Below are 144,179 nucleotides of genomic sequence, written 5' to 3'. Positions count from 1 at the left end.
ACCAAGAAATGCTCATAAATTTGATGAAGTATTAAAATACAAATAAGGAAAACAATATATTCATATTTGTGCATAAAATCAGCACTTCTGAGTAACTGTTTTCTATTCAACAGCAAGTAAAATTATTGATGTAATGGATTTTAAAACAAAATGATTCACATTTTAAATGCACATGTGGTAACAATAAAGGATAAATATCCAATATATCAATAAACCAATTGTGTAATCATCCTGTTTATTGATTATTTTATGGTCCCCTATATTCACTTCTGGGAACTTTGAATCTTCTAATTACTTTTCCTTATATCATCAGGTTGAATGCCGTTAGATAGAAAGAGAACTTCTTTTAAAATTGTTTAGGAAGAGTCTTATTTTGGGTATGAATAGAGAACAGCGAATCATGACTTTCAGTGTGGGTAAATTGAAGCAGAACACGTAACATACTCAATTTAACCCCTTAACGCTGAAGGAAAATATGTTTCCCTTCTATAAAAACCGTTATAAATTCTTCATTTTCCAAGGCAACAACTGTATTTCAGAACGAAAAAGTAAAAAGAACTATCAATCTTTATTGCACTAAAAAAGTTTGTGCAAAATGACGTATAGAAAATAAAACACGTAACAAATGTGTTATGTGCAATATCCATAAATACATGAAATTGTTTCGTAGGATATCGTAATTAACTATTTATTTTACTATTTTGATAATTAAAGCAATTAAATCAATAAATTAAATTAAGATATAATATCCCTAACTCTTTTTTTATTTATTTCTAAGAAACATAGGGAAAAATATTTCCCATGAAATTATAGGAAACTGATGCACCCTGCTATGTTTTTCTGGTAATATTCTATAGCTAAAATATTGTCTTGTAGTGACATATTTTGTCCTGCACATCGTGAAAGGGTTAATAAATACTTGTAGTAGTTTTCAGTGTTACTTCATGAATAGAGCATAACACTTTTAAACTCCTCAAAATCCTAATAAAACCATTATGAGATTATATTCCAGCTATTTTTATAAGATTTGTGAAGCCAAATGAAGCATCAAACCTATGTCAAATCTATTTCGGAATGAATTAAAATTCAAGAAGGTGATCACAAAATTTTGTTTGTAAATCATGCCAATTTTTGTAAAATCCGTCATAATTCCTTTTTTACTCGTATATTCACGATTAAAATAAGAGCGCATAAACTTGTAACATTGAGCCTTAAAATTGTAAATAAATCTAAGATATTCTTATGCCGTTTTTCATTGAAAAACACTGGTGGCGTGGATTGCTCTGGTTTTGCACTTTCGAGCAGAAATCGTCATGAAACACCGTCAGAATGTTACATTTCTGCTCGAAAATGCAACACCAGAGCAATCCACGCCACCAGTGTTTTTCAATGAAAAACGTCATTAGTATGGAACCAACATAGCACTATAAACGTAACGGTTTATTCATTACGAAATTTTCATAAAAAGGATTATGTTTATCATAAAGCTGATTTTGAAAGCTTTATGATAAACATAATCCTTTTTATGAAAATTTCGTAATGAATAAACCGTTACGTTTATAGTGCTATGTTGGTTACATACTAAGAATATCTTAGATTTATTTACTATTTTAAGGCTCAATGTTACAAGTTTATGCGCTCTTATTTTTATCGTGAATATGTGAGTAAAAAAGGAATTATGACGGATTTTACAAAAATTGGCATGATTTACAAACAAAATTTTGTGATCACCTTTTTGGTAGAAATCAACTTCGCTGCTTAAAAAATAGTGCTAGTGTTCTGAAAATTAGTTCTCCATTTTCTATTTCTATTTCATGTCAGTGAGTGTTACGGTAGAACATCAAAAAAAATCCTGTATCACAGAAAAATCCTGTATCACAGAACAAACGTGTCATAAATGTACATTAAAACCATAAAATTTGATATGAGTGAAACTGTCATCCGATGAACACTCACACACAAAACTGTTTTAATAATTCAGAGAGGCATTGATTACATCTGTTGTAAATCAGTTACTAGGAATACATTTTCAACCGCAAAAAAATTTGGGTTCTATATTATCGATCATCGGAACTAAGAAGTCAAGCTAAGTCAAGTTGAGCTAAGTCAAGTTGAGTTGTTCCGTTTCACTGTACATTCATTCTGTGCGCAAAACATCGTCGTACAAAAATCATTGTACGGAAATCACATGTCTGTCAGTGGTATTAGCTTCTATTTGAGAAGAAACACAATGAAATGAAACAAATACTCCACCTCTCTTTTAAATTTTCTATAATAGTTATTTCTATAGCAGGTGGTAGGCGCCTCATTAAAACGTAGTTATATCCTTAATTTTTGCTCATAGATGGCGCATAACTGATATAATAAAAGAATAGCAGCAGAATATAGCTGATCATTTTCAGATTTGTCAGCATTTTGTCATATTCAATCATCATTACGGAAGTTTTTTTTCATTTGATCAACTTTGGTGTTTTTTTTTAATTTTAAATTAATTGCAAACAATAATTTATAGTCACATAATCAACTTAAATAAAAAATATATCTACTGAATAAATTAACTGTTTTCGTAATGATCAATTTCTTATTTTGATTCGTTCAGTAGACCTACTAACAAACTTGCTACTGAATTAGGTTTTTTACCGTCACAACAAATTTTGACAAATCAACGGTACTGTTTGTAAACATACTTTTTTGTTTATTTGTCTGTTGACAAACGGATTAGAACGTTCACGGTCCATATCGCCTAAATAGAGTTTCAAAACATTTGTTAACGATTCGTTTCACAGTTTTATTAAATAAAAGTGACTAGTTGTGAATTGTAAAGATGATTGTTTGAGATGTGTTCCTCGATTTTGTTTAAACTTGTTTGTAAACAGTACACGAGCAAACAATCTGAACAATCTCCAATCTGAAAATATACACGAGCAAACAGATTGGAGAACGAACCATTGCATACATACTTGCCGACGAGTGTGCCCTATTACGTTTAATAGTATTTCTGAAAAATAGTATGCAGCATTCTCTTTTCTCTCAAATATAGGCAACTCGTTCAAACAATTTCTCGGTAGTATAATTGATTCAAGCACACTATCGTTGGTGAACCATTCATCATCAAAGAACACTGTTGAATTTGAATGTAAAAATAATTTAAATCATTAAAGTTTCAAGCATAAAAAACTAAATTTAGAAGGTTTCACGCTGCTGTAGAATAGGTTTTCCACATCATTTTTTTCTACCAGTAGCTACGATTAATGTACAAGCAATGGCCAAACAGAGTGAAAAAGAAGAAGTAAGCTTCATCTGTGCTAAACGATTTCACTACACACTCGTTGGGCTAGTAACCACATGAAGAGATTCATGTATGCACAGCCGACGATGAAGAACCAACAATACTCTCTCGTTGCTTCGCTCACTAATGCAAAAGAGAATGAGCAACGAGTAATACTTCTATACGCTTACCTTCCAAGTACAGAAGAGCTTTGATTCACTAATACATACCAATGTGAACAAACCCCCCCAGTAAATCCGAACATCGGACGAATCGTGCAAGAAAGCTTTTGATTGCGTTTCGAGCTTACATAGTGTATCGGTAGAACAAAAGAGTGAAGAAATACCAAAACAGAGAGCGGATGTCTGATACTCAGGGGATGGGATATGTCGGGGTTGGATTTCCAACTCCGAACATAGGGCCAGAGTTTTTCTGGCCCTAAGAGGCGAATGACCTAAAGGTTAAAGCCTCTATGATCAAAACAAAATATTGTATTTCACACCCTATTGGAGAGACGTCGGCTCGAAAATGCCTTGTTTGATGTTCCTTCGCTCTGTTCCTATAGCGATACATAATGTAAACATAAAGCTTTTTTAGGTCAGCGCGGTTGATGCAAATGGTGCAGAATTGTCCGATGACGGGCCGATCGAAGCGCTATGATCGGCCCTATATCGTGCTCAATCGGTCCGATAATCGGACCGATGATCGGACTTATGCGGGTCTACAAATTTCACTGGGCCGTCTGCTTAGAAGTGTCTGACGAATGGTTCAGTTGCTGGTGCATTCATGAACCATGAAGCGAATGATTGATGCTTACTTTTATTCAGTTCATTCATTTTCCAAGCACTCGCATCTCAACTAGGATGACGCTGTTTATTCCATAATTGTGTTTCGATGTCTTCGTTGTGCTGAAAAAAAATTGAATAATCCTAAATAAAATAAAAATGTCGACAACGCTGATAACTTATTATCAACTCACGCCTTTTTTTTAGAACGGCCAATAAGCCATCCATCAACATTCACTTTGAAGAGTAATTTCGAATGACTCGGCACTCGCTGAGAGTAAGTCATAATAGTAAACGGCAGAGAAAATTTTCTCTTTCGTCTGGTGTTAAATTTAATACTCTATCTTTCATAGCTCGCTTGCAATTTCTTTCGAATGTGGAAGTTGACAGGTGGCTTATTGGCCGTTCTAAAAAAAAAGCGTGAACTCTCCATGGGTACTGTTTATCATCAAGAGAGTGCAAAAGTCTTGATGGCGATAATAGAAAATTTCATTAAAATCAGCTCTTTTACAAACGTCAATGTTCAATATGAACCTGCTTGAAATAGGACATTAGTTAAATGTGAATCTAAGATGTTCGAGATGAGATTTCTTACAGGAAAATATTTGCAGCTTTACTGTGATAGATCGTCAGCGCTAATTTCTACCTTTGTGCAGCAATTCAAAACCTTCAGTACCTGGCATATTACAAGTTGCTACACCGTATCATCGGAGTAAAGAAATATTTCATTCTCGAAGCTTAATTGAAATCAACACTCAACGCACTAACTCAGGTAAGTTTATCCGAGCGCCAAACCAAGATTATTTTATTTGATGTTCACACTGGTGCAAATTTTTGTTCTTGATTAGAAAAAGCTATTTTCGATTTATTGTCCGAGTAATCTTCCGCTAATAGATGGCGCTAGCTGTGATTTTAGTTTTTCTTGATGAGAAGTGAATAATATAAAAGATGGCGATAATGCATTATTAAAATTGCCGCATACATTACACAACATTTCAAAACCTCTAATCCCGCTTTAAAACATAATTCATCACATTTCTTTTATGCAAATAAGCTCATTCAAACGTCTTCTTCACGACCATTTCTTCTACTTCTGAATATTCAAGTTTGATCATATCGTAACACAGATAACACAGATCGTTTCTTAGCGCTTTAACCACGTGTGGGTCGTCGCCGCACAATAGCAATTCAATTTTTCAATGTTTCTTTTTCCAAATGGATATTTGTGATATATTTGTTTAGAGCGTCAAACTTTGTCCCACCCAAAATAAATTTTCAAATTTAAAGAAAAATGTTAACTTGATTTTTAGTCATTTTTGGACGATGGAAATGTTAATGTTGTTGACGCTTCACTCCAGTTTCGTGCGATATATTCTAATGAAACTGTAACGTTTTGTCATGTTTATGTTATTTTTATGGAAATATGAATAAATTTACATGGTTAAGATTTAAGTTGAGTGTGCTGACTTTTCAGTCCTAAGAATATGTATAGAACATGTTTGTTTGGAGCAGGGAAAAGCCCGCTGGAGCTGAGATTCTTCAAACCTCTTTCTCCAACAGACATAAAGCCTTTTCGTCTTTTGTATCAACAAATTACAAATATTCAGCAGATACATTTTTTTGCTTATGAATACAATTATCGCTTATGTTTATCTTAATATTACAAATTAAAAAAAAAACTAACATAAAAACTACAACTGTGCACGTCTTTGAGATCGTAGATGTAATGAGAACTAGCCAGAGAGAGTATTCAGGTAACGTTTTTTTTGCAGTAGTACGCGACAAGTGGAAATCGAAAACATTGAAACACTGATTGAAAAGGTGACACATGCTGAGGAAAGGTTCGTTATATGCATAGTTTGTTCTAGCACGAAGTAACCTTATGTCATTTTTGCTTGAGAAAACTGAAACTGACCCGAGGTAGTTTCATTAAACAAACACTTTTCATGAAACTGTTGGGTTCGCACTTAGCAACGGGGGTTTGAGCAAACCGGAGGTTGAGCAAAAACCAGGTTCGAAACTGATTCGATTTTCAGTTCAACAACGTTGAAACTAGGTTCGAAACTAGCTTCAAATAAACGGTTTGACAGCAGTTAGGGTGAAAACTAGATTAGGTTTGGCATCAAGCGAAAGCGACATTAGAATGGCTGGTATCGAAAACTGCGTTGCTGGATGTTGAAATTCAATTTTGTAACAGATCTGAACAATCAATTCGTGATAATATTAATTAAATCAGAAACAAAGACTGCTTTGGAGGCATCTCGGCGAACGGACAGTAGTTCCAGATCAATTAGCTTACAACGGTCCTGGTAGCTGGGAAGGTTATGAGGATCGTTCCAAAGAAGACGAGAAAGTGCAAAGCGAACGAAGTTGCGTTGAATAGATTCAATACGGATGTCGTTTTGATAGTACGGTGACCAAACAATAGCAGCGTACTCGAAAGTAGATCGGATCAATGTGTAATAGAGAGATCTTAAACAGTATATATCAGATAAATGCTTAAAATTTAGTTTACAATCCAAGAGAACGCCTACGGACTGCTGATTAATAACTGTTTGAGTCATAGTATAGTCAGATATAATTGTTGAGCGCTTACGAGAAAATGTGATAACGATGCATTTGGTTGCGTTCAATACCATCCTATTCACGTCACACCACATAGTAAATTTTTCCAAATCGTTCTGGAAGAGTAGAGATTCTTCAAAATCCCTGATGAGCTGAATCAGTTTAAAGTCGTCGGCGAATGATAGTTTTATTCTCTTCAGCGAAAAATTTAGATCGTCAAAATAAAGTAATGACATGAATGGTCCGAGAGCCTTGAGGTTCACCAGAGCTTCCGAGTGAGCAACAGGGCGTGGTAATACAGGTACCAATTTTTAGTGCCATGTCACGATTGGTTAAGTAGGAATCCAAGCCTCACTAATTCAGCATCTGAGCTGAGAAATCCGTGTATATAGCGTCGACCTGTAGTCGCGCTTGTAATGACTGGATGATAAATGATATATAACACAACCTATGAATATGTAGCTCGTTTAGATATAAAACCGCGCTGAGCTGAAGATATGTGGTGGGAGCAGTTATAAGTGATGAAGTCATGAACGATTAATTCAAATAACTTAAAAACTGCACACAGCGCAGCTATTCCTCTGAAATTGGATATTTGTCGCTTGTCACCTTTTTTGAACATAGGAAATATGAATGAGTTTTTCAACGGATCGGAGAATACTTCAGTGCGTAGAGAGGTATTGAACAATATTGATAATGGTAGGTCCGGCATTTGATTATGATTTTAATTGAGCGCATGCGGATTTTACGACTGTCTTAGTTACAATATGATGCGAACCAATGCACAGTGAAAAAAAAAACGATCAAAAACACGACTTTGCTCAATAATTTTATAAAAACATGAGCAAACATTTTCAAAATTAGTATTTCTTATGCAAATTTTTCTGTAGAATCGATTTATGATAGTTAGAAGATCCGCAAAACTCACTATCATGCCCGTTTTGCTCCAATTCCTCTTTTATCTGACTTTACTTTGAAAACTAACTGTGAAACTCAAGAAAAAAATTCAATTCCACCAATCGGAAGGTATTCCTGAAATGCTCATAAGTTAGATAAATGGATTGTTTTTAATAAGATTGACCGCAAACAACTGTATTCTGTTTTACCCCCAGTCATCTTCTTCCTTAAATTTACAGAAAAAAAGTTCTACTGATCGGTGTTTGGACCAATTTTGGTTAAACAAGACAGTTCTATGTTTCGCATATAACCTCAAATAATAATTTTCATATAGTGTTCATGATCGCATGCTTCGTGCTACATCGTTTTACCCCAATTTTCCGACAAATATAATTTTATGTTGAATTCAGATTTACAATCCCGAAGCAGATCCAATATGACCTACCAATATTGGTTCATATCACGTACAAAACTGTTCATATCACGTACAAATCTGTAATCCAATCAAACACAATGGGAATGACAGTACTAGCCTGTTTAACCCGTTTTACACCATTTTATTTCATAAGTCGTATTTCTGGTTAAACTTTCTTTCGCATACCGAAAGCAGGCTGATTGTGGTTGATGAAAATCGATTGATATTACGAAGAAAGACCTGAAAATAGGATTACAAATGAATTCAATGACTGCACGAATCTTGCTATACCGTTTTACCCCAATTTATTTCATAAGTCGTATTTCTGGTTCGGCTGCTCGGCCATCCATGGAAGTTGACCATCAATGTCAACTTCCCTCTCTGAGCAGCCTAGATAGCCGTGTAGTGTCGGTAGCGGTTTCCCAACTGGCTAAGAATAACGCTACCCAAGTAACAATTCGAATGCCTAATGGTTTTGATTTTAATTTATAGGAGTTTTGTAATTGATTTTTCAATTACTACCTGTTTTAAATAAATAATAAATAATCTCTTTTGACAAGTAATATCATAGTTTTTAAAGCTTCTATGAAACTTTTTACCCAGACTAACAACTGGTTTAAAAATAAAACAATGTGTACTAGAATAAAACCATGCAAACACTCTTAATATTGCTTTCAAACATTTCCTTTAAAACATTATTGTCAGTTAAATTCTTTCATAAATCTAATTTTGTGTGTGTGCGTGTTCATTGGATGACAGTTTCATTCAGAGCAAATTTACGGGTTCTAAAGTATATTTATGACACATTTGTTGTGGGCTATTTGATTTATTACTTTTTGGGTAAGCGTAATTTGCATTGAAGAAAATTTCATGGCCGCCATTATGATGTCCTATACCGTAGCATTTATTGACATCAAATATACTTCGAAATGCAAAAACGAATAAAAATGATGGGCTTTAATGATTCATTTTCAGAACGTATACACAAGTTTTAATGCCACGAAATGAAATGAAAAAATAATTTTTAAAAATCATGCAGATTTTCGCAAAAACTGCATTTATTTCAAGGCGATTAGTTATAATTCTTATTTTTATCCAAACATTCATGAAAAAAATAAAAGCGCATGAAGTTTTTACGTTCGGTTAAAGCCTTGTAAATAAAATCCAATAAATACTTACTGTTTGCATTCAAAGCAGACATGACACACATACCGTCAAGAAAAATATTATCAAAACGGCAGTTTATTCATAGCGGAAATCATTCCATCCAAATAAATTTAATGTTGATCGTAAAGCTGGTTTCAAAATTTTCTTGAATTTGGAGTTTTGTCGTGAATACGACTTACTTTACTATGGGGTGCCTTTTCAAAATTTACCCTCTGAGAGAGTGATAAGTTTTTGATCGTGAATATCTATTGTTGTATCTAATGAATCAACATAATTCTTGCGACATGCCATCGGAAATATGATCACAATTTTATGATAAAATTTTCAGTTTTGTCACATAGTCTCAAATAATTCAAAATTAAACTTTTCTGAAATGTTTGGTATAAACGAGTATCAAAGAGGATAATTCATATGGCGCGTTTGCCTTTCTCGTATTTTGAAAGCTCATAGCTCAGTGATCTGTGGAAGGATTTATATAATCTAACTACCAATAGAATCGAAATTTTTCAACTTAAACGTGTATAGCAAAAGCATTGAAGTATTTCAATAGTACACTATTGAAAAACCTATCTCATTTGACCCATGTCAACACCAGCCAATCAGAACGCGTTCTGAGGAAGAGAACAAAATATCTGCTGCTGTACAACAAATCGTCCGGGAAAAATGTTCCGAAAAGTGGTGAATATCGCAGTGAGTTCCTCAATTTGGTCCTTGTGAATGCTGGAAACGAATCCCTACAACATATTGATAGTTTCTTTCAATGAATTATGCAAATCCGAAATGAAATAATCGACATTAAAATTCTGTACGCGGCTATTTTTATAGCCGTTAGGACCGCCCATTAGTGAAAAAGCTACAAACGAAATCACATAAAAGGAAATCTCTTAACAAAAATTCAATCAGTTTGGATTCTATCGCCCCTGCGAGCAGATGTGTTTTGTGTCGTCTGCACAATTAGTTTCGCTTTCGACAAGAGTGATTACGTCACAGCTGCCAGTCATTAGCATTGGTGAAAAAACAACGGTGGAGAGCATTGCACAAAATCAGCCGTTCTAATGGATCTAAAAGTTTTCTAAAGAACTATTAGGATTTGTTGTTCGCAAATCGTAGGGAAATATCCTCAGTTTACTGCAAATCAAGAACAGTTCGGTTAGATTTGTGCACATTTCGCTGTGTGAAACTCACAGTAAACGAGATCAAGTGAAGCCTTCTTTGTTTTAGCGAAAAATGTTCCAGAGTTTAATGTCGTAGAGAATTACGCAATTTGACTCTTCTGAATGCTGGAAACGAATCCCTACAGCATATTGATAGTTTCTTTCAATAAATTATGCAAATCCGAAATGATATAATCGACATTAAAATTCTGTATGCGGCTATTTTTATAGCCGTTAGGACCGCCCATTAGTGAAAAAGCTACAAACGAAATCAGGTAGAAACGAGCCTCTCAACAAAAAGTGAAGCCTTCTTTGTTTTTGCGAAAAATGTGCAAAGGGGAATGCTTGCATAATTCATACAATTGATCAACTAATAGATATTCGGAAGTGTTAAGGAACATGTCAGTTGTTTTCGTATTCACGACATCCAGTTATGTCTCTGACATTACCCACCCGCCTTTTTACGCAGGTTTATGCTAATTCTTCACTTTGCTTTATAAACCTTATGAAGAATGGTCCACTTGGCAGGATAATGCTCTTATAGAGGTTTTCAGTAGGCTTTCGTGGAGTTTAAAGTTTTAATGCAAGATTTATTATGTAGCATTGAAGACAGCTACAAGTATTTACCCAAGTAACATTTTTAATATTAATAAATACTTGTAGCTATCTTCAATGCTACATAATAAATCTTGCATTAAAACTTTAAACTCCACGAAAGCCTACTGAAAACCTCTATAAGAGCATGTTCCTGCCAAGTGGACCATTCTTTATAAGGTTTATAAAGCAAAGTGAAGAACCATCATAAAGCTGCGTTAAAACTTCAAATTCAAGAAAATTTTGAAACCAGATTTACGATCAACATTAAATTTATTTGGATGGAATAAATTCCACTATGAATAAATTGTCGTTTTGGTAATACTTTTCTTGATTATATGTGTGTCATATCTGCTTTGAATGCAATCAGTAACAATTTATTGGATTTTATTTACAAGTTTGAGGCTTTTACCGAACGTAAAAACTTCATGCGCTCTTATTTTTATCGTGAATGTATGGATAAAAATAAGAATTATAACTAATCGCCTTGAAATAAATACGGTTTTTGCGAAAGTCTTCATGATTTATGAAAATTATTTTCTGTGATTTATCGTCTTTTTTATATAAAACTATTTCGTGGCGATAAAACTTGTGCATACGTTTTGAAAATGAATCATAAAAGTCCATCATACTTCCTCGTTTTTGCATTTCGAAGTTTATTTGATGTCAATAAAGGCTACGATAAAGAACATCGTAATGGCGGTCATGAAATTTTCTTTAATGCAAATTACACTTAATCTAAGAAGCAATAAATCAAATAGCCCACAACAGGAGTGTCATAAATGTACTTTAGAACCCTCAAATTTGCTCTGATTGAAACTGTCATTCAATGAACACGCACACACACAAATCTAGATTTATGAAAGAATTTTACTGACAATAATGTTTTATAGAAAATTTTTTAAAGCAATATTAAGAGCGTTTGCGCGGTTTTATTCTAGTACAAATTGATTTATTTTTAGTCCAGTTGTTAGTCTAGGTAAAAGGTTTCATAGAAGCTTTAAAAACTATGATATTACTTGTCAAAACCGACACTTATTATAGTTGTTATAAAACAAGTAGTGATTGAACAATCAATTACAAAACACCTATAAATTATAATCAAAACCATAAGGCATTCGAATTGTTACTTGGGTATTAATATTAAAATTGTTATTTGGGTACGATCCACCTGTACCGGTGGTATAAGTCCACCAAACAGGTAAGCCGTTAATAACCTTGGATTTCCGACTTATGGTTTTGCCGACGATTATCATATATTGATGACCGGTATAAGCATTAACACTCTCTTTGATTTAATGCAGCAAGCCCTGCGATCTGTTGAACAATGGTGTTGTCAGGTTGGATTATCTGTAAATCCAGGCAAAACATCAATGGTGCTTTTCACTCATCGTAGGATAATCACAGGAGCTCGTCCGTTGCAGTTCTTTGGTTCAGAGGTGACTGTGGTCGAACAAGTTAAATACGTCGGGGTTATTCTTGACTCAAAACTGAATTGGTCTGCTCACATTAACTTCAGAATTAAAAGAGCTTGCATGGCTTTCGGCCAATGCAGACGAGCTTTTGGAAAATCATGGGGACTCAAACCCAGATGTATTCATTGTATCTACACAACTATTGTTAGACCAATTTTAGCATATGGATGTCTTGTATGGTGGCAGAAAGTAGAAGTCGCGACAGTTCAGCATTCACGACAACTCCTACTGCTGCTCTAGAGGCGCTACTGTGTATTAAACCACTACATGTGTTCCTAAAACAAAAAGCATTATCTTGTGCATACCGTTTTAGGGCTACAGGGCTTTGGAACAGTAACCCATTAGATTATGCTACCAGCCACACTCGCTTGTGGTCTCAAATGGTTACGTGGGATGAGTATTTACTCGCTCCTAGTGACCTAACTCTCACATGCAGTTTTCCTTTCAAAACATTCAATGTGAGCTATCCTCTTCGTGAGGAATGGTTGTCTGGTTGTCTGAAACGACAACTTGATGAACACATAGTTTGTTGTACGGACGGTTCTCTGTGTGGTCGTGCTGGTGCTGGTGTCTACTGCCGTGAAATGAGGCTGGAGCAGTCTCATTCACTTGGTAGATACTGTACTGTGTTTCAAGCAGAAATCTACGCGATTCTGTGTGGAGTACAATCGGCACTTCAGCAGAGGATCTGTGGTAAGCAAATTTATTTTTGTTCCAACAGTCAGGCAGCCTTAAAAGCACTCAGTTCGAATGACTCACGGTCGAATCTAGTGATCGCATGTCGAACTCAAATTGAAGACCTCAGCATTTCAAATGCTGTTTACTTCTTATGGGTACCCGGCCATTCTGGTATTACTGGAAATCAATGGGCTGATGAGTTGGCTAGAGCTGGTGCAACGAATGATTTCGTTGGTCCTGAACCAGCTTTACCACTTTCAACTAGTTGGATAAAGCACAAGATTCGTTCTTGGGCTGCATCCAAACATGCCAGCTACTGGCGCAGCTTGCAAACTTGCGCTCAGACAAAAGCATTTCTACCAGATTTAAATCTGAAAATGTCAAAGTGTCTACTGCATTTCTCCAAGCATCATTGCAGTATTCTGGTCAGAGCTCTGACTGGACATTGCAAACTCAATTATCACATGGCTACTATTCAACGTGCTGAGTATTATTCGTGTGATTTGTGTGAATGCGATTATGGTACTTCATATCATCTGATATGTAACTGTCCCGCATTGACGCAGCTACGTATCCGGGTTTTTGGTTCTCCATACATGGTTGAGTCTGTGTATGCGGAGCTAAAATTGAGAGATATTCTCTCGTTTCTCACCCAATGTGGTAAGGAGCTATAGTCAGAAGGGTTCATCGTTCTTCCTGGAGTGAATGAATCCCTTCTGTATTCACCTTAAATAGGGTTTAGCAGATTGTGTGGCATCCTTTAGGGGGTACCGAATTTACTTCTGCTCGTACATACTGCGAATCGTTCTGCATTCTTCCGGGAGTGCAGAATGGTTTCGCTTTTGTAAGATCTCTAAATCCTCTCGGGGGTTGGAGGTTTTATTAACATCAGATAGTTCGGGACCTCGTAGAGGTTCAGAATTTACTTCGGCTTCCACTAAATGTGATCCTCAGCAGATTGTTCAGCATCCCTTAGGGGTGCAGAATTTACTTCTGCTTTTATGTGTTTTTTTGTGTCGTCAATTTTTCCCATCCTCCTAGTCCAACCCTTACCATTTCCTTTCAATCCTTCCCTCTTATATATCGGGAAAATTATGCTAAAAACATATTGATGGCCAGGAACAAATCTCCAAATATCAAGGGGAACGTGCCATTTGAGCCAATTTGTTCTGAAGTCGTATTTCTGGTTAAACTTTCTTTCGCATACCAAAAGCAGGCTGATTTCGGTTGATGAAAATCAATTGATATTACGAAGAAAGACCTGAAAATTGGATTACAAATGAATTCAATGTGGAGCAAAATCTTAAGACTCAGTTAAAGGATAAATTGGGGTAAAACTGTACAACAAGATTCGTGCGATCATTGAATTCATTTATAATCCTATTTTCGGGTCTTTTTTCGTAATATCAATCGATTTTCATCAACCGCAATCAGCCTGCTTTCGGTATGCGAAAGAAAGTTTAACCAGAAATACGATTTATGAAATAAATTGGGGTAAAACGGTATAGCAAGATTCGTGCAGTCATTGAATTCATTTGTAATCCTATTTTCAGGTCTTTCTTCGTAATATCAATCGATTTTCATCAACCACAATCAGCTTGCTTTCGTTATGCGGTCATTGAATTCATTTGTAATCCTATTTTCAGGTCTTTCTTCGTAATATCAATCGATTTTCATCGACCGCAATCAGCCTGCTTTTGGTATGCGAGAGAAAGTTTAACCAGAAATACGACTTTTGATTTAAATTATCCGTAAAACGGGTTAAACAGGCTAGTACTGTCATTCCCATTGTGTTTAATTGGATCACAGATGTTTTGCACGTATTATGAACCAATATTGATAGATCGCATTGGATCTGCTTTTGGATAGTAGATCATATTTCAACTGAATATTATAACAAGAAAAGAAATGGGGTAAAACGGTGCAACGAGTTTTCTGCTGTCAATAAAACTATATGCAATCACTAAATTTCTGTTTGAGCTGTTAGTAGAATGTTCTCACTAATAGTACTGTTGTTGTACCGTTTAATTCCACTATATCACGTCATTACACTCTCACAAAGTCACTATTTTCACAGTCACTATTTTTACGAAAGTGTATCAAACGTTATAATACAGATACGTATTTCGGAATGCTATTTGCATCCTTCTTCAGTGTATCGGTTTTAAGGATGCAAATAGCATTCCGAAATACGTATCTGTATTATAACGTTTGATACACTTTTGGAAAAATAGTGACTTTGTGAGAGTGTAATGACGTGATATAGTGGAATTGAACGGTACAACAAATGTACTATTAGTATATGCAATCGATTTGTTAGACTTTTTTACATCGGAAACACTCTATTCGCTCTTCTGCAAGTTTTTCGGTTTCATGTTATATAGTTAAGCTTGAATACAATACAGTATAAAAAGGGAACTTGGTGTAAAATAAACATGATAACGTTTCGTGCGGTCCTTCTAAATACATGGAATCGATTTTACTGACCATTTTACACCAAAAAAGTGCTTGTGCTGTATCATATCGTTACAATCAGATCAGGAAGAGTCTCGTAAATATTGTTAGACGGCATAGGATCAACGGAAGGGAAGTCCGTCCGTTGTCTTTTATTTTTACATTCAGATTCTATAAGATCGTGAATGTTATTAGAAAAATTTTGAATAACGGATTGTTATTTATTCCGTATTGAATTATGTTTAGCCTTAGGCTTGTTGCCTTTCCGGTTGGACGCAGGCACTTTTGAAATGAATGAAATTTTAAATTAAATTAACTAGGCTAAATTAGTCTTCGAATAGACTCCTAGTTTGATTGAGTCTTGATAAAGACTGATTTTGTGGTATTCTTAATAAAGACTGATTAGTTCGAAGAATAATTCTTTGGATGGCAAGCCTTAAAAAAGGCTGATTAATTTCTTAGTCTTGAAAACGACTGATTATATTAGAATATCACTCTCTCACTTCAAAAAGACTTGATTCAGGTAGCCTTGAAAAAGACTGAAGCCTTGAACCAATGAAACTCTAGATACCCAAATTTTTTGTCGTGAATACGACTTACTTTACTATGGGGTGCCTTTTCAAAATTAGCCATATGGAAGAATGGGCACAACTTAATCGTGAATATCTCGACTTGTATTAATGGTAGCAACATAATTCTTTCACCATTTCATCAAAAATATGATCAGGAATTTAGGATAATATTTTGAACAGTGTGCGATAACCACAAACAACTCAAAAATTAAGTTTTCTTAAAATTTGAAAACAACGCGGAAAACTCTTTACTTTCGCTTGGGTTTTTCGTGCAAGGACGACGATTTTAAGGTAGTCAGGCACATATCTTCAACTGAATGCGTAAAAAAGGGGAACCGTGGTCGAAAATCGATCATTTCTTTTCGTGCGTTCGGTGGAAGCAGACGTCGTGGGAGTGGAATCATCAACCAGCAGCGACGGAGAGCGCACCTTCTGCGTGGTTAAAACCTCAAACGCTCAGGTCGCATCTCTCATTCGTCATCTAACACTCGATGTGGATAGACGAATAACCTACTACGACTAATTTCGATTTTGTTTTATTTTTATTCGCAGTTGTCTACCTACCCAAGCTATGGGTAAAACGTGCCATAGATCCGAGAAGGATCCAAAGGATGCTAAGCGTCTGAAGCCAAGTGATGTACAGGTAAACGACCGTTTGCTGAGTAAAAACCAATATGCTGATCTGCCAGTTGATGTCGAAGAGGAACTGCAGAAAAAGGAAAAAATGCCGCCTTTCTACCTGAAGGGCTTCCCACAAACTCTACGCTCGGATTTCAACACACTGATCAGCAAAGGACTACAGGCAACAATCCGTTTATGTACTGAAGGCTACAAAATAACTGTTCCGGCTTTGAATCACTACAAAGGTGTGGAATGTTATCTGAAGCAGACAAAAGCAGAATACTTCACACACGATATTGCCGCCAACAAACCAATGAAGGTTGTACTTCGAGGACTACCCGACATGATGGAAGCCGAACTAAAGCAGGCACTGTCGGAGGCTGGACTAAAGCCTATGATGGTGTTTAAAATGAAACGACATAATATGGACAAAAAGTTTAGAGATCAACTGTACCTGATTCATCTGGAGAAGGGCTCCATCACCATGAGTCAACTGAAAACGATTAAATCGTTATTTCACATATTCATCGAATAGCAAAAGTATAAACCGGTACATCGGGATGTCCCACAGTGCACGAACTGTTTGAACTACGGCCATGGAGCGAGGAATTGCCATATGAAAAGTCGGTGCGGGAAATGTGCCGAACCACACAATACCAACGATTGCCTACTAGATGATATCGCTGTAAAATGTGTGAACTGTGATGGCGACCATCCATCTACTAGCAAATCGTGTCCCAAACGTGCTGAGTTCACAAAAGTTCGACAACAAGCGTCCCGTAAACAATCAACGCGCAAGAATATTCCACAGAAGGATGAAATTAATTTCCCACGGCTCCCACCGAAGAGGGATATTTCGAATTTGCCGCCACTTCCTCGCAGCAATCCAAAAGATTCAGCCGCTGGATCACAAAAAGAATCTTCCTCAAAAATCCCTCCTGGATGGGGCAATAATCAACCACAAGCAAAGGATGACTCTGGTGATTTATTCTCTGCTGAACAACTGATCGTCATTTTTGAAACAATGACAACAAAACTACGAAACTGCAGAACGCGGTTAGATCAAATCAACGCTTTAGGCAAATTCATCATCGAATATGCAATATAATGAGTTGGTTATAGTAAATTGGAATGCTTGCTCACTCAGGAGCAAAACTGCTGAATTCTCCGACTTTCTTCAAGAGAAGAATGCCGATATTGCTATTTTAACTGAAACTCATCTTAAACCTGAAATTTCTATTTTTATTTCCAATTTCAGGATTCGCAGGCTCGACAGGACAACTACCAGTGGAGGAGGAGTTGCCATTGCCGTTAAACGATCCATTCAGTACAGGCTTCTGTCAGCCTTTAAATTGCAACTTATAGAAGCCATCAGAATTGAGATTACAACGACGATGGGACCCATCATCATCATTGCAGCGTACTGCTCCAAACAAACAAATCTTCGAGATGGTACGTGTGCATCATTGAAGCGAGATCTGGCTATGCTCACTCGACGACAGAACAAATTCATCATTGCTGGCGACCTGAACGCACGGCATGAGCTGTGGAGAAACAAAAGACAGAATCGAAACGGATTTGTACTTGCCGAAGATTACGAAGCTGGACAGTACAACATCCTCGCTCCGGATCAACCAACGCGACTTTCCAGATCGGGAGTTCATTCCATTTCGGATATATTCATCAACAACATCGTCATAGACAGCTCTCCGGTTGTCTTCACCGAGCTCTCCGGTACCAGTACAACATATGCCAAGTTCCTCTCTTCAAATTGACAGTGTCACCAAGAAACTCATCCGACTTCGAAATGTCTACCGGAGGCAGTATCAACGAACTGGCATCCTAGATAGGAAGACTTCTTATAACAACTTAACTAGGATAATCCAGGAAAGGATATCTGAGCTTCGCAACAAGAACTTCCAGCAAAAGTTTCGAGAAATTCTCCCACATTCAAAGCCCTTCTGGTCCTTAACGAAGGTGCTTAAGAAAAAGCCGAAGCCTATTCCTCCACTGATGTCACCCCAGGACGCAGCTGAAGGAACACCTTTAATCACACCAGTAGAGAAGGCAAATGCGCTAGGCCAGCAGTTTGTGTGTTCTCACAATTTAGGACTCAACATTGTTAGTCTACATGAAAGAGCCGTTGCAGATAGAGTAGCTGAGGTTGACCAATCAGACAGCTTAGTTCCTGAGGAAAGTAGAGTCACTGCGAATGAGCTGATGGCTATTGTAAAAAAAATCCAAAAATATGAAGGCTCCCGGTTCCAACAGCTATCGGCCCATCAGCTTACTCTCTGCCCTATCCAAGCTGTTTGAAAAGTCAATACAAAGGCGAATTTTTGCTTTCGCAGATGAACAGTATATATTTCTGGAAGAACAGTTTGGGTTCCGGAAAGGAAGATCCACCATCCACCAACTCACAAGGGTTAACAACGTCATCCAGCAAAACAAATCAGTGTCCAAAACGACTGCCATGGCGATATTGGATATTAAAAAGGCATTCGATAATGTGTGGCACGATGGCCTGGTGTTCAAACTGCATCGGTATAATTTTCCCATGTATCTTATTAAAATTATCAAAAATTATCTTGCAGATAGAGCATTCCAGGTTTCTCTGAATAATGCACTTTCAGAAAGATTTACTATTCCTGCTGGTGTACCCCAAGGAAGTATCCTAGGTCCCATTCTATACAACATTTTTACATCAGACATCCCACCTCTTCCGGGTGGTGGTGTTCTGTCACAATTTGCTGATGATACTGCCATTCTTTACAAAGGTCGTGTCATTAATGCTCTGAAGAATAAACTACAGACAGGTCTGGACGCTCTAACTGAATATTTTACAAGCTAGAAAATTGTGATCAATGCAGCAAAAACTCAGGTCATCTTGTTTCCACATTCAAGATCTCCAAAACTTGTTCCATCAGACGAATGCCGAATACGATTCGGTGATGAGGTCATTCAATGGTCCGATGAAGTTATCTATCTAGGACTCACCTCTGATAATCAGGTCACATGTTGACAAAATCGTTCAAAAATGCAGCATACTCATTATGTCTCTGTATCCGCTGATTTGTAGAACATCTAAACTGTGCCTTAAGAACCAGATGGCTGTCTATAAACAAATCATCTACCCAGCAATTGAATACGCAGTCACTGTTTGGCGGGGCTGTGCACGAACACACAAACTTAGGCTTCAGCGCATTCAAAGTAAGATCTTAAAGATGATTCTAAATCTACCCCCTTGGACAAGGACCAGTGAAGTACATGAGATGGCCTCCCTGGATATACTAGAACAAAAATTCGAACAATACTGCACGAAATTTGAAGAGAGGTGCTCAATCTCTGAAATACAAATAATTCAAAATTTTTACGTAGTAGGTTAAGGATAGTTATAAGTATGTAGATATTTTATTAATAATTAAAATAAATATTATGATTAAACATTAGTATGTAAAACAAGAGTAACTAAAACACCTATTATTGATAACGAGTCGTATGAACAACAAAGATGAAAGGCCAAAGGGTCAAAACACTTGTACTGTAAAATGTTGATGTAATACACAAAAAATAAGATTAATAAACAGATATTTATGCAAAAAAAATGATCGCATCTCTCATTCGCTTGCTGGCCATCAAGGCGTGAGGACTGGCATCGCGGGAGTTGGTTGTGATATGAAAATGTCCATATGGATTATGTCGAGGGGTTGTTTAGGGATTGGCGTATCTCCTAACTTTACTTTGTATGGTTATCGTTCGTACTTATTTTTATTGCATATCTCGCACATTATAACGAATTTCCTTTTTTTTCGATCCCATTTTGGGAAAGAAAAGTCGTCCCTCTATTTCCAATTTGTTGTCTAGAATTCCTCTATGAGACACTTCGTGAGTTTCTTCTATGAGGTGATCCTGCTCTTCGGTGATTTTCAAGTCGATTAGGATTTTCGGAGTTATTTTGATCTTAAATGATCGAAAGTATTGAGTTGCCCACACGACCGCCAGCAATTCTTTTTCTATCGCTGAATATCCTTCTACGGATTTTGTCAGCGTACTGAATGCAAAAGCGAAGGGTCTATCTTTTCCGATGGGGCTTTGGGAAAGCACGGCTCCTAGAAATGGCTTGCATCGGTGGTTAGCACGAATGGTTTCTCAAAATCTGGGTACTGTAAGATATCGCTATAAGTTAGAAGATTTTTGCATGTTTCGAATGTTGTCAAAAACAGGGGGTGTTCTACTACTTCGCCTTTGCGTAGTTGCGCCATCATTGGTTTGGTTATTTTTGAAAAATCACGCACGAAGCGTATATAGTACCCTAGAGTTCCCTAGAAAGCTTTTTAATTCTTTTTGGTTTCTAGGTACAGGCCAGTTTTGTATGGCTTCAATTTTGTCATTGTTTGGCTTGACACCTTGGTCAGTCACAATGTGTCTAAAAAAGCCAATTTTTTTTTTAAATTCGCTCTTATCAAGTTCTACCTTTAAATTCATTTTTTCGAGCGCTTTGGAAATTTTAACAAGATTTTCCATGTGTTCTTGCAAGGATGTCGAAAACACTATAATGTCATCCATGTAGACAAGGCAGCTTTTGCAATTAGTTCTCTCAACACGTTGTCCATGACACGTTGAAAGGTTGAGGGGGCATGCGTAGATATTCATATAAACCGTGTTGAATAGAGAAGGCGGTTTTGGGAATATCTTTTGGGTGAACTTCGATCTGGTGAAAACCAGAGGCCAGATCGAGAGTGTTGAAGTATTGGCATTTACCTAACTTATACAGGATTTCTGTTATGTTGGGTAAGGGATATTTGTCACATATTGTTTTTTCATTAAGTTTTCTATAATCGAAGACGAGGCGCCATTTTTGTTTTCCTGACGCATCCAATTTTTTAGGTGCAATCCATATAGTTGAACACCATGGAGATGTACTCAATCTAGTTATTCCTTGCGCCAGTAATTTCGAAGTTTGGCTTTGGACTTCTTGTTTGTGACGCAGTACGGGTAACGATAGCTCTTTGCGTGAGTAGGAATTTCGTCTTTCGTTTCAATTCGAGGGATGTTAATTCAGTTCCATCGATATAAAATATATTCTGATAGGTGGATACAAGTTTTAATAACTTTCGTTTTTCGTTGGAGTTTAAATGATCGGTTCGTAGCTGATCTCTCAGCCTTGGATTTAAATGATTATAATTAGTGATTTGTTTTTTTGGGAATTTTCAGATCGAAGTTATTTAATTCTGCAAATATTGGATTGATTTCAGTTTCTCAAGAATACTATATTTTTCACTAGTATGGTAGTTTGGTTATTTGTAGTACTATACACTCCTGGTATTTTTTTTTAAATTTATTTGTCGTCAATCAAAAGTAGACCATAAGGATAATTACAATAATCGTCTTAAATTAGTAAACTATTCTAAATAGTTTATAATTTTGTATGAGTTAAATAATAATGATTAGCTGACCGAATAGAATTGAAATATTGTTTTAGTTTGTTTTTTGACATAGTGAAATCGACAGCTTCTGAATGCTTGTTGTATACAGCCATCAATTGATTTATTGGCCCATTATTTGCATAGTTTGTTCGCTGGTGGTTTGTAATAAAAATATTTCGATTTCTTAAAGGCCGAGATGGTATGTAAAAATTTAGTTTGGACAGAAGTTGACTGGAATCTATGCGATTCGAGACAATGTCATTTACAAATGAGACCATTGAAAATTCTCTGCGTTCTTTTAATGCTTGAATACTGACCAGCATACAGCGGGCTTTATAGGACGGAAGAGGAAGTCTTGTCCAACCTAATTTACGAAATGCAAATAACAAAAATGGTTTTTGAACTGATTCAATCCGATCTTCCCATGTGATTAAGTAAGGTGACCAAACTAAGCTACAGTATTCTAGTACTGACCGAACATAGGCAAAGCATAATGTTTTAATTGTATACGGATCGTGAAAACAGTAACAAAATCGTTTTATGAATCCAATCATGTTATTGGCTCTGTTTCTGATTGTATTATAATAGTCAATACTGTTTGACTTCCAAGAGTAAGTATCAAGTCAGGTTTATTCCGTTTTTTACTGAATGTTATTTTACTGCATTTTTTCACATTTAGTTGAAGAAGACTTTTGTTACACCATGTTACACCAAACAAAGGAAATGTCGTTAACAAACAAGGTAAATAAAAGAGGACCTAAATGAGATCTCAGGGGACCCCGGAACTGACGTGAATGGGGCTCGACTTTTTACCTTTAAATTTTACAATTTGTTGACGATTTGTTAGGTAAGATTCCCAATTTCTGTAATTTTAACATAAGCATGGGTATGTCAACACGATCGAATGCTTTGCTGAAATCTGCATAAAGAGCTTCAATGTAATTTCCCTTGTCCATAGCGGTCAGGGTATAGTGGACGAATTGAAGTAAATTAGTAGTAGTGGAACGTCCTTTGAAAAATCCATGTTGCATGTGAGTAATTCTATTTTTTATTTGACTAAACAGTTTGTCATTAACGATCGCTTCAAAGAGCATAGGAATGCAAGAAAGAATAGCAATCCCCCGATAGTTGCATATGTCTGCTTTTTTCCCATTTTTGTCAATTGGTATAAGGAATAAGTTTTTCCTCGTATCTATAAAAACTCCAGACTAAAGCGAATTATTTAAAAGCCAGCACAAAGGGGTTGCAAGATCTAATGCTAATTTTTTCATAAATATGGGTGGAATCCCATCAGGTCCGACACTTTTAGAGACATCCAATTTGTTTAGGGCATCTATTATGTCTAGCACTTCCATTTGATTCACATTAATATCTTCAGTAAACTCTGGAAAGAAATTAAAATATTCACGATCGCGGTCATCTTCAGAAAACTTCGTGTAGATTTGTTGAAAAAATTTAGCGAAAAGATTACAAATTTCTTGTGTTGTTTTCCTGTAGTTACAATGTTTTCCTGTAGATACATTCTTGACGGAAAATTTTCTGATTTCAATTTGTTTCTAACATAACTAAAGAATATTTTTGGGTAAGACTTTATTTCCTGTTCAGTTCTTGAGTCTTTAAATGCAGTATCAATTGCTAAACTTAGTTGGTCACGAATGTGTATGTAATTCGATAAATTGTCACTATTATTTTCTCTTTTGTACTTTTTATGAGCTTTTTGTATTCGATTTCTTAGGTTTCTAATATGCTCGTGATGGATTTGGTGATTCTATTACACAGAAATCATCGTGAATATTAGTAAATAGAAAATCTAAATAACAGTTTTGCTGACTTTTTACATGATTAATTTGATTAAGACCTAAACCGGATATTTTGTCGAATAAGTAATGAAGTGTTTCATTCTCCCCAACGAGAGGAAGTAAAATGCTATCATTTCCAGCGTCTGGAATAAAGTCGATATTGCGCTGATTAAAGTCTACATATATATGAACTTTAACTTCCGATGGAAGCTTAGTCATGATTTCATCAGCAACATGCAGAAACTTTTCATATGTGTCTTTTTGGGCATTGTTAGGAGGAAAATATACTGAAACAAAAATATGTGTTTCACCTGCTAAATGAATTCTTACCCATGCGTGTTCAAATTCTTTAAATTTCGTAGTGGTTATCATTTCGGCGTCAAATTCTGCTAAAACAGTAATAAGAACACCCCCCACACCCCCGATTTTTTTATCAGATGTATGGAGTTCACGATCGTTTCTAAAAACGTTGTGAATGTTTCCGAAGACTTCCGTGCTGTTAACGCTTTCATCCCAACTAGTTTCGGTTGCTAGAATAATTCCATACGAACACCCTGAAATATTTTTAAGGATTTCATTAATCTTAAGTGCGCTCTTCATACGGTTAAAATTTTGACAATATGCTGCGATTTCTGTCGACGACGCTAGATGAGGAGATCTTATGTTATTGAACATGATTGTTGACTTATGATAATATTGTCATTATTCTCTTCTTCTGGGTAATGCGTCAAAATTGCCAAAAATACGAATGTTGAGCACGACACGCCACGCACGTATCAGTTCACGAACATTCAGCGGACATTTGATTCGGCATCGTTAGTTGCAGGTTGTGCTCTCGATAAGGATTAATCTTAGAAAATTAAAATCTGTAATTTGTTGGTGGTCCCGAAAATCGATCCTTAGCTGCAGCAAGAAGTATTCTATTAGATGGAAGAAGCTGTTAGACTCCTAGGTCTTCGATAGTTATGTTTGCATGGTTCAGAAGAAGTGAAAGATTGTGCTGCACTCGACCGTAAAATTCTTCTATGGTATTGACTTGTTCGAGACCAAATAACTGACGGGTTAAAGTTACGGGGTCTCTCTCCTATGATTTTTGTGCTTATTGCTTGAAGCCATACTTCATGAAAAAGTGTATCCTTCATAGCATTTAAAAAAGTAATAATATTGTCTACCGCCCGGAGGAAGGAATGCAATTTTACGGGATTTCCGTCAAACGACGGGAGGTCCCGAATTGCTTGGGGAGTTTCCAGTGATTTAATTATTTATTATATAATCATTCAATAGCCGTTCGGTTGCTTCTCTAGCAGCAGCTTCTGCTTCGAGTGCGTTTGGGTTCATTTTAACTTCACTTTTTACTAATGTTTAGATCAAGTTTTGATTCGCGTTATATGCTAAGGTAAGGTTCACTTTATTTTATTTCGTTTTCTTTTATCGGATACACTTTTTATTAAAGGGTTAGTTTTCACTACTTATGTGGTAAGATTCGTGTTTTAAAACTACGATTAGGTTCACTTTACTTTATCTTTCTGCGATCGAATTGGATTGTGTGATTTTTATACTAACGTTAGTTTTCACTTCTTATATTAGGGTTAGATTCTTACCTTTAAATTTACACCGATATTCCTTCGGGTTTTTTTTGCGGTGAGCTGTTTTGGCTATTCCTCTAGTCCGCGATGTACACTCGCGGATGGCTGCCGCCGGAAATTCGCACTTTTACTGCTCTATAATGTCATCCTCTACCGACTGCGCCAGTTATCTTATGCCTTTCGGTCATGAGCTTTTTAAAACCTGTCTTAATCCATCTACTGGTGTAATGATACCTTTCTCATACTACTTATATTTCCAAAAAATTCACTGGAGGATTCTGTCAAGAAATTTTGTTTTCTATCGTGAATATAATAAGAAACTTGCTTTGGGTATAAACTAGCTTAACTTTTTCAATTTTTAAACAGTTATGTCAAATTAATACGAATTTAACTTTATTTTGCATCGTCGCACTAAATAATTGAAACACTTCGCCCTATAGATCTAGAACCGGAAGTCGGACCCGGATGAAATTAAACAGCAACCTATGAGACTATAGGAACTTTTACTTGAACTTAAGTTTGTAGGAATCGATCAAATCATCGCTGAGAAAATTGAGTGAATCTCGTTCTAGAGTTTTTGACCACTATTTCCATAACTTGGAACCAGTATAGCTGAAGTCGATTCGTTTAGTAAGTAACTAATATAGCTTACAAATTGAATCAGTTTTGAGCCAAATCTAGAAAAATTTTACCCTATTTTGGTTCGTCGCTCTAAATGCAATATAACACACTTTACCATATGAAAGCATGATGAAATTCAATAGCAACCTTTGGGACTATATTTTATTTATTTTATGAGTGATATTATTTCACACATACTCACACGCATACACTCACAGACACATACATTGCTCGCATACACTCACAGACACATGCTTGCTGTGTCGAATGATATAGAACACTTAGCCCTCTGGGCCAATTCTCACTAATCAATTTTTCAAGAGATTGCATAAACTTTCTATATGAGAAAGGCAATAAATGTACTTTTATAGAAAAGCATCGTTCTAACACTAACAAGTAGGTAAATTGAATAAAAGAATTAGAAAATTTACATATTTTTCACCTGAAAAATATAAATTTAAGAGTGGCAACCCTGTATGCTATACGAAATTAATCAACGCACGCTGCGGACGGAGCAAAGCTGCACGTCGTCGGCTGCACGTTCCGTCGCGTACTAGTTTTGCATCGTTATTGACGTCATGACATCATGCATCGTCATGACGATTTGAATGTTTTGACACTCATCGCCCTATAATATCGGAACCGGAAGTCAGATCGGGATGTAATTTCACAGCATATTTGAAGATAATGAGAGGTTTATTTTGAAATATGATTCGTGAAAATTGACTTAACCGTTGCTGAGAAATCGAATTGAGTTCCGTTTTTTGGAGATTTTCTTCGCTATTATCGGTGCTTTCGGAAGCGGAAACCGGGGACTAGTAGTCCCAAAGAAATTTTATATATTCACTAACTAACAAGATCTGCCAACTAGATGAATTTAGAAGCAAGTTTTATATAAATGTGCACGTCGTTTCGCTATCGCTTGTGAAAAAATACTCATGAAATTGAAAATTTTCACTAATCGCTCTGTAATACCGGAACCGAAAGTGGGATCTGGATCATTTTTTCGAAGACTTTTTAAAGAATTTCAAGACCTTTTATTTGCTTCTTAGTTTGTAAAAATCGGATAAGAAAGTCCCGAGAAAATTGAGTGCGCATTTTTTAATAACTTTGAACATATTTCCTTGTAATTCCGGAACCGGAAGTCGGATCCAAATGAAATTCAGAAAAATTGTTTGAGGCCATTTTGAAATTTCCTGAATTCTATCTCAGAGATGGCGTGACCGATTTTCACAAACGTAGATGCAAATGAAAGGTCTCTTCGTACCATAGGTTGGTATTGAATTTTTCCCGGATGGGACTTACGGTTCGGGAGTTACTAGGTAAAACATGCAAAAAAATTAAAATTTGCGTACCAATTTTCATCGAAGATAACGAGATCGATTTTTACAAACTTAGATTTAAATGAATTGAATTAATCGTCCTATGATTCTATACAAAACCTTTGAATTTCATTTGGATCCGACTTCCGGTTTCGAAATCATAGAGAAAAGTGTGTTAAAAATTTTATACCATCACTTAAATGGGCGAAACAAACACATGAAAAATTTTCCAAACTGACCTCAAAACTACTCCATTTGATTATCAGTAGACGGCTAAAAAACTGATTCCGGCTATCATGAGTCCCGGTTTCCGATTTCGGAGCACTGAAGATAGTCACATAATTTCCCAAATGGACTTTTCTCAGCGATGGTTTGACCGATTTTCACAAACTTACATTCAAATGAAAGGTCCTGTGGTCCCATGCGGAATTCATGAATTTCATCCGGATCCGATTTCCGGTTTCGGAATTAAAGGTTGAAGTGTGTTTAAAATTTTATACCATCACTTAAAGGAACGAAACATAAAACGTAAGAAATTCTAAATCGACATAAAAGCTGCTCCAATCGGTTCGTCATTATCAGTAGACGGCCAGACAAAACGATTCCGGTTATTCCTTCAAGAATCGAATAAAAATATTTTAAAAAATATCGCAGTATTACATGTGATAGTATGATAGATATGAGAAAGGCATCATTACACCACTAGGTGGATTATAACAGTTTTTTTTCAGAATGATACGGACAACATTATCGATAAAGCATGTAACCATCCAAAGTATAATTGTTATACTTAAATGAGGTTTTATGACAGTTCTTTTACAACCACAAATGCAAATGAGATTGGTTTGTTTTCATCAGGAAATGCCAGTATTAAATGCGATTCAGAAGATTAATCAACTTCGATCGACGTCAAGATTAATTAAGGAATTTTTTTATCCGGATATCATTCACGTACCGGACGTCAAACTGTTCCGTTACGTTGACGTTGTGTGTCTCCATAAGAACTCCATTATGTCATTCCGTAACCGTTTCAAGCCGGTGATAGTCGACTGATGCCACATGCAAGGATGGCTTTTATCGTATCAAAGAATGCTCACTCGCAACTCTTCCACGATGAAATCGGTGCCATCAAAGAGAATCGGAAATCATCGCAACAACAAGAAAACCGGCATGGTACATTTAACATAGAATAGACACTAGTGCGAGAGCGAATTTCTCTCGGTGAACCGTCTGAGAATCAACGGCTAGCACGCTGCTGTGGGGATTCTCTCTGAAGCAACAAACGGTCGCTTATTCTCGTTTCGCGATCCGATTCTGTATGGGCAGAGGATAATTGCGATAGAATCATTTTACTATTGCCGCTTATTCTAACTATGTGCTTAAAACATTTGTATAATTTGTGTCTATGAAAATGTATGTGAATGCTTCACACAAGGGTTTTTAAATATTGCAACCTAGTATGAGAATCATCCAGTCGAATCATCGATTCGATTTTCTGCGATAATTGTCAACTTGCGATTCTCTCCTGGTAAATTCCACACAGCGGCGATCATTATAAGACTGAAATTTTTTTAAGGGCCATGAAATACTCAGAGTATGAAGTGGAGCGAAGAAATGTAGAAAAATTCTCTCAAGGTTCATGCATTGAGAGACTCGAATTCTTGTAGCATCTTCTACCGGATTGAAAATGTTGTATACAATATAGATAAAAATCGAGCAGCTTCTGTCAAATTTTCAGCAATCACCAACACTGGCCACATGTGAATCGCCCTTACATATTGTTTTGTTTTCATCACGAAATATATTGGCCATCAATTTTTCACTGAGGTCGTCGTTCTTTTTTCACCGGGAAACCTCAATGCCCATTCATACGAAACTTTCCTTTTTCAATACACCTAAAGGAGCATGAGCTCTAACTGACTGAAGAACAATAATTATTGCTACTAGTAGTAATTTAATGAAAACATTGTTTTTACTACTGAAATTCAGCAGTATACTTTGATGATGAATGGATCACCAGCGAGAGTATGCCTGAACAAAATATACTACCCAGAAATTTTTTGAACGAATTGTCTAGATTTGAGATATAAGAAAATACTCCAATATTGTTTTACAGAATAGTTCAATACAATAAAACAGGACCGCTTTTACAGAGCGGGTGTGGGGGCACGTGTCTAAGGGGGAGAGCAATAAAAACCATCCTGTTAATTAAGATTCCCACAAATAAATCTTGCCTTGGGCCCATTAATACGTAAAAATGGCGCTGCTATTAAACGTAATAGAGCACGCTTACCACAAGTATGTATGGAATAGTTCGTTCTGTATAACGTGTTTGTTTCGTAGAATCGAGGCCAGTAACTCAATCTGTTCCATCTGCAGGCGCGGCAACTATGGAGGGCACTTTTTCCCCTCCCCCCCAAAAGATTTATTGGAGTGGACATTTATTTGCAACTGGAATAAATATTCGCATTATTTTGCAACTGGAATAAATATTCGAAAATTTGCTAGAAATATCTTATGATGTAACACTTTTTTCTGATATCCCCGTAGTCCGTCTCCGTAATCCTTCACATTTACTAAAATTTTTGAACCAATTTACTACAATGTGAAATGTGCTATACTTTATCACTTTCGAATATCGGTTATTACTGGAATAGTAGGGAAAATGTTTGTGATTTTTACTTAGTTGCTTTTTGTTTGTTCTAACCTCTCCGTTTCCTTTATAAAAATGCTTTATATATTGCAAAGTTCAATTAACTGTAGTAATAATTTGTTGTGCCCCCCAATATTTCATGGAACTTGCCACCTGCCGCCCCTGTGCCTGTATATATTTGAATGCAGTAATTCAACGAAATCTCCCAAAGTACACAAATATCAACGAGAATTGTGTCTATACTGTTCTAAACTGCAAATAATTTCTACAATGGTAGCAGAAGCAGTAGTGTCAGCGCAGTAGATAATACATTCAATAAAAGTTTTAATATCCACCCCCCTCGCCACCCCTTGAAAAAATTTTATTAACAGCAAGTTCCATGAACAATAGAGTACTTTTTATATAAAAGTGCAAATAACTAGACTTTTCTTTTAAATTTTTGCATCTTCCCCATCTCTTGAACCCCCCTCTCTCCTTTGAATCTCCACCCCCTTGAACCTCACCCCCTTTTTTAACCTTCCCTTGACCCCTCCCCTACCCAGCCTTGAATGATTCCTGCGCACGGGCCTGTAGTCAACTGACCGCGAGCTCGTTCTTTCAACCATGTCGTCACATCAGTGAAAGATAAGGCCTGTACTGAATGCGACTAATGAAACTACAAACGAATAATGAAACTACAACCCTATCGAAATCACAATAACACAACAATCACACGGACCACGGCAATATGTACCAATGTGTGGCAAAACAGTCGTACTAAAAACACGCGGGATCATCATAGATTTTGCGTATTAATCTTCTGAATGGTGTTTTTGTAGATTTTAAATGCATCATAAGATTTGCCTTATGTTTTTCACTACTCATTTTGTTCACTCATCACAAATGCTTCATCATAGCAATCTGCTGTTTGTAAAAATATAGTCGACAACATTGATTGTGAAAACACATATTTTTTCAAGTCGACTGTTCATTATGAATTGATTTCAAAAGAGTACAGTGTGTTTATTATGAAAAATTTAATTGTTCGTCACGACCACAATTACTGGAGCACTTACCTTTTTCATACAAATAGGTCTACTGTGTTGAAATTCAAAACTTCAAACAGTTCTTCATTTGTGATACATTTCATAATAAAATTAAGAAAGCATAAGGTTTTAAAACGACGAAAAATTTATTTCGGTCCAGTGTTTTAACAATATACAATTATGTTACTATTTAACATCTAATATCATCTTACATACTACCTGCCACGGAATTGTGCGCTTTCTCTATAACATAGAACAAATAACTGTAATAAATAAATAAAATTACAACTTAAAAAAATTGAGCTGTACATTGAATTTATTAACGATGTTCTTAATTTATACTTTGTACATTGGAGTCAAGTTTTTTTTGTGAAAAGGTTTTACTACAATAAGAGGAGCCGTTTTAAAATTCGCTCTGTGGAAGAATGTGTAGAACTTGCTAATATGTACATTCTATGGTACTATTGAAGAACAGTAACATGTGCCGATGACAGTAAGTGTCATCGAAGACAGTAAGTGTCATCGATGGAATTAGCGCTAGCTACAGGCAAGAGAGGAAACCACAGTGGAATGCGAACTAAGAAATCTAATTCTTCGAAAGGACCAAAGTGTCGAAAATGCCAGAAGCTCGGGCGCATAGCGAGAGACTGCAATATGTCATAACAAAAAAGTAACGCGTTTTGGGCAGTTCTTTCAACATTTAGTTCCTCTCGAGTTGATGACTGGTTCTTCGATTCGGGTGAAAGCATGCATATGACCCGGAATCAGAATCTCTTGAAGAATATGAAGCAATTCTCTGGAACAGATGTAGCTGTGAACGGAGGTAGTATGAAAGTGCTGTAAACAGGCTCGACAATTTTGAAACCACGATATCGCGAAGTCATTCCGATAGAGAAGATTCAATTATTACCAGATCTCAGTGTAAACCTATTCTCTGTGAGTCAAATTGTGACATACTGTTATTTTCACCAACCATGGATGTAGAGTGGTTGATAAGGATGGCGACGTGATAGCGACCGGAATCCATGAAAACAATCTTTTCAAACTGTACCAGGATCGGCAGGATATAAAAAGCGCTTTAGCTTGCTTGTCTGCGGTAAGCTTGGAGGTTTGGCATCGGAGATTGAGCCACATGAACATCAAAAGCATTCGAAAACTAGTTAACGGTGGTAGCAAGGAAAACTGCAGAGTTTGTCCAATGGGAAAGCAATGTCGGCATCCTTTCAGCCCGATGGAACTAAAGTCACATAGTGGTAATAGATACTACATTGTCTTCGTAGATGATATCGCGGCGTCACGCATCAAAAAGCGTTATCCAGGAACGATTCCTGACAATGGAAGGAAAATACGAGGCACTGACAAACAACGACACTTGGCAGCTGACAAAGCTACCGGAAGGTAGAGTAGAAATTAAATGCAAGCGTGATGCCAATGGAAACATCTGCCGCTATAAAGCTTGGTTGGTCATAAAAGGATACTCGCAGCGAAAGGGGGTGGACTACGACGAAAGCTATTATCTCGTTGTTCGTCACAGTTCACTACGGTATCTGTTTGCACTAGCAGCTAAGTATAAATAGACCAGATGGATGCCACAACGGCGTTTTATCAGGGAGATTTGGAAGAAGACTGATCTACATGGATCAGTCCCCCCAGTTCCGTGAAATCAGAAAAGCTTAGTACCACCTAGTTTTCCGCTTAAACAAGGCGCTGTATAGACTCAAACAGTCAAGTAGAATCTGGAACATCAAGTTCGATACTGCATTGAAAAGTTTCGATTCAGATCCAAGATGGGATGGATCACTTTTTATTATCGTGTATGTCGACGATGTGCTGATATTCTCCAACGACGACCAATTAAAGAATAATGTCAAGAACAAGGTGAGCAGTAGATTTCGCATGAAAGATTTGGGACCTGCTGACGCAAGAAGAATTCTTTCATACTGGATCAAGAAACTTACATCAATTCTGTCTTGCGTCGCTTCAACATGCAGGATGCGAAAGCTGTTACCATTCCGATGAAGGAAATGTCACCAAAGACACCTGAGGAAACTGAGAAGATGAAGAACATGCCATATCAAGAAGCTATTGGATGACTAATGTATCATTCACAGTGCACTAGACCAGACCACTCCTATTTGCAGTCAACCTCTTGAATAGGTTCAACAATAATCCTGGACCAATACACTGGCAAGCAGTCAAGCATCTCTTACGTTACCTGAGAGGAACATCGATGATGAAGCTATGCTATTTTACGAATGCCAACTCAAAACTTATCATGTATTCCGATGCAGACTGGGCGTCAGATCTAGATAACAGGATATCAACGAGCGGCTACATATTCTTGCTGCAAGAAGTAGCAATATCCTGGAGCTGTAAACGGCACACTACTGTTTTGCTATCGACCTGTGAGGCAGATTTCATGGCTCAGTCTGCTGCTGTACAAGAAGCATCTTGATAGGACGGACTGATTTCACAACTGAGAGAAATGGACCCAATCGAACTCACTGCGATGTGACAACCAGAGGACTATTTGTATTGCTCGCAATGGCGGAAACACACCACAAACGAAGCATATCGACATCCGTCACCACTTCATCCATGATGCACTGGATCCAAGAATTGTCTACCTTTTCTATGTTCAAACAAATGAGTAAGTAGAAGATGGTTTGAACCACTCCAACGAATCAAGCTTCAAAATAATCGAAAGGCGATGGTATTGCTGATTTGAAGGCAACAGCTTCAGGAGGAATGTTGAAGAACAGTAACCTGTGCCTCCAAAATTATCGGGGTAGGCATAGACAATAAGAATTTGTTAAAATAAAATTGATATACTTCCAAACGTCAATAACAATAGAAGTTTTTTTTGTACTCGGCTGAAACCTCGTTTTTGAAGTAATACCAATACACAACTTTATGCTATTAATATTTAAACAGCAGTCTAAAATTTTATACAAATTCTAATCAGCACTAATCGACAAGGTAAATTAACTACCACAGGAAAAACTCTATTCAGTCACCATCCTAAATTCATCTAACATAAGAACTGAAAAATAGCTGTATCTAAATACTGTATTCCTGATTATGCGGTGAAATGTTCGTGTTCGGGGGTCAGGAACCGTTGGATTCGACAAAATGAAATGTTACTATTTACAAATTTTGCATGTTTTCGAAAAGTCACACATTTTTTCTTGTCGACTTAAACCTATTACTTGACTTCATAATATATATAAAATTTGCATATGGAACTGTCTCTTGCCGTAGCTTAAAATAAAAAAATGCATGTGGCCCGAGCAACAGGTTACCGACTCCTGCTCTATTTGCAACATTGAAGTAAAAAACACCTTGCCAACTTTTAGTTGGTTGTCTAAAAACGTTCTTCTATGTTTAAGGAACGATAAATATAATATACCAAGCACTTAAGTCTCACACAAGTGTGGATAATTCATGAGGTGAATTTGTGGTAGTCACGTTGCTAATATCAAGTACGGTTGAATTTATGTTGGGTGACATGCCAGGACTCACCGATCCGGTTGCATCTCGACTAATTAACGCGGTCACTTTAGGTGTGGGTGGTGTCGCAGTTGCAGCACGAATGCCACCATATGAGGGTATGTAAGAATGGTTAAAACTGATGTGAGAATGATTACCGGATAAGGGAGTAACTGGTGTTAACTGTGTGACAGGAGTATGATTTGTATGGTTTGGGTTGCTATGATTTAAACTTAGATGCGTCGCGTGTCCATTTTGATTTAAGTATTGCGTAGGGTGAGAAATCGTGCTTATCTGGGGGGAAAGTGTTAAATTTAAATTCAACGGGGACTGCCGTACACTAATAGTTTTCTCTCTCTGCCACACAAATACATTATGAACCATAGCTCCACCACAAAACACGATTCCTACGCCGATCAGAATACTAGTTATTATTGCCGGTGTTGAATGGAACTGCGTGAAGGTGTATAAAATAATACCTAGGAAAGAGAGAGAATTAATACAAAATGCAAAGCATTGAAAAAAACGTTACCTGTCAAAAATATTGGAATAGATATAAAAAATCCTCCAACGGCACAAACTCGACTGACACTTGATTTTTGTAAGTATTTATTGCCTCTGTGAAAAAATAGAAATAAAACCGTATTTAATTTTGGGATTAGTACGATATCGAACAATATTAACTCATTAAAACGTTTCTAGTTGGAACGCACTTAGTCATAGCTTATACTATTATTCCAATACTAATTTTTTGGACGAATGATCAAGCTTAGTGCATTGAAATGTGTGTGTATTCAACGAAAGCATAAAGCAAATAATCCTACTCTGCCCATCGTCGAGGTCAAAGACTCTCAAAGACGAAATTACAAATTTTACCTTTGATTCACACAGGTTTGCACAGATAAAAATATTTTGTGAATTTACATCTATTTTCATGCACATATTTGGAGCAGGTAATTAAACATAAAACTACTTTACAATTTTGTACGTTTCAATACAATTTAATCGCAAAATCAGCGTTAATTGAAAGATACAGTTATATTCATTGAAAATTCAATCCAATGCAATTTAGTTTTGAATCGATTAAGGTTTTCATTAAAAATTTCGATTCAACCCATGTCTATTTCATGTTACTATTGATTTACATCTCGTGTAAATTTCATTTCTGTGTGGCTTACACAGAACATAACACATATTGTAAACCCTATGGGGCCTGGAGTCGGGTTTCCTTTAATAACTTTTTCTACAAATGTCCGATTGTTTTACTGTCTTGTAAAGTTTTCCTGCTCGATAAATTTCCTACGAAAATAACATACACAGTTTGAAAAAATCTTGTGATTTTACATCTTATACGATGCACATAAATGCAGCGTCGTATTTCATACAAATTTATCTTCAAGAACATGTAAAATTGTGTAATTTTAAAATTACAGGTCTTGAATTCAAATGAAATGAAAAACAAATAGTCGATAGCAGCAGCGCGACTCGAACCGAGAAACATTAGATCACAAGCACATCGGTTACTAGACTGAAACACAGAGCTCATATCTGTTCATTGAAAAACTGATAAATATAAATCCATACAGCAGCACTTGGTAGCCGAGTGCAAATTACACTCGGAACATGTAAAATTCTGTGCGAGTGGAATATTGCGTCATTTGAAAAATTAAGTAGTTGTGGATTGTATCGTTTGTAGAATTCTGTCATCTGTAAAATTCATTATTTTTTTCTGTGTATGCACTGATTTTTAGAGTTCATAGGATGATCTCCAGCCGATTTTTTTTGTTAAAAGTGAGTTTCTCCATACTAAATCCCATACAAACTTCAAACCGCGGCGCGAAAATATAGTTTCTCCGATCGAGCTAAAATTTTGCATGATGTTAATGGGATCCAAAAGGAATACGAAAAGTTTGGTGGAGCTGATATCAATATTTTGTTCCAACCTATTGCATAACCTTTCTATATGATAAAGGCAAAAACTCGAAACAACATCGTCAAAGTCTTGGTATTACGTTTATTGTGGAGTTTGACCGATTCATATCATAGCTTTGATTACATAGCTAGTGCTACGATCTTATTGACAAAAAGAAAAATACTTTCTACTTATTCGAAGACGACAATTAAAGTGAATTAGAATGGAATATATTGGTAGTCATTAGAGTCCAGTAATTTATTTTAACATAGTTTTATTCGATAAGGATATTCGACCGTGCACTATCATGCGTGTCAAGTGAATACTTTTACATAAATTTCAACTCCACGGTGTGAAAGGTGAACTATTGTCAAAGATATCGAAAATACTTGAATGTTTTCTTGTTTTGAATCGTTCTTTTGAAGGAGAATCCATGCTTCCTACTAAACTCAGGTATATACATGGTAAGCAAGTTAATCAACACATATGCACATAACCTCATGTTAGTCAATCATAATTACATAATAATGATTTTTAGTTCTAGTGTAATAGTAATCACTAACGATAACGATTGAATTAGGATATGTTCAAAGTGTGAAGTGCTCAAAAATTCATTAAGAATCAATGACACTTTTTTACAATCCAACAAAACGAGTGGTAAGCCCACTGCGCTCAATCAAAAATACTGCTGGTTCCTATGTGTCGATTTTTCTTGATATGCTTTGTGCGACGATTCGGTCAACTCAAGCGGATAAAATTTTGCGCGCCTTTTTTTAGACTATATTTCACCTTACTCTATCGAGCAATCCATTACATCACTTGAGGCAGGTTTAAAGTTATATCTGGGTAGAAATTTGGAGCTACAAATTTTGAATGAAATACTTTCCTTAAATAACACATTCTCAGATCATAATTAATCTTCATGGGAGAAGATTTATTCATCATGATTTGATCGAAAATTCAAGAAAAATCGTAATGGTTTCATGAGAATTTAAAATGCCGGTAACGGATTTATTTCCGTGTGATGTTACAGAAAACTATTTTATACGATTATTCTATAAAAACAGTTTGTTTAATTTTAACGAAATGTTATTTTCTCAAATAGGGCTATTGTACCATTAGTCATCACATTGATAGAGTCGTCATGTTATTTTACCGATTACTCGACTCTCAATCAACAAATTGTGATAGAATCGGATACAATATCTTTGCCTTGGCTCTAAGAAGCAAAACCGCAGAAAAAAAGCTCGAAAATTGTTCAATATTGCTGCTATAGATACGCGAACGCTCCTAATTTCATCTTGCCCTTAAAGTCGATCTATCGAACAGAGGCAGGAGATCTCACTCTAAGTAATGATTTTCGTATTAGAGATGACTACAGGAGCAGAGATGAATGTGGGTACCGTTACCGTTGTTAGAAAAATCATGAAAACAAAAAGTTCATTTCATGATCACTCGTGAACAAATCAACTCAAGAGATTTCCCTAAAAAAACTCAGTGACTGGAAAAATCACTTCCGAGATATTAATTCACGAAACAAGCATCCACAAAACTCTGAACCTCGAAGTTCACAAGTGATTTTTTGTGTCAGCGAAACTTAATGACGAATTTTCACCCACAAAAATATCGCTAAAGAAGTGTCTCCGATGAAATTTCGATGCTTAATTTCCACTACGCTGCAGTTCGCCACTGAAGTGATTCGTGCAAGATTTTATTATTATATTTTCATCCATACAAAAACCTCTGCCAAATAAATTTGCAACTGAGGAATAATAACTGCGATATTTTCGATGTACGCAGGCTAGTCAATACGAACAACAATATATTTTTCCACATTTCAAATTATAGCTACAAAAGACTGCTTTAATTCCAGCTAGGTTTAATCTAAACACTGCACTGTTTGGATTAAACCGAATAAAACGCTATTTAGCATGAATTTGATTTTTAGAAGTAACAGGAGCGCAGTATTGTCAGAATATCTCGAACACACAGTAGGCGCAGCGTTTGAATGGCTCGTTTGAATTGGTGTAGTGGTAGCCTGCGCTTATGTTACTTCTGTGTTTATTTAAGCTAAATCGGTTAATATTTTTAATCAGCTGCATTACATGATTTGTGATTGTTTTTATTAATATATTCATGTAACTATTATTGATCACAGCATTTGCTGCTTTTATTAATTATTTCACCAACATGGTAGTGCCAAAAAAATTCAAATACACTTATCAACTACCCTACGCTGAACATTTTCAGAAAGGTTCAGTTTTTGTTCATCTGCGAATTTATGTATTCTGCATTCTGAATTCTGCGAAGGGTTGAGATATAACCAGGCCCGTACCCAGGATTTCGTTTCGGGAGGGGCCCGAAGATAAAAAAAATAATGTTACTGAAGATTGCTGATGTACCTATTTCTCGGTGTCCCTAATAGACACCTTAAACTTTTCCACTGGAACTGTTATTGTATTACATTTCTTTACGTTTACTATCTTGTTATTTCTGTAACACATGTCTGAGACCTTCTAAATAATTATATATTTGTTTTTTTTTTCAGTACTGAAATTTTCTGCAGTGAGGTTTTGAAATTTTGATTTTCCTTAACCCTGACCTAATATTATTTTTTCCCTTTCCATCTCTACGTAACCTAAACAATATACGGAGCTATTTCAAAGTATATATATATATATATATATATATATATATATATATATATATATATATATATATATATATATATATATATATATATATATATATATATATATATATATATATATATATATATATATATATATATATATATATATATATATATATATATATATATATATATATATATATATATATATATATATATATATATATATATATATATATATATATATATATATATATATATATATATATATATATATACAGGGTGATTTTTTAAGAGCTTGAGAACTTTTTTAAACAATAAAACGCATAAAATTTGCAAAATCTCATCGGTTCTTTATTTTAAACGTTAGATTGGTACATGACATTTACTTTTTGAAGATAATTTCATTCAAATGTTGACCGCGGCTGCGTCTTAGGTGGTCCATTCGGAAAGTCCAATTTTGGGCAACTTTTTCGAGCATTTCGGCCGGAATAGCCCGAATTTCTTCGGAAATGTTGTCTTCCAAAGCTGGAATAGTTACTGGCTTATTTCTGTAGACTTTAGACTTGACGTAGCCCCACAAAAAATAGTCTAAGGGCGTCAAATCGCATGATCTTGGTGGCCAACTTACCGGTCCATTTCTTGAGATGAATTGTTCTCCGAAGTTTTCCCTCAAAATGGCCATAGAATCGCGAGCTGTGTGGCATGTAGCGCCATCTTGTTGAAACCACATGTCAACCAAGTTCAGTTCTTCCATTTTTGGCAACAAAAAGTTTGTTAGCATCGAACGATAGCGATCGCCATTCACTGTAACGTTGCGTCCAACAGCATCTTTGAAAAAATACGGTCCAATGATTCCACCAGCGTACAAACCACACCAAACAGTGCATTTTTCGGGATGCATGGGCAGTTCTTGAACGGCTTCTGGTTGCTCTTCACTCCAAATGCGGCAATTTTGCTTATTTACGTAGCCATTCAACCAGAAATGAGCCTCATCGCTGAACAAAATTTGTCGATAAAAAAGCGGACTTTCCGAATGGACCACCTAAGACGCAGCCGCGGTCAACATTTAAATGAAATTATCTTCAAAAAGTAAATGTCATGTACCAATCTAACGTTTAAAATAAAGAACCGATGAGATTTTGCAAATTTTATGCGTTTTATTGTTTAAAAAAGTTCTCAAGCTCTTAAAAAATCACCCTGTATATATATATATATATATATATATATATATATATATATATATATATATATATATATATATATATATATGTGTGTGTGTGTGTGTGTGTGTGTGTGTGTGTGTGACCACATAAAGAATCGAATGTTGTTGCGTCTGATATAATTAAAACAATTGTGAAACTCGTGTAAACTACTACGTAATGTAAACAAGAATTGATGTTTAATAAAAATATACTAAAATTAATTTCACATGGATAAGTTCCACATTCAATTTTCAATACATGCATTTTTGAAAATATTACACAAACATGAACCTTTGAAAATATTCTGAGTATGGAAAATGATAATCCTACATATTGCAGAATTGATCGTTTGTGTTTTTGTGAATAGAAAGTAGCGAACTGCATTTTTATTACGAAACATATATTTGTACATACGATTTCCCCGGATAGGAGTTTGCTACGGGTTTGAGTCTCGTCTCTGCAGTAACATTTTTGCGGTTTTCATTACATAATTATTAATTACATAGAAAATATGAAACACCAATTTCCCTTAGGATTTGGGTGTCTCAATCTGCTTTCTAACCATCAGAGCATTCCGCAATTTTTTTACGCAACGTAATGATTTATATTATCTAAAGAACAGGAAACATGAGCATGTGAACATCTTAAAAATAAATGCTTTACTTTTTGTTTTTTATTATACTATTTGAATTGAATAACAAAACAGTATCTTAGCCGGTCCAAATTCGTTCAATTTCGCCATTGTTTTTATCCACTTGTGGCAGGGTGCATTGCATCCATCGCGGCACCCACTTAAAAAAAACTTTTTCATGCTCAATTTTTCATGAAGGATAGTAAATACACTTCCATATGATATCTGTGTCATCTCAGCAATCTCACGGAGCTTCACTTTACGATCTTTCATTATAACTTTTGTCACTTCACTCACATTTTCCGGTGTAACGGCTTCCACAGGTCTACCCGAGCGTTCCGCGTCATTTGTGTCGGTACGACCGCATTTAAACTCGGCGAACCACCGACAAATCGTTGCTTTTGATGGACAAGAGTCCGGATAACATTTTTCAATCCATTGTTTCGCTTGCACGGTGTTTTTACCCATTAAAAAACATTGTTTTATCAAAACACGAAACTCGGTTTTTTCCATTTTTCAAACAAACTACAAAACGACTTTACTCCAACCTCGATAACTCAGCTGTTTCTGGTCGGATCGACTTAAAATTTTGACCCGTTTCAAGCAAAGGTTAGTACTCTAGAAAGACGTGGTTACTGGTTTACTACGAGCGCCATCTCTGCTTTAGTCTCGTGACTTATTGATCCATGTGTTAATGTTGAATTTCTGCAGCCTTTATGTCAATGTTCTCATGTCTGCAAGTTTTGCGCTCATTTCAAACAAATAAATTTTGCACAACTTTTTCGAATTTCATTCGTTTTGAATTTCATAATATTGTTTTGAATTTCATTTCAAGGTTTTTAATTTCATTGCAAGGCTTTCAATCCGACTTATCATTTTTTACCTTGCGGAGAGCGTCATTTCACCTCTTTTCCTAGCTCAAGAGATTTTCATTGTTTCATGACGGTTTGAAATTATATGCAGAACTTATATATCTGCTAGTGCAACATGAGCAAGTTGGTGATTTGCTGCACAAATATTTACATGTATTCAAAGTCGTTCTATAGTGATTTTTTCGGTAGTATTGTGAAATTTAACAATGATAAGTTGCACAACCGATTTTATTATGTTTAAATAGCTTTCTAAACATATATAACATAAAGAACAATTCTGAAACAATTGTAGAACATCTTCAAATTTCAATAAAAGAAATTTACTACTCAGGTCTTTTACATCGTCTCTCTATACGTCGGTTTGAGATTTCTAACACTTATCACGCTATAATTACGGAACCTGAAAGTCATATCCGGAAAAATTTAGGAATTTTGTGAGTTACTGCAAGACCTATCAATTGGAACTAAGTACTAGAAAATCAGTTTATCCATCTCGGAGCAAAGTGAGTAAGTTTCGTTTTGGAAGTTTTTGTCCATTTTTTCCGGTCCTTTCGGAATCGGTGTATCGGTTGTGACCTGTGAAATAGAGGAATTTATTTACTAGTTTTGAGAAATCAGCTCAGTAGTTACGTTTTACCAATTGTTTGAGAAAATTGGTTGATCTAGGAAAAAAGTGAGCTACGTTACGGAAATTTAGATTCCAATTTTCGGTACTTCCGGAACAACTTTCCGAGACCTGTATAGCTGAAGTCGGTTCGTATGGCCAGCAACTTACATGAACTATACATTGGAATAGTTTTGAGTCGAATTTAGATAAATTTCCCCCTACTTTACACCGTCGCTCCACACGATGGCTATGAATTTCAAACACTCATCATCCGGTAATTCCGAAACTCCGAATTTAGAAACTTTGTAAAGGATCGTTAGACCATTCATTTGAATCAAAGTTTGAGTAAATTAGTTCAGCTATCTCGAAGAAAAGCGAGTGAGCACCGTTCTGGAGGGTTTATCCACTATTTCTGGATTGCGGGACCGGTACAGCCGAAGTCGGTTCGTATGACAAACAACTTACATGACCTTGCGCTTGAACCCCTAAAACCCCTCCGATTTTATAAGAAAGGAAAAATCCTATTGGATCAAAATACCTTTCTTGAATCTATGTTTTTGGAATTCGGTCTACCTATTTCCAAAAAACGTTTTAGATCCATTTTGGAATTTCTGAGCGCTACTTTTGATGCTTCCGTCTTCTGCATCGTCACTTTGAATTATGGTTTGAGATTTTCAATTATTATTGATTATTGCTCCCAAGGCCGGAAGATAGATTCGGATTCAACTAGTTAATCCGAATTGATAGTATAACATCGTTTACTTGAAACTAAAGCGGTCCAGTCATCTCGGAAAATTCGATTAGAATGATGTTACTAATCGTTCTGATTATCCATAGCCAAAAATAGGATCCCGATAAACTTCAATTGGAGCTCAGTAGGCTATAAGAACCAGAGCAGCCAAAAGCAAATACGGACCCGGGGGATCGCAATATTACGGGCCCCTATACATGATAATAAACCTTCCGTGTATTCCCCCTCACCAAAACGCCACTCTCGCATGAATTGCATCTTAAGGCCTATCCGCACTCGGCCAGTGAAGCCCGTCAGGCACCTTTTTTCGCTTCTACTTGCTTGAGCATGCTGTTTATACATGTATGGTCACAACGATACACAAATTTGGATTATTGCGGATATATTTTTATTATGAAGAAAAAGAAATACTATCTACGGATGTTCGCCCTGAAAAAGTTCGGACACGGAGGGATACACTCCTCACCGACCCCTCTCTCTCCCCCCTTCTCGGAAGCCCTGACAAGACCTTCCACTTAAATCTAAGTTTGAGAAAATTTGTCTAGCTTCTCCGAAAAAGAAGTAAATTTTATTTTAGAGTTTTTAATCATAATTTCCGGTACTTCTGAAAACGAAATTCGCGACCAGTATAACCGAAATCGGATCGTTTAGTAGTCAACTAACATGACCTAAAAATGGAATAGTGTGGAGTCACATTCAGATAATTCTAAACGCTTTTGCATTGTCGCCTTGAATGGCGGTTTTAAATTTTAAACACACTTTTTGTCGTCAATACGACTTACTTTACTATGGGGCGCCTTTTCAAAATTAGCCATATGGAAGAATGGGCAGAACTTAATCGTGAATATCTCGACTTGTATTAATGGCATAAATAACTCTTTCACTATTTCATTAAAACAATGATCAGGAATTTAGGATAATATTTTGAACAATGTGAGATAACCACAAATAACTCAAAAATTAGGTTTTCTCAAAATTGGAAACAGCGCGGAAAACTCTTTACCTTCGCTTTGGTTTTTCGCTCAAGGACGACATTGCGATTTGTACGCAAAACTAGTTTCAACTCAAACAAGAGCGATTACATCATACAACAGAGCTTCTGGTCGTTTGCATTGGAGAGAAAGAAAACGAAAAACGAAAGGTGGACAACATTATATAAAATCAGCCATTCTAGTGGCTCTAAATGTTATCTAAAGAACTATTAAGATTACTTCTTTGCAAATCGGAGGTAAAAATAATCAGTTTAGTGAAAATCCAAAATAATTTGATTTGCTTGGCGCACTTTTGCTGTGCGAAAATCGTTCGAGAAAAATGTTCCGAACTGTGCTAAATATCGTTGAGAGTTCCACAATTTGGTCCTTCCAAAAGGTAGAAATGTACCCTGTACAGCATCTTGAGATAATCGATGTCAAAAGTTTCACAATTCACACAATCGAATTCGACAGTATAATGAAATCGCGTCAGTTTTATTCGTATTCACTACATCCAGTTATGTCTCTGACATTACACATTCGTACTTTTTCCTTTCTAATATAGGAAGGCTATGCAATCACTGTAAAAACCGACTTTTGAACGGGTGCCTTCCGAGTGTCATATCCATTCGACTCAGTTCGTCGAGATCACAAAATGTCTGTGTGTATGTATGTATGTATGTGTATATATGACAAATAATTTCACTCGAATCTCTCAGAGATGGCTGAACGGAGTTTCACAAACTCAGATTCAAATGAAAGGTCTTATGGTCCCATAAACCAATATTGAATTTTATCCCGATCAGACTTCTGGTTCCGGAATTACAAGATGATATGCACCAAAAAATGAAAATAAATGTCACTCACTTTTCTCAGAAATGGCGTGACCGACTTTCACAAACCTAGATTTAAAATCTATGAGAAAATGCGCACTAAATTTTCTCGGAAATTTCTCAACCGATTTTTACAAACTATGATGCAAATATAGGATCTTGAAAATCTTTAAAAAGTTTCTGGAAAGTTTTCCAAATCCAACTTTCGGTTCCGGTATTACAGCGCGATAAGTGGAAAATTTTCAATTTCATAAGTATTTTTCAAAAGTGATGACAAAACGAGGTTTTTAATAAACTCACTGGTAAATTCATTTAGTTGGCAGATCTTGTTAGTTAGTAGATATAAAAATCTACTTTGGGAGTACTAGTCTCCGGTCTCCGCTTCCGCACGCACCGGTAATAGTGAAGAAAAGCTCCAAAAACGGAACTCACTTCGATTTCTCAGAAACGGTTAAACCGATTTTCACAAATCATGATTCAAGTTAAAGTTCTCATTGTTTTAAAAGATACTGTGCAATTTCATATAAATCTGAATTATGAAATTATAGGGCGAATCTTCTAGTGATGTTTTTGAAAATATAAGTAATAAGAGAAAGGCAACATTACACCACAAGGTGGATTAAATAAGGTTTTTTCAATGACGGTTTTAAATTTTAAACGTTAACCCGGAAACACTGAAATTTTAAACGGATCCAATTAAATACAAGAATTTTGCATAGGACTACGAGACGTTACATTTGAATCTAAGAATCGATTGAGCCATCTCCGAAAACCCTGTTTCAATCCACCTAGTGGTGTCTTATATTAATCATATTCTCATAGATAATACGGTGGTATTCTTATTTTCGATTCTTGAAAGAAATCAAGGGACTGTTTGTGCACTAACTAGTATAACCTACAGAATGTAGCACAATAAAATGAAGTGAGTGGTAAAATCGTCGGTTCCTATGGCCATCAACTAACACGTCGTACAAACTCTATTAGTTTTTATTTAAATTTTGAATTATACTTTTGAATTTATGCGATTTTGACATCGTACTCTAAACGACGGTTTAAATTTTTGTTGAATCCGACAATATGCAGTAACTTTTGGTAGGACCATAAGACCTTTCATTTGACCCTAAGCAAAGACATCATATTAACAAGATATCCAGCTCTCACATTTCCCGAACAAAGGGAAATGTGAGAGCTGGAAGAGAAATGTCAAATTCGTACGCGCCAAAATAGCAGCACTGCGCACCCATACAATTGACATGTTGAATGAGATGCCGTGCGATGGCGTTGCTGAACTGAAGATCAATCCAAACTGACAGGGTCTGCCCTAAGATTGGGAATATCAGTTCTACTCTCTAAGAGAAGTGAGTAAGATTAATTTTTGAGCATATGAATATTAACTCCCGTCGTTTATCGGAAACAGGGAAGCAGGATTTGTTTAGTTGCCTACTGATAATGACTATCGATTCGTGTAGTTTTGAGACCAGTTTAAAAAATACGGTTTTTGTTTCGCCGGTTTAAGTGACGGTGTGCAATATATAACACACTTTAACCTATAACTCCGAAACCGGAAGTCCGATCCGAATGAAATTCAGTTTACCCTATGGGTCCGTAAGACCTTTCACTTGAATCTAAGTTTGTGGAGATCGGTCATACCATCGCTGAGAAAAGTGAACGAGATCCAATCTGGAATATATGATCACTATTTCCGGTGCTTCCGGGACCGGAGACCGGAAATCAGGATAGCCGGAATTAGTTTGTTTAGTTGTCTACTGATAATGGATTTGTGTAGTTTTGTAAACAGTTCAGAAACATTTTTAAGTGTTTTGTTTCGTCGGTTTAAGTGACACATTTTACTCTATAATTCCGGAAAAATCGGTCATGTCATCTCGGAGAAAAGTAAGAAAGTAGTTTGAAATAGGATTTTTTCACTAATCACCCTATAATTTCTGACTTTTTATTTGAATATGAGTTTATGAGTATCGGTTTAGCCATCTCTGAGAAAAGTAGGTGCACTTATATTCATTTTTTTGCACATACCACCCTGTAATTCTGGAACCGGAAGTCGGATTCGAATAAAATTCAAGAACTTTGTATGGGGTTACAAGACCCTTCATTTGAATCTACGTTCATGAAAATCGTTTAGCCATCTCCGAGAAAAGAGAGTGCAAAGAAATGTTACATACATACATACACACACATAAATACATACAGGCATTTTGCGTACTCGACGAACTGAGTCGAATGGTATATGACACTCGACCCTCCGGGCCTCGGTTCAAAAGGCGGTTTTCACAGTGATTGCATAACCTTTCTAAATAAGGAAGGCAAAAATACATTATTTATAACTCCGGAACCGGAACCGAAAGTTAAGTTCGAACATCAAATTACTGTTACTTTTAGAAATATAATGGTATACGTAATGTAATCGACTAACTCATTGGCTTAAACTTCTCGAAGATAATCAAAAAATTTCGATAAGCTTATGCATATGACTTAACCGACAAAACATAGTGTTTTCAGTGTTCCAAAATTTCTCGACGATGCTTGAATCGAACTCGAGAGTTATAGACACGTTTAAAATATACCATTAGGTTATTAGGTTGCTAAGTTCATAACACGGCTAAGTTCATAACAAGTTCCGTTTGCTTGATCCAACAGAAAAAGTGAACTTAATTATCTAGCTGGTAAATCGTTGATCCGATATACATAGTTTCTGTGGAGAACTCGTTCACAAAAATATACCTCGTGATTTCACGATGCATTCTTGTGAGCAATTGATCAAACTAAAGAAGCATGTTAACGTGCTCATTAATTTTCGACAAGTTTTACTTATTCTTTTAATAGAATATTCCTTATCCGTTCTTTTAATTCCAATCCAATTCTTTCTTGCAAAAGTTGTTGCCTAAAGGTCGGTCGATATCACAAAAACCTATTTTAATCCACCTAGTGGTGTAATGATGCCTTTCTCATATTACTCATTACATCATAAATATAACCGTAAAATTCGCTAAATCAACTGTTTATTGAAAAGAAATAGGAAAATTTGTTCGGACCTTATCCCACAAACTCTATAAATCCTGTTTAACCTGTAGAACCGAAAGTAGTATCCACAACAAATTAAGGAATTCCGTATGAAACTGTAAGACTTTTCTTTTGAACCTAAAAGTTTGTGAAAATCGATTTGACCATCTCCAAGAAAATTGTGTGAGATCTTCTTTGCAGTTTTTAATCACTATTTCCAATTCTTCCGAAACCAGATGAACGAAATAGCTGAAGTTGGTTCGTTTGCTACCAACAAATATGACTTACAAATTGAAACAGTTTTGAACGTAGTTAAACCTATACTTACTATCTCAATCTCTATTTCGATTAAACCAATTAAACGAAATCTAACAAACGGAACGAACCTGCGTTTCTGTTACTTCTGCATATGTAAGTCAAGGAAAACAGCATGAATCGGCAGCATAAAATATGTAGTGAGATTATAAAAATAATAATAATAATAATAATAATAATAATAATAATAATAATAATAATAATAATAATAATAATAATAATATTAATAATAATAATAATAATAATAATAATAATAATAATAATAATAATAATAATAATAATAATAATAATAATAATAATAATAATAATTAATATTATTATTATTATTATTATTATTATTATTATTATTATTATTATTATTATTATTATTATTGACATCACTACACAACGTGGTACGAAATAGAACAAAGCACGCCTTGTTCGTTTTGTGTTTTCTTCTTCCTTCGGTGTTGTACATATTGTCACTCAATATGGCGATTTAAAAACTTTGACACTCATCCCTGTAACTGCGGAACCGGAAGTCGGATCCGGATGAAATTTCACAGTAGCTTTAAAGACAGTTTGAACTTTAATTCAAATCAAGATTTGTGAAAATCGGTTCAAGCATCGCAGAGAAATCGAAGTGAATTTTGTTTTTGAGGTTTTTCATCATCACTTTCGGTTCTCCTGGAACAGGAAAAGAGGGGACCAGTAGTGCCGAATTAAGTTTTCATGCCCACAAACTAACAAGCTCTGCAAACTACAAAAATTATCAGACAGTTTTATGTGATTTGTACCTGGTTTTAACCATTGTTCGTGGAAAAATACTAATAAAATTGGTAATTTTCCCCTTACCACGCTTTAGTTCCGGAACCGGTTGTCGGATTCAGATAAAATGTTCTACAAATTTTTAGGATATTATAAGACCTTTCATTTGAATCTTTGCGAAAATAGGTTGAGTTGTTCCAGAGATAATAATATCATCCTATATCTCCGGAACCGGAAGTCGGATCGGAATGAAATACAATAGCAGTCTATGGGACTCTGAGACCTTTCATTTGAATTTGGTTTTGAAAATCGGTTTAGTCATCTCTGAGTAAAGTGAGTGCATATTTCTGTTACATACACACACACGCGCGCACACACACATACACTTACACACACACACACACACACGCACACACACACACACACACACATACATTTGTTCAGTTCGTCGAGCTGAGTCGAATGGTATATGGCCTCGGTTAAAAAGTCGATTTTCACAGTGATTGCACAGCCTTGCTATATGAGAAAAGGCAAAAACGCGTGATATGAAGATAAATAATTTTATTAATGTACGTTTTCCCTAAGAAAATGGTCAAAAAAGCACTCTATATTTCGTTGTCTTATTTACACAATTTAAAAAGGCTACACACTTCGTAACGTTATATTACTTGATTTAAGCTTTCCTAAAAGTATATGTATGTGCCTTTTGGTCTGCGACCCTGCTTCCTATTAGTAGTTAAAGTTAGTGTATATAAAAGTTTAAAGAAAAAGGCCAAACCGTGCACAGTCTTCAACAAAAATGTGTAATTTTACGTTTTTGCCTTTCTCATATAGAAAGGCTATGCAATCACTGTGAAAATTGACTTTTTAACCAAGGCCCGGAGGGCCGAATGTCATATACCATTCGACTCAGCTCGACGAACTGAGCAAATGTCTGTGTGTGTGCGTGTTTGTGTGTGTGTGTGTGTGTGTGTGTGTGTGTGTGTGTGTGTGTGTGTGTGTGTGTGTGTGTGTGTGTGTGTGTGTGTGTAACAAAAATATGCACTCACTTTTCTCAGCGATGGCTGAACCGATTTTCACAAACAAAGATTCAAATGAAAGGTCTCATAGTCCCATAGCCTGCTATTGAATTCATTCCGATCCGACTTCCGGTTCCGAAGATATAGGATGATATGTACCAAAAAAAAAATGAAAAAAATATACACTCACTTTTTTCAGAGATAGCTGAACCGATTTCCACAAACTAAGATTCAAATAAATGGTATTATGGTCCCATAGGTGGCTATTGAATTTCATTTGAATGTGACTTCCGGTTCCGGAGTTATATGGTAATATGTAAAAATTTAAGAAAAAGTTCACACTCAATTATCTCTGGAACAACTCAACCGATTTTCGCAAACCATGATTCAAATGAAAGGTCTTACAATATCCTGAAAATTTGTAGAAGTTATCAAAGTTATCAAATCGCCATATAGAGTGACATTATGTACAACACCAAAAGAAGAAGAAAACACAAAACGAACAAGGCGTGCTTTGTGCTATTTTGTACACGTTGTGTAGTGATATCATTAATAATAATAATAATAATAATAATAATAATAATAATAATAATAATAATAATAATAATAATAATAATAATAATAATAATAAAAATTATTATTATTATTATTATTATTATTGTTATTATAATAATAATCCTACTACATGTTTTATGCTGCTGATTAATGCTGTTTAGCTTGACTTACATATGCAGAAGTAACAGAAACGCAGGTTCGTTTCGTTTGTTAGATTTCGTTTAATTGGTTTAATCGAAATAGACCATGAGATAGTAAGTATAGGTTTAACTACGTTCAAAACTGTTCCAATTTGTAATTCATATTTGTTGGTAGCAAACGAACCAACTTTGGCTATTCCGTTTATCTGAATCCGGTTTCGGAAGAATTGGAAATGGTGATTAAAAACTGCAAAAAGGATCTCACTCACTTTTCTTGGAGATGGCGAAATCGGTTTTCACAAACTTATTCTTTAATTTGTTGTGGATACTACTTTCGGTTCCGGAACTACAGGTTAAACAGGATTTGTAGAATTTTTGAGATTACCCAAGTAGCATGTTAAGTTGTTGTCCTGTATTTTTCTACTGATTGTGCAATTTATCAAGTAAGTTTATGTTACTATTCTTGTAACTGTTGTGTTATGGAAAAAGCGCAATTTTCTGTGGTGTGCAACATATCTTTAAGTTCTTCCGTTATTACGAACATTTATTCACAATTATCGTGCAACTGATACAAAACTCATGCGTCGATCCCATCACAGAGGCAGTCATAAAATCAGCGAAAAAACAATTGTGAAACTCGTGAAAACTACTACCTACTGTAAACAAGAAATGGAATGACGTTTACAAAAACATAACAAACCTATGTTCTAATAAATAAGTTTCAAATTTGGTTTTCAATACAACTGTTCTTAACACAAACATGGATCTTGTAAAATAACCTACACATGAAAAATGATAATGCTACATATTGTAGAACTGATCTTTTGTGTTTTTGTGAATGAAAAAACGACAACGAACTGCGTTTTTATGGTGAAACATGTATTCGTACGCATGAAATTTTCAAGTGCCTTTGAATTAACGTGTTTTGATGATTGTACACCAATTTCTGTGAAAATAACAATCTATTATTTTTAAAGAAAATCATCGGAATGGTGTTTAAAATACGTGTATTCAAGCATACTTAAAATTTCCAGACGGTTTTGATCGAACTAATGTTTTATTGAACCTGAAAAATCTCCAAATGAATTTTTCTTTTTTCTAATATGGCATCGATGGTAACAGTGAGTTGAATAGAAAATGGTTCACGCAACGTAATGATTTATATTATTTAAATAACGGTATACATTAACATGTGAATACTTCAGAGAGAAATATTATACGTTTTGTTTTTATTTTAAACAAACTAGTTGAATTGAGTAACAATACAGTGTAAAGATTCTTAACGGGCCCGACATTTGTGATACGCACTGTAGGTATTATTTTGGCAAGCCCATATGTTGGAGCTGTACAAACAAGTTGCACAAACAGTGGCATGAGAGTTACTTTAATGAACTTAACTTTTCGTTCAAAAGTGATGTCAGATCTGCTCATTATTTCACAAGATGAAAACCAAACACAATTGTTCTGATTTAATTTTGTTTTCATTGCGTATGTAATTTTGTATTTCTGCAACATTTATGATAATATTCTCATCTTTGTAAGTTTTGTTTTTATTTCGAATAGATAAATCTTGCATAACGTTTTTGTTAGTTTTGGATTTCATATCATTGTTTTTCTATAAATGAAGAAAACTGCTCACACTGACCTACAATTTTATGAGGCAGCCAAAATTATGCAGACTTAACAGAAACTTTTTTTCACAGTAATGTTATGATTCGGCGTATCAGTTTTTATCTTCAGGAGAGCATCATTTTGTTAATTTCTCTTCCACAAGAGATTAATAATCATTTCGACATATTTTGTGTCCAATACAATTTGGAAATTTGTTTATAAGTTGCACATTTGGTGTAGTTACTTCTAGAACTGTTAGTGCAATATGGACAAGTTGGTGAGCTGCTGCATAGTTGATTTAGACGTACTGGAAGTAGATCTACAGTGATTTTTTCGGTAGTATTGTGAAAGTTTACAAGGATAAATTGCACAATCAATTTAAATATGTTTAAAAATCTGTCTGAACATTGATAACATATATAATAATTCTAAAGCAATTGTAGAACATCTTGAAATTTCGATAAGTTACATTTGCTACTTGGGTAGGTCCGAACACATTTTTCTATTTCTATCCAATAAACAGTTGTTTTTGCGAATTTCACGGTTATATTTATGATGTAATGAGTAATATGAGAAAGGCATCATTACAACACTACGTGGATTAAAATAGGTTTTAGTAATTGTCTCTAACATAGTAGACACTGAAAATAATTGTGAAAAAAGTTATGTACAAAAAATTGATTTTAAGTGGTTTCAAACGAAAATGCTTCATATATCCAAAACTTTTTGCGTTAGACCTATGGCTCCTTCGGGAAAGTTTTTTCTCGTTAAAGGTTCTAAAACTTTGTAGTAGACATCGTTTTCCTATATCTTATGCCCCGTTTACACAACTGCTGGCTCCCAGCATGCTGGTGCCAGTGTACTGCCCTCTTAGGAAAAAACGTTCAACTGTGGTCCAATGATCCAAAGTATTAGACCAACGAAAGACCACCGTTGAACGTTTTTTGTCTAAGAGGGCAGTATACTGGCACTAGCATGCTGGCAGCCAGCAGAGGTGTAAACGGGGCATTAAGGGAAAAAAGTTGTTGAAATGAGGTTTTATCGTAGTAGGCTTTGCACATTTTTTATTGTGGTCAAATCACGAGGTATACTTTTGTGAATGAGTTCTCCAAAGAAACTATGTATATCGGATCAACGGTTTACCAGCTAGAGAATTCAGTTTACGTTTTCATCGATTCAAACCACTGTACATTCGGCCAATAAATGATAGCCATGAAAGTCCCTAAAGTTAAAACATACTGTGAGTCGTTTTTCCGTTAAAAATTTCATACATTCATATCTATATGTACTCTACTAATACAAAAGCAGCTCGGAGAAGGGACGCGCTTTCTTTCCGCTTATCTTCATTGTATGCATCATTTCAGACGAAAACTTACCTTCCGGTAGTTGCAGGTGCACGAACTAATTTAACAGCAAATAAGAATTGAATAGCACACACTAGCAGACAGCACAAGTTCAATGATAGCGAAAGAGCACACAGTGCTAGAGTCACATCATATACGATGGCGTAGTCCTCGAGTACCGCCTGGCCAACCGTTGGTGGAGGTGGTTCCCGTCCTCCGGGTGAAATTTTCAACAAAAATATCAACGATAATAAAGCCAACAGGAGAGACACTGTGAAAAGAGAATTATTTTTTGTTATGTTAGATAAGTTATTAGACATTTTCACTTGTTCTTAGAACATTCTTTATAAATTACATATTATAAATAACACCATACGATGTTTGTGTAAAACATTTATGTCGTTTTCGTTTTTAAATTGCACTACACCGGTGTAGCGAAAGCTGCACCTCAACCGTTCGTTCTTATCAATTGCACTACACCAGTGCTACACTTTTTCTGCACCGATACCACTGGTGTAGCACTCATCAAAAGTTTGGTGTAGCTCTGTGCAATGGAATCGTTAATTATAGTCAATGGTTACTGTTTATGTTTTCGTCATTTTTGTTCGTTTATGCATGCTTCAGTGTAGCACTGCACCGGTGTAGTGCAAATTAAAAACGAAAACGCCAAGGGGCAACAGATCATTCAATTTTCTCAACAAAGCTACTAAATGATTCTCCAAACTCGAAAAAATTTTCCACAGAAGTAAACGTTCGAATACATGCAACTATCGGCTCATTATATAAAAATAAAGTGAAATATGTTCTGAAATTGACTTTTGAACGTAGCTTAGGAGCATCAATCACCCCGTTCATCATATTTGCGATGATTGGGGTAATTTTGGCACACCTAACAAACTTTATGGATTCAACCGATGTTAAGTAACCCATGTTGCGTCAATCTGAAGCTTATCACATTAAATTACATATTGTGGAAGGATTTTTCAAAGATATTACATTTGGTAGATATTTTGATAAAAATAATTTATTCAAATATGACAGTCAGTTGATACCTACGTACGACGAAAAATTAAGAGGAGGTTGAATTCTCGCAATCATTTTTCAAAAGGTATCACATCTCAAAAATGACGTGTTTTGTGTGTCTAATGAAGCAGGTCAATAAATACGAGCTATTTGAAGTAAGGACAATTAAAATATAAGCAAAATAATCTTGTTTAATTAACAATTACGCCATAAGACTTTTGATACTGTGTAAGGTGACTGATTATCAACAACAATGTCAATGTCAAGTTTGATATTCGGAATTGGTTCAAGGAAGAGAACACACTTGTGCCAGCGCTTGATCCAATCCTCGAAATATTTCGTTTCGACATGGCCATCAGAATTATCTGCGCACTCTATTCATGCAATGCATTATCGATCATTGCGGTTGGTCTACTAATTAAATTTTAAAATTTGAAAACAATATTTATGTTCTTCACCATAAATATCGAATAACATATAAATTTTGAGTAGATATAATGGGTGAACAATGATCGCTATCATTGTTCGATGCAAAAAATATCAACGAACTGCAACTTGACGCAAACGTAACGTAAAATTTGTTTGGCCGTTATCGGTAAGTCGCACAAACTCCGCCTCTTACGCTTTTTGAGTGACATCAATTATAATTCGTGTTGCTTAGGCATTCACCTGTTCGATGGATTTGTTTCATATGAGTTACAGTCATTAAAATGTAATAACGTGCGCTACGCAAATGCAAGTCGTCTACAAACGAAAACGTTAAAAAATAATGTGAAAAGCAAGGGTCCCAAGTTACTTCTGTATTGTTCGCGAATTGCGATGATGTGCTACTCTCCAGTTTCACTCATAAAACTCTGGTATGAGTTTAACCAAGACACAAGCTGTGCAGAGAAATCAAGACGAGATAATTTACACAGAAGTATTTTGTGATCAATTTTGACAAACGCAACTTTCAGATCCGTGTGAATGACGTTTGTTGCGTAGCCAGTGAAACTTTAGGACGAAATAAAAATATTATTCATTGCGCGATTACGCTAAAAAGAAAAGTGTCTTTCTCGTGTTAGTAATCGTTTTCAAGTAATACCATTACAGGATATTCAGCAGATGTTTTTGTTGAAAGGTCGTTTAGAAAAAAAATAAATTGAACTAGGGTTACTGCAAACGATGCCTTCCTAGCAGAGTTCTAAGTTTTATATCGTTTCGTTTATATCGTTTAGTTCTAAGTTTATTCATTATAAACTTTGGATCTTTGTCTTTTTGTTAAATTTTGTAATAGCGATGTACAATCAAAAATTTATCACATTGTACATTGCTCAATAGTTTATAATATTAATAATTATAATCTTATATCTTATTTCACACTTTGTACAAATTACATTAACTATGCATGAATTAATTCTTTCATCATATTCACCGCAGAACACAGAATAGAATATTTATCTGCTTCTGAATGTTTTGCGCGCAATTTCTTGCTTCTAATATAACGCTTCCATATCCTCCATTGTGTGATGAAGCTTATACACCCCAATTTCTATTTACGTAATAATCGGGGGTTCATAAATCGAATCATGACGTAAAAAAGTTTACGTTATTATTATTCGGACTTTTCAACGTGAACAAAGTTTTTTATATGTATTATTGGATATGTATAATATAATGGATAATTTTGGAACGAAACTCAATATTTTCAGGAGAAGGATATTCTAATCCGCTTCAAAATTTTTCGTTTGATTTTGAAGAAGAACAGAATTCAAATATCTCGAAAAAGGTATTTTTGTTTTTTTGCCTTTCTCATATAGAAAGGTTATGCAATCACTGTGAAAACCGACTTTTGAACCGAGGCCCGGAGGGCCGAGTGTCATATACCATTCGACTCAGTTCGTCGAGTACGCAAAATGTCTGTGTGTTTGGGTGTATGTGTGTGTATGTGTGTGTATGTGTGTGTATGTGTGTGTATGTGTGTGTATGTGCGTATGCGTGTATGTAACGTTTTTTCGCACTAACTTTTCTCGGAGATGGTTGAACCGATTTTCACAAACTTAGATTCAAATGAAAGGTCTTGTGGTCCCATACAAAATTCCTGAATAATATTTGGATCCGACTTCCGGTTCCAGAATTATGGGGTAAAATGCGCAAAAATTGTGAAAATAATTGCACTAACTTTTCTCAGAGATGGCTGAATCGATTTTTACAAACTTACATTCAAATGAAAAGTCTTGAGGTCCCATAAAAAATTCCTGAATATTATTTGGATCCGACTTTCGGTTCGGGAGTTATGGGGTAAAATGTGCAAAAAAGGAAAATATGTGTTCTAACTTTTCTCATAGATGGCGAGACCGATTTTCACAACCTTAGGTTCAAATGAAAGGTCCTATGGTCCCATGCGTTATTCCTGAATTTCATGCGGATCCAACTTCTGGATCCGAAAATATAGGGTAAAGTGTGTTAAAAATTGTATACCATCACTGAAAATGGGGAAAAACCTTAAAAAAATTTCTAAATCGACCTCAAATCTTTTCCAATTTGATGGTTTTTATCAGTAGATGGTCAAACAAACCGATTTCGGTTATTCTTTTAAGAAACGAAGAATTTTTTTTTGCCTTTTCTATATAGAAAGGTTATGCAATCACTGTGAAAACCGACTTTTGAACCGAGGCCCGGAGAGCCGAGTGTCATATACCATTCTACTCAGCTCGTCGAGTACGCAAAATGTCTGTGTGTGGATGTGTGTGTATGTGTGTGTATGTGTGTATATGTGCGTATGTGTGTATGTGCGTATGTGTGTATGTAACGTTTTTTCGCACTAACTTTTCTCGGAGATGGTTGAACCGATTTTCACAAACTTAGATTCAAATGAAAGGTCTTGTGGTCCCATACAAAATTCCTGAATATTATTTGGATCCGACTTCCGGTTCCGGAGTTATGGGATAAAATGTGCAAAAAAAATAGAAAATATGTGTTCTAACTTTTCTCATAGATGGCGCGACCGATTTTCACAAACCTAGGTTCAAATGAAAGGTCCTGTGGTCCCATACGTAATTCCTGAATTTCATTAGGATCCGACTTCCGCATCCGGAAATATATGGTAAAGTGTGTTAAAAATTTTATACCATCACTGAAAAGAGCGAAAAACCGTAAAAAGTTGTCTAAATCGACCTCAATTTTTTTCCAATTGATAGTTTTTATCAGTAGACGGTCAAACAAATCTATTTCGGTTATTCTTTTAATAATCGAAGAAAAATAATTTTGAAGAATACCACAGTATTAAATATGATAGCATGATTGATATGAGAAAGGCATCGTTACACCACTAGGTGGATTAAAACAGGTTTTTTTACTTTGTGATATATTGTAGCTGAAGTCCTAATAAAAATACTGTCAAATTTCTAGAATGGTGAAATAATATTTGAAAAAGTTATATGTTTTCAAAATAATGTAAATTTTTGAAAATTATGAAAAAAATTTATTTATTTTTTAACAAAGTTTTATGAAAAAACGCTTAATTCAGCATTCAGCTCACCGGGACCATGAGGACTTTCATTTGTATCTAAGTTTGTGAAAATCGGTTCAGCCATCTCAGAGAAAAGTAAGTGCAATAAAAGGCAGATGAATAATGTCACAGACACAACTGGAGCACGTGAATACGAATATTTATGGCAATCGTTCGTATTAGTTGATTTTGTGAATTTAGACATCTTTTACTACTTCGCTTCCAAAATTGTAACGGCGCTTACACTAAAGATTGACTTATTGGCGACAAATATTTCTTATGAAAGTTGTTACTGATGTTGGTGGAAGAACCTCACCACGACATCCAGTTCCGTCTAACGCACTAGAAGAAATGAACGATTTTCAATCAAAATTTACCTTATCTACTCGTCCATCAAAACATAATGAATGATATGTGCCTGACTACCTCAAAACCGTCATCCGGGCGCGAAAAAGGCAAGCAAATGTGATGAGTTTTTCTCATTTTTTACAAAAGAGTTAGAAAACTTAGTTAGTACTCAATAAATTGAGTCGAATGGTATATGACACTCGCCCCTCCGGGCCTCGGTTCAAAAGTCGATTTTCACAGTGATTGCATAATCTGTATGTGCTCATACAGATTATGTAGATTTATTTGTTCATTTGTTGGAAGATTTATTTGTTCATTTGTTGGAATCGTTCTGATTATTTTAATAAATATTTCATCCCATTTATTTTAATAAAGCAATTGATTACCATACATTTTTTGAAAGACAAATGAATATTGATGCAAAAGACATGTGGATCGATAAAAAAGGCATCATTTCATTAAATACTCGATACTCCCAAAACCTGTTTTATTCCACCTAGTGGCGGTATTTTTCAATGTTTTATTATTGCAATATGAAATAAACTTGATTTGTTAAGATTTAAATTCTGACCACATATCATTAAATTTTGCAATATATATTTTCGTATAGAGAAAGGAGAGGTTAGAACAAATAAAAAACAACTAATCAGGCAAATTTAGTTTCTCTTCCGAATGTTGTGACTCGATCACAAACATTTTCCGTACTATTCCAGTATTAACCAAAACTTGAAAGTGGTGAAGTATAGCACATTTCACATTTTAGTAAATAAGTTTAAAAATTGTTAAAAAAGTGTTAGATCATAAGATATTTCTAGTAAATTTTCAAATATTTTTCCAGTAGCCAAAATATTGTTGTATATATTGTTAGTTGTATATATTGTTGTAAATATTGTTAGACGGCATAGAATCAACGGAAGGGAAATCCGTCCGTTGTCTTTTATTTTTACATTCAGATTCTATAAGATCGTGAATGTTATTACAAAAATGTTGAATAACGGATTGTGATTTATTCCATATTGAATTATTTTTGCCCTACACTCTTAGAAAAAATGAAATTTACGCTTGACGTAAATTCAAATGTGCCATAATTTCTTCGGTGATGACACAATATTACATCTACTAACATGTAAATATAGATTTTGCGTCTGTATTGATGCAAGCTTCAGTTTAATTGACTGTGAAGTTAATGATATGACTGATCTTTACATGCTTTGTGTTGTAAATGTAAGTGAATCGCGACGCTCCTTTTATGTGCATCTATGAAGATGTAACATTTTCTAAGTGTGTAGGCTTGTTGCCTTTCCGGTTGGACACAAGCATTTTTGAAATGAATGAAATTTGAAATTAAATTAACTAAGCTAGTCTTCGAATAGACTCCTAGTTTGATTGAGTCTTGATAAAGACTGATTTTGTGGTAGTCTTAATAAGAACTGGTTAGTTTGAAGAAAAAAATTTTTGAATGGCTAGCCTTAAAAAAGGCTGATAAATTTCTTAGTCTTGAAAAAGACTGAATATATTAGAATATCACTCTTCGTATAGCCTTGAGAAAGGCTGATTCATTGTTAGTCTTCAAATAAACTGTTAGGGATTCAGGTAGCCTTGAAAAAGACTGAATCCATGAATCAATGAAACTCTATGTAGCCAGAAAAAAATTCCAGGAGCCAAGAGCTATACGCGTGCTGTGTGAACCACTGTTCAACACCCACTGTCTTCTGTGATTTAATTTTTAAATTTATGGAAGATAGCGCTGGCCTTGCTATGACAATCATTTTTGCAGCAAGGAAAAACTAAATTTCATCGATAAATTGCGCTTTTGCTGAATATGCGTTCCCTTACGCTTCTCTTAATTCGATTCTTCCTGAATACGATTGTAGCGACATAGAAGAAAATTCTTCTAAAATTCCCAAAATGGACGTTTGTCGTTGTGGGAAAAAACAATAATTTATGCCTCCAGTGACGGTGATGATTTCCGACTTCGAAGCATTCCGTACTGAGCTTTCTACTTTGCTCCCGGAAGCAGAAGTCTCATTTAAAATCAGACGAAGAGGAGAATGTCGAGTCTTGGTTGAAGGCTTGGAAGATTACGAACGTCTTATCCGATATTTGTCCGAGAAACTTCATAAATTTTATTCACATGATATGAAATCAGACAGACCCTTCAAGGCTGTCTTGAATGGTTTATCAATTGATCAAAGTACTGATACAAATAATGATAAACTAAAAGAATTGCTTGGTTTTGCCCCTTCAAAATAATACTTATGAAAAAAAGCGAATGGTACTTCTAAACCACGCTCTGAAATTTCTCATGAACTTTACCTAATACACTTCAATCGAAGTGATGTAAACAATTTGAAAACTTTAGAAAAAGTACGTTTCATTTCCCACATTAAAATTCATTGGGAATATAATAAACGGCATAATCGTATTGTAAACTTAACGCAATGTCGTCGTTACCAAGGCTTCGGCCATGGAACCAAAAATTGTCATATGGATATACGGTGTTTGAATTGTGGTAAATCGCATTCGAAAGACGTTTGTCCAATGAATGAAACCACTGATAAATTTTCATGTTCAAATTGCGATGGAAATCACAAATCAAATTATTTGAAATGTTCTGTCAGGCAATAAATTTTAAACGCTCGTTCGCTTAGACAACAAGTCAAATCAACGACCTTAAATTTACAGAACATACCTGAAAATAAAAAAAAATAAAAAAACGTTACAAATGCCACGCCTAATTCTTCTAAGGCACTTAATTTTTCGAATTTAAAACAAAAAACAGGCCTTCCAATTCGTCAATTGAAGTCAAAAAACAATTTATTGACAGGTAGATCGACCTCGTCATCATCTTCTTCTAATGACAGTTATGCTTTGGTAACAGGTAGACAACTACCACTTAATTCTTCTAATGTAAACAAACAAAAAACAGGAACGCCTACCAGTTCATCTTCTAACGAAAGCAATTTATTAATAGGTAGGTCGGCCAAGTGATCTTCTAAGGGGTACACTAATGTGTCTCCCTGTTACATTTGTGTAACTGCCATTAGAAGAAGACCTACCAATATTCATTCAATACCATTCGCTTCTTCAAACGAAGTCGATTTAGGCGATATAACTGAAAATAAAACGATCTACCTACAAGATCAACTTTTTCAAATGATCATCCGAATGAATTCAACTTCATCACTTTTTTAAGTATTGCAAGTGGGATGGCAATTTGCAAATAATATTATAATGAATTTGAAAATTAACAGTGATGTTAAATAATTTTTTGAATATTTTAAATTGGAATGCTCGATCATTAAAATCGAGTGAAGATGAATTTTATAATTTTCTCAAAGTTCACAAAATTCATATTGTCATTGTGACAGAAACTTTTCTTAAACCAAATGTCAAATTGAAAAAGGCGGGTGGGTAATGTCAGAGACATAACTGGATGTCGTTAATACGAAAACAACGGACATGTTCCTAAACACTTCCGAATATCAATTAGTTGATCAATTGTATGAATTATGCAAGCATTCCCCTTTTCCACATTTTTCGCAAAAACAAAGAAGGCTTCACTTGATCTAGATTACTGTGAATTTCACACAGCGAAAAGTGCAAAAATCAAATCAAACAGTTCTAGATTTGCACTAAACTGAGGATATTTCCTTTCGATTTGCGAACAACAAATCCTAATAGTTCTTTTGAAAACTTTTAGAGCCATTAGAACGGTTGATTTTGTGTAATACTCTCCACTGTTTCTTTTTCATCAATGCAAATGACGCAGCTGTGACGTAATCGCTCTTGTCGGAAGCGAAACTAGCTTTGCAAACGACACAAAATACATCTGCTCGCAGTGACGATAGAATCCAAACTGATCCAATTTTTGTTGAGAGGCTTGTTTTTACCTGATTTCGTTTGTAGCTTTTTCACTAATGGGCGGTCCTAACGGCTATAAAAATAGCCGCATACAGAATTTTAATGTCGATTATTTCTTATCGGATTTGCATAATTTATTGAAAGAAACTATTAATATGCTGTAGGGATTCGTTTCTAGCATTCAAAAGGACCAAATTGAGGAACTCACTACGATATTCAACACTTTTCGGAACATTTTTCTCGAACGATTTGTTGTATAGCAGCATATGTTTTGTTCACTTCCTCAGAACGCGTTCTGATTGGCTGGTGTTGACATGGGTCAAATGATACAGGTTTTTCAATAGTGTACTATTGAAATACTTCAATGCTTTTGCTATACACGTTTAAGTTGAAAAATTTTGATTCTATTGGCAGTTAGATTATATAAATCCTTCCACAGATCACTGAGCTCTGAGATTTAAAAACACGAGAAAGGCCTTATGGATTATCCCCTTTGGTACTCTTTTATACCAAACATTTCAGAAAAGTTTGATTTTGAATTATTTGAGATTATGTCACACAACTGAAAATTTTATCATAAAATTGTGATCATATTTCCGATGGGGTGTAATAAAGATTATGTTAATTCGTTAGATACAACAAGAGATATTCACGATCAAAAACTTATCACTCTCTCAGAGGGTAAATTTTGAAAAGGCACCCCATAGTAAAGTAAGTCGTATTCACGACAAAACAATGCACATTATGTGATTCATCGATTTGACAGGTTTACTGGGTGGTGGAGTTGCCTTTTTTGTCCATCGCAAATTAAACATCGAATTTTACCTTCTTTCAATACTAAAGTTATTGAAAGCTTGGGAATCGAAGTTGAAACCATTCATGGAATTTATTTCATCGCTAAAGTATATTTGCCCTTCCAATGCACCGGCGAACAATTAAATTTCTTTAAAGGCGATTTGCAAAAACTCACAAGATATCGACCGAAATTTTTCGTAATAGGAGACTTAAATGCTAAGCATGTCCAGTGGAATTGTAAGTAAAATAACAGTAATGGTAAAATACTTCATAATCAACTCAGCTGGTTACTTCACAGTTCTTTATCCCAGTAATCCGTCTTATTTCTCTTCCGTGAAAAACCCGTCTACAATTGATCTGGTTCTAACAGATCAAAGTCACAATTGTGGTGAACCGATTACACATGCTGACTTTGACTCAGATCATCTTCCTGTAACATCCAGACTTTCCAACGAAGCTATAATTAATCCAATTAGTATATTCAACTATCATAGAGCCAATTGGTTTGAATACAGATCTCACATTGAAAATCATGTGGATCATGAAATTATTTTAGGAAATTCTGCGGACATCGACACAGTAATAGATCATTTGAATCATTACATTATCGAAGCTAGAAATCTTTCAGTTCCCAAAGCTCAAACTAAATTAAATTCTCCTATCATCGATGACAATCTTCAACTGCTCATTCGGTTGACGAATGTTCGTCGACGACAATATCAACGCTCTCATGATCCTGCTATGAAAAACATAGTTAAGGATTTACAAAAAGAAATTAAACATAAGATTTACTCTTTTGCGAAATGAAAATTTGAACAAATTAAACCTTATTCTAAACCTTTCTGGAAACTTTCTAAGGTTCATAAGAAACCTTGGAAACCAATTCCTGCTCTCAAGAAAGGATGTCAAATACTTATTACAAATGGCGAAAAAGCTCAAGAACTTGCTCAGCAGTTCGAGAGTGCCCACACTTTTAATTTGAACGTTGTGAGTCCTATTGGAAATGAAGTCTCACTGAAATATGATCATATTTCAACTCAAGTGTTATTCATTGCCACAGTAGGCCTTGCCAAAACTGGACGCGATAAAAAATTCTGTCAAGTTTTTCAGTGGAAATTTTCAACGATAGAAAATCCTATAACCGTGTCTTTGTTCGGATACCGACACAGAATCGATTAGAACGTGTTACAGCAGCAGAAAACCCGTGCCGTGACGTCTGACGTTAATTTCGCGCGGATTGTATAAGTGTTGTGACTTGTGCTTTTTCCTCACGGAGGTTTTTCACACTGTCACACAGCCGATGGCCGGTGCAACAGATAAACAGTTGAGATTGTGCTTTTTCCTCAAGGAGGTTTTTGGCACATATTAAAGAGGCAATCGACCAAGACCAGGTCTTGGCGGCCATTCCTTATTGCCAGACAAGCTAAGTATTGTTTCCTTTTTCTCCTCTGATACCATTGCTTATCGTTGCATTCCACCTCATATAATTACATAACCTGCGCGGAGATAACTCCGTGCTTTAATAAGCATCGTTATAATGAATCCCCCTAATCCTGATAATGTAATGGATACAGATCCAAAACCACCTCTTGATAACAACAAGAAGATCTCAAGGGTAAAGAAGTATCCCGATGATCCTTTGCTTTCGACAGGTTCCTATGTGGTCTATTTCCGGACCAAGAACAACAACAAATTTAACCTTATAAAAATATCTCACGAATTGACTTCACGATACTCTACTATTACACGTATTGATAAAGTACGCCCAGGGAAGCTTAGGGTCTTGTTAACCAGCTCAAAGCAGGCTAACGAGATCGTTCAAAGTGATCTTTTTGCGCGGGAGTATTGTGTCTACGTGCCAGCACGCGAAGTGGAGATTGACGGCGTGGTCACAGATGCGAGTCTGACATGTGAAGATATTCTTGAGCACGGGGTTGGCGAATTCAAAGACCCCCTACTCAAGAAGGTAAAAATACTGGATTGTAAACGTTTACATTCAGTGTTTGTCGCTGGGGACGGAACAAAGTCTTATCCCCAATCAGACTCTTATCGAGTGACCTTCTCCGGTTCGGCTTTACCCAATTTCGTTCTCTTGGACCGGGTACGTCTGCCTGTTCGTCTGTTTGTACCGCGGGTCATGAACTGTACCAATTGTAAACAATTGGGACATACAGCCTCTCGTTGTGGCAATAAACCTCGTTGTGCTAACTGTGGAGAGGCACATGCGGATGGCTCTTGCGGAAAGAACATTGAAAAATGTTTTTACTGTAAAGAGGACCCGCATGACCTCTCGATATGCCCCGCGTACAAATTGCAAGGGGATAAATTGAAACAATCTCTCCAAGCACGCTCCAAGCGTTCTTTCGCCGAGATGCTCAAGAATGCTAAACCACCTAAACTAACAGAAAACATCTACACTTGCTTGTCAACTGACGAGTATGAATCTGACGATCCCCTCGAAGGTCCATCTTCGGCTGTCCCTCAGAGCTTTAGAAAGAGGAGAAATATTTCCTCGCACAAGCTCCCTAGTAAGGGTACGAAAATATCTTCTGAGGGCCCTCCAAAAGTAACATCAATGGGAAGTGCTGGTAAACTGAAAAAACCAAAGCAAACAGCTCCTGATCTGGATAAACTTAGATCTAAAAAGGAATTTCCAGCACTTCCTGGGACATCAAAACCCACAAACGTCCCCAAATACCAACCAGAGAATCTACCAAATGCTGGTTTTATAAAATTCTCTGAAATTGTGGACTGGATTTGCAAAACATTCAATTTTTCCGACGCCTTGAAAAATCTTTTGATGACTTTTATACCAATAGTTAAAACATTTTTGAAGCAGTTGACTGCAAAATGGCCCCTCCTCTCAGCGATTGTATCCTTCGATAGCTAATTTACAGAACGAGGTCATGGATTTGATCACTGTTTTACAGTGGAATTGCAGAAGTATCATTCCCAAAATAGATTCTTTCAAAATTCTAATAAACAATTTGCAATGTGACGCATTTGCTTTGTGCGAAACATGGTTAACTTCTGAAATACCCCTCAACTTCCACGATTTTAACATTATCCGCTGGAATCGAGAAACCCCTTACGGAGGGGTACTTTTAGGGATCAAAAAGTGCTATTCCTTCTATCGAATAAACCTCCCCTCGATACCAGGTATTGAAGTTGTCGCATGTCAAGTCACAATGAAAGGCAAGGACCTTTGCATTGCTTCCGTCTACATTACTCCAAGGGCCTCGATTGGGCACCGACGGCTTTGCGATCTAATGGCACTCCTTCCAGCACCAACGTTGGTTTTAGGAGACTTCAACTCGCATGGTACGGGATGGGGCTGTCTCCATGATGATAACAGATCAACTATAATCTACGACCTATGCGATAACTTCAATATGGCAATTTTAAATACGGGAGAAATGACACGGGTTCCGGCACCACCAGCGAGACCAAGTGCATTGGATCTTTCTATTTGTTCGACATCGTTACGATTGGATTGCACGTGGAAGGTAATCCCTGATCCTCACGGTAGCGATCATTTGCCGATCGTAATTTCAATCAGCAGCAGTTCGAGACCATTGGAGACAGTCAATGTTTCGTATGACCTCACACGAAATATTGATTGGAAAAGTTACGCAAACTCGATATCTGAGAAACTAGAAACAACGCGAGAGCTTCCTCTGGAGGAAGAGTATACATTTCTGGCTGGCTTGATTCTCGATACTGCGATTCAAGCTCAGACGAAGAGAGTACCCGGCGTGAAAAATACCATCCGTCCTCCCAATCCGTGGTGGGACAAAGAGTGTTCAGAACTAAAAGCTGAAAAAACTTCAGCCTTCATAATATTTAGAAAAAATGGAACACCAGATAACTATCGAAAATACGCGTCATTAGACTTTAAAATGAAAAGCCTTATTAAAGCTAAGAAACACGGTTATTGGCGTCGATTTGTAAATGATTTATCGAGAGAAACATCGATGACTACTCTTTGGAATACGGCCCGACGAATGCGTAACCAAAACAACACAAACGAAAGCGAGGAATATTCTAACCGCTGGATATTCGATTTTGCTAAAAAGGTATGTCCCGACTCTGTTCCGGAACAGAAGATCACCCGCGTCGCGTCAGCAAACAGGAACGAAACACCGTTTTTGATGGTGGAGTTTTCACTTGCACTCTTGTCATGTAACAATAAAGCCCCAGGGTTAGACAGAATCAAATTCAACTTGTTAAAAAATCTGCCTGACACTGCCAAAAGGCGCTTGTTGAAATTATTCAATAAGCTTCTTGAGGATAATATTGTCCCACATGACTGGAGACAAGTGAGAGTTATCGCCATTCAAAAACCAGGGAAACCAGCCTCCGATCATAATTCGTATCGGCCGATTGCTATGCTTTCCTGTATCCGGAAATTGTTCGAAAAAATGATTCTGTTTCGTCTAGACAATTGGGTCGAGACTAATGGCTTACTTTCAGATACACAATTTGGTTTCCGCAAAGGTAAAGGGACGAACGATTGTCTTTCGTTGCTCTCAACCGAAATTCAAATGGCATTTGCTCGTAAAGAACAAATGGCGTCAGTTTTTCTAGACATCAAGGGGGCTTTTGATTCAGTTTCCATAAACATCCTATCTGAGAAGTTGCATCAGCAAGGTCTTTCACCAATTTTGAATAACTTTTTGTATAATCTATTGTCTGAGAAACACATGTATTTCACGCATGGTGATTTGTCAACAATACGATTCAGTTACATGGGTCTTCCTCAGGGCTCATGCTTAAGCCCCCTTTTATACAACTTTTACGTGAACAACATTGATGAATGTATCAACACATCTTGCACGCTAAGACAACTTGCCGATGACAGCGTTGTGTCTATTATAGGACCCAAAGCTGGCGATCTGCAAGGGCCGTTACAAGATACTCTTGCCAACTTATCCACATGGGCTCTTCAAATGGGTATCGAGTTCTCTACGGAGAAAACTGAGCTGGTTGTATTTTCAAGGAAGCGAGAACCAGCACAATTACAGCTTCAACTAGGGGGTGAAACCATAGCTCAGGTCTTCACATTTAAATATCTCGGGGTCTGGTTCGACTCCAAAGGCACCTGGGGATGTCATGTTAGGTATCTGAAACGAAAATGCCAACAAAGAATCAACTTTCTTCGTACAATAACCGGAACTTGGTGGGGTGCCCACCCAGGAGACCTGATCAGACTGTATCAAACAACGATATTGTCCGTAATGGAATATGGATGCTTCTGCTTTCGATCCGCCGCGAACACCCATTTCATTAAACTGGAAAGAATTCAGTATCGTTGTTTGCGTATTGCCCTAGGTTGCATGCAATCGACTCATACGATGAGTCTCGAAGTGCTCGCGGGCGTCTTACCGTTGAAAAACCGATTCTGGGAACTCTCATATCGTTTGCTAATCCGATGCGAAATCTTGAATCCGATGGTGATTGAAAACTTCGAAAGGCTTGTCGAGCTCAATTCTCAAACCCGTTTTATGTCCTTGTATTTTGATTACATGGCCCAGGATTTTAACCCTTCTTCGTTTATTCCCAACCGTGCTCATTTCCTGGATACTTCTGATTCTACTGTGTTTTTCGACACATCCATGAGAAAAGAGATTCGTGGAATTCCGGATCATGTACGCCCTCAAATGGCCCCTAATATTTTTTATAATAAATTCAGAGCAGTCAACTGTGAAAAGATGTTTTACACTGACGGTTCAAACATCAACAGTTCCACAGGCTTTGGTATCTTCAATCAAAACATCACCGCTTCGTACAAACTCAATGATCCGGCTTCAGTTTACGTCGCAGAATTAGCTGCTATTCAGTACACCCTCGAGATCATTGAAACGTTGCCCAAAGACCATTACTTCATTGTCACGGACAGTCTAAGTTCAATAGAAGCTCTCCGGGCAATGCAGCCAGGAAAGTATCCCCCATATTTCCTGGGGAAAATACGGGAACACTTGAGAGCTTTATCTGGACGGTCTTATTTAATATCGTTAGTCTGGGTCCCTTCGCATTGTTCCATTCCGGGAAATGAAAAGGCAGACTCACTGGCTAAAGTGGGCGCATTAGAAGGTGATATTTATGAAAGACCAATTTACTTCAATGAATTTTTCAGTATCTCTCGTCAGAAAACTCTTGAAAGTTGGCAAGCTTCATGGAGCAATGGCGAACTGGGACGATGGCTACATTCCATTATCCCTAGGGTATCGACGAAACCTTGGTTCAAGGGGATGAACGTTAGTCGCGATTTCATTCGTGTGATGTCTCGGCTCATGTCAAACCACTACACGTTCAACGCACATCTCCGGCGTATTGGGCTCACGGAGAACGGTCTCTGCACCTGTGGCGAGGATTATCAGGACATCGAGCATGTCGTGTGGTCGTGCGTAGAGTATCGTGACGCCAGGTCTGAGCTTAAGAAATCCCTTAGGGCCCGAGGTAGACCACCTGAGGTTCCGATCCGAGATGTATTGGCGAGTCGGGATAGTTTTTATATGCTCCTCATTTATAAGTACCTTAAACACATTAACGTACAAGTGTAATCTGTTATATTACTCATTAATTTGCTCCTTTTCCTTGACGCTACTTCAACTGAGGCTAAGAATAAACTTCACCTACAGGTTCGTTACTAACATCCGCCCGGTTTTCCCCATCCCCCGACTGTCCACCATCTTCATCGAAACTAACAAGATCTTTCTGCTGTCACTAATTTTTTGGTTCCCCTTCCCATGTCTCTTCACCATCTCGATGTCAACTAATTAGATCTCTGTCGTTCTTAGTCTTTTCGTTTCCAAAACCCCTTTTTTTCACTCCGTTTTCCACAACATTTACTTCTCTGTGTTTTTTTTTTATTCTCCTCGGCAACACCACCATCATCACCAACGAAGAGCCGCTCCATTCGATGACCAACATGCGGGCCACCCGCCGGGCCTTCGTAGCCTGGGGGTGTTTCCCGCGGACCCACAGAAGGATGCGGCAACGTCATATTTCAACACCACCGCCACGAAGAACCACTACCATCGATGAGGACAACCCGCCGGATGGAGAGTGTTTCCTGAGGACCCACATAGACAAGCCCTTGGCATCGTAAACCTTAATGGATTATGCCTTAATAAATATAACTTTGAAAAAAAAAAAAAAACTCAAGTGTTATTACAAGATGACATTATTGAGACGAATTTTGATGAAATTAAGTCAATTAGGAAACTTGAAAACATGAAGCCGCCTGGTAATGATGGAATCTTTAATATTCTTATTAAAAATCTTCCCGATGTTTCCTTGAGACTCTTGGTTAGAATTTTCAACAAGTGTTTTTCATTAGCTTACTTCCCAAAAAGATGGAAAAACGCTAAAGTAATTCCTATCCTCAAATCTGATAAAAACCCGGCAGAAACATCGTTATCGACCAATTAGTTTACTTTCTTCTATCAGTAAACTTTTTGAAAAAAATATCTTGTTAAGAATGATGTCTCATATAAATGAGAATTCAATTAATTTACCAGTGCAGTTTGGATTTCGTCATGAACATTCAACTATTCATCAACTTGTAAGAGTAACGAACATGATAAAAGCAAAAAAATCTTCTGGGTTATCCACTGAAGTTGCCCTTCTAGACATATAAAAAGCATTCGACAGTGTTTGGCACGAAGGTTTAATAACAAAAATGTCTGATTTCCAGTTTCCTATTAATTTGTTCAAATTAATTCAAAATTATTTAACTGATCGTACTCTTCAGGTTAGCTATCAGAATTGTAAATCTAAATTGTTACCCGTACGAGCAGGTGTTCCGCGGGGTTCGAGCGTAGCTCCAATCTTGTATAATATTTTTACTTCTGATCTTCCAAATCTACCAGTTGGTTGTCAGGAATCGCTATTCTGTGACGAGACAAATCTTTTAGCCACAGGTAGAAATCTAAGAGCGATCTGCAGTCGCCTACAAAGGAGTTTAAATATTTTCAGTGATTATTTGTCAAAATGGAAAATTAAACTAAATGCAGCAAAACGCAATTAATTATCTTTCCTCATAAGCCAAGAGCTTCTTTTCTGAAACCAAACAATAACCACCTTATCAAATTGAATGGTTTGGAATTGACATGATCTGATCTAGCTAAATACTTAGGTTTAACGTATGACAAAAAACTCACTTTCAAGGATCACATTGAAGGAATCCAGGCAAAGTGTAATAAATATATTAAATGTTTTCCTCTCACAAACAGAAATTCTAAGCTCTGTTTAAAAAATAAAACAAATTATTATTTTTTAACAAAATTTCACACCAGCCATGCTTTATGCAGTACCAATTTGGTCAAGTTGTTGTTCCACCAGAAAGAAAACGTTTCAAAGGATTCAGAATAAAATTTTGAAAATGATTTTGAAGCGTCCTGGTTTAGTACAAATGAGTTACACAGACTCACAAATATAGAACCATTAGATGTAATGTCACATAATATTATAAGCAAATTCCGACAAAAATCGATGCAATCTTCAATTGTAGTTAGTCCTTTTCCTTTTAGTAAGTTAGTCCTTTTTTACACAATACAAGTAGGTTTACAATTTTCCTTACACAAAAATCACAGAATTGCGGAAGCAAATGGGTTTTTCGTGGTAATAACCAAATCATGTATATAATATGGTTGAAAAGTCACCACTTGTGGCTGAACACCCAATATAAATCTTAATAACTTAATTATAACTCATATTACAATAAATAGTTATTAAAAAATTACAGAAGTGTTCGATCACTAGCACGCACCTGTGGTCACTTGGGTGCATTTAGGCGAGAGCACGTGAGAGCAATTCATGCGAAGAGAATGTGTTTCACTGGCACCAGCTTCTTTAACCACAAGCACACACTCAAATTCGTTCTATTCAACACTGAGAAGAGTGCGTTTTTCGTTTTGTGCGATGTTCGTCGGCGGGGCCTCCCCTGTGTTGAAATGAAACTTACTCGATGGTGTATCACTCTAGTAAAATGTCACCACTGTATGTGTTTATGTGTCAAATAATCTCACTAGGTCGGAGACGGCTAAACCGAATTTGGCAAACTTAGATTCAAATGAAAAGTCCGACTTTCGGTTCCGGAATTAGGGTAAAGTGTGTAAAAAACATTCTAAACTGGACTAAAAACCACACAAATCGATAGCCATTATCAGTAAGCAACTAAACAAACCGATTCCGGTTATCCTGGTTCCCGCTCTCCGGTTCTGGAAGCACCGGAAATAGTGGTCATATATTCCAAAATTAGTCTCACTCACTTTGCTCAGCGATGGTTTGACCGATTTCATTTGGTTCCGACTACCGGTTTCGGAGTTATAGGGTAAAGTGTGTCAAATATTTTAAACCGTCACTTGCGGCCAAACAAAAACCGTAGAAAAAGTTTTCTAACAATCTAACACTCAAACGAAAATTAATGAAGTTTTCTAAGTTGGACTCGAAACTACACCAATTGATAGTCAATATAGTTCCCAATCTTAGAGTCAAATGAAAGATCTTATGGTCCTACAAAAAATTACTGCATATTTTCGGATTCGACAAAAATTTAAACCGTCGTTTATACTCTAAAAACGGCAAAATTGCATAAAAACTTCAAAATTTGAATAAAAACTAGTAAAGTTTGTACGTCATGTTAGTTGATGGCCTCTACGAACCGATTTAGACTATAGCGGTTTTCGGGTTCTGGTGCTGGAAGCACATATAATAGTGAACCCACTTCATTTTCTTAAAGATGACCTACGCGAGCAAAGCACTGTTCCATTCTGTATGTATACTAGTTAATGCACAATCTCTTGGTTTCCTTTAAAAATCGACGAGAAGCATTTTGAATCGAATACCACAGTATTATATATGATAAAGGCTTCATTACCACACTAGATGGATTAAAACAGGTTTTTAAATTATATATGAACTTTAATTAATACCGTGTCCTATTTTGTCTGCTAAAACTCCAAGAAACTATACTGGCTTACTGGATTTCCCTAACGTTGACGATGGTTTTGAAGTAATCGATTAAACTGAGAAGCATCGCTCTAATTGGTCATTTAATGCAGAAGGTAAACACGTGATGTATGCTCGCAAATCAGTACATATAATATAGATTCCAGAGCTAATAAAAGTCATTTTCATTGACTAAAAATAGACGAAAATGACAATAAATTTTGTCACTCTCAGTTTCGCTTGCAAACTATGAGAACGAAATCCATGTCCAGTCAATGACATAAGCGGGACAGTAGTTTCAAAGTTGTGTTTTTTCATGAATCAACGACGGGTGCCTTTTTCAAATTTATCCTCTGAGAGAGTGATAAGTTTTTGATCGTTAATATCTCTCGTTAGATACTACGTATCAACATAATTTTTGCTTCATGCCATCGAAAATATGATCATCAATTTATGATAACATTTTCAGTTGTATGACATAATCACGAATAATTCAAATTTAAAGTTTTTGAAATGTTAGGTATTAACGAGTACCAAAGAATGACGACTTTCTCGTACCGGTGTAGGTATAAAAGGTTAACACTTGATATTTTTGCAGTTGCAGCTTACAGTTGATTGAGCAGGAAGTGAAGCAAGTGCATCATTCCGGATGCTTCAGGTCCAGAGCTTAGTTTTAGTATCAAGAATTCAGTTCATTATTAAATCAATTGCTAGACGTTCGCAGAGCCAGTTTCCCTTGAAAGAAAATCGATTGCATCATACTGCTGCTGGTCGTGTGCATAGGAGCAAAATAGAACGGTAAGTGGACAACGATTGGTAACATTATACAAAATCAGCCGTTCTAATACCTCTAAATGTTATCTGAAGAACTATAAAGATTGCTTCTTTGCAAATCGGAAATATCCAGTGCAAATCCAGCGTAATTTGATTAGCTTTGTGCATTTTTCGAAGTGAAGAATTTGCACCAAACGAGCATTAGCTTTACGTCTGCCTAGCGGTTTATGTTGAACCGTCAGGTCGGAGGTAGCAGTTCAACATAAACTGCTACGCACTGATGAGTCTAAGACGAAACGTAAAATCGAGTGAAATTGGTTATGTGCAACTAGCATAAATTAGGGGGTAAAAACCCTTTACCTCTTAAACTTACCATAATATAGATTATTTCCAAAGCCTCAGTCTCATGTCAGAGGAAGGTTGCTGCTGGACAACAAACATCACGCAAAGCGCTTTAAAGCGATTTGAAACTCTATCCAGGGTTACCACATATACAGATTAATCTTTTTTTTTAGATAAATTTGTGATCAAGATTCTGTATATACAGATTACATATTTTTGACCAGCAATACAGATTGTGCATTTTTTTTAAACTGTCATTTAAATATTGTGGAGTTGAAAAATATCAAAACCTTTTTCAAAACACCTAGTGGTGTAATGATGCCTTTCTAATATTACTTATATTTTCAAAAAATATCACTAGATGATTCTGTGAAGAATTTTGTTTTCAATCTTGAATTAAATAAGAAACTTTCTTCGGGTATAAACTAACATAACCTTTTCAATTTGTAAACAACTCTATCAAGTTAATAAGAATTTTCCTTTATTTTGCGTCGTCGCACTAAATGATTAAATACACTTTACCGTATAGTCTAGAACCGAAAGTCGGATTCGGATGAAATTAAACAGCAACATACGAGACTATAGGAACTTTTATTTGAGCCTGTTTATGGAAATCTTTCGAATCATCTCTGAGAAATTTGAGTGAGTTACAATTTGAATCAGTTTTAAGCCAAATCTAGAAGAATCTACTTCTAATGATTTTTTCATTTAGTTGTGCATCGATTTATTATCATTTTCATGCACATAATTTTGATCTCTTGATACAGATTTATATATTTCCATGCAAATTTTATATTATATGCAAATTTTATATATATGGCTCTACTTGGTTTTCTTTGATCAATTGTCTTTAAATCGCACGTGCGTGATTAAGGGAAACCTGCAACTGCCACAGGGTAAATCTTGAGTGATAAATCATGAAGATGAACTCGGTTTATATTGAGAAAACGTGTATCGCTTCAATCGTAGAATTATCACTATCACAAATCACTATGTTACACATTCAAAAGAGACATTGAACGCTATAAAAATAACTGCATACATGCAAAACTTTACCACAAACTTGACGAAGAGAAGCATAAATATCGAAATCCAAGCCAGTAGTAAGCACACAATTTCATATTGGGCTATTGATATAATTTTGTCTATACAAGGCAAATACAAATCAAGGCAAACAGAGTCTATAGTATTCGATGTTAGTTCTAAATAAGGATCAATCTAAAGAGGGTCTTGTGCAATTGCGCATCCAAAATGAAGTAGTATGGCGATTGATTGAACTGTTTAATTGAAAATGTCGATGATTCACAATTCTGGTTGCCTTGTTCCACATTAATAGCTCGAACAATCCCATGGAGCTGATCCTTGTAGTATTATTTTTTCATAAATACCTTTTTTTCCATTAGGCAATATACATAAGTTTCTCTTCGCCGTAGCATCCACAATACATAGTACTTTAAACCTAATACATTTCGAATATCATATTAGTATGACGGTATTCATTAGTTAATCTAAAAACTATTTTCATCAAACAAATTTCTATTATAAACTACATCGCATAAAAAATATTTTTTGTATCTTATAACTATTTTAGGTTTATTTGTATCAGTTCATCACTTTTATTCAATTTAAGATAGCAGGCTATTGGTTGAACTCATGGAAAAGGAAGGAGTCTAAAATAAAATAAAAATTAAATTGGGACTCCAATGGTCTTAATGAAATAATACAGAAGTTTCATGTATGAAAGGTCACGACAAGCAAGAATGTCGCGAACTTGAACAGTTGAGATCTGACAGTGAGATATGACATTACGGTATTCCACGCATGTCCAAACGACATGATCAATATCACGATAAGCTTCGCCACAAGCACATTGATTAGTTTCGGATATTCCAATTTGAAGGAGATGTGCGTCTAAGGTGTAATGATTGGACATGAGTCTGGACATCATTCGAAAGATATCCCTACTCACATCCAGTCCCCTGAACCATGCCTTTTTCGACATTTTAGTAATAATTGAGTGCATCATCTCTATCCCGAGAAGCTTGCCGGCTGGTTATTTGGCGAGACGCACTATAGAATTCGTTAAAAGCAATCGGTCGCTCATAAATTTCACCCTCAATAGCACCACGTTTGGCTAAAATATCGGCTCCTCCATTGCCTGCAATGGAGAAATGAACTGGAACCCAGACTATAGTGATTTGATAATTATTATTCAATATGCCGTTCAGGCACTTTAAAAAAAAGAAAAGAAAAACGGTTCATTCTTGCCAGTCATGTTTGAGCGAATAGCTTCAATTGCACTCAGACTATCTGTGAAGAGGAAATAATGGTTTGAAGATAATGTGACGATTATACTTCTTAATGAACTTCTATATAAACATATGCAGGTTCTTGAAGCCTAAATGAAACCGAAACATTACTGTTGAACATACCAAACCCAGTAGTCTAATCAATCAGTTTTATTATTATATATCTTTTATTTAGCCCCGAACTTTTATTATCGAACTTTTATTATCGCTTGAGAAAGATTGATCTTGTGGTAGCCTTAATAGAAATTGATTTAGTGTTAATATTTGAAAAGGTTGTATAACTAGGAGAATGATTCTTTGGATAAATAACCTTAAAGAGGTTGATTTCTTTATTGGCCTTGAAAACGACTGCTTCGCTTGGAATATCAGTCTTTGGATAAATATTATTATACATGCTGACTAATTATTAGCCCTAGAAAAGGCTATTAGTGATGTAAGTGTGGTGTAGAAAAGACCGAAGCCTTGAATCAATGCAACTATATGATTTTTTTCCGGAGCCAAGAACTATTCGTGTGCGAACGACTGTTCAACGTTGAATGACTTCATTGAATTTCGAGTCGAATGATTCGTTTTATATGTAAATACAACCATTTCACGAAATTCCCAATATGGCACTGGAGGCGGAAAGTTCCAAAAACAGTTGGGATATGGGACAAAATAATATTTTTAAAGGGAACTGTGGGAGTTATTATTAAAAGCAGTTAAAACATGAAACCATATGTTGTATAGACCATCAACAGGATTTTTTTGTAGAAAAATTGATCGAAGGTTCACGTATATTGAAAATACAAGTCTCAAAACTAACAACCAATAATTAATTTTTTGAAATGTTGAACTGTTTATTTAGCGTAAACGAATGGTAAAAGTGCAGTGTAATATTGCAATCCCCCCGGGCATGTATTTCCTCTCGGCGGCCCTGGTTGTCGCGATAAAAATTACGTTTTATATTTTTCTGTGAAACACAGTCAGTTTCAGTGCATCCGCTAATTTATCCGCTTTTATTTCCTGGTAGCGTTTGGTGGAGAGGAGAGAGAAAATATCGACTCAAGAAGATTCCTAAACACAGAGACGCAAAGGGAATTGAGAGAGCCGCGTGGTCGATTCAAAATCTTTACGCGACCCACTGTTATCAGGCCTTAAGGCAGAGATTGGAATTTCTGTTTATAAGAAGATATAAACATTCAATATATTTAATTCACTTCGTCTGGATTCCTCATATGAACCTTTCTGACAGCTCACCTACTATTAAAAATGCACATTCGCTATTTTGAAATTACCTCATAATTGGATCACAATAAAAAATGTGCAAAACCTACTATGTTAGAGTTCATTTCAACAACTTTTTACCCTTAAGAGATAGAAAAACGATGTCTTCTACAAAGTTTTAGAATTTCTAACGAGAAAAATCTTTGCGAAAAAAATATAAGGCTAACACAAAAAGTTTCGGATATATGCAGCATTTTCGTTTGAAACCCCTTTAAATCAATTTTGTGTGCATACCTTTTCTCGTAATTATTTTCAATGTCTATTACACTCGAAACAATTACTAAAAACGTAAAGTTACATGTTTTTGTTGAAGACTGGGTACGATTCGGACTTTTCCTAACAAAGTTATTTAACATTTTAACTTTTATACACGGAACGACCGAAATTAGCTCTGCGCCTAATTCGTATTACTGTTTTTGAATAAGTTGATTTTAACAACAAAATTTCCAAAATAACTATAAAATTAGTTAAAATTGAGAATTTATTTGCTGAAAAAAACTCTTATTTTTAGAGAATGTGTTTAGTTGGCGAATATTCTGGACACAAACTAGCAATATTTCAATCCAACACGAAATTCTCATTGACAACTAATTTTGTTTTTAAAATCAGAAAACTTGTTTCTATTTATTTATCACCAGTTTATTAGCCACAAAATTCATGAGAAGTGTCAAAACAATCCATTAAAAAGCTAAAAGGGACAGTCTTGTTGGAACTGCTTACAAATTGTTTAGATGTTTTACGCATGTGTTAAGATATATCCATATATAAATTTCTAAACCGGTATGTAAAAATGACGTAAACTGTTAGTGGAAAGTGTATTTATTCAGAATTTGTGCGCATTTGAAGCGATTGTGCGTAATAATGTTTTTACGCGGAACAGTGAAGCTTTACGTCTGCCTATCGGTTCAAATTGAACTGCCGAGATTAGCACTAAGCAGTTCAATTTGAACTGCTCTGCACTAATCAGTCAAAGACGAAACGTAAAAATAAAACTTTCAGATAGCTGGGTCGCAGACCAAAATGCTCGTACATATAATTTTCGGAAAGCTTAAATCAAGTGATAAAAAGTGCATAGTAGTCTCAGTGATAGCTCATCATTATTTCTCTATGTGGTTTATCTTCCACCAGGCCGGATACGTGACAATTTCAAAAAAGCCGACTACAATTGTATCATTGTTTTTCTTTCTAATTTGACCTGGAGTGAAATTCTTGACAACGACGATGTTAATTCTGCGAGTCAAACCTTTTCTAACGTTATGATGTATGCAATCGATCAATATACGTTCATAAGCAAATTAGCCAGCCCTCCAAACATGCTCCGTGGCAAACCGCAGAGCTAATACGATTCAAAAACTTGAAAAGGACTGCATTGAAGAAATATTCGAGGAATGGCCGTGTAGTGCTTGGGCAAAGCGCGTTGCTAAATTAACATTAGCTTAAGATGATGAATTTTCGAAATTTGAAAAAGCAGGATGATTGGCCAAACAGGAATCAAAGAAGAACTGGGATCATTGCATCAGAACAAGGCGTGAACAGTAGTTAACTGTACACCATAAGGGGCAATTCATTCAAGGTGGATTTTCTCAGTCAAGAAAGACGATACAAAGCACGATTAGTCGTTAAAGGATGTTCACAACGTCCAGGATATGTCTTCAGTGAAACATTTGCACCTGTGGTCAAATTGGAAAGTGGTCGAGTAATTCTGGCACTTGCACATGAGCATAGAATGCATGTTCATCAAATAGATGTAGAAAAAGCCTTTCTCAATGGAAAATTGAATGAGGAAATTTACATGAAATTACCTACAGACGAAAATGAAAAAAGGATTTCTGTCCGTCTACACAAAAGCATACATGGATTGAAGTATGCAAGCAAATCATGGAATAAACGGTTTGATTAGGAAATCAAGAAATTTGGTTTTATTGCACTAAAAAGTGACCACTCATGTACATGGAAAATTCAAAAGAGATATTTCTGATTCTATATGTAGATGATATACTGTTGATTTCCAAAGATATTGGAAAGAATTGGAAGGATATTCCAAATGAAAGATTTAAAAGAAGTGAAACATTTCCTTGGGATAGAAATAATACATGATGTTGAAAATCAAACGTTGGAAATTTCACAAACAGAATTGATTGCGAGCCAGTAGGAACGCAAATGCAAAATGGTCAAATAATGGCTACAAAGAACCAGTAGGATGTTTACTGCATCTCTCTTTAACTTCAACACCGGACATATGAACTGCAGTTAGCAAACTCAGCAGATACACCAACTGTGCAAAGGATGCATACTGGTTAGGGCTAAAACGTTACGATACCTGCAAGGAACTATGTACATCAAAATAATGCTCGCACATGGAGATGGCCGATCACCGTTAGTAGGATATACTGACGCTGATTTTGCAAATGATTCCGAGGATAAAAAGTCTGTGCCCGGATATGCTTTTCAATTATATAGTGACTTAGCTTCGTGGTCAACGAAACGGCAACAACGACTAGCATTAAGAAGTGTATCGAAAATAAACTATCCACAAATATTGCTTTTAAGTTATGATAAATAACGATATTTAATTCAAACTAAAATTTTATCCTTAATTGTACGAGGTTAAACTTGAGCATAATGAAAACCGGATGAAATTTAAGTTATTCCTTCATGAATTTTTGAACTTTTGATCGAACGCTCTTCATCAAGTTCCGGACAAGTGTTGCATCGCATTTTTTGGACGCTTGAGTCCAAATTTTTTTAACTCCTGCATGTTACCGGCTGCCTTACCAGTCTTTTTGAAGACCCTCTTCACGATTACCCAGTAACGTTCGATGGGTCGAAGCGGGGCCAAACGTTGCTATTCGAACTATATACGTAATGTGCAGAGGAGACTAAAGTCCGATCCGAAATTATTTTGGAAGCATGTTAACGAGCTAAGAAAGGAGTCGGAACTACCCTAGTCTATTTTTTGAGAACAACAAACTAGTTCCTGCATGCAAGAGATAAGATAATAATTTTCCAGCGTTTTTTCTAGAGAGACCTTAAGTCCGTACCAAATCTCTCAGGCGACTCTTAATGTTCCCATATCGAGTCAGTCTTTGAATTCAATTTACATCGATACTAACGACAATTGTAAAAATTAAACCTTCACACTCTGCTGGTATCCCGTTCAAGAGATATTGAAGCGCAATCATAACTCTCTTATGCCAGCTGTTTCAACTATCACTTAGGACCAGAGTTAGTTATGTGGAAATCTTCCTATATGTTTCCAGTTCACAAAAATTAGACGAAAATAACATTGATAATTATCGTGGAATTATCTTCTTAGCGCCATCTCTAAATTGTTTGAATTAGTAGTTCTCAAGCCAATTTTCGATCATTATGAACAATATATCGTGGAAACTCAATACGGATTCATGCCGAAACGCTCCACATGCTATGTCTAACGGCTTTCAAACGAATGCACTTACACGGATCTCTCAGCAGTTTTCGATAAAATCAATCACGCTATCACGATCACCAAACTGGATAAGCTGGGTTTCGGTTCCAGTATTCTTCGATGGATATAGTCCTATCTCTATAATGGTCGGCTGACGGTTAAAATCAATGACAGTCCAACGCAGGAGTTCTTTACTTTTTCCGGAATACCTCAAGGTAGCCATCTCGGCCCACTGATTTTTCTCTTATATTTCAACGATGTAAATTACTCTCTGGAAGCTATATTGTTCACAAATACATTAGGCAGTGTATAGTGAAGAAACGTGTAAGGTTTCATTGTACAGTGCAGAAAGAGACTGCCAAAAAGTGTTTTTTCCTCAAGGAGGATTTTGCACTTTATTGATCAGGAATATTAACCTATTGCGTAGGACCGGGCCTTTTCGCGCGTTCACCCTTTGAAAGCTGAAGCTAAGTATATTTTTTTCTTTTTCCCTGTTGTTCAGTACCACTAGATTTTTTTTTGCCCTTCAATCTTTACCCGCAAGGACTTTTTCCGTGCCATGACAAAAGATTCAAAATAGCCTGACCTCCCTCCAGATGACGAAATGGAATCATCTGATTGAAAAAGTACGCCCAGACAAGCTTAGGGTCTTGTTAGCCATCCCATTCCATCCGACTCGTATCGGGTGACTTTCGCTGGCTCGGCTTTGCCTAATTACGTCCTCCTGGGCCGAATTCGTTTACCTGTTCACCGTTTTGTGCAGCGGGTCATGAACTGCACCAATTGCAAACAATTGGGACATACAGCATTCCATTGTTGCAATAAATGCCGGTGTATAAAGTGTGGATAACTCCTGCAGTGGAGACAATGAAAAGTGTCTCTACTGTAAGGAGGGGCCGCATGACCTCTCTGATTGACCCGCGTACAAATTGCGCCAGGATAAGATGAGGCGTTCACCTAAGCAACATTCAAAGCGTTCTTTTGCTGAAATGTTGAAGAGTGCTACGCCTCCAGTAAACCTATACGCTTGTTTGGCAACTGACGAGAGCGAATATGATGACCCCCTGAACTTCCTCCGGAGGAAGAGTATACGTTTTTGGCTGGATTGATTCTTGACACCGCGACTCAAGCTCAGACGAAACGTGTACCCGGCGCGAAAACTAACATCCGTCCTCCCAACCCTTGGTGGGCCAAAAAGTGCTCAGAATTAAACGCGAAGAGAGCTTCATCATTTATCGAGTTTAGGAAAAACGGAACACCTGATAATTTTAGAAACTACGCGGCGTTAGACGCTAAAATGAAAAGCTTGATTAAAGCGAAGAAAAGCGGTTATTAGCGTCGATTCGTAGACGGATTATCGAGAGAAACATCAATGAGCACTCTTTGGAACACAGCCCGACGAATGCGCAATAAAAACACCACGAACGAATGCGAGGAATATTCTAACCGCTGAATATTCGATTTCGCTAAAAAAAAGTCTGTCCTGACTCTGTTCTGGAACAGACGATCAAACAGAAACGTAACACCTTTTTCGATGGTAGAGTTCTCACTTGCGCTTTTATCGTGTAACAATAAAGCTCCGGGGTTAGACAAAATCAAATTCAACTTGTTGAACAATTTGGCTGACGCTGCCAAAGGGCGCTTATTGAATTTATTCAATAGGCTTCTTGAGGACAATATTGTCCCACATGACTGGAGACAAGTGAGAGTTATCGCCTTTCAAAAACCAGGGAAACCCGCCTCCGATCACAATTGGTATCGGCCGATTGCTATGCTTGCTTTTCCGTCTAGACAATTGGGTCGAAACTAATGGCTTGCTTTCAGATACACAATTTGGTTTCCGCAGGGGCAAAGGAACGAACGATTGTCTTGCGTTGCTCTCAACCGAAATTCAAATGGCATTTACTCGTAAAGAACAAATGGCATCAGTTTTCTTAGACAATAGGGGGCTTTTGACTCAGTTACTATAAACATCCTATCTGAGAAGTTGCATCAGCATGATCTTTCACCAATTCTGAATAACTTTTTGTATAATCTGTTGTCCGAGAAATACATGTATTTCGCGCATGGTGATTTGCCGACAGTACGATTCAGTTACATGGGTCTTTCTCGAGCTCATGCTTAAGCCCCCTTTTATACAATTTTTACGTAAACAACATTGATGAATGTATCAACACATCTTGCACGCTAAGACAACTTACCGACGACAGCGTTGTGTCTATTATAGGACCCAAAGCTGCCGATCTCATTGCAAGATACCCTCGACAATTTGTCGACATGGGCTATTCAAATGGGTACCGAGTTCTCTACGGAGAAAACTGAGCCGGTTGTATTTTCAAGGAAACGAGAACCAGCACAACTACAGCTTCAACTAAGGGGTAAAACCATTGCTCATTTAAATATCTCGGGGTCTGGTTCGACTCTTAAGGCACCTGGGGATGTAATGTTAGGTATCTGAAACAAAAATACCAGCAGAGAATCAACTTTCTTCGTACAATAACCGGAACTTGGTGGGGTGCCCACCCAGGAGACCTGATCAGGCTGTTCCAAACAACGATATTGTCTGTAATGGAATATGGATGCTTCTGCTTCCGATCCGCCGAGAACACCCATTTCATTAAACTGGAAAGAGTTCAGTATCGTTGTTTGCGTATTGCCTTAGGTTGCATGCAGTCGACTTATATGATGAGTCTCGAAGTGCTCGCGGGCGTCTTACCATTGATAAATCGATTCTGGGATTTCTCATATCGATTGCTAATCCGATGCTACATCTTGAATCCGATGGTGATTGAAAACTTCGAGAGGCTTGTCGAGCTCAATTCTCAGACCCGTTTTATGTCCTTGTATTTTGATTACATGGCTCAGAATATTAATCCTTCTTCGTTTGCTTCCAACCGTGCTTATTTCTTGGATACCTCTGATTCTACTGTGTTTTTCGACACATCCATGAGAGAAGAGCTTCGTGGAATCCCGGATCACATACGCCCTCAAGTGGCCCCTAATATCTTTCATAATTAATTTAGAACAATAAACTATGAACAGATGTTTTACACTGGCGGATCAAACATCAACAGGTCCACAGGCTTCGGCATCTTCAATCAGAACATCACCGCTTCGTACAAACTCAGTGATCCGGCTTCAGTTTACGTCGCAGAATTAGCTGCTATTCAGTACATCCTCGAGATCATTGAAACCTTGCCCAAAGACCATTACTTCATTGTCACGGACAGTCTAAGTTCAGTAGAAGCTCTCCGGTCAATGAAGCCAGGAAAGTATCCCCCATATTTCCTGGGGAAAATACGGGAACACTTGCGAACTTTATCTGAACGGTCTTATTCAATATCGTTAGTCTGGGTCCCTTCGCATTGTTCCATTCCGGGAAATAAAAAGGCAGACTCGTTGGCTAAGGTGGGCGCATTAGAAGGTGATATTTATGAAAGACCAATCTGCTTCAATGAAGTTTTCAGTATTTCTCGTCAGAAAACTCTCGAAAGTTGGCAAACTTCATGGAGCAATCGCGAACTGGGACGATGGTTACATTCCATAATCCTCAGGGTATCGACGTAACCTTAGTTTACAGGGTTTTTACCCCGTTTCCACAATATTTACTTCTTTCATTCACTTCCGTAACATCACCATCACCGCCCACGGAAGACCGCTGCAGTCAAAAACCAGCCTGCGGGTGACCCGCCGGGCTTTCGTAGCCTGGAGGTGTTTCCCGCGGACCCACACGGACCGAAGGATGCGACCAGCATAGATATTTACCAACGCCATCTGGAAGACTCGTACAATATTCAATTTATCGACCACTGCCGATCGCCACCTGGAAGCTGGATTTTCGAGAATCTGAGATGACATATTCTAATGATACTATTCTAGTTTTAAGTTAGTCGTTAATTAAGATTAGAAAATAACCATGGCATCTTAGAGCTTAAGCAGTGTGCCTAAAATTATATTGTAATATTGAATAAAAAAAATCGCTCTACTGCTCACTTGTTCGTTCAACACTCAAATACTGCTCAGTGATATGGAACCCTCACTATGTAAATGGTGTTCTCAGAATCGAGACAATTCAATGCCTTCACATTCGTCTCGCTCTTCGCCAATTGCCCATGAATAACCCTCATCAGCTATCGAGTTACGGAAGTGCGCCGTGAACTGTCCCGTGCAATGCTGATTGTCGATGTCTTGACGAACAATATTGATTACCCAGCACTTCTTAGTCAAATCAACATCAACGTTCGTTCCAGAGTTCTTCGCAACAACGACTTCCTCGGATTACTTCTACGTCGTACTAACTACGGAATCAACCGTACCGTTATTGGATTGCAACGAACCTTCAATGGTGTATCTATGGGATTTGATTTCCGTTTTTCCCGTAGCCGAATAAAAGAAAAAATTTTAAGTATTCTTAAAGACTGTCCCAGAAAGTATGGACGCACTTTGATTTCGCTGTAAATAATTCACAAGTGTTAGATATTCAAATTTTATTCGATATACTGATAATATTAGACTACAACAACAGAATATTATTCTCAACATTTGCTACTTAGCCATTGTAGACTAGCTGGCGCACCTTCTTGCGAACGTTCCTCAATAAATTCCGTACAGACTTCTTGGCGACAAGTTTTTACACTTTTATCCAATCTTTTTCAAACTGTTGAATGGTTTCCGCCAAAATTCCTCAATTGGACGAAGTTGTAGGCAATTTGGTGGATTCATGTCTTTTGGGACGAAAGTGATATTTTTGTTAGTGTACCATTCTACCGTTGATTTCGAGTAGTGGCAAGAAGCAAGATCTGACCAGCAGACAACAGGATCCTTGTGGATTCGAGTCATGGGTAGAAGTCGTTTTAGTAAACATTCCTTGATGTATATTTCGCTGTTCATTGAAGCAGTGGTGATGAAGGGTTTCGAAATCTTACCGCAGCTACAAATTGCTTGCCAGACCATAGCTTTCTTACGAAATTTTTCGACTTCAATCGATGTCTCGGACTGGTTTAACACTTGCCCTTCTCGCACCGTATAATAATGTGGTCCCGGCAAGGATTTGTAATCGAGTTTCACGTAGGTTTCGTCGTCCATGATTATGAAGTTCAAATTTCCAGCAAGAATCGTATTGTACAGCTTTCGAACCCTCGGCCTCATCGATGATTCTTGTTTCGGACTACGTTTTGGTTGGTTCTGCTTCTTATAGGTTCGAAAATTCAAACGTTCTTTAGCACGAAGAACATTTGACTTCGAAGTGCCCACTTTTTTGGCCACATCCCGAACTGGAACCTCCTTCTTTTGCTCGAACGCCTTCAGTATACGTTTATCCAACTGAGGGTTAGCAGGACCTTTTTTTCGATCCGTTTACGGTTTATCCTCAAAGGTGTTATCCTCTCCAAACTTCCTGATTGCATTTCGCACGGCTTTTTCACTTACTTCTTCCATTTTTGCTATCTTTCTCAGTGTCAGTCCGCGTTCTGTGCACCATTTGTACACAATTTTTCGACGTTGTTCTGCTGAAGTCCACGCATTTCGAAACAAACTAATGAAAACTAATAAACAACTGCACAATTGGTTAGAGAAGAGTGTAAACAACAGGACGCAGCCATAAAAATTGACAGATTCTGAACCATTGCGAAATGGCAGCGTTTTTTGGTTGCGTCTATATTTCTGGGACAGTCTTTAGAAACAATAATTAGGACTTAAGTTTGTTTGTTGATGAAATAAATAAATAAATGAATATATCTCTTCGTGGTATTCTACTAAAAACTTTTAAAAGAATCTCAAATAAAAACAAGAAAAATGGACATAAACTAGCAAAACCTACATGTTGAAACAGATTTAATTTAGACATAGCTCCTAGTTCTCAACTCATGAACTCAGAAAAACTGTTCCCTAGTTTTGCACCGTCGCTCTTAATGACGGTTTGAAATTGTTAACACACTTCATTAAAATCTCTCAAAAATTACTGAAATTCAATGTATTTAGAAAGAAACGGCACAGTTTCATGCTAGAACCTTCCGCAAAGAAGCGCCTATAAAAACATTTGAGTTTGATCCATATAATTATGAAACTTTAAATTTTTCATAAAACAAGTTCGGTGAACCGTAACTGAATAACAGACATGTGAAGTAACGCTGAGGTAAGAATGTTCTAGAGTTAAGTTTGTGAAAATCAGTTCCTGCGTAGCTGAGAAAGTAGCAATCATAGTGAAAATCTAATTTCTATACTAGGCCCAGATGACCTAGTACCATTTGAATTAGTTAGTCGAGATCGCGAAATGTCTCTGTGCAAGTTCATGTGACAAAATTGAGCATTTCTTCTCTAAGATGGCTGAATCGATTCTCATAAACTTAGGATCAAATAAAAGATATTATTGCCCCTAGAACAATTTTCTTACAGTTATTAGCAATATTGAACGATAAAGTATCCGTCTTTCGAACGTCGTTATTTTTTATACGTAGTGTTATTTTTAACGAAAGTTTTCAAACCCTGTTTACCATTCGGAAGTGTTATTCTACCAATTACTCCACCAATTTCGTTAAACTAATAAAAAAAACCCTCAAAATTCCACCATTGCTGTTCATTATGACCAAAACAAATAAGTGTGATTTCGACACATGTTTTGGCTCGTTCGAACGGAATGCTAAAATGTACTGTTTGCTCTGCCTCAAATTCATATGGGTCTGGCTCCCGGTTCCAGACTTACAGAGTGATGAAGCAAAAAAATACATAGTTGTGTACGAGAAACGACCGATTGCGATGACATTAAAAATGCAAGCATTCATATATTAACAGAAACCATATTATTGATAGAGGTCACGATTCTGAATACAAAGAATAATAATCTTCACATAACATTTCCACTGATTTGTAGAACAATTTAAATGTGAAATATTTTGGATAGCGCATGCGTAATTACAAAGAACTATTTCTAATAATTCCTATACTATCTTTGTGTGACATTGGTGTTATTATTATTATTATTATTATTATTATTATTATTATTATTATTATTATTATTATTATTATTATTATTATTATTATTATTATTATTATTATTATTATTATTATTATTATAATTATTACAATTATTAGTATGATGTCTTTTATTTAGCCATAATTTTAACCTGTATTTGTCGTTCGCAGCAGTTTTGCCTTTCTCATATAGAAAGGCTATGCAATCACTCTGAAAATCGACTTTTTAACCGAGGCCCGGAGGGCCGAATGTCATATACCATTCGACTCAGCTCGACGAACTGAGCAAATGTCTGTGTGTGTGTGTGTGTGTGTCCGTCCGTGTGTGTGTGTGTATGTGTGTGTGTATGTAACAAAAATATGCACTCACTTTTCTCAGAGATGGCCGAACCGATTTTCACAAACAAAGATTCAAATGAAAGGTCTCGTAGTCCCATAGCCTGCTATTGAATTTCATTCCGATCCGACTTCCGGTTCCGGAGATATAGGATGATATGTACCAAAAAAGTGAAAAAAATATGCACTCACTTTTTTCAGAGATGGCTGAACCGATTTTCACAAACCAAGATTCCAATAAAAGGTATTATGGTACCATAGCTTGCTATTGAATTTCGTTTGAATGTGACTTCCGGTTCCGGAGTTATATGGTAATATGTGAAAATTTGAGAAAAAGTTTACACTCAATTATCTCTGGAACAACTCAACTGATTTTCGCAAACTTAGATTCAAATGAAAGGTCTTATAATATCCTAAAAATTTGTGGAACATTTTATCTGGATCCGACTTCCGGTTCCGGAACTAAAGGGTGATAAGTGGAAAATTACCAATTTTATTAGTATTTTTCCACGAACGATGGTTAAAAACAGGTACAAATCCCATAAAATTGTCTGATAAATTCTTCTAGTTTGCAGAGCTTGTTAGTTTGTGGGCATAAAAACTTAATTCGGCACTACTGGCCCCCCCTTTTCCTGTTCCGAGAGCACCGAAAGTGGAGAAGAAAACCTCCTAAAACTAAATTCACTTCGATTTCTCTGCGATGCTTGAACCGATTTTCACAAATCTTGATTTAAATTGAAGTTCGTACTGTCTTTAAACCTACTGTGAAATTTCATCCGGATCCGACTTCCGGTTCCGCAGTTACAGGGCGATGAGTGTCAAAGTTTTCAAATCGCTTTATAGATCGAGTGACAATATGTACAACACCGAAAGAAGAAGAAAACACAAAACGAAAACAGATTTTATAGAGTTTGCTAGATTAGGTTCGAACAAACTTTCCTATTTCTATTCAATAAACAGTTGTTTTTGCGAATTTCACGGTTATATTTATGATGTAATGAGTAATATGAGAAAGGCATCATTACACCACTAGTGGATTAAAATAGGTTTTTTTGATAACTGTTTATTGGAATATAAGTTACAATTAAATTATTAAGATTTAAATTTGGTGTACAGCCACAAGTGGTGACTTTTCAGCCCTATTATATACATGATTTGGTTATTACCATGAAGACATTTCATTTGCTTCCGCAATTCTGAGATTTTGTGTAATGTGTAATATGTAATGGGGAAAAGGAACTTATATACTAACTTACTAACTAATACAGAGAGCGGTTCGATTCAATTGTAGATTGCATAGATTTTTGTTAGAATTTGCTTATAATATTATGTGACATTACATCTAATGGTTCTATATTTGTGAGTCATGGCATGGCTGGTCTGAAAATTTGTTTATAAATTAATAATTTTTTTTAACAGAGCTTAGAATTTCTGTTTGTAAGAGGATAAAAACATTTAATATGTTTATTACACTTTGCCTAGATTCCTTCAATGTGACCCTTGAAAGTGAGTTTTTTGTCATACGTTAAACCTAAGTATTTAGCTTGATCAGACCATGTCAATTCCAAGCCATTCAATTTGAGAATGTGATTATTGTTTGGTTTAAGAAAAGAAGCTCTTGGCTTATGAGGAAAGATAATTAATTGCGTTTTTGCAGCATTCGGTTTAATTTTCCATTTTCTATGCCTAGAAGAGCAACTCCAGTGCATATCCCAGAAGATTCATTTGCTTTTATCATGTTCGTTATTCTTACAAGTTGATGAGTAGTAGAATGTTCATGACGAAATCCAAACTACTCTGGTAAAAAAATTAATTCTCGTTTATATGAGACATCATTCTCAACAAGATATTTTTTCCCAAAAAAGTTTACTGATAGAAGAAAATAAACAAATTGGTCGATAACTTGATGTTTTTGATAGATTTTTATCAGGTTTAAGGATGAGAATTGCTTTAACTTTTTCCCATCTCTTAGGGAAGTAAGCTAGTGAAAAACACTTGTTGAAATTTTTAACTCTAACATCGGGAAGACTTTTAATGAGAATATTAAAGATTCCATCATTACCAGGAACCTTCATGTTTTTATGTTTCCTTATAATTGACTTAATTTCATCAAAATTCGTCTCAATAAAGTCATTTTGTAATAACACTTGAGTTGAAGTATGATCATATTTCAGTGAGACTTCATTTTCAATAGGAATCACAACGTTCAAATTAAAATTGTGGACACTCTCGAACTGCTGAGAAAGTTTTTGAGCTTTTTCGCCATTTGTAAGAAGTATTTGATTTTCTTCCTTGAGAACAGGAATTGGTTTCGGAGGTTTCTTAAGAACCTTAGAAAGTTTCCAGAAGGGTTTAGAATATGGTTCAATTTGTTCAACTTCTTTAGCGAAATTTTCATTTCGCAAAAGAGTAAATCTATGTTTAATTTCTTTCTGTAAATCCTTAACTATGTTTTTCATAGCAGGATCACGAGAAGGTTGATATTGTCGTCGACGAGCATTCTTAAACCGAATGAGCAGTTGAAGATTGTCATCGATGATAGGAGAATTTAATTTAGTTTAAGCTTTGGGAACTGAAAGATTTCTTGCTTCGATAATGTAATGACTCAAATTATCGATTGCTGTGTCGATGTCCGCAGAATTTTCTAAAATAGTTTCATGATCCACACGATTTTCAATGTGAGATCTGTAATCCAACCAATTAGCTCTATGATAGTTGAATATAGAACCAATTGGATTGATTAAAGCTTCGTTGGAAAGTCTGAATGTTACAGGAAGATGATCTGAGTCAAAGTCAGCAATCGGTTCACTTCAAATGTGACTTTGGTGTAATCGGTTCACTTCAAATGTAACTTTGATCTGTTAGAACCAGATCAATTGTAGAGGTATTTTTCACGGAAGAGAAGCAAGTCGGATTACTGGGATGAAGAACTGTGAAGTAACCAGCTGAGAGTTGATTATGAAGTATTTTACCATTACTGTTATTTTGCCTACAATTCCACTGGACATGCTTTGCATTTAAGTCCACTATATCTTGTGAGTTTTTGCAAATCGCCTTAAAACCAATTTAATTGTTCGCCGGTGCATTGGAATGGCAAATATGCTCCAGCGATGAAATAAATTCCATGAATGGTTTCAACTTCGATTCCCAAGCTTTCAATAACTTTAGTATTGAAAGAAGGTAAAATTCGATGTTTAATTTGCGTTGGACGAAAATGGCAACTCCACCACCCAATCCAGTAAACCTGTCAAATCGATGAACCACATAATGTGCATTGCTTTTCAATTTGACATTTGGTTTAAGAAAAGTTTCTGTCACAATGGCAATATAAATTTTGTGAACTTTGAGAAAATAATAAAATTCATCTTCACTCGATTTTAAAGATCGAGCATTTCAATTTAACATATTCAAATAATTATTTAACATAACTGTTAAATTTGAAATTCATTATAATATTATTTGCAAATTGCCATCAAATTTGAAATGCTTTAAAAAGTGATGAAGTCGAATTCATTCGGATGATCATTTAAAAAAATTGATCTTGTTGGTAGATCATTTTATTTTCAGTTAAATCGACTTCTTTTAAAGAAGCGAATGGCATGGAATACACATTGATAGGTAGATTTCTACCTGTTGCACTAGTGTAACTGCCATAAGAAGAAGATGATTTGGCCGATCTATTTATTAATAAATTGTATTCGTTAGAAGATTAACTGGAAGCCGTTCTTGTGTTTTGATTTTTACATTAGAAGAATTAAGAGGTATAACTGTCATTAGAAGAAGACGACGACAAGGTTGATCTACCTGTCAATAAATTGTTTACGTTAGAAGACGAATTTAAAGGCGTATCTGTTTTTTGTTTTGAATTCGAAGAAATAGGTGCCTTAGAAGAATTAGGCGTGGCATTTGTAACGGTTTTTTTATTTTCAGGTATGTTCTGTAAATTTAAGGTCGTTGATTTGACTTGTTGTCTAAGCGAACGAGCGTTTAAAATTCTTTCCCTGACAGGACATTTCAAATAATTGGATTTATGATTTCCATCGCAATTTGAACATGAAAATTTATCAATGGTTTCATTCATTGGACAAACGTCTTTCGAATGCGATTTACCACAATTAAAACACCGTATATCCATATGACAATTTTTGGTTCCATGGCCGAAGCCTTGGCAACGACGACATTGCGTTAAGTTTGCAATACGATTATGCCGTTTATAATGTTCCCAATGAATTTGAATGTGGGAAATGAAACGTACTTTTTCTAAAGTTTTCAAATTGCTTACATCACTTCGATTGAAGTGTATTAAGTAAACTTCATGGGAAATTCCAGAGCGTGGTTTAGAAGTACCATTCGCTCTTTTTTCATAAGTATTAATTGGGAAGGGGCAGAACCAAGCAATTCTTCTAGTTCATTTTTAATTTCATCAGTACTTTGATCATTTGATAAGCCTTTCAAGACAGACTTGAAGGGTTTGTCTGATTTTATTTCATATGAATAAAATTTATGAAGTTTCTCGGACAAATATCGGACAAGACGTTCATAATCTTCCAATCCATCAACCAAGACTCGACCTTCTCCTCTTCGTCCGATTTAAAATGAAACTTTTACTTCCGGGAGAAAAGTAGAAAGCTCAGCGTCCATTTTGGGAATTTTTGAAGAATTGTCTTCTATGTCGCTACAATCGGATTCAGGAAGAATCTCGTGAATATTGTTAGACGGCATAGAATCAACGGAAGGGAAATCCGTCCGTTGTCTTTTATTTTTACATTCGGATTTTATAAGATCGTGAATGTTATAGAAAATGTTGAATAACGGATTGTGATTTATTCCGTATTAAATTGGGCTTGTTGCCTTTACGGTTGGACGCAGGCATTTTTGAAATGAATGAAATTTTAAATTAAATTAACTAGTTTAAATTTGTCTTCGATTAGACTCCTGGTTTGGAGAAGTCTTGATAAAGACTGATTTTGTGGTAGTCTTAATAAAGACTGATTAGTTCGAAGAATAGTTCTCTGAATAGTTAGCCTAAAAAAGGCTGATAATTTCTTAGTCTTGAAAAAGACCGATTATATTAGAATATCACTTTTTGTATAGCCTTGAGAAATGCTGACTAATTGTTAGTCTTTAAAAAGACTGTTAGTAATACAGGTAGCCTTGAAAAAGACTGAAGCCTTGAATCAATGAAACTCTGGGTAGAGAGAAAAATATTCCAGGAGCCAAGAGCTATATTCGTGCGGTGCGAACGACTGTTCAACACCGGCTGACGTTCGCAGTAGTTGATAAAATGCTTTATAAGGGCACAGTTTCAGTTTCAGCGAGTTAATGTTATTCGATTTCATGTCAATCCGGTTATGTCCCGGACATCACCCACCCGTCTTTCATACATTTCACTTTTATTTCACAGCAAACAAAAGCTTTAAGGGCTGAGGACAGTACCGTAAAGTGGTAGGTTTTTTGTTATTTCCCGTTTCAAATTAAATTTTCTTGGAAACGGTGCAGAATATAGAAAAAAAACCCACCTGACAATGTCTTCGAAGTATAGTTGAGAATATTCTGTGAAATTTTCAGAATGATTCATTGAGTTTAGCGGTCGTGTTGTATTTTTTTCTGACTGAAGAACTGCTGAAAATTGGAACGCTCGGAAATGCATACCTCTACTTGTTCATCGAATATCTCGGCTTTGAAGGCTTGTATCATAAATCTACCGTGACAAAGTCTAGATAATTTAGTTTAGATGCGATTAGTACATAAAAACATATATATCGTGATAAAAATAAAGTCTTGTATTTTTCCGTGAAACAAAGTCAGTTTCAATGCATCCACCATTTTTTTTTTCGCTTTGGTTTCCTGATAGCATTCTGAAAAAGGACAGAGAAATAAAATTGGCTCGACAAGGCTGCCAAACACACAGACATTCAATCTTTGTGAAAGTTGAATATTTTTTCAATGTTCATTGGAATCCATGTAATGTCCAACCCATATGATAGGTTAATGTGATAAAACTTCTCATCAAAATAATAAAATGTATGCTGGCAACCCGGTACAGTTTGCTCATATACGAGAGAGTACAAGAGAAATACGATGCGCAAAGGGAATTGAGCGAGCCACGTGGTCGATTTAAAACTCAACACGTGGCCCTCTGTCCTCAGACCTTAATCATCATAGGAAAACGTTTATTTTACCTAAAAGATCGAAGTAACTAGGTAAATCTTTGTTAGCTTATAACAATTTTTAATCATTTTATTGATTTGTTTTATTATTTGTTTCCAATAACTTATCAAGCAACCGTTAATAATTAGTGCCCATGAAAAATATTGAATACCTTGGTAACCAATAAACACATACTAATGCCACATTATGACATAATATAATCGCCTACTCTTGAGACTGAATTAGTGCCGGCTTTGGCAAAATATACGGCTATTCATAGATAGTGCTTATTTATGGCTAGTGTGAATTCAGAGAGCTGAATTCTGATTTATTTACAACAGAAAAGCTTTCAGATTGCTGACATAAATCTATTAGAATTTTTGATGCTCATAAAAGGCTATTTTTCAGCCATTATTAGTACTTACTACCTGGAATGCAAACTAAATAAAACAAAACGCAAAATCTCAACAAAACACCTTCAAACATATATATTATTATTTGTTATTAAAATGTGTATTTCTTGATTGGCTGAAACTGACGTAGAAAAACACAAACCACGTTGATATTCCAATTAAAAATCATTCCAAATAGATAGGAAGATAATTTACTTGAATTGAACCACCAACCATCGCAATCAATCAGATGCACTTCTAGATTTCCCAATATCCAATCCATATATTCCAATGGTACCCATACGAAGACAAAGCGTTGAATGGATTAGTGACGACGTTTGCTCTAAATAAAATTCGGTTTTGTGATACTGAATGATTATATTGTAGCGTTCACATCGGTAGTCCAAACCATCTTCCAAATTCTTCCCGAAGTCAATATTCGCATATAACCAGCGAAAAATTAGTATCCTGTTGTTGTGATCACTTCATACAGAATAATGTGCGTAAAATATTTCGCACTGTCCTTCGTGATGCAATAATCGCTCCTGGAGAAATTATTGAGAGGTAAAACTTTACGCGCCTGCTACTCCGCTCTAAAATTCCTCCTGACAGAACAAAGTTGAAGTGCGCAAATTGTTTCGCACTGTCCGTTATGCTCCGAGAATCGCTTCAGAAAGAATGATAAAAAATTCAACCTTCAGCTTTCATTTCCGCGCAGTTTGCATGTTGCCTTGATAACGTGTTCTGATTGGCTCGTGAAAACATGGGTCTATTCAAACTGATTTTCCAATAATGTACTGTTGGAAAACATTTCCACTCTTAATATGCACATGTAAGTTACAAGTTTTCGAATGGATTGGTGGTTGAAACATATAAATCGACAAATGAAGAAGCTTACGCGACTACTTTTGAAATTTTTAATTGACCCCCGGCTCCGTATAGTGAAGAGTAAGGCATTTTTAATGCCAATACTGCATATTCAATAGTTTTCTTCCATAAAAGAAACTGTAAATATGAACTAATTTGTTGAAAAATTTGTTGAACACAATACGTATATAGGTTATTACGGTTCTCGAAGTCCAGTACTGGAAGTACCGGAAATAGTGGTCAAACACTCCAAAAAGGACTCACTTGATTGTCTCAAAGATTCTTTATTCGATTTTACTAAACTTTGATTCAAAAGAATGGTCCAGTAATTCCATACCAAATTATTGAATTAGATCCAGAATTACCGGGTGCCGAATGTATTAAATGTCGAACCGTCATTCTAAGCGATGCGAAAAAGAGACCAAATCTACTCAGTTTGGCTCAAAACTGTTTCAATTTGTAGGTTATGCCAGGTTACGCCCGAACAAACTATCTTTTTTCTATTCAAGATTCAATGAATAGTTTTATGAAGAAAACGCTTATGGTATTTTTCAAAAGAAATGAAATAGCACAGGCTTTTTTTGTATTACTGCATCACGATAATGATTTTTTCGCAAATAGAGATAACTTAAAAACCTTAAAAATTCAATATTTTAATTCCGTAGAACTATCTTTTCAAAACGTCGTGGCACACATACATTCACCAGTGTTCGTTATTATTTAAAAATAAATAAATTAAATTTAAAACTTTCTCGTCTATATTACTACAGAATTGCACATTTGATACAGCAATTTTGCTATGATATCGCTTACTAGAGCCGAAGCGAAGGAGTTGGCTCCAATTTCATCGCAATTCGATTATTGGAATTCAGGTTACCAGCGAAATAATATGGTAACACTGAGATGAGATGAGATTGTATGTACAGTGACCCTAGCTTGGTTCGTTCAAAATAATACCTTGAAATATTTCAAATCTTTGGGTGCAATGATATCGCCAACGTTTATAAATTTTCGTTCAGTGACAACTATCTTATAGTACAAAAAACTGCAAGTTTCTATGAATTATTTTCTGTGTGCTATAGTTATTTCGTGCAAAGTACCAAGATTTTGTGTCGGTAATATAAAATAATGTGATTATTTTATTTGTTTTTAAAACAAAATGAAAATTTGTTCTCCTCAACCTGCTGATTTTCCACATGGGACTGGACTCCAAGTATAACAAGGATGATGTTTAGAACCTGTTCCATTTCTTCATGCGCTTTTCCAATTGCAACATGACTATAAATTTATACTTAAGACCAATTGAGTTTTTGTAATAGTATCTTTGTGCATAAATAAAACCGATTTGAAAAAAACTTCAATTCAAGTAAAAGCAACCATTTCTAACAAAATTAATCTGAAAGCTTTTTCTATTTCTGAAATTGCAGAACTTTTGTGGTCACGCCCTGCCATTCTAGTAATTGTTCTAAAAAGTATAGTGATACATGATACTGATAATATAATCGTTAAACGGATGTTTGACGTTTGATCGTTAACACTATTCACATTATACATTTCCCATCAATTCAGTAGTGACAATTGTTTAATGTTTTATGTATGGTTATGTATAGTTGAAGTGTATACCATCTTATAGTCCACTTACCTAAACATAATAATCCCAAGCTTGTTAAAGCTTCTCGTGCGCCTAGTCTATTCTTATTTATATTTACAGTAGTACTACTCAATATATTATTATTCGTAGTTGAGTTGGCATTATGATTGTTGTTATTATTCGATGACACCGAAGGCAATGGCGTTATGAACGACGACAGCAGCCTTGGAGGACCACCATTCATGTGTTTCGCTGAAGACGACGTCACTGAATTGGCTGAAACTGTTGATACATTCAGTGGTTGACCCACTCGACTTAGACCCCGTGCTGTCCGATTTTGACTAGACACGGGGCCAGAATGTATGTGTTTCAACATTAAACGTGTTCCCAGTGGATTACATTTTCACTATAACGGCATTCCAAATGCTGACGCAGCATGCTTCTAGCCGGTACTTTAACCATTTCTACTCGATTTGCATCAAGCACACCCAAAAGACGTTATTAAAATCACGAAATACACATGGATTTTTTTTCCGATTTTATAACTATCTTATATTCGCTGTAATTTTACAAATGAACACTCGTTTGCGAATAGTTTTTCTGGTTTCATGAAATTCTTCACCATGTCACCAAATAATTTCAACTACGCATATTTATTCATATTGAGGTTATATCACACAACAATCGAAGGTGTGAGCAAGAGAGTACCGTTTCCAGCTTTAATTGCACGACTACATATTTTTAAAACCGCCCCTGTCCATCCTCTTCGGCAAGCAACAAGCTGGTACGGAAATGTAGCTGACGCGATCGAATGAATAATACTGCCACCTCACTCTGCGGTTACTCTGACAATACAAGCCTGTGAAGTTTCTGAAACTTGTCTGCTTTCTGAACGCTGCTAAAAGGTGGTTACGCGCCGGTTCTGGCGACCGAAGAATGTGGTTGAGACCTTGTTTTTACGATGTGGAAAAACTGGAATCAAAGACAGAGAAGAACACAAAAACGAGAGAAGAAATTGAAATAAAATGTCAATATACAACTACTGTTACATTTAGAGAGAATGATACGAAAGCAGCAAGATATTTTAGACGCAATGATGCAAAGAATCGATTCTGTTCGATAACTTTAAAACGCTAGCTAGCTCTTAAATACATTAAAGAGATTCATACATTTGAATGTATTGGAAATATATTTTTCTTATATTGCTATTACTATTTTCGTTTTAAATCGCGCCTTTGAAAATTTGACCGAAATTTTTCGAACATTTTTTTTATATACTGAAATAAATTTTAATACGATAGTTATCAAAATTTTAATGTGGTAGTTATCAAAGTTCAAATCGTTGCTATATCATACCAAAAAGTCAACCACGACACCAAAATGAATGTGGACGACCGCTTCCATAATTAACAATAATTTTGTGTGGCAACTACCCATGGAGGTATTGGTGCATAATAAATGAAAACGAATTTTATGATGAAACCAAGAGAAAAAAACTGAATGAAGCCAATCGAGAGAGCCAAATAAATATTGAATGATTCTATCAGCGATCATGTAAAAAGACGATACAATGACCTAGCAAGTAAGCAATGTGCAGGCAGGTAGAGGCGATAGAAGCTGCACTCTTAATGATCCAATTACTGCATTTCTATCACCATGAACTACAGATATTAGCGTTTTAGCCTTGCTCCTATACAACAATTAGGGGAATGCCCTCGGTAGCTGAGTCAGTGTGCCTTATTAACCGTTGTGCACTCGAAAAAAAAAACACCTTTAACCACCCGAATGGGTACCCGGGTACCCATTTTTTTAAATCGCTGTAAGTTGAGCATTTTTCAACCGATTGAAGTAATTTTAGCACTGTTGGATTCAGGAACTTAAGCTCTTTGGGATTAGTACCCATAAAGATGGACATGGTGCTCCTGGTTCCCAGGAACCCGGATATCCTAAATGAGTTCCGACATCGAGGCATTTATACACGGATTTCACGTATTTTTGTAATCTTATCTAAGAAATTGCTATATGAAATCAAGTGCTATGCTGAGTTGTTATGTTTATATATTTCAGGGGGCATCCGTTATGTACGTAACATAAAATTTTGAATTTTTCTACCACTCCTTTCCCCCTTTGTCGAGCATTTCTCAATCTTTTCACCATGTATTGTCACGTATTTTTGAAACCTCTCCCCCCTAAACGCGTGACGTACTTTATGTATGTTCCCTTATATACTTCACTTTCTTATCTTCAGTTTGAAAATTATTATGTACTTCAGGCCTATTGCGAGGAGCACGCAATACCAAATTTTGTGTTATGTATGCAATGTAATTAAATGCAATCAAAATTAGTGAAAGCAGTAGTAAATTTCAGGTAATAAAAATATAAGGAGTGTAATGAAAATGTAACAAAAACAATAAATTTTGAAATTGAACATGTAATCAATTCGGTCTGCGTGCCCCTCGGCCTCAGGCGATGTAAATATGTATAAGTGAGATGTCCTGCAACAGTTGGCAGCGTTGTGTATTCTACATATGTTTCATTTTGGTACGGCCTTTCTCAAATAGCTGGTTTGGAAAAGTTTCAAATTAGTAAATGACATTTATGGTGGAAAACACAAGTGTCGGAACATTCTACGGAAATCCGGATTAACGGGAACCAGAAGAACCTACTACAGCAATATACACGGCCATCGAAAAGTGGATAAATTTCTGAATTTACCCGTACTGAAAAAATTCAAATCGGATGGAATTTGCCTTAGTTACAAGCATTTTTATTTGTGGGTACCCGGGTACCCATTCGGGTGTTTACGTAATAAAAAAAATTTGAGCCCCCCCATTCGACCCCCCTTACTGTAAAATGAAAAGTCAAAGCATGAGAAGTTATGGTCCAACTAGTTCTTGGAATTGACCGAATTGCAGAATCTTAGTTTAAACCTAACTCAGAAATTTCTTATTTTGAAATTCGAAAAGGTACCCGGGTACCCATTCGAGTGCATAAGGGTTAACCTTATTTTATATTGTTGAATAAAAAACAAAAAAAGAGGTGGTTTTGGAAAGAATTGGTATAGTTTACATTACGAATTACTGATAAACCCAGTTGGGGTACAGAACTAAAGTTTTGGACAAACAATGCTTTATTTAACAATACGAAGCAATACGAAGTAAAACGATAGACTCACTCATTAGAAACTGATACCCACAAAGATAAACATTCCAATCATATCCGCAAAAATATGAAATCTACTGATTAATTTAGATCTCTGAAGAAATCTGAAGAATTCTTCATGTTACGTTTCGTCTTCGATTTGTCAGTGCAGAACAGTTCGAATTGAACCTCTAAGCAAACGTAACAATTACTATTTTAAGTCAAATAAATCTTCTGGGTTATCCACTTGAGTCGCACTTCTAGGAATAGAAGAAACATTTGACAAGCTTAAAAACAAATATGTTGGACTTATAGTTTCTTATTTATTTGATCAAACTGATATCTCAAATCTACCCGTTGGTTACCAGAAATCTCTATTCTGTCTCGATACAAGTTTGTTAGCCATAGGGAGCAATCTACGAGTGATCTGTAGTCGCCAACAAAAAAGCTTAGATATTTTCAATGATTACTTGTCAGAATGGAAAAATTCACCAAACGCTGCAAAAATGCAATTAATTATCTTATCTCATAAGCCTAGAGCTTCTTTTCTTAAATCAAACAATAATCATGTTGTCAAATTGAATGACTAGGAATTGACATGGTGTGATCAAGTAAAATATTTAGGTTTAACGTATGATAAAAACTTACTTTCAAGGATCACATAGAAGAAATCCAAGATGTTAAATGTTTATATCCTCTCATGAACAGAAATTCTAGGCTCTCTCCTAAGAACAAATTATTGATTTATTAATAAATTTTCAGACCAGCCATGCTTGATGCAGTAACAATTTGGTAAAATTGTTGTTCAACCAGTAAGAAAACGATTCAAAGGATTCGGAATCAAATTTTGAACATGATTTCGATGCGTTTAGATCATATGATTTACATAGGCTTACAAATATACAACCATTATTATAATGTCGCAAAATATTATAAGACAATTCCGACAAAAGACGTTGCAATATTCAATTGAATCGATTCGTATTAGTGTATTAGTTAGTAAGCTAGTATATAAGTTTCTTTCTCCCATTACATATTACAAGCAGGTTGAAAATTTTCCTCACAAAAGCTCATACCCATTGCCTGAGCAAATGATGTCTTATAGGTAGTAATCAAATCATGTATATATTAGGGCTGAAAAGTCACCACTTGTGACTGAACACCCACCTTATATCTTAACCATTTGAATTTAACTGTTTTGACTTTCTCTATAGAAAGGTATTAGAATTGCTGGAAAACCCGACTTTCGAACGGAGCCTCGGAGACCCATAGTGTTATATCTTTCGACTCAGTTCGACGAGATCGGCAAACGTCTGTGTGTGTGTGTGTGTGTATGTATGTATGTGTGTATGTGTGTGTGTGTGAATTTTACGAAGATATTTCAACGCGCTTAATATTCTCAGAGATGGCTGAACCGATTTTAACAAAATTATGCTCGTTTGAAAGCTACTATTAGGCCATTGATCAAGTTCAAATATCAAATGGCTGTGACTTTTGGTTCCGGAGAGATAATGGTATAAGTGACGTAACCGACAAGATGACAAGGTGACACTAAATCTCGACTTTTTATGCAATTCTAAGACGTTTGACATCAAAAAAATATTTTCAATTTCGGAAAACTCCCCCCTATGGTAATTTTTCAAAATCGAAAACTTTCAAACCTTAACCGCCGGGTAGCACCTCTTACCTATGTCCGATTTAGCTCAAATTTATACATTAGAGCGATAAAAAACAACGTTTTTTGTCGGTTACGAGCCCCGAACAGCAGAATTGTGCTGAAGAAGTCGCAGTCGCCGCCGGACACATACCAAAAGTTTGCCAGTGGAAGTCGCCAGTCATCATAGGAGCGCCGACCGGAATTTATTGTGAGTAACGAATGCAGCTACTGAGTTTACCGAGTGTACACGGCAAGAGCCATCCCAGTTCTGTCTAAATGCATTGGTCGTTAGAATTCAAGGCACTTTTCAGTCTCTCAGATCATCATTTAGAAATAATTGGATTTTCTCCATTTTCTACCAAAAGCATCAGATTAATCAGAATGGAAGTTGAAAAGTTTGTGCCGTCACTAATACATTCAATTGCGACGGTAACGCTTTCGCACAATGCGAAAATGAAAGTATTGATGTAGATCACATCTTTATACTAGGATGAATGCTGTTTCGAAACATGCCGTGCGAAACAAGGTTGCCACATTAATCTGATTTTCATTTCTCCTAAAAACTACGGATTCAAATGTAGCGAAAGGAAAGAATTTCTTTTTTTTTGTCGTGAATACGACTTACTTTACTATGGGGTGCCTTTTCAAAATTTACCCTCAGCGAGAGTGATAAGTTTTTGATCGTGAATATATCTTGTTGTTTCTAACGTATCAACATAATTTTTGCTACACGCTACACGGGAATATCATCAGCAATTTATGATAAAATTTTCAGTTGTATGACATAATCACAAATAATTCAAAAGTAAAGTTTTCTAAAATGTTTGGTATGAACGATCATGAAATAATGACGCCTTTTTCGTACCTGGGTAGGTATAAAAGATTAACTAGTAAAATAAATAATATAAAAAAGGTTAACATTGGATATATTTTGTTCATTCCAATCTACGTCAGTCAACTGCAGGAATGAAACAAGTGAATCATTCCGGTTGGTTCAGGTCCAAAGATCAGTTCCAGTTCTATTATCAAGAATTCAGTTCAACATTGAATCAATTGGGGGACGTTCGCAGTTTCACTTCAAACAGGAGCGATTCCGTCATCCTGCTGCTGGTCGTTTGCATTGGAGCAAAATGGGGAACATTATACAAAATCAACCCTTCTACTTCATTCATACTTGCCTACGCAGTTGACTCGTTCAGTCCAGAACAGAATCCAATTATAGGGTTTAGTTCTAAAATTCAGTTTCAGAATTCAATACCTGATATTTTTTCATTCCCAGAACCCAAATTTTAAATTTGGTTTCACGCCCAGAATCCAAGGCCAGAATGAAGTACCATAATTCTGGAACTGAAACCGAATTTATGAACTTGATTCTAAACCTAACCTAACTAACAATTAGTAAGCCTTTCTCAAGTCTATACAAAGAGTGATATTCTAATATAATCAGTCTTTTTCAAGATTAAGAAATTAATCAGTCTTTATTAAGACTACCACAAAATCAGTCTTTATCAAGACTTATTAAAACTAGGAGTCTACTCGAAGACTAATTTAGCCTAGTTAATTTAATTTAAAATTTCATTCATTTAAAAAATGCCTGCGTCCAACCGGAAAGGCAACAAGCCTAAGGCTAAAAATAATTGTAGCGACATAGAAGAAAATTCTTCGAAAATTCCCAAAATGGACGCTTGTCGTTCTAGAAAGAAACAACAATCTATGCCACCAGTGACGGTAATGATTTCCGACTTCAAAGCATTCCGTACTGAGCTTTCTACTTTTCTCCCGGAAGTAAAAGTCTCATTTCAAATCGGACGAAGAGGAGATTGTCGAGTCTTGGTTGATGGATTGGAAGATTACGAACGTCTTATCCGATATTTGTCCGAGAAACATCATAAATTATATTCAAATTATATAAAATCAGACAGACTTTTCAAGGCTGTCTTGAAAGGCTTATCAAATGATCAAAGTACTAATGAAATTAAAAATGAACTAAAAGAATTGCTTGGTTTTGCCCCATCCCAAGTAATACTTATGAAAAAAGAGCGAATGGTACTTCTAAACCACGCTCTGGAATTTCCCATGAACTTTACCTAATACACTTCAATAGAAGTGATGTAAACAATTTGAAAACTTTAGAAAAAGTACGTTTCATTTCCAACATTCAAATTCATTGGAAATATTATAAACAGCATAATCGTATTGCAAACTTAACGCAATGTTGCCAAGGCTTCGGCCATGGAACCAAAAATTGTCATATGTGGTATATCGCATTCGAAAGACGTTTGTCCAATGAATGAAACCATTGATAAATTTTCATGTTCAAATTGCGATGGAAATCATAAATCCAATTATTTGAAATGTCCTGTCCAATAAAATATTTGAAACGCTCGTTCGCTTAGACAACAAGTCAAATCAACGACCTTAAATTTACAGAACATACCTGAAAATCAAAAAACCGTTACAAATGCCACGCCCAATTCTTCTAATGTACTTATTTCTTCGAATTCAAAACAAAAAACAGATACGCCTTTAAATTCGTCTTCTAACGAAAACAATTTATTGACAGGTAGATCGACCTCGTCATCATTTTCTTCTAATGTCAGTTACGCTAGTGTGACAGGTAGAAATCTACCACCTACCTAATTCTTCTACTGTAAATAATCAAAACATAGGAACGCCTTGCAGTTCATCTTCTAACGAAAACAATTTATTAGTAGGTATATCGGCCAAATCATCTTCTTCTATTGGCAGTCTAGTCTACCTACCAATATTCCTTCAATGTATTTCGCTTCTTTAAATGAAGTCAATTTAGGCGATCTAACTGAAAATGAAATGATCTAGGTAGATCAACTCTTTCAAATGATCATCCGAATGAATTCGACTTCATCACTTTTTGAAGCATTTCAAATCGGATTGCAATTTGCAAATAATATTATAATGAATTTCAAATTTAATATTTTAAGATTTATTGAATATTTTAAATTGGATTGCTCGATCTTTAAAATCGGGTGAAGATGAATTTTACAATTTAATTTTATCAAATTCACAAAATTCAAATGTCAAATTAAAAAGCAATCCACATTATGTGGTTCATCGATTTGACAGGTTTACTGGAATGGGTGGTGGAGTTGCATTTTTGTCCAACGGCAAATTAAACATCGAATTTTACCTTCTTTCAATACTAAAGTTATTGAAAGCTTGGGAATCGAAGCTGAAACCATTCATGGAATTTATTTCATCGCTGGAGCATATTTGCATTCCAATGCACCGGCGAACAATTAAATTTTAATTAATTTAATTTAAAGCTTATTTATACCCGGTTTTAAACAATTAAATTTCTTTAAAGGCGATTTGCAAGAAACTCACAAGATATCGACCGAAATTTTTCATAATAGAGAACTTAAATGCTAAGCATGTCCAGCGGAATTGTAAACAAAATAACAGTAATGGTAAAATACTTCATAATCAACTCTCAGCTGGTTACTTCACAATTCTTCATCCCAGTATTTTTTCTCTTCCGTGAAAAACCCCTCTACAATTGATCTGGTTCTAACAGATCAAAGTCACATTTGTAGTGAACCGATTACACTTCTGACTTTGACTCAGATCATCTTCCTGTAATTTTCAGACTTTCCAACGAAGCTATAATTAATCCAATTAGTTCTATATTCAACTATCATAGAGCTAATTGGTTGGATTACAGACCTCACATTGAAAATCATGTGAATAATGAAACTATTTTCGAAAATTCTGCGGACATCGACACAGTAATAGATAATTTGAATCATTACACTATCGAAACTAGAAATCTTTCAGTTCCCAAAGCTCAAACTAAATTAAATCCTCCTATCCAGTTCGTTCGTACATCTCAACCAAGTTAGTCGATAAACCAAAACCGCTTACGTACGGGACAGAAGAAATCAAGTACAGTATTGTGTAGTGAACAATAGAACGATCTCGAAATGAATGAACCAAACGAACAAAAGCTACCGCCGGTACGAAAGAATACAATTTTTGTTGACTTCAGACAGTGCAAAATTCGACCTTCGATACAAGAACTTGAAGGTTTGCTTAAGGAGCAAATGCATCTTGACATTAAACGTGTGCATTTACTTCAATGCAATAAGACCAATAATGTTGTTTATATCCAGTTCTATAAAGAGTTGGATGCAATTCAATTCGCTAAAGACAATAATAATGTGCACTATGTGGAGCATGAAAATATCAAGTACAACATTCCAGTGTATATGGAAGATGCTATAGAAGTGCGTGTGCATGATCTTCCCTCAAGCGTCTCCGATTCGTATATTCGCAAAACTATGTCCCAATACGGAGAGATTCTCTCTATCGAAAAAGAAAAGTGGAAGAATTTTTCCCCGGTATTCTAAATGGCGTACGTTTGTTACGCATGCGCTTGAGGAGGCCTATATCTTCTTATGTGACATTCGGTCAGGATACAATAATACCGTGCAAATCACTTGTTACATATGACAATCAGATGGCCACATGTCAATATTTCCAAAAAGCTGTTCACTACGGTAAGCCATGTGATAAACCGGACAAGAAGACAACTATACCAAAGGACAACGGTGCTTCCTTTACACCAACCCCAAGCAACCCCAGTACACCTGTGACAGTCACCAACAACAGGGAAGTATCCCCTTCAACGAAACCATCCAACGTAACCCCTATAGAACAAAGTACACCAGCTGCAGTTAACAGCTTACCATCCGACCAACCAGCAACTGCAAACAATGTACAACAAGGCGCATCTACAGCAACTAGCAACGAAATCAACAACAATACCACGGCAATGGATGACGCAGGAGGAAAATGGAAGCTTCTCTCCCCCTAGAAAAAGGGTGACAACGAGATATAATACAAAAAAAAATTATCTAAGAACTCAGCAAAATCAGCCACGTAAAACTTGTACGCAAATAGGCCTGAATAAAATATCTTTTAAACAAAAAATGAAACCCAAAAATCCAAAATAAAATGACAATCTTCAACTGCTCATTCGGTTGAAGAATGTTCGTCGACGACAATATCAATGTTCTCGTGATCCTGCTATGAAAAACATAGTTAAGGATTTACAAAAAGAAATCAAACATAGATTTTCATATAAATGAGAATTCAATTTTTTACCAGAGCAGTTTGGATTTCGTCATGAACATTCAACTACTCATCAACTTGTCAGAGTAACGAACATGATAAAAGCAAATAAATCTTCTGGGTTATCCACTGGAGTTGCTCTTCTAGACATAGAAAAAGCATTCGACAGTGTTTGGCACAAAATGTCTGATTTCCAGTTTCCTATTTATTTGATCAAAATGATTCAAAATTATTTAACTGATCGTACTCTTCAGGTTAGCTATCAGAATTATAAATCTACCTAATCTACCCGTACGAGCAGGTGTTCCGCAGGGTTCGATAATTGTGTAATATTTTCACTTCTGCTCTTGAAATCTACCCGGTGGTTGTCAGAAATCGCTATTCTGTGACGACACAAGTCTGTTAGCCACAGGTAGAAATCCACGAGTGATCTGCAGTCGCCTACAAAGAAGTTTAAAGGACTATTCACACATATCCGGTCCGGTTCAGTGCTGGCACGACACCGTGCACGGATACTGATATTATTTCATTCGTTTTCTATGCGCGCATTCACACCTATCCGGCACCGTACCGTTTCAGTGCAGTTCGCCGTCAGTGTAGCGTCCGTCCGGAAAACATAAATTCGTCGTCACCGATATTTTTTATTTTCACTGAAGTCGGTGTTTCACTGCATTCGCTGTGCCGGAACGGAAACAGCACGGAAACAGAACAAAGGGGTTCCGACAAAAAAAGAACACTGACGGCTCACTAAAGGCGCTTTCACTGAGCCGTCACGGAACTGAAATGTGTGAATAGTCCTTAAATATTTTCAGTGATTATCTGTCAAAATGGAAAATTAAACTAAATGCAGCAAAAACGCAATTAATAATCTTTCCTCATAAGCCAAGAGCTTCTTTTCTTTAAAAAACAATAATCACATTCTCAAATTGAATAGCTTGGAATTGACATGGTCTGATCAAGTAAACTATTTAGGTTTAACGTATGACAAAAAACTCACTTTCAAGGATCACGTTGAAGGAATCCAGGCAAAGTGTAATAAATATATTAAATGTTTATATCCTCTTATAAACAGAAATTTAAGGCTCTGTCTAAAAAACAAATTATTAATTTATAAACAAATTTTCAAACCAGCGATGCTTTATGCAGTATCAATTTGGTCAAGCTGTTGTTCCACCAGGAAGAAAACGCTTCAAAGGATTCAGAATAAAATTCTGAAAATGATTTTGAAGCGTCTTCCCCGGTTTAGTACAAATGAGTTACACAGACTCACAAATATAGAACCATTAGATGTAATGTCACATAATATTATAAGCAAATTCCGACAAAAATCGATGCAATCTTCAATTGAATCGATTCGCTCTCTGTATTAGTTAGTAAGTTAGTCCTTTTCCCCATTACACAATACAAGTAGGTTTAGAATTTTCCCTACACAAAAATCTCAGAATCGCGGAAGCAAATGATGTCCTCATGGTAATAACTAAATCTTATATATAATAGGGCTGAAAAGTCACCACTTGTGGCTGAACACCCAATTTAAATGTTAATAATTTAATTTTAACTCATATTCCAATAAATAGTTATTAAAAAAAATATTCAGAATTCAGTTATCGAGTTCAAGTTCAGAATTCAATACCCGAATCTGGCATTGAAATTGAGTTCAGAATTCTATTCTAGCATTCGGATCAAAAAATTCGGTTCCTGAATTCCAGTTGAAGAATTCAGAATATTTAACGTCAAAGAAACTGAGCGATCCATTTTATTCGTCTTCACGTCATCCAGTTATGTCTCTGACATTACCCACCCACCTTTTTATAAAATAATTTTTATTCAGGCCTGTTTGCTTACAAGCTTCACGTGGCCAATTGAGCCGATTTTTTAATAGAACTGTTATTATTAATACTGGATCTCGCAGTCACCGAAGTTTCCATTTTCATCCAACGAGCATTGAGGAGCACTTTGTTCGTGGCTCGTCTTTTCGTTTATAGTAGCATCGTCCGTGTTGGTGTTATCAAACGTGTTATTATGGATGGTTTCCGTTTTATTCTCGTTGTTGTTCGTAGTCTTATGCTCGTTGCTAGTTGCTGTAGATGCGCCTAGTTCAATGATTGCTGGTTTGATGCTGGAAGCGATTTTGAAGTAGAAGTACTGGGTTCAGTAGCTCCCGTTGCTGAACAGTTTCCTTGTCTTTGGTTGAAGATGTATTTTTCGCTGTTCCAGTGCAAGGTTTACTGTAGTGTGCAGGTTGTTCACAAAACTGATATGTAACCAGCTGATTTTCATATTTTATCAGCGTTTTACACGGTATGCGTCCCACCTTGACCACAAATGATGTAAGATGGAATTGCCTTACGTAGTTGCATACGTACTACTTCCCTTTCGATGGAAAGGATTTCACCGTACTGCGACATATCTTCCCGAACGAACTTATCGCTAGCTTGCGGGGGAAGGTCATGCACGCGTACTTCTATGGCACTGTCCACCATGTACACAGGGATTTTGTATTTAATGTTTTCTTTATTCAATAATATACTATAGTTTTAGGTACACTGCTTAAGCTCTAAGATGCCAAGGGTATTTTCAAATCTTAATTAATGACTAACTTAAAACTAGAATAGAATCATTCGACTATGTCATCTCGGGTTCTCGAAAATCCAGCTTTCAGCTGGCGATCGGCAGTGGTCGATGAATTGAATATTGCATGAGTCTTCCAGATGGCGTTGGTAAATATCTATGCTGGCCGCATCCTTCGGTCCGTGTGGGTCCACGGGAAACACCCCCAGGCTACGAAGGGCCGGCGGGTGGCCTGCATGCTGGTTTTCGACTAGAGCGGTCTTTCTTGGGCGATGATGGTGATGTTACGGAAGAGAATGAAAAAAGGCGGGTGGGTAATGTCAGAGACATAACTGGATGTCGTGAATACGAAAACAACTGACATGTTCCTTAACACTTCCGAATATCAATTAGTTGATCAATTGTATGAATTATGCAAGCATTCCCTTTTTTCCGCAAAAACAAAGAAAGCTTCACTTGATATCGATTACTGTGAATTTCACACAGAGAAAAGTGCACAAATCTAATCAAACAGTTCTAGATTTGCACTAAACTGGGGTTTTTTACCTTCGATTTACGAAGAAAAAATCCTAATACTTCTTTAGGAAACTTTTAGAGCCATTAGAACGACTGATTTGGTGCGATGCTCCCCACCGTTGTCCTCTTTTCGTTGTTTTTTTACCAATGCAAACGACTAGCAGCTGTGACGTTATAGCTCTTGTCGGAAGCGAAACTAGCTTTGCAAACGACACACAATACATCTGCTCGCAGTTTCGATAGAATCCAAACTGATCGAATTTTTGTTAAGAGGTTTCTTTTTACGTGATTTTGTTTGTAGCTTTTTCACTAATGGGCGGTCCTAACGGCTATAAAAAGGCGAAAGGAATAAAGAATTTTAATGTCGATTATTTCATTTCGAATTTGTATCTCATTGAAAGAAACTATCAGGATGCTGTACGGGATTTATTCCTGCCTTTCAGAAGGACCAAATTGTAGAACTGTTCGGAACATTTTTTTCGAACGATTTGTTGTACAGCAGCAGATATTTTTTTTAAATAACTATTTATTGAAATATGAGTTAAAATTAAATTATTAAGATTTAAATTGGGTGTTCAGCCACAAGTGGTGACTTTTCAGCCCTGTTATATATATATATATATATACATATATATATATATATATATATATATATATATATATATATATATATATATATATATATATATATATATATATATATATATATATATATATATATATATATATATATATATATATATATATGATTTGCCACAAGGATGAATTTTTTAAATATTACCATTTAATTCTGTTATAAGTATATCACGTCACTATACAAATTCACTATGTATCTCACGACACTATAAATCTTGTATAATAAACGTCACATCACATATGCACATTTCGAATACAATTTATATTCTGCTTCAGTGTGATAGTTTTGTTTAGTTATTCCTAAACTTATTAGTATATTCCTAAAGTATAACTAAACAAAACTATCACACTGAAGAAGAATGTAAATTGTATTCGAAATGTGCATAAGTGATGTGACGTTTATTCTACAAGATTTATAGTGTCGTGAGATACATAGTGAATTTGTATAGTGACGTGATATACCTACTTATAACAGAATTAAATGGTAATATTTAAAAAATTTATCCTTGTAAAATCATTCTGTTCAAACACTCAAACGAAAAGTTAATATATGATTTGGTTATTACCATGAGGACATTATTTGCTTCGGCAATTCTTATAATATTATGTGACATTACATCTTATGGTTCTATATTTGTGAGTCTGCACTCAAATAAAAATTCACGTTCGATTCACTTGAAAAATCACGTAAAATGGTTTCAAATGTCAAACTGAATATTTTACGTGACGAAAATGAATGTTATACGAACATCCCCTAAAATGAATAGAGTCATCACATAAGGTTTACGTGAATTGACCAAACGTCAAACAATCTACGTGAATTTCCAGTGTGAAAAATCGATTTGAAAATTGCGAGCAGTGGCCCTCGAAGTGTAAGTAGTGTAAATATTTGCGAGAAAAGTTATTTAATTATAATTTTTTACTCCATCGACCGGACTATTTCAGTTTGAAAGTTTCCATGTGTTCAACTGGACCGAGTGCCTGCGTGAGTCCGGAAGTTTACCCGCTCCTGCCGAATGCTTCAAACACGCCGTCGGTATAAAGCTAGAGACACTGGAACCATGTAATGCGACTTCAACCTGCATCGATATAGTGTTGTGTCAGTTCTTGGATCTCGACTTCGGCTTCGGTTGGATGGCAGTGACAACAAAAACGATTTCTGAAGGCTTGTCGATTTGAGATACCACGACGTTATTAGTTGCTTTATAAGCCATTGGAATTATATGATATTTTTCTGAAATAAATGTTTTATATTTCATGGCATTTTTCATTTCATAGATTTGTATAAAAAATCTGAAACCTCCCTTATGACTTCAACCAATATATAAAATAGTAATTCTCTGGTATCCAAATTTGATATGAACTGATAGGTAAATGTGATATGAGCAGCACATTACATTTTACTTATGAAACACGTAACTTTTACTGGATTATGCATTAAACAGCTTTTAAATGCCAGTCCATTAAAACCTACGTGAAAAGTAGGGTGGAAAATATTCACATAACTTTTCACGTAACTATAATATGATGATTATTATTTTGAGTGTGTGTAACTCATTTGTACTAAACCAGGGAGGACGCTTCAAAATCATTTTCAGAACTTTATTCTGAATCCTTTGAAGCGTTTTCTTCCTGGTGGAACAACAACTTGACCAAATTGGTACTGCACAAAGCATGGCTGGTCTGAAAATTTTTTTTTTAAATTAACAATTTGTTTTTTTAGACAGAGCTTAGAATTTCTGTTTATAAGAGGATATAAACATTTAATATATTTATTACACTTTGCCTGGATTCCTTCAATGTGATCCTTGAAAGTGAGTCATACATACACTGAAATTAAAATCTTATTTTATATTCATTAGATTTGTCATATGAATCATATGCAGAATATAATTCATAGAAATTATATGGAAACTTATAATCTTTATTTAATGTGTACGTCAAATCTAAATGGACGTTATCATAATGAAAGTTATAAAAATATCCCATATTATTTATAGGGAAATCCGATGAAAGTCGTGAATAGTTGTGTCCTCGATATTTATCAACTGCTCCAGACCATTTTTTCAGGAAGTCCCTCATCTCAATGTAATTTTAAATCGCTGACAAGAAAGCTCATCCAATTTCGTTCAAGGATATGCGTTAACGGACCATGAAATATATTTCCGGTACATTTCATTACTCTATCTGTAAGTAAGATTCATTTTATTTTATTTTCAGTCTCAGGATCTCACTTCTCTTTCGCAAATATCATGAGGTGCTCCCTTACCGAATGGAATACTAGTAAAGCTTGAATCCTCAAAGAAAAGTAGTAGTTGGCAATTATCTGCTATTCGTATGACCTCCATTGAAAGTTATATATATATATATATATATATATATATATATATATATATATATATATATATATATATATATATATATATATATATATATATATATATATATATATAAATAAATTTTATAAAACTAGTTATATGGTATATATGAACCTATCTAAATAAATTCAAAGTGAATATAATATGCGCTTCATAAATTGTTCCAATGTATGTTGTGCGGATATCTAGTAATGGTTATAAGACGCGCCAATAAATTTGACTCAGACTGGAAATTACATTCGTTATATGGAAATCCTATAAAAATAACGTTAAGAAGAGTTTTATGTTTCATGAGATTATCTCATATATTTGACATGATGTTGAACACATCTTGTAACTATTATTGGAAATGCTAATAGTGCAAAATCATTAGAATATCATATAATGTGAAAAAGAAAATTTAGCTCAGTGTACGTTAAACCTAAGTAATAGTATGTTCACATTAGCGCTGATATCAAATGATATACGGATATACTTGATATCCGATGATATCATGTGCGATATCACTTGATATCCCATACAATTCGATGTCAACGCGTATCACCATTTGGCATGATATCCGGGATATCATGTACGATATCATGTCGAGTTGTCAAAAATCGCAACTAGCAACACGGATAATGGCATTGAACGCACTCATTTATGAACGTCACTTTGAGGGTGACATTGAACAATCATTATAATTTCGAATTTTTCAACGAATACTGGCGTTCGAAAAACATTAAATGCAAGACTTCAATTATTGATTGAATTGTAGGAGAGAAAAGCAATATTATTTATCTTACTCCTAATGGGAACATTCAATATGTCAACTTGATTGTCAAACGATATCATTTCGATCATATGTGAACACTTCCACGTGATATGCGTATCATCTCGGTATATCAAGTGATATAAGCGCTAATGTGAACATGGTATAAGCAGCAGATATTTTGTTATCTTCCTCAGAGTGCGTTCTGATTGGCTGGTGTTGACATGGGTCAAATGAGACAGGTTTTTCAATAGTGCACTATTGATATACTTCAATGCTTTTGCTATACACGTTTAAGTTGAAAAAATTCGATTCTATTGGTAGTTAGAGTATATAAATCCTTTCACAGATCACTGAGCTATGAGCTTTCAAAATACGAGAAAGGCAAACGCGTCTTATGAATTATCCTCTTTGATACTCGTTTATACCAAACATTTCAGGAAAGTTAAATTTAAAATTGTTTGAGATTGTGTCACACAACTGAAAATTTTATCATAAAATTGTGATCATATTTCCGATGGCATGTAGCAAAAATTATGTTGATTTGTTAGATACAACAAGAGATATTCACGATCAAAAACTTATCACTCTCTCAGAGGGTAAATTTTTAAAAGGCGCCCCACAATAAAGTAAGTCGTATTCACGACAAAAATTAAATATTGCGGAAACGGGGTAAAAAGGGGATGTGGGAACAAAATGTCTGAAAACGACAGAGATCTGATTAGTTGCCATCGAGATGGTGACTAGACAAGTAAGGGGGAACGAAAAAGTTAGTGACAAAAACAATTTGTTAGTTACAATGAAGATGGTGGACAGGGACGGGGATCGAGAGAATCGGGCAGATGTTAGCGTCGAACCTGCAGGTGGAGATTACACTTTCTGAGCGAGGAATAACACATTACACTTGTATGTCAATGTGTTTAAGGTACTGGTTTATGAGAAACATGTATAAACTATCCCGACTCGCCAACACATTCCGAACCGGAACCTCAGGCGGTCTACCTCGGGCCCTAATTCCAGTAGCTTCGAGCTGGCGTCACGATACTCTACGCACGACCACACGACATGCTCGATGTCCTGATAACCGTCGCCACAGGTGCAGAGACCGCCCTCCGCGAGCCCAACACGTCGGGGATGTGCGTTGAAAGTGTAGTTATTTGACATGAGCCGCGACATAACACGAATGAAATCGCGACTCACGTTCATCCCCCTGAACCAAGGTTTCGTCGATACCCTAGGGAGAATGGAATTAAGCCATCGTCCCATGAAGTTTGCCAACTTTCGAAAGTTTTCTGACGAAAGATACTGAAAAATTCATTGAAGCAGATTAGTCTTTCATAAATATCACCTTCTAATGCTCCCACCTTAGCCAATGAGTCTGCTTTTTCATTTCCAGGAATGGAACAATGCGAAGGGACCCAGATTAACGATATTGAATAAGACCGTTCAGATAAAGTTCTCAAGTGTTCCCGTATTTTCCCCACGAAATATGGGGGATATTTTCCTGGCTTCATTGCCCGGAGAGCTTCTATTGGACCTAGACTGTCCGTGACAATGTAGTAATGGTCTTTGGGCAAGGTTTCCATGATCTCGAGGGTGTACTGAATAGCAGCTAATTCTGCGACGTAAACTGAAGCCGGATCACTGAGTTTGTACGAAGCGGTGATGTTCTGATTGAAGATGCCGAAGTCTATGGACCTGTTGATGTTTGATCCATCAGTGTAAAACACCTTTTCACAGTTGATTTTTCTAAATTTATTATGAAAGATATAGGAGGCCACTTGAAGGCGTATGTGATCCGGAATTCGAAAAACACAGTAGAATTAGAAGTATATAAAAAATGAGCACGGTTGGAATCAAACGAAGAAGGATTAATATTCTGAGCCATGTAATCAAAATACAAGGACATAAAACGCGTCTGAGAATTGAGCTCGATAAGCCTTTCAAAGTTTTCAAGATATCGCATCGGATAAGCAATCGATATGAGAGATCCCAGAATCGATTTTTCAATGGTAAGACGCCCGCGAGCACTTCGAGACTCATCGTATGAGTCGACTGCATGCAACCTAAGGCAATACGCAAACAGCGATACTGAACTCTTTCCAGTTTAATGAAATGGGTATTCACGGAGGATCGGAAGCAGAAGCATTCATATTTTATTACGGACAATATCGTTGTTTGATACAGCCTAATCAGGTCTCCTGGGTGGGCACCCCACCAAGTTCCGTTTATTGTTCGAAGAAAATTGATTCTCTGCTGGCATTTTTGTTTCAGATACCCCAGGTGCCTTTGGAGTCGAACCAGACGTCGAGATATTTAAATGTGAAGTCCTGAGCTATGGTTTTACCCCCTAGTTGAAGCTGTAATTGTGCTGGTTCTCGCTTCCTTGAAAATACAACCGACTCAGTTTTCTCCGCAGAGAACTCGATACCAATTTGAAGAGCCCATGTCGACAAGTTGTCGAGGGTATCTTGCAATGGTCCTTGGAGATCGGCAGCTTTGGGTCCTATAATAGACACAACGCTGTCGTTGCAAATTGTCTTAGAGTGCAAGATGTGTTGATACGATGTTGTTTACATAAAAATTGTATAAAAGGGGACTTAAGCATGAGCTCTGAGGAAGACCCATGTAACTGAATCGTATTGTCGACAAATCACTATGCGCGAAATACATGTATCTCTCGAACAATAGATTATACAAAAAGTTATTCAGAATTGGTGAAAGACCATGCTGATGCAACTTCTCAGATAGAATGTTTATGGAAACTTACACAAAATGTTAAGATGTTAAGAAAACTGATACCATTTGTTCTTTACGAGCAAATGCCATTTGAAATTATGAAACAGAATCATTTTTTCTAACAATTTCCGGATACAGGAAAGCATAGCAATCGGCCGATACGAATTGTGATCGGAGGCTGATTTCCCTGGTTTTTGAATGGTGATAACTCTTACTTGTCCCCAGTCATGTGGGAAGCCTATTGAATAAGCGCCTTTGGCAGAGTCAGGCAAATTTTTCGCAAAGTTGAATTTAATTTTGTCTAACCCCGGAGCTATATTGTTACACGATAAAAGCGCAAGTGAGAACTCGACCATCGAAAAGGGTGTTTCGTTTCTGTTTGATGAGGGGACGCGCATGATCGTCTGTTCCGGAAATCGAATATCCAGCGGTTAGAATATTCCTCGCTTTCGTTCGTGGTGTTTTTGTTGCGCATTCGTCGGGCCGTGTTCCAAAGAGTACTCATTGATGTTTCTCTCGATAATCCGTCTACGAATCGACGCCAATAACCACTTTTCTTCGCTTTAATCAAGCTTTTCATTTTAGCGTCTAATGCCGCGTAGTTTCTGAAATTATCAGGTTTTCCATTTTTCCTAAACTCGATAAATGATGAAGCTCTCTCCGCGTTCAATTCTGAGCACTCTTTGTCCCACCACGGGTTGGGAGGACGGATGTTAGTTTTCGCGTCGGGTATACGTTTCGTTTGAGCTTGAATCGCGGTGTCGAGAATCAAGTCAGCCAAAATGTGTACTCTTCCTCCGGAGGAAGTTCTTGTGTTGTTTCTAGTTTCTCAGATGTCGAATTTGCGTAGCATTTCCAATCAATATTTCGTGTGAGGTCATACGAAACATTGATTGTCTCCGATGGTCTTAATCCGTAGGCGATTGAAATCACGATAGGTAGATGATCGCTACCGTGGGGATCAGGGATCACCTTCCACGTAAAGTCCAACCGTAGCGATGTCGAGCAAAGGGGTAAGTCCAGCACACTTGGTCTTGCTGGTGGTGCAGGAATTCATGTCATTTCTCTCGTATTCAAAATTGTCATATTCAAGTTGTATCATAGCTGATCTGTTATCGTCGTGAAGACAACCCCATCCCGTACCGTGTGTGTTAAAGTCTCCTAAATGATATCACTGAGCCGCTGATGCCCAACCGAGGCTCTTGGGGGAATATAAATGGAAGCAATGCAAAGGTCCTTGCTTTTGATTGTAACGATGGGAGGTTAATGCGATAGAAAGAATAGCACTTTGATCCCCAAAAGTACTCCTCCATAAGGATCATCTCGATCCAAACGAATAATGTTAAAATCGTGGAAGTTTCAGAAGTTAGCCAAGTTTCGCACAATGCAAATGCGTCACATTTCAGATTATTTAGTACAAAATTGAAATTATCTATTTCTGGGATGATACTTCTACAATTCCACTGTATAACAGTGATTGTTTCCGTGACCTCGGTGGGTAACTTAGCCATCGAAGGATACGATCGCTGAAAGAAGGGGCCATTTTGCAGTCAACTGCTTCAAGAATGCTTTAACTGTAGGAATAAAAGCCATTATCGGGCTTTTAAGAGGATCAGAAATATTGAAAGTAGACATGATTAAGTCCACAATATCAGATCATTTAACAAACCTAATATCTGGTAAATTTTCTGACTGATATTTAGGGACTTTCGGGGGCTTTGAAGTCCCAGGAAGTGATGGAAATTCTTGCTCGGAATTTAATTTTTCACGGCCTGGAGCTTTTTTCTCCGGTTTTTTGCCTTCACTTCCAGTTGTTTTAAATTTTTGAGACCCATCAGAGGACACCTTCGAACCTTTACTATGAAGCTTTTGAGAAGATTTATTTCTTCTCTTTCTGTATGATGAGCTAAGAGGGACAACCGAAGATGTACCTTTGAGAGGGTCACCATATTCGCTCTCGTCAGTTGCCAAACAAGCGTATAGGTTTACTGGAGGCGTAGCATTCATCAAAATTTCAGCAAAAGAACGCTTTTAATGTTGCTTAAGTGAACTCCTCATCTTATCCTGGCGCAATTTGTACTCGGGTCAATCAGAGAGGTCATGCGGCCCCTCCTTACAGTAGAGACACTTTTCATTGTCTTGTGACCTGTTATTCTCTGGTCACAATATAGTTCCTTTGGTCACTGAGTCCAGCTTGTATATATTTTTGAAATATTGTATATTTTTGTTTATTTCATTGTCAGTAAATGTCTGAGTAGAATTTAAACGTCAATCGCGTTCATACTCCGTGTTTACATGTTTGAGTCACGTTTAAGTTCTGCTCAATAGCAAAGGTTGGTGTCAAAAGTAGGGTTTTGTTGATTTATTTATTTATTTCCATTTATTTATTTATTAGTTATTTATCCTATTTATTATTTATTTATTCTATTTATTATTTATTTATTTCCATTTATTTATTGTTTATTTATATATTTACAATCATTTATTTACACTATTTATTTATTTATATTATTCATTTATTTACATTCGTAAATTCATATATTGATGATTATTTCGGTTAAAGGAAACAAGTGTAGTAGGTACAAATATAATCCAAGACACCAACCTGAAACACAAACGATAAATCATTGTAACCGTCATCTGTCCACATACTGTCATCGTCCTCATCATCGTCATCATCGCAGCATAAAATGCGGGGTGGCCTGCTTTGAAGGTGGCGGTGGGATTGGGATGGAAAATGGAAAGCAAACCAATAAAACCGCGGGAAAACCCTTGAGCGGAAACCAGTATTTTTCAGACCCGGAAGAGTGAAGATCGCAGCAGCGAGTCACAGGCAAGAAGTGACAGTGCGTTTCAAAAGCCATCCATAAAGTTGATCCAAAGATATCTTAAACCGTTCAGAAGATCCACACGAACGTTAGTTTCTTTTCGGTGAGTCGAGTTGGGATCAGTGTGGTTGCCGTTTTCTTGAGTCGTACGCCGCGAGTGCAACAGACGGTCAGTGTTGGCAAAACCAAAGACGCCAATTACGACGCCACTACCCACGTATTGGCAGGGTTTGGCGGGAAAGACCGATCAAGTTAAGAATCCCACTCGACTTCGCGTTAGACACTCGTGATAATTTAAGTGCACGTGTACCACTCTCCGGGTTGTTTGTGAAACGCAGGCCTCCGTTACAAATAGGCCGAGTTGCTGCATCATCTGGATACCCTGGTCATCACATCACGGTCCCATCGCCCCGAAGCCAGTGCCGTCCCGCCCGTCGTCGCCCGCCGAGATCAGCAAGTCGACCAACGATCATCACGGCCGCAACGGAGCGTCGAAGCTAAGACGTTCATCGAATAAACTTGCGCAAGCAAAAATATTAGTATAGATATAATATAGCGTTTAAAAAGTTAAAAATTGTACGGTCTTTTTTTTATACAAGCTGTGTCGTCTATTTTGTGTATTTTGTTACTTGTTTCCGCCGAAACGATTTACTCAGTGGCCACAGGTTGGGAAGACAAGTCCGCCCAATAAAATAGTGAAGTGAAGATTCTCCAGGATACCCAAAAAGGTAAACGACCCTGAACTGGTGGTCCGGTGCTGAAAAGCAGCCACCAGTAGTGTGATACAAAACGATACGTAACAGTCTCCACTGCAGGAGTTATCCGCATGACTCCCTCCACACTTTATACACCGGGATTTATTGCAACAATGGGATGCTGTATGTCCCAATTGTTTGAAATTGGTGCAGTTCATGACCCGCGGCACAAATAGGCGAACAGGTAAACGAACTCGGTCCAGGAGGACGTAATTAGGTAAAACCGAACCAGCTGAAGTCACCCGATACGAGTCTGATGGGATATAGGACTAAGTCCTATCCTCAGTGGTCGATACTAAGCGCAATTGCTTGCAGTCCGGTATCTTAACATTCTTGAGTAGGGGGTGTTTGAAACCGCCTGCCCCATGCTTAAGAACGTCCTCGCAAGTCAGACTCGGATTGGTGATCACGCCGTCTATCTCGACTTCGTGAGCAGGAATGAATACGCGATACCCCCGCGTGAAGAGCTCACATTGAACGATGTCGTTAGCCTGTTTTGCACTGGCTAACAAGACCCTAAGCTTGTCTGGGCGTATTTTTTCAATATTTTGTATTGTAGAATATCGTGAGGTCAGGTCTTTAGATAATCTAAGGATGTTCAATTTTTTTCCGTTTGCTTTGCTTCGGATATAAACCGCGTACGGTCCGGTGGGAAGTGCAAACCCATCGGGATCATTTTTAGCACGAGATTTTTTGCTATCAGATGATACCATTTCGTCATCTGGAGGGAGGTCAGGCAATTTTGAGCCTTTTGTCATGCCACGGAAATGTGTCCGTGCGGGTAAATATTGGAGGAAAAATTTTGTGGTATTGAACAACAGGGAAAAAGAAAGATGGGACGCCTTTTCAAAATGTACAATCTGAGAGTGTGATTAGTTTTTGTTCGTGAATATCTTTTGTTGTATCTAACGAATCAACAAAATTTTTGCTACATGCCATCGGAAATATGATCACAATATTATGATAAAACTTTCAATTGTGTGACATAATCTTAAATAATTCAAAATTAAACTTTTCTGAAATGTTTGGTATGAACGAGTATCAAAGATTCATAAGGCGCAGTTTGCCTTTCTCGTATTTTGAAAGCTCATAACTCAGTGATCTGTGAAAGAATATATATAATCTAACCACCAATAGAATCGAAATTTTTCAACTTAAACGTGTATAGCAACAGCATTGAAGTATTTCAATAGTACACTATTGAAAAACCTGTCTCATTTGACCCATGTCAACACCAGCCAATCAGAACGTGTTCTGAGGAAGATAACAAAATATCTGCTGCTGTAGTTCCACAATTTGGTCCTTCTGAAAGGCGTAAATGAATCCCGTACAGCATCCTGATAATTTCTTTCAATGAAATGCAAATCCGAAATGAAATAATCGACTTTAAAATTCTATATGCTGCTATTTTTATAGCAGTTAGGACCGCCCATTATTGATAAAGCTACAAACGAAATCAAGTAAAAAGAAACCTCTTAACGAAAATTGGATCAGTTGGGATTCTATCGCCACTGCGAGCAGATGTATTGTGTGACAGATGTATTTGCAAAGCTAAATTCGCTTCCGACAAGAGCGATTACGTCACAGTTGCTAGTTGTTTGTATTGGTGAAAAAGCAACGAAAAGGGGACAACGGTGGAGAGCATTATACAAAATCAGCCGTTCCAATGACTCTAAAAGTTTTCTAAAGAACTATTAGGATATCTTCTTCGCAAATCGAAGGTAAAAATCCTCAGTTTAGTGCAAATCTAGAACTGTTTGATTAGATTTGTGCATTTTTCGCTGTGTGAAATTCACAGTAATCGAGATCAAGTGAAGTCTTCTTTGTTTTTGCGAAAAATGTGGAAAAGGGGAATGCTTGCATAATTCATACAATTAATCAACTAATTGATATTTGGAAGTGTTAAGGAACATGTCAGTTGTTTTCGTATTCACGACATCCAGTTATGTCTCTGACATTACCCACCCACCTTTTTCCACTATACACTGCCTAATGTATTTGTAAACAATATAGTAGCAGCTGGCTAACGGACCACACACAGTGCTTCTTTACACAGCTCACAATTGACCTTGAGGACGGATTAATTCGAATTATCACTCGACCGCACTGATGCAGACAATGGAATACGGAATGACCTTGAAAACGGAATATAACAATTCACCGCACTATTGGAGAAACGAACGATCAACCCGACAGTAACAGTGGAACTGAGCATTTAATGTTGTCACACTCAACACTGTGTACCTCATTGGCAACCGGAGCGAATGCAATTGCATCTCTTTCGCGCCTTGTTGAATTGAATCTCAGTTACATTATTAGCGTTTAGATGCATTTGTTCTTCAAGTAAGATTTCATTTTCGTTAGCTGCTGGTCTAACTTTGCAGCGCTTGAAATCAATACAAATTGAATTTGGTCTTGTAGGCCAAGTTTCAAAAAGCAAAGCCTTGGTATTACATTCCTGTAGTGGAATTTGACCTTCTGTTTCAACAGACTTCGCGTGTACAGAACCATTGCACGGCTGGTGCTACGATTCTACTGACACTACGGATCCTTCCAGGTTGAGGCTCGAACATACGACAACTGGTTTGTAAGACCAGTGCCCTTATTGTTATTATCATTGTTGGTTTTCTTGTGCCAGATTTTTCAACGCTATCTATGAAGTTCTAGTGATAATATTACGGACAGCGGAGCTAAAGTTCTTGATATATTCCAATAATTTTCTATCTTGTTGATTAGCGTAAAATCCCCGTTGAATAATCGATGTTGTGAATGATTTATTTCATTATTTCAAAATTCTTTATTAAATTTGGTCATTTGTCCATTATTATTAGTATTATTTTCATAATTGTTGTACCTATCCTATATTATCAAATTAAAAATGAATTGTTCCAGGTGTAGAATATACAGTTTCAGAAAGCTTGCACAATTCACACAATTGATCAACTAACTGATTTTCGGAAGTGTAAAGAAAGTGTGCCTTTTTTTTCGTATTCACGACATTCAGTTATGTCTCTGACATTACCCACCCGCATTTTTGTTGCACACACACTGTAATTCCGGAACCAGAAGTCGGATCGAGATAAAATTCAATAGCAGTCTATGGAGCCATAAGACCTTTCATTTGAATCTGATTTTGTGAAAATCGGTTCAGTCATCTATGAATAAATTGAATGACATTATTTGTCACATATACACAGACATTTAATGACCTCGACGAACTGTTGAAGAACAAAATATCGTTGGCCGAGGAAGGGCTATTGTGTCGGCCCAATATCCGAAGGGCAAACTCACTGGCTATAAAAGCCTGTTACCTATTTCGCGGCCTGTTTTTTCCTGGATACCAATTGAAAAGTAAGCCAACTTAACGAAACCTCAAAAGTCCGAATGCTAAAGATGCCGTTATTTGAAAAAAGTATGTGATTGTTCGCGGATGTCGGTCGTTGGTGTGCAAGATAAGAGTGGGTGCGGGATAAGAGTGGGTGTGCAGTGAGGGATAAGAGTGGGTGTGCAGAAGCGTCACCCCAGAGACGGGTGGCTGATAAAACACGAGGTAAAAATACTTTCGTTAACGCCGGGGAGAAACCCCCCAAAGTACGGAGTAAAAGTGCGAAAAAGCGTTATCTATTATTCTGGTTAATAGTGAAACCCGCAATAAAGTGAATCCCTTGTTATCGTTTCCAACGGAGATAGTCTAGGTCCACTAGATTGATACAATTTACACAATAAAATAGAATATATATGGTAAAAATCTGGACCTCTCTCATCTTGTCATTGGCAGAAAGCTGGGGATTGCGCAATTTACAATGTCTCGTTTTTTAAATCGTTAAAACGCACGTTCAACTGTAGAGTTGAGAAAGTGTCAAAGTTTGACAAAAAATACTTAATTTGGAAAGCCTCCAAAAGCGTCTACTTCCACTTCTAAGATCAAGATATTACCCTGTTCTTTTGCGATTTAGTCGCGTGCCATTACTCGAAATATGATTTTGAGTGGTACAAGTCTAATGACCCCATGAGAAGTGCTAAAAGGAAGGTTCGTGCATTTGGATATGGTATTGAAATTGAATAAAGCGAATATGGAAAAAGTTTAATCAATTGGAGATGATCGGCTAAATGGTTGAATTTTTAGTAATTAGCTCAGTAAAAGTTTCTAGCACCGATGGAGTACGTAAAGTTTACTGAAATTCCTCATTATCAATTGATTCCCTATCGTGAGTTGTTCCCCTGGAAGATCGATTCTGGGAACTATCCTTGAATCTAAGTTCAAGAAAATTGGTTAAGCCATCTCGCAGAAAAGTGAGTGAGTTTCGTTTTGGAAATTTCGGCCACTATTTCCTGTACTTCCGGAACCGGGTTGCGAATACCGATACAGCCAAAGTCAGTTCGTATGACCAGCAATTTACATGATCCGTCATTGAAAAAGTTTTGAGTCCAATTTAGAAGTTATTTCCCTATTTTGCATTTTTGTACGACAGCTATGAATTTCAAAAACTCATCACTCTGTAATTCCGGAACCTAAATTCAAATCCGTACAAAATTCAGGAATGTAGTGCACGACCGTAAGAACTTTTATTTGAATCTAAGCTCGAGGAAAACGGTTAAGTTTGAATTTGAATGATTTCTGTTTTGGAAATAACAGATAAAACTGTCACTGACATCCGACACCAGATTTCGGAGTTCGCTATATCCGATGTGAGTTTGTGTGGTCAACTTGCTACACCTACAAACTAGAGGAATTTATTTTATTTTTGAGAAATTAGATTATTTTCACAAATTCTGCTGCTTGGCCATCAATGGACATTGACCTTAAATGTCAATCTTCCTTTTTGAGCAGCCTAGATAGCCGTGTAGTGTCAGCAGTGGTTCCGAAGTGACTAAGAATAATACGGTCGACCTGTCCCCAAACAGATAAGCGTTGTGGCATCCGGCAGAATTATTTCAATCAAGAATCCATCCACTGGTTTCCTGTTCCGTGTCGTAAAAGGCCAACAAAATCGGAACATTCCTTCCGAAAACCCCAACATTCTCTATCATCAGGGCTTAGAGATAACATATAATAAATGTTCTATCGTCTAATTATGAACCCACTAGCGCCCTTCGGTGGACAAGTTCCCAACTAACATGGTTTTCATAATGTATACCATGGCATTCCTAACAACTTTCCAACAAACAAAACCGCACTATACCTTTTAGTTTTTGCTGTTCTCATATAGAAAGGTTATGCAATCACTGTGAAAACCGACTTTTTAAACGAGTCATTAATGTCATATAGTCATTAATGTCATATGTCATGCCAAACTGAGCAAATTTGTGTGTGTGTGTGTGTGTGTGTGTGTGTGTGTGTGTGTGTGTGTGTGTGTGTATGTGTGTATGTATGAGTATATGTAACAAAAATGTGCATTCGATTTTTTTGGAGTTGGGTGGACCGATTTTCACAAACTTAGATTCAAATGAAAGGTCTCTTGGTCCCATAGGGTGCTATTGAATTTTACCCGGATCGGATCGAGTCATCAATGTCATATACCATTCGACTCTGCTCGACGAACTGACCAAATTTGTGTGTGTATGAGTGTATGTAACAAAAATGTGCACTCGATTATTTCGGAGATGGGTGGACCAATTTTCACAAACTTAAATTCAAATGAAAGGTCTTTTGGTCCCATAGGGTGCTATTGAATTTTACCCGAATCGGACTTCCGGTTTGGGAGTAAGGGAGTAACGGGGTAAAATTTGCAAAAAAAAAGAAAAAGTGCGCTCGATTTTCTCAGAGACCACTCAATCGATTTTCTTCAACTAAGATTTTAATTGAAGGCCTTGTAGTCTTATAGGTTGCTATTGTGCGAAATGTGCAAAATGAACTAAAACGTGCGATCGTTTTTCTCAGAGACCGCTCATCCAATTTTTATAAACTTAGGTCCAAAATGTATGTCACTAACTTTTCCAAGCGATGGCTTGACCGATTTTCACAAACTTAGATTCAAATGAAAGGCCTCACGAACAAAGGCCATATCGAATTCCTGAATTTCAACCGGATCTAATTTCCGGTTCCGGAGTTATAGTGTAAAGTGTATTAAATATTGTACATCGTCATTTCAACCGGCGAAACAAAAACCGCATAAATTTTTCTAAATAGTACTCAAGACTCCACAAATCGATAGCCATTATCAGTAGGCAAGTAAACATACCAATTCCGGCTATCCTGGTTCCCGGTCTCCCGTTCCGGATGCACCGAAAATAGTGGTCATATATTCCAAAATGGATCTCACTCACTTTTCTCAGTGATGGTTTGACCGATTTCCACAAACTTAGATTCAAATGAAAGGTCTCACGGTGCCATACGGAAATCACTTAACCGGGTGAAACCAAATCCGCAAAAACAATCTAAGCTGGTCTCAAATCCACACAAATCGATAGCCATTAACAGTAGGCAGCTAAACAAACCAATTCTGGCTATCCTGGTTCCCAGTTTTCGATTATCGACGGGCAAAAATAGTCATATGTTCAAAAGTGGATCTCACTCACATTTCTCAGAGTGTGCAGAACCGATATTTCCAATCTTAGGGTCAAATGAAAGGTTAGGTCTTATGGTCCTACCAAAAATTACTGCATATTTCCAAACAAAAATTTAAACCGTCATTTAGAGTACGTTGGCAAAAACGTACAAAAACTTCAAAATTTGAATATGAACTAGTAGAGTTTGTACATCATGTTAATTAGTGGCCGTACGAACCGTCTAAGATTATACCGGTTCTCGGGTTCTGGTGCTGGAATGAAATATATTTTTCCCCATTTCGTTTTCTTAGGGATGACCTACGCGAACAAATCACTGTTTAAATTCTGTAGGTTATACTAGTTGATGCACAAACAATCCCTTGGTTTCTTTCAAAAATCGAAGAGAAACATTTTGAAAAGAATACCACAGTATTATATTTATGAGAAAGGAATCATTACAACACTAGGTGGATTAAGACAAGTTTTTGATAAGAGTATAATTCTGATAATTAAAATGTGTATTCAAGTACACTAACTACATGTGATGGATATCACCCCCAGTTAAAACATTGGCTTTTTGACAAACTTTGATTTCACGAATTCTTCAAAATACTACATTTTGCGAGTTATTTGAAGCTCAAATCGTGTTGTTTGTTGTAAGTGAATGATTTATATCAAGCATTTTTCAAAGCGCCCCTGGCAGAGCAGTCCACTAATTGTTTGTCAAATTACACTAAATTGTTAGTCTAAGTATACATCAGGGTCATTTTGCCGAATGCCATTTTGCCTAGAGCCGTTTCACCGAAAGCCATTTTGCCGAAAGGGTCACTTCGCCGAATTCTTCAATAGTCTTTATATCATGATTGGAATTGATTTGAAATGAAGACAAATGAAAAATAATAATTTTAACTCCCGTTTTATTGAACCACAATCGAACTTCTGAAATAATCCAAAAAGACATGAATGATTTTTTTATTTTCTTTTTTATCTTATTTTTATTTCGTAATCTTCATTCTGGAACCAGAAATTCAGGAATTTTGTAGAAGATCGCAGGACCTTCCATTAAAACCTAAGTTTGTGAAAATCGGTCAAACCATTACAGAGAAAAGTGAATGAGATCCATTTGAGAAAATATTAGCACTATTCCCTGTGCCTCCGGAATCAGAAACTGGTAACCAGGATAGCCGAAATCAGTTTCTTTGGCCGTTTACTGATAATGACTACCCGAGTAGAGTGTGAGATCGAAAATAAAACTCAATTTGATGTTGTGCTGTTCGTATATATCGATTACTTAATTTGCTATCGTTTTGGTCGTTTTAACGGTTAAAAGATTAAAATCGAAAGCAAAACAAAAGCTTTGTGACATCAAACTAATAACTAGTTTTGCTCTCAGTAAAAGCACATTGAAAACTTAATATGATGTAGATTTTCTCGAAATGACACGTCACGAGCATAAGCTAAAAATAGAGCAGCCATAAAAGGTCCGGGATAGTATAGGTACATTTAGGCGATATTACTCGCAAGCAAGAAAAAAGATTTTATGCAACCTCCATATTAGTCGCAAGCAAGAAAAAAGTTTCTATACAATTTCCACACTACCAGCCCCACATTATCGAAATGACGGAATGCGTAATGAATTCTTACTCGACTGCATGATTTTTCAGTGCTCGATCGGTTCAGTGCTAGAATTTTCGCCTGAGTTGGCTGCTCGATCAACCTGATTGACTGTGACATTATAAATGTCATTGAATATTCGCTCATTTTATGAATGTGTTAGTGTAAAATTAGGCGACTTAAGCAGGGTTGCCACATATACAGATTAATCTGCATTTTACAGATTTTTCAGATAAATGTGTGACTAAGATTCTGTATATGCAGATTACAGATTTTTGGCAAAAAATACAGATTTGTACAGATTTTTGATAGCGTGGACTAAAAATTACTTATGCTTAAAAAAATTGCTTCTGATAAGATGCAAAGATGGCCATAACGTAAGGTAGTAAAGAAGAAAGATTACCAATTGATCAATCAGATTAAGTTTCACTTTCAGATTAGATTTTGAAAGTTTTTCGTCAAATCATTATTTCGAAAGGCTCCAACGCAAAAACAACTTCCAACGTTTTTTCAACTACAAAATCATAAAATTCAGTTAAGTTTTGGTTTCTTTAAATTTGGGTTCTAAAGACTTTTTCATTCCGTTGTGCTTCGATTTCTTAGCACTTCTATATACAGATTTTCGATACAGGTTTTTGAGCTCCCGATACAGATTTACAGATTTTTCATCTGAAAAATGCAGATTTAAATGTGGCAACCCTGGACTTAAGCCATTTCATTACACTCCAGCTAGAGGAATGGATGATGCTGACTAAGGTAGGCCGTTTTGTTAATTTCCAGCGAATTTCAACAGTTTTTGTTGGAATTCTAAGAAGAACTGGTTATTTACTAATTCTGTATACCCGAAAAACATGAAGATTTCAATGTGTGTAATCAGTTATGTAATGTTTTCATTTAAAAATAAACTGAAAGTCAGCACGAAAACGTGCAAAATCGGGAAAGAAGAAGAAGAAGACAAATGGACAATTCAGTCCGCATCCTCTCACTCAATTCCGACTGATTTCCGAATCAACCGGTTGTAGGCGAAATTCATTCGGAATCGGTTGTTACACTGGAGTTGGAATTGATTCGGAATTCATTATGATTTCCACATGAAATTCCGAATGAAAATCTCTCGCCGATTCGGAATTGATTCGGAATTCATTCGGATCTGATAATGTGGGGCTTAGGCAGGCCCGTACCCAGGATTTCGTTTCGGGAGGGGCCCAAAGATAAAAAAAATAACGTTACTGTAGATTGCTTATGTAGCTAATTCTCGGTGTGCCTTTTACGGGTGTTTTTAACACACACTTTAAACTTTTCCACTGGAACTGTTATTGTATTACATTATTGTCTGAGACCTTCTAAATAATTATATATCTGTTTTTGATTTCGGGAGGGGCCCGGGCCCCCCCTCTGGGTACGTGACTGGGCTTAGGTGATTTTGAATGCAATTTTTTTGCGATTGCTATGGACTGTAAGTGCTAGCTATAAGAAGATGGAAAATGTTCGGTTATATGACAAGCAGTGTTGTTTCACAAATTTGTATGCAGGTAGTTTCAGTCAATGCACACTCGTTGCGTCTCTTCCATCCCGCATCCACCGTGAATAGCAGTGTGGCTATTTGAGCACAGTATAAAAATGTTCTCTTTGTCCTTCTCATTTCCAAAGCTGTAGCATTCAAACATTATAACATTAAATTGAGTTATCTACTTGATCGCACACAACTCGCACATGTAATCACTTTGAAATACGAATTTAGAGGCTCTAAAGACCGAACGTATTACAGTGAAGTCTTCCACAACAAAAGGGAACGTGAATTAGGAATCCGGCAAGAAGGTATCCCAGATCATTTGTTTTTTCGACTAATTGGGACAATGAACGATTATCTCACTTCTGACCACAGATAGAACCAGAATCTCCAGTAAATTTTTAGTTCTTGTGTAGACTTATAATTTACGATCATTTACTGCAGAATTAGTCCTGTGACTCAAAATTATGAAGATTTAGTTAGAATATTTTTTAGAAAAGTGTATTAAAGTTCCAAGGTCTACAGATGATTGATAAAATTCTTCTCATAGTATCTAGCGTTAGTGAGTATATGAAGTCCTTCAAAACAATTCTATAACTAAGAATGAGAATTGTTTTGAAGAGTGTCATCGTCACAGTTTATGAACTACTTAGGAATATACAAATTTACAATATATTTTCTTGGTGGCTCCTCTAAGCCAATAAAGTATTATTAAGAATTAGCTCTAGGTTCTGAAATCTGAGACATTCAATGTTCGATGTTCGAACTTCGTAAACAATGATTTTTTTCATACTGTTGGATATAGAGTTATGGGTATTTTCAGAACGGGTTTGATGAGTAGATTATTTTCGCCATCCAGGTCCCCGATTTCTTGATGCACTGAAAATAATGGTCTAAAAACTTTGGGATGAACTTTGCGACGTCGTATGATTACGAATATCGGAACATTTTTTTAAAACTGAGCGCAAAAATTGTTACAGTATCGGATACTTAACGTATCTAGATGACGTCAAATATATTTCTCATATCAAATTCTGAAATAAGCTCCTTCTACGGCAGACGATCAGCGAGATGGGAATGCCAAAGCCACTATTCAGATTGACCTGCTTCAGACAAACGTGGTACCGATGATCGCCAATTTATCTAATGCCTCCCAGACGTGTGGTTTGACACCAATATTCTCGTGGTTTAAAAGAAGGAGCATTATTTGCGTAAAGATTGAAAAAATGGCGAAAAAATCGTTTCTTCGCAGTTATGGTTGCGGTCAACTGCAGGATCTCGGCAGAATGTTAATGCATTTTTCTAAAAGGCAATATAGGATTGAAGGAATAATTCTTCCATTGAAACTTAACTTTGTATTTTTGTGTTGCAATTTGAAATTTGCTCAATTTCAATGGATTCACTAAGTTGTTGATTTAAATATTTTCATTTTTGCCTTTCTCATATAGAAAGGTTATGCAATCACTGTGAAAACCGACTTTTGAACCGAGGCCCGGAGGGCCGAGTGTCATATACCATTCGACTCAGTTCGTCGAGTACGCAAAATGTCTGTGTGTATGTGCGTGTGTGTGTATGTAACGTTTTTTTGCACTAACTTTTCTCGGAGATGGCTGAACCGATTTTCACAAACTTAGATTCAAATGAAAGGTCTTGTGGTCCCATACAAAATTCTTGAATATTATTTGAATCCGACTTCCGGTTCCGGAATTATGGGGTAAAATGTGGAAAAAATTGTAAAAATAATTGCACTAACTTTTCTCAGAGATGGCTGAACCGATTTTCACAAACTTAGATTCAAATGAAAGGTCTTGAGGTCCCATAGAAAATTCCTGAATATTATTTGGAAACAAAAAAATGAGAAAATGAGGCGGTGACAAGTTTGTATGCAAGAAGTCCCCGCTTTCGACGGCGGATCGGCGGCCAACTCATCTTGACTTCGGTTATGTGGCTGCGCCACATCAATTAACGTAAACGCCACATAAAAACAAATAAATAATTTTGATGAATAACTAGAATATGTAGTTTCATATTTCATGTGATGTAAATGAAATAATCCTTTTGGGGGAATGACCCGTTCGGAGAAATGACCCTTTCGGCGAAATGACCCTTTCGGCGAAATAATCCTTTCGGCGAAATAATCCTTTCGGCGAAATGATCGCTTCGGTGAAATGACCTCTTCCGCGAAATGACCCATGCGGCGAAATGGCCCATTCGGCGAAATGGCTTTCGGTGAAATGATATTCGGCGAAACAACTTTCGGCGAAATGACCTGCTCCGCTAAGTATCGCGGAGGTCATTTCCCGAAGCGATCATTTCGTACATCGTTTTATACAACAAATTTGACGAAGAATGTGTGGCTCTATTTGTAGACCGAAGCGATATAACCGCTTACAGCCCCATTCAGTCGAAGTCCTATATGCTCTGAGTTTCGTACGGATCAGGGTCATTTCGCCGAAAGCCATTTCGCCAAAAGCCATTTCACCGAATGCCATTTCGCCGAACGAGTCATTTAGCCGAAAGCCATTTCGCCGAAAGGGTCATTTCGCCGAAAGTCATTTTGCTGAAAGGGTAATTTTGCCGAATTCGTTTTTGGTCTTAATATCCTAATTGAAATTGATAAAAGAAGACAAATAAAAAATGATTATGTTTACTCCCGTTTTGTTGACCTACAATCGTACTTCTGATATGATCCAGAGACTTGAATAATTTTTGTAGATTTATTCATGATCCTTAGAACGGAATTCCCAAAATAACTTGTTGACTTTATTAGTGTAGCTATCAGGCAATTATTTGCGGAATTTTCCGATAACTGAGTGCAGATGGAAAAATACCTAATGTGGCATCGCCACATCGTTTTGTTCGTATGCTATCCGCTACTGCTCGTTCGGACCAAACTGAAGTGAAAAAAACAGCTCTGAGTAGACCGGGCAAACGAGGCGGTTACAGGTTTGTATGCAAGAGACAGCCGCTTCCAACGGCGGGTCGGCGGCCAACTCAGCTGGCGTCGCTTCGGCGGCTTTGTGCCGCCGAGCCATCTTGGCTTCGGTTATGCGGCTACGCCACATGCGGAGATTTAAAGCAAAAAAATATTTTTGACCCTTAAAAAAATGACCCTTTCAGCAAAATGGCTTATTCGGCGAAATAACCCTTTCGGCGAAATGGCATTCGGCGAAACGACTTTCGGCGAAATGACCCGCTCCCGTTTCGTACATCGCGGTTTTTCTGCATTAATGAATCCGGCAACAACTAATACCGGCAAAACCGAATCCGCATTCATTCAGTAAATAGCATTCAAGCAAACTCGTGAGTTAACGGCTATTTAAGAGACGGAAACAACCATAGCTGCAGGTAGGAAACCTGGTGCCAATTGCAAACGCAACAACGGCTGGTTCACAGCCAATATTCCGACTTGAAAGCAGATAAAGAAGGCCATCCCATTCATACGCACATAGGTGAATAGACACAGAGGTGCAAACGCATAGAAGTGCTAAGACACAGAGATGCGGAAACGAAGTTGTGCAAAGCCATAGAGGTGCTAAAGCACAGAGGTGCTAGAGCAGAGCCGCAAAGACATCCATCACCATTGTAGGGTGTAGAGTACCGGCTACGGTGGAGAAAAAGAGACATCACATATCGCGTGGAGCTACACAACAAGCATCGCATTTAATCGTCAACAAGAGCTATAGTGCTGTATCTACGGTCAGATACACGACGGCAGAGAAACGGAGATAGAATTCTAGAAGACAGCAAATTAGAAATCAGTAAGGCTAGCTTCACACCGAGTACCTGTGGAAAGCAGAAAGGGATTAACAGGTAGATCTAAGATTTTATTTTATTTCAAATCAAAGTATATTGTCATTTTACATAATTCTGTTGAGACCAATTCATGCATATATATGTAATTGTTGATCTTGATGGATGAGAAATCAGGATGAGATCCATCTTTGCCACCAGGCGGAAATTTAACGGCCCCTAATTCACATAGAGGGAAGTTGTATAATGAAACCTCTGCGGGTCCATGGATAGTCTATTTTCGGCGAAAATTGAAGTCATTGAATTTATTCCAGATATCTAGAGACTTGACATTACGATTCTCTGCTACCAAAAAGACAGTAAAAGTTCATAAACACAAGATCCGCGAAAGACGTTGAAATAGACGGTGTTATCACCGAAGCAGGTCTTTCGGTTAATAAGTTGCTTGAGCATGGAGTTGGCCGTTTTAAAAACTCTATGCTTGAGGGAGTAAGGATACTCGATTGCAATCAATCATACTCAGTTTCTTTCGAAGAAGGAAACAAGTCTTATCGACCTTCAGATTTGTTTTGAGTGACATTCACTGGATCTGTCTTGCCTAGCCTTGTCCACATCGATAGAGTTCGCCTTCCTGTTCGGCTATTCATACCAAATGTTATGAATTTTATGCAAAAAGTACGACCACACAGCTACTTACTGTAGTAATAAACCGAAATGTACTAAGTGCGAAGGGCTCCATAAGGATAATGATTGCAGTAAAGAAATTGAAAAATGTATTTATTGTGAGCGTCCTCATGATCTTTCAGTATGCGCTGCATTTAAGTTGCGCAAGGACAAATTTAAGCTTTCTTTTAAAGCACGGTCTTAGCGCTTATATGCAGAAATGCTTAAAACTGTCATTAATATCCCCCTCTCGAAACAGAAAACTCTTTTTCAATTCTAGAGCCAGAGGAATCTGACTCAAGGTTCTGTTAAGAGGAAGAATTCGTCCCCCAAATTACCAAAAAAGGCACCAAAAATTACCCCTTCAAAAAAATCCTCGTGTTAAATCTAAGCAACAAACTTTAAAAGCAAAAACTGTTCCTCCTGGTTTATCAAATTCACAAAACCAACCAGGAACTAGCACAAAAAAAGATAATAATCCAGTGGGCTCCGTTTCCCAGCCACCAACAAGATTACTGAAGTTTTCGGAAATTGTAGAATGGATTTTCACTGCATTCAATATTTCTGAACCCCTAAAGACCCTCATAACGGCATTCCTTCCAATAGCTAGAACTTTTTTGAAGCAGTTATCAGCTCAATGGCCAACTCTCTCAGGGTTTGTAACATTTGGTGTTGGGTAATTTATCAACCTCCGGAAATGATTCAATCACTGCCCTGCAGTGAAATTGTCGAAGCATCATGCCAAAACATGATCCATTTAAAGATCTATTGCATAGTCAAAATGTGATGTATTTGCTTTGTGCGAACCATGGCTTACATCAAACACAGCTTTAACATTGTACCTCTCGATAGAGACTCTCTGTATGGTGAAGTGCTTTTAGGAATCGAAAAAAGCTATTCCTTTTATAAATTAAACATTCCTTCGACTTCTAGTATACAAGGTGTTGCTTGTCAAATAAACATTAAAGGAACATTGCTCCACGATTGATTTTGAAGGATTTCAATTCGCACGATGTGGGGTTCCGTTTACAATGATAGCAGATCATCTTTAATATATAATATTTACCACAATTTTAGCTCGACGGTATTTAATATAGGTAGTATAACACGGACTCCAAAACCTCCTGCACGTCCAAGTGCATTAGATTTATCTCTTTGCTCGGCCGCAATTCGACTAGATTGCACCTGGAAAGTATTTCATGATTAACACGGTAGCGATCATTTACCAATCACCATCTCAATTAGCATTAACAAATGCATTGCTAATTCAGTTGATATTCCATATGATTTGACAAAAAATATTGACTGGATTAAATACCAAAGTAGTATCTCAAATATTATAAATTCAATGAAAGAGTTAGTCCCTGAACTTGAAGAATACGACTTGCTCATTTGTTCGATTCTGGAGGCCGCAGATCAATCGCAAACTAAACGTTTTTGTGGGCCACTGATTAACAGGATGCCTCCCAACCCTTGGTGGGACAAAGAACGTTCAGAGGCTAAACTAGCAAAACAAAATTCTTACAAGAAACGGGGAGCAGGAATTTCTCAGAATTTTGAGAAATTCGTGGTATCAGAAACCAAGTACAAGAGCATCCTTCGAGCTAAAAAATGTAGCTTTTGGAGATATTTTGTCGAAGATTTGTCAAGAGAAACCGCAATGAGCACTCTTTGGCACACCGCCAGACGAACGAGGAATCGTAACGTGGGAAATAAGAGTGAGGAATACTCGAACCGTTGGATATTTGACTTTGCTAGGAAAGTTTGCCCAGATTCTGTTTCTGCGCAGAGCATTATTCGGGAATCTCCTCTAAATAATGGTTTCATTGATTGCCCCTTTTCAATTATGGAATTTTCCATAGCACTCTTGTCTTGTAACAATAACGCCCCTGGGGTGGACCGAATTAAATTCAACTTGGTGAAAAATCTGCCCGAACTCGCAAAAAGACGTTTGTTGGAATTGTTCAACAAATTTCTTGAGCAAAACATTGTTCCACCTGACTGGAAGCAAGTGTACGTTATTGCCATTCAAAAGCCGTGGAAACCAGCTTCCAATCATAACTCATGTTGAGTCATTACCATGTTGTCATTCTTCGAGTTACGACACTTGGGTCGAGGCGAACGGTTTGTTGTAAGATACTCAGTTTAGCTTCCGTAGAAATAAAGGGACGAATGATTGCCTTGCATTACTTTCGCCTGACATCCAAATTTCTTTCGATTAAAACCAACAAATGCCATCTGTATTTTTAGACATTAAAGGAGCATTTGATTCAGTTTCCATTGATGTTCTTTCAGACAATTTCCACCAACATGGACTTTCAGCGATTTTAATAATTATTAGCACAACCTTTTGTCAGAGAAGCGCGTGTATTTTTCACATGGCGATTTGCAACATTCAGAATTAGGTACATGGGTCTCCCGCAAGGGTCATGCCTCAGTCCGCTCCTCTATCATTTTTACGCAAACGACATTGACAGCTGGCCAGTAACCCCATGCATACTAAGACAATTGGCAAATGATGGCGTGGTTTTAGTTACTGGACTCGTAGATGTTAACCTGCGAAAATCATTGCAAAATACCTTAGATTACTTACCCGTTTGGGTTCAACTGGGTATGGAAAGAATGATCCAACAGGATTTGACTTTCAAATACCTCGGGGTGTGGTTTGATTCCAAATGCACGTGGGAAGGACACATTAGGTATTTGAAATTTACGTAAACAAATGGAATGACAGTTTCGCTCTTTATAGTTCTTTGTATTTCTAAAATCGAGATTTTTGAAGAATCCGAATTTTTAGGCAAAATTGTAGGATTTTGAAGCATTTATTGGTAGGAGAGAGAAACTCGATTTGTTTACTTTTGTAAGATCCGTCCTTCTTTGAAAAAACCAGCTGATTTATGCGTTCGTTTTTGTTTTGATGCTGCACCCTGGTGATGTTTCTTCTCGAGTAGTGCCTACGGGTTGATTATTACCGTCTGGTGAGTATTTTGTGATTTCATGTATAGCTAAATTATTTCATCGATTAATATTTCTAGGTGCTGTCTTAGAGTAGTATGTGTTCAATATCTATTACGACGCGATGGGACTATACAACCATACAACTCCAGCCAAGAGCCGTCGAGAGTGGAGGGGAAAGGGAAGGAATCACCCCGGGCCCGGACTTTTCCAGGGGGGTCGGAAATTCGAAGATTCAAAATGGTTTTTTCATTCTTCATAACAAAAAAAATAACGCCTTGAATCCTCGACACGAACACGATTACTTTAAAAATGAAATAATTCTAAGGATCCCAATATGAATACAATAATAAAGATGATGGGGGATGCATTAAACTATTACAAATTTACTTACTTCAAGCGCTTAGTTTTTTTTTGTTAATGATAAAATTGATAATTAGATTCTAAACATATCCCTTAAATAAAAGTCAATTACGATCATTTCAAAGTTACTTAAAAGATCAATTTTGGATACGATCAAACTCAAGATATAAATAAGGACAAATGAAACGATTCCAAGTCATAATGATAATTTTCAAGAAAGATAACGTATAAACCGGTTAATTTTATAAACAGCGGTTCAAGAGAAGATTTTATATATTTTGATCGAAAAATGTTGAAACAGTAACCTTGAACCAATAAACTCAGTAATAGTGTAGCTCTATTGATTCTTTGTAAAAAGTGTCGATAATCTCCGGAAAGTGCCTGAAAATACTATGGCAGCAATATAAGGAAGAAAACATGTGACACAGTCCGCACGACATATTTTGTTACTACCATTGATTTTCACTTTTGCATATTAGGAACCAATGCATACGCAGAGGTGTCTATCTCCTCTGTGTGATGAAGACCATGTATAATTTCACCCCTCGCACTGACAACATCAACGAGAGCTGTTTTCTTTCACACATATACACCACTGTTACATAAAGTGTTCACGCATCATGAGAGCGCGTGTTTATTTTCTTTCAACTCTAGCACTGGATCACATCAAATTACTATAGCAAAACTCTGAAATTCTCTGAGGTGGATGTACTATTTTAACCGAAGTGTGCACGCCGGTGAGGACTCTGGCGTATGGTTCGCATAAGAGAAGTGTGGGGTACGCATATTCAGCAAAAGCGCAATTGATCGTTAAAATTTAGTTTTTCCTTGCTGCGAAAAAGATTGTCATAGCAAGGCCACCGCTACCCTCTATAAATTTAAAAATTAAATCACAGAAGTGTTCGCTCACTAGTACGCACCAGTGGTCACTTGGGTGTATTTAGGCGAGAGCACGTGAGAGCTATTCATGCAAAGAGAATGTGTTTTACTTGCACCAGCTTCTTTAACCACAAGCACACAATCAAATTCTTTCTATTCGACACTGAAAGAAGTGCGCTTTCCTTTTTGTGCGATGTTCGTTTAGAGGCCTCCCCTCTGTTGAAATGAAACTTACTCGATGGTGTATCACTGTAGTGAAATGCCATCACTGACTAGTAGCAACAATTGTTGAACTAACATTCTTTCCCTTACAACTAAGCTAATCTAAGGTTTAATTTCCATTTGGTCCGGATGTAAACCGCAGACGGTCCGCCGGGGGTGCAAGCCCGTCGGAATATTTTTTAATGCGAGATTTATTGCCATCAGAAGCATTCATTCCATCATCTGGCGGAAAATCTGGCAAATTTAAATCTTTTATCATTGCACGGAAAGAAAAAAAAACTACGAGAATGTGTACGAGACACGACCGAGCATAATGACATTAAAAATACAATTTTGAAACTCTCCATCAAAAGATTTAAATTTGTGAAATAGGTAAGTAATTGTGAAACACTAACGTTACTAATATATCACCGCCAACTACGTTAAAGATGTATTTATAAAAATATTATCTGTTTTTTTTGCGAACTTGGCTTCCGTTCGTAAATAAAGATTTCTTTTCACGACCCGCAATCGCGACCTAATCTAATGTTCATCTAGAAATAATATAATTCCGTCTTCAACTCACCTAGTGAGAAGCGTTTAAAATGACCGCCTCGGGCCTAGAGCTACTTGCCAGACTGCCGGGTCTGGCAATGTAATTCAATTCGAATTTCCGTGTTGAGCATTAAGACGTTTCTAATCGTCACCCCCCCCCCCCCTCCTTTCAACCCCTTAGATGCAAATGATGTTTTTCTTGCCGAGAAGTTGACGACCCAAATATACAAATATAATAAACAACAAATTACCGAGATACAAGCGCTTCTTATTAGGTCCAAAATATCTATCGCCGAAAGTTCTGAATTGGTCTGTTAGTTTCCTTCCAACTAGACCTGTGCGCCGCCGCCAATAATTTCGACTCGCCGCCAATGTGAGAAAAGGATGAAAAAATTATTTTATCAATGTGGAAAATTGTTTACAGTTTTCATGAGAATTCATTGAAAATTAACACTAAAGCATTTTCCGCCTACTTATACTGAAAATCAGTACTACCGACGTCAACCGAAGTCAATGCCATTTGATACAAAATCTATTTTTTGTCTTTATTTAAAAGGTGCCAATAGCTACATTATCGCAAAACTGAACTATCGGTAGCGACACCTGCAAATGAAAAATGGAACCAAGCAAAGAAGGGTTTTCCCGAAAGTTTTCATATCAGCAGTGTTGGTGATTGCCGAAAATTTGACAGAAGCTGCTATATTGCTATCTATATTGTATACAACATTTTCAATCCAGTAGAAGATGCTACAAAAACTCGAGTCTCTCAATGCATGAACCGCGAGCGAATTTATCTACATTTCTTCGCTCCACTTCATACTCTGAGTATTTCACGGCCCTCAAAAAAATTACAGTCTGATGATGATCGTTGCTGTGTGGAATTTCCCAAGAGAGAATCGCAAGTTGACAATTATCGGAGAAAATCGAATCGATGATTCAACTTGATGATTCTCATACTAGGTTGCCATATTTCAAATCCCTTGTGTGGAGCATTCACAGACATTTTCATAGACACAACTTATACAAAGGTTATATGCACATAGTTAGAATAAGCGGCAATAGTAAAATGAAATGTATAGAATCGGATCGCGAAACGGGAATAAGCGACCGTTTGTTACTTCAGAGAGGATCCCCACAGCAGCGTGCTAACCTTTGATTCTCAGAAATGTCATCGAAAGAAAATCACTCTCGCACTGGTGTCTATTCTATGTTAAATGAGCCATGCCGGGGTTTTGTTGTTGCGATGATATCCGTCTCTCTTTGATGGCACTGATTCAATCGTGTGAAGAGTTGCTGGTGAGCGTTCTTTGATACGATAAAAGCCTACCTTATTAGCAGTAGTGATTTGCAACAATTTTTTCGTTTATTTAATAGTAAAAATTTACATCAGCAATAAAAGTAAACTCGGAGTAACATAGAAGGAAATCGATTTCATGGGTAAAAAGTCGATTTATGTTAATAAAGTCGGTTTCAGAAGAGCCTGGGAACAGAATGGTATAAGCTTTTATTTTTTTCGCACAGTGGGCAGTATTGTTTTTCATGTTCCCCCGAAATGAATCGACTGACAATTGTTTTGAGATCGATTTTAGTATTTTTTCAAAATGGGTTACACATCATCATCAATGATTAAATTCCAGAAACCACCAAAATTGATAATTTTCATCGATTTGAACACCCTAATGCACATAAGAAGTGAATTTATATGACACATTGATATACTCTATCACCCATAATTAAATTTCCGAAACCCATGAACTTTATCATTTTTATCAATTAGTACACAGTATGAACTTTATTGGGAAAGATCATAAGCGATCTTCTTCAGCGTTTTGACGATTTTTGTCGTGAACACGATATAGTTTACTATGGGCGAAATTTACCCCGTCGTAGGATGGGTAGAACTTAATAATGAATATCACGAATAGTACCTAACCCAACAACATAATTTTTGCTCCATGCTGTCGAAAATATGATCAGCAATTTATGATGAAATTTTCAGTAATATGAAATAACCACAACGTATTCTATTTTTCGTACACGCTATAAAGAAAACGAATGGATGTTTGAATCTGAGTTTGTTTTCAAGATGACCAAATCGATTTTCACAAACTTATAGGTTCAAAGGAAAAGTCTTACAGTTTCATACGGAATTCATAAATTTGTTGTGGATACTACTTCCGGTTCCGGAACTACAGGGTAAACAGAATTTGTAGAGTTTGTTAGATTTAGTTCGACCAAACTTTCCTATTCCTATTCAATGAACAGTTGTTTTTGCGATTTCAACAGTAATATTGATGATGTTATGAGTAATATAAGAAAAGCATCATTACACCACTAGATGGATTAAAACAGGTTTTTGTTTAAAAAAAAATTAACAGGGTTGTATGCAAGACACGACCGAACACAATTACATTCAAAATGAAACAATTCAAAGGTTCCCACAATTCAAAACAAAAATAAAGATGATGGTGGATGCACTACACTAAAGACTTGTTCAAGTGACCAATTAGAAACTTAATCTTGCTTAGTCGCTCAGATTGTTTGCGAATGATTAAATTGACAACTGAATTCTTTCATAATAATAATCCCCCACGGGAGATTTTTTAATATTAAGTTCCATTGAGTACTTATTATATAAAAGTGCAAATAACTTGACAATCCATACTTCGTTCTCAGAATTTGTTGTACAGTGTCAAATATGGCAAACTGACAAATGGTTACCAAACTGCGGATGAATTTACAAGAATTTTGAGATATAGTAGAACATTGATAGATCACGTGTATTCCAATTTCGACGGTATTTATTCAAATGTGGAAACCGATCGCAAGATTCCACATCATGAGACAAATGCAATTTCCGCAACGAGTAGCCGCAGTGAAAATAAAGTGTTGGAAAAAATATCCAAAACAAACCATATCTTGACTTGTATCAAGAATCTTGAGTTGTACACATTTGACTGGAAATTTGGATCGCAGGGCATCTATTTGGAACAGCTCAAAAAGTTGATACTCAATAGACCTCTTACGGTTGAAACGAGAGAGGAACAGTACAAGAGGTTTCTGTAGAACTAACAATGATAGTCACTGGAGTAGATGTACACAAGCACGAAATATTTATTCACGGACACGGACAGCAGAGAGTTATGGATAATTCTCAAACAGCTTATCAAGCCTACACATAGTGCATCGGAAAACACGGTATACAAGAGCATACAGAACCAATCATATCAGAAAAGTTCAACAGTTATTTCAAAAATAGTGTTCAACAGATCAATCAAAGTATTGAATTGGTAGATGCGCCTGTTGAAATAACACAGCCGATGAATAACTATTGTAGACTTGATGAATTTCAACCAATCACTTTTGAACAATTGAAAAATATTTGTTTTAATTTGGGAAAATAGACTGGTATTGACAATGTAAATTCAAAAGTGATACAGGTGGATTGCTTTCATTTTATCGGACACGATCTACTGGATTTGGTAAACGAATCGTTGTACACGGGGCACGTGCCAAAAGTGCGGAAAGAATCTCTGGTGGTTCTACCCTAAGGTTACTGTTGGCGCGTTTTTCGGGGCCATGGAGGTGAACCTTTCCAACGGTAAATGACGGTAAATTATTTTCTCGATCAACAACCAAGTGCCATCGTCATAGCAACGAAAACAGAAAAATTCTTGCTGTATCTTGCTATTTATTATGTTAACGCTTCGAGGTCTAATTTAATACTAAAGTTTTTACATGCTATGTAGGCTGTTTTTATAGGACGGATCGCTGTTTATGTTGATACTATGGTTACTGATTATAATTAATTTCCAGAGCGAACGATTTCTTCGCGAACATACTCCCCACGGCTGTGAAGAATTCACTGAACTAAGGAAGTATCTTTGTTGTCTTCAATCGGTAGAACTGATAATTTTGATACCGCTCGTCTGTAAATAGAACCACCGATACATACATCCACTGTTCGCACCATATTATCTGCACCTGGATAGACTTGCACGATTTTTCCTATTTTCCAACATTGGGGTGGCATATCCCTTTGCTCAAGTAAAACGATCATACCGGGTTGAATGTTTGGCTGTCTTTGAAGATTTTTTCCTCTTGGCTGCAAACTCAGCAAATAATCCCGACTCCATTGCTTCCAGAACTGCTCACGGAGATGTTGAAGGTATTGCCATCTTAACTGACGATTGATTGGTATTTCATTGTAACAAGGCTCTGGGGTAGCTATGAGGGAACGACCAATTAAAAAATGGCCCGGAGTTAATATATCTATTTCTGGATCGGATGTTGCGCATAACGGTCTAGAATTCGTTATAGCCTCAACTTGGCTAAGAACTGTAGCATATTCTTCAAATGTCAGATGAGCAGCTTTCAATGTTCTCTTGAGATGATATTTTGCGGTTTTTACGACACTTTCCCACAAGCCCCCAAAGTTCGGTGCTTCCGGTGGAATGAATTTCCAAGAAATCTCTTTGGCTGGCAGAATGA

The 144,179-nt window shown here is 36.5% G+C and overlaps 1 protein-coding gene across 1 annotated transcript; it reads right to left on the bottom strand.

Moving 5' to 3' along the window:
- Positions 1–31,199: 31,199 nt before the first annotated feature.
- LOC131428175 (uncharacterized) lies at positions 31,200–98,594 on the bottom strand. The gene is made up of 4 exons (XM_058591894.1): positions 97,677–98,594; positions 53,762–53,999; positions 35,099–35,184; positions 31,200–35,045 (listed from the first exon to the last, which is right to left on the bottom strand). The coding sequence occupies exons 1-4, from the start codon at positions 97,999–98,001 to the stop codon at positions 34,501–34,503; spliced, it is 1,194 nt and encodes a 397-aa protein (XP_058447877.1). The 5' UTR covers positions 98,002–98,594; the 3' UTR covers positions 31,200–34,500.
- Between the last annotated feature and the right edge of the window lie 45,585 nt (positions 98,595–144,179).

The sequence above is a fragment of the Malaya genurostris genome, chromosome 2, assembly GCF_030247185.1.
Source record: "Malaya genurostris strain Urasoe2022 chromosome 2, Malgen_1.1, whole genome shotgun sequence".
In the NCBI taxonomy this organism is placed as follows: Eukaryota; Metazoa; Arthropoda; class Insecta; order Diptera; family Culicidae; genus Malaya; species Malaya genurostris.
Note: the sequence above shows the minus strand (reverse complement) of the source record. Positions and strands in the feature narration are given on the sequence as shown.

Coding starts and splice junctions, on each gene's coding strand:
- LOC131428175 (XM_058591894.1), bottom strand. CDS start 98,001: ATGTTGAAACACATACATTCTGGCCCCGTGTCTAGTCAAAATCGGACA. Junction 54,000..97,676: donor CTTGGGATTATTATGTTTAG/GTAAGTGGACTA, acceptor CTCTTTTCACAG/TGTCTCTCCTGTTGGCTTTA. Junction 35,046..35,098: donor TATTCCAATATTTTTGACAG/GTAACGTTTTTT, acceptor TCTCTTTCCTAG/GTATTATTTTATACACCTTC.